We start from the raw sequence: 144,179 nt of genomic DNA, 5'->3' as shown, positions 1-144,179 counted from the left end.
TGCATACCTTCAATGTCAATTTCTAGATGTTAGTCAAGATATGAGACAGACTTGACTGTTGTATCCCTAATTTCAAGTTCAATTGGATAGAAGCGTCTAACATAATCACCAATTGTTGTACTATTTAGTGATAAAACATCATATATTTAACGGAAAATGAAGTTCAAGGATACTGCTCAGTATCAAGTTTGATGTCAATTAAGCGATCAATCATCTTGATAATGTCAGTTTCAAAGCTTTTTTGTTTGAATCAGAATGATTAATTTCACAAAGTACAACTTACCATTCCCTAAGACTTTACACTTAGTACTTGTGTATACCTTGACCATTAATTTTTTAAACAAAGCAGAACCAAATCTCTCAATTTGTCGTTTAGTTTGAAATGTGGAATAACCGCGTGAATAAAAGAAAATTCAATGTTTTAACAACTTTAATTAGATTGTATGTACTCTAAAAGATTTTTGGAATTTTTAAGTATCCATATCTGATTCATGCCATCTCTAGATTAGGTAGTTTCTCAATAACTTTAAAGCACGGATTTGATTGCTGATAACATTGATATTTATTATTCACAAAGACGTTTTGTGGACAAGCAATATCCAGTATGTCATCATTGGATCAAATTTCAAAAGGAAATAAAGATACCAAGATGTCAAGTTCTAAACCTCCCATTAATATAAAGAAAAAAACACTAAACATTTAATGAATAATCTTTTATTTGTATAATATCATAATGTCTTTTAAAATTGCTTTTTTACAATTCACCGATACTAATTTGTGACATAAACAATGTAATATTATGATCTCAATTTTAAAGCACATTAAAAATTCAAAATAATTGATTCCATTTCCTATTGTTATACTACTAGTTTTACTATCTTGACATTTAAATGCAAGGAACTAACAGAAAACCCAACAAATATGCTTCCATTTTTTGTAATTTATATATATTTTATGAACTGAGCAATATAAAACCAACATATCTATCCTGTTATTGCTTACAGCAAAATCATTTTATATCCTATAAAAACTTTCCCTTCAAGATTCCAGACTATACATGGGTTTATTATAATTGGGCACAGATGTTGAATAACTTTTATTTGCAGGATTGTCTATAACTTTCCTGCTTGATAACATTTTGGTCAAAAAGAAATATTTGCAAGAAAAGCAAAAGGGATTGAATGCAAGTTATTCAATCAAACAGCATTATAGACGTCACCAATACAAATATAAACACAAAACATTTGATAATAATGATGAAAACGTTGAACCTAAAAAAAAAGAAGCAAACGTCATATGAAATATAAGACAAGATAAGACTTTGGTGAGTAAGATATCAGAATCTTTGTGTTTTGCTGGTCACATTTTCTATGTTTTGCTCAAATGTAAGGTCTCCTCACCAGCTAACTTTCTACAAGAACTTCTAAGGAAGAAAAACAAGACGTTAGCAGTATCCTTTAACTTTAAGTTCGTTCTGCTTTGTAGACGATATAATTAATTTAGTGATTTTGTTAAACGCATCTATCTCAAAGGATATGCAATGTGCAGTTAAGTCTGTCTCATATCTTGACTTCCATCTAAAAATTCACAATGTCTGTCGATTAAAAGGAAAATTTAAAACAAAAGACATGATTTCAGCTTCAAAATTTGCACTTTCTAGATCTATATAGCAATATTTCAGCAGCACCTGGGGAGTATATATCTCTCAATTGATATGATATTCCCAGGCTTGCATTTTTTAATATGATTTCCTTGATAGAGGGTTGCTGCTCACAAGGAATCTTTTAATCTAAGAGTTCCAACTGGTGAAGTGGAAAACACCCTTCGAAGTATTTACAGACGCCATCACCATTTGGTTATGGAATATCTGTTTTACAGCGGATATATTCTTAATGTTGTAACTACATTCCCGTTCCCCTTTTCAACGAATGTGAGCTACCGAATTAGACATGTAAACGGGTTTGTCATTTTTGAGCAACAGGGGGGATGCCAATCTTGAAGTAGGATCTGCATACCCTTCCGGAACACCTGAGATTACTTCCAGTGTTTGACCAGGTACGTGTAGCTAAGTCCCTCTAGTATCTTTCAAAAAACAATTGACATAAGTAACCTATCATTCCAAAAACAATATTTCTCTTGCTTTATTGCAGAAATACACTCGCAAAAGTAGTGAATACAATCTTCAACAGCTGCATGCAGAATTGATAGGATTGATATTAACCCCGTGCATATCTGCATTTTGTTTCTCAAACCTGTGATAGTTTTGAATGATCACAACCGAGGTAGAACGATGGCTTCTCATTTTAATCTTTCGTTTGAATATATATATATATCATAGTTCGAAAAATCTACATGTATCGTAGTTTAGGCATTTACATTCTACAGGAGAAGCGGGCATCTTAGTTTTTGTCTTTGCTTTTCGGCAGGATCTCATATATATATAACATTATTAATAACATTAACGGTATCAATTTTTCTGCACCAGATGCGCATTTCGACAATACATGTCTCTTCAATGGCCACAATATGTAAAATCCAAAGCTTATAGAAAAGACGAAGAGCTATAATCCAAAAGTTCCAAAAAGTATAGCCAAATCCGTGAAAGGAATCAGAGCTTTGCATGAGGGAGATACATTCCTTAATTTATAATAATTTTTGATATTTTCTAACAACAAATTTAATAACACAAAAAATCCGTATTTTCATGCCAATACTGGAGTACTTGTAATCTGCGTGTCTAAGCTTTTATTTAATAATTGATTTGAATATACATACAGGTGGGGATGACCGTCAACAAGAAACGTACAATAAATATATGACTCAACGACACAAAACTTCTAGATGTGGACATGCAATCTTCAACAAAGGACAAGATTCTATACATTTTATCAAACTCTAAATCGCCTCGGGTATAGAAAAAAATGAAAATATATAAGACAATACCAAAGATATATTATTATTTGATTGATATTGTCTAGGTAATGGCATCATGTTGTCTTTCATTGTCCATCCCTATTATGATACAATATTTTTTTTGGTCAACATAATACGATACTTCATGTATGTTCTAGTTTTGTTCATGTTCTTCACAATCAAATTGTGGTGTTATAGGTCGTGTACAATCTAAAGAGCCAAGACTAGATCAAACATGCACAATAAAATGATCAGTACACGAAAGACAAACTTTTAGCCCTGTAAAAATTACGTGTTTTTATATTGATTTATAATTAAGATAATGATCTAGTTCAAAATTGATACTACTACCTTTCGTGTCGATGATACCATGAATTACTTATTGAAAGTTAATGTAGACATATCATCTTACCAATGGTCAGTGCTTCAATGACATTGACATTTTTGATACCTCCCATTTCATGTTAATTTCCATAAAAAACATAAAACTCCAGTTGCTCTTTTACTCAGACCTGAAGTCCAATTGTCATTTGCTACTGCAAAAACACAAACCAAATTATTGACAGAATCAATGAAATGTCGAATAACACTTTAATTTAAATGAACACACCAAAAACCGAAGGTGACTCGTGATACATAAAGACGCAGTATCAAATACATACTTACTTATTGATCTGGAGGCAGCAATCATCACTGAAGAAATAGTTGATGATCATATTGTATCGTATGTTTAATTTTCATCGCATACACCTTTTATGGCATATATATTCAAACAAGATACATGGAGGTAAACTTTGTTTCAATTTTGCAGATTTTAGCAATAATAATTTGTTCAGTGTGTATGATTCTAAATGCTGCATCTGTTTTTATTCTAGCAACAACGAAAAAATTGAAAAATTCACGATTTAAATCGTTGGTTTTATTTTTAAGTGTAAGTGACTTATCAACTGGAATAGAATTTTTATCTCACGTTATTTTAAACATATTTAACAAAGGACAAGAACCAGTTCTGTATACATGCTTAGTTTTAAAGCATCTCATCTGCGGAACAGTAACATTTTCGCTCTTTCAAACTTTTATGATATGTCTTGAACGTTTAAATGCAACATCAAGAGTTAAGAGTAGACAATTGAAAAAACTAACACAAAACAGGAGTGTTATCATAAGTTTTGTAGTTATTCATGTTTATACTCTACTGCATTTAGCGTATGACGTAACAAGAGGACCAAGACCATGTTCCGTCGCATCTACCGCAAATTTAAGTTTTGTGTTGGTAGTAGACATACCAATTGGTATACTTATACTGCTAATCATAATCGTGTATTCAGTTGTAATTGTGAGAATAGTAAACCAACACAAGAAAGTTCATGACATGGCAACCATTACAACCAGAAACAACAACAAATCAGCAGTAAGACTGATGCACAGGAACGTTTCAACTCTGGGAGCAATAATATGTGTAACGTTAGTTGCTAATGTACCTAGATGTATCACTGCCTTCTGCTCATTGTACACAGGACCAGCAACAAATACCTTGAGATGGTTGAAAATAAGCAACCACTTTCTTCTTTTAAATCCTGTTTTTGAACCAGTTATCCATGTATTACGTATTCGAGAGTTTCGTGAGCGTTTTATGTGTACTAGTTGTAAACCAAACCAAATACAAAGCATTGAATTAACCCAGGATACACACATGTGAAATTGTACCATATGCTTTTTGTTCTGTTCTGTGAAGATATTTTAAATCAATCACTTATTATATAACTGGTAAATATAACTTATATTTAAGACCTTTTATCAAAACATTGTAAAATCAAAAATACAATTTTACGGGTATTAAATTAAAGTAAAATTTTACAGTATTTTGTCATCTTTTGTCGTATTTGGAACATTTGATTTTAGCACGTGAAATTCCTAAACGAATGTCCGCCAAACAGCAGAAATAATGAAACGAACAATTGGTTAGAATTGGGTGAGAATAACTTGCTATGTAAAAGTATTTAGATGTGGTACTGTAACCAAAGAGACAACTATACAATTCGAATGTTCAAACGGAGTAGATGTAAGCAACGAAAGTCTGCCACACGACCTGCATATGCTAATATTACTAGTATATCAGTTGTGTAGATTCAGTCAACTTTTCATGTGCTTCGCCAAAGGTGATTCAAAAAGTTTTTAATGATTAAAGCTTGGTTGAGACAAGCACAATATCGCAGGGGTAATAAGCGGTAATATTGTTTATATAATATCATATACCAGTTACTCCTTAAAACAGTGATAAAATGTCAGCATGATTAAAGACTGTAAGTAAAGTCACAAAAATACTACACTCCGAAGAAAAATTAAAAAGGAAAGTCCCAAACCAAATGGCAATATTGAAAGCTCGAACAGTCAACATCAAACGGATGGATAACAACTGTCTTATGTCTGACTTGGTACAGACATTTTTATTATGCAAACAAAAGGTCGATTAAACCTGTTTTTGCAGCTAGCTTAACCTCTCACTTTTATGGCAGTTGCATTGAATTCCCTCTATAGGGCAGTTATTCTTTGAGTTGAATAATGTTCCCCGAAAAGTTCTTCAGTTACATTAATGTATCTTTCGTACAAATTCAATCATTTTGTTATAAACTGTTATGTTTACAATTTGTTTTTTTACATTTTAATGAGTTGTAACGGTACTCACGACGCAAATCCTTAGTAGTATTTTAATCAATGAAATAGCTTCTAGACATATCATTTTCATGTTTAATTCATAAATTCTAAAACTGAATGCTTAGATTGCAAACAAATTACTAAGGATGTATACGACGTATGTCAATATGATTCTTTTAAAAAGAGTTCATATAGACCTGTACAATGTTAAGTTAAAGGCAGATATTGTATCGGTTGTTTAATCCGGTTTAAAAAGTGCAGAGATTCTAAGATAAAATAAACTTTTCATACATGTAGATAACTGGATTGAAATTTTGTACTTGAACCAGATGCAAACACGGTTGTACTTTTGTCATAACAAACACTTATTTTAAATAGATTCAGTCATCATAAATTGTATAACAGTTAAATTTAGAAGATATAAATGTCTGGAAATACACTTTGTTGGTTAGGTTTTACATTATAAACTGTTCCATTAACATGATTAATCATAATGCGTTTTCGAAAGTAGGACGCCGTTTAGCCAAATATTCAGTCATCTCTAAGCATAATATAAATTTTCTAATTCCAATCATTGTTGTTTTTGAAATTACGTTTCTACGTTATCTTCATTAGAAACTATGAGTTTATTGTTTTACAATCTATAACCTTGTCAAAGATACAAGGCTTGTAATTATGTAAACAATTACATGACTTTTTTTGTTTAATTGTTTGGTTGAAAATTAGACGGTACCGTAACATCATCAACCTAATACCGGGAAGACATATCAATGATAATTTTTTACAAAAGGAACTCAAAGTCGATCGTAGTAACTGTTTGCCTAGGTTACGTAAATAGTTATTTTCTGCTTATGGTGTCAAAAATGTGTTCGTTGATTAACGCCTGTGTCTTCCAACATGCAATATTTCGCCACATTTACTTTCAACACAAACTGTCTTCTGCATGCGATTGTGAAATGAAACTGATGTTCAGCAGTTGTTGTTTGTTGATATGGTTCATAAGTGTTTCTCGTTTCTCGTTTTGTTTTATAAAGATAAGACCGTTGGGTTTTCAGTTTGAATGGTTTTACGTTCATAATTTGGGGGCCCTTTATAGCTTGCTGTGCTGTGTGAGCCAATGCTCCGTCTTGAATACCGTACTTTGACCTATAATGTATAAAAAAGAAGATGTGGTGTGATTGCCAATGAGACACCTGTCCACAAGAGACCAAAAATGACACAGACATTAACAACTATAGGTCACCGTACGGCCTTCAGCAATGAGCAAAACCCATACCGCATAGTCAGCTATAAAAGGCCCCGATAAGACAATGTAAAACAATTCAAACGAGAAAACTAACGGCCTTTCTTCTATAAAAAAAAATGAAAGAAAAACAAATATGTAACACATAAATAAACGACAACTACTGAATTACAAGCTCCTGACTTGGGACAGGCACATACTTAAATAATGTGGCGGGGTTAAACATGTTAGCGGGATCCCAACCCTCCGCTAACCTGGGACAGTGGTATAACAGTACAACATAAGAACGAACTATAAAAATCAGTTGAAAAAGGCTTAACTCATCATATGGACAAACATATTGTTTACTTTAATAAGTTGTGATTTGATGGAGAGTTGTCTCTTTTGGCACTTTTTGTATCTTTTTGGAAAATGTTCGATTTTTTTGTCTAATTTATTAAGTGTTCAAATTGCAACTGCCTGCAAATTTTTTTCTACGATAGTTTTGAACAGTTGAACACAGACCGACTCAACTAGCGAACTCTTATCTTAGAAAGACAGTTGGACCTTTCGCAAAATAAGTAGTTATTTTTTTAAAGTCGACAAAACATAGCTTAGGTGTCAATATTCCTATCCACAATGAGAAATAGTTTTCGTATAATATGAACCTAACACTTTCCTATTAAGTAACCGTTTACTATAAAAAGGAAATATTGTATGATTGAAGACAAGTAAGAAGACTATTTTCCACGAAGACCAAGGAGAGGGGATATTAACATATATATGACACTGTCACTAAAAACCAGTAAAAGTCTGAAATGGCCCAAATCTGTACTCTACTGTAATGATGTTTACTCGACCAGTCTGAATTGGTCTGAAACTTACTTGATATTACTCGACTGTAGTCTGAAATTGTACTCGACCTTTACTCGACCAGTACATAACCATTATTGACGAGTCTGAACCATATTCGACCCAGTCTGAACCATGCTCGACCTAGTCTGAACCATTCTCGACCAAGTCCTAACAAACCTAAACCTATTGTTTTGTATCTACATGTATCTATTAAATTTCATCAATTTAGAAACTGTTACTGTTATACATCTTCCTATATCTAAATATTATATAGACAATGCATATCACATTTACAATTAAAATAAAACAAGGTGATCAAATTAATTGATGTTAAAATATCAAGATTTATCAAAATGAATGAATGCTGATATACATGATATTATGATCACATTGCTGTATGTACATAAAAAAAGCATGAACTTTCAACCATTATTCAAATATCTTAAATTTATTCATTTAATATAGTAAAAAGCAACTTAATAAATTTTCCAACTGACATCTTTGCTTTGTACAAGAAAAACAATATTATGAAAATAATAATAAAACATTCAAAGATCCTTGACAACCTTTTAAATTATACCATTTACCGGATTTGTTATCACCTAAACAACACGACGGGTGCCGCATGTGGAGCAGGATCTGCTTACCCTTCCGGAGCACCTGAGATCACCCTAGTTATTTGATGGGGTTCGTGTTGTTTATTCTTTAGTTTTCTATGTTCAATGATGTTGTGTCGTGTGTGCTGTTATTTGTTTGTCTTTTTCATTTTTAGGCATGGCGTTGTCAGTTTGTTTTAGATTTATGAGTTTGACTGTCCCTTTGGTATCTTTCGTCCATTTTTTAAAAAAGGAAATGTATTCCAAAATGTAATATAATAATAATAATTATAATAATAATAATAATAATAATAATAATAATAATAATAATAATAATAATAATAATAATTAAAAACCAATTGTTCAGAGAACAATTGAAGGTCTTTCCATCAAAACAATGTATTTTGATATGAAAAGTTGTGAAACTAAGTTTAAAATGTCATTTCAATCGTCAAATGATAGCTCCTAGTAAGCTGATTCCAAAAATATATTGTTTCCATACATTTTTTTTAAATAAGGGAGATAATTTGTTACTTCCGGTTTGAAAAATGTTACTTCCGATTATATTTGAATATTTACTTGACACTGATTCCAAAAATATCTGGTTCTATATACTTTTATATTAAAAAGTACAAAAAAATAGCTATTTCCGGTTTACAAAAGGTCACTTCCGGTTGTTTTTTACAAGGTTAAATGGTTTGATATCTTTTTCTAAAAGTTGTATATCTTTACCATGTATACATATAGAATAAAAGCAAAGGTCAAAATCTAGAACGTCAAATTAAGCTATGACCTTGAGATCAGTTTCAAGGTCATAAACCAAGGACCTCAAATCAAAAGACCATAGGTCTTTATTATATTTAGTTAATGAGTTATATCACCAAACGCGTATTTTTAAATACAAGAGGGGAGAAAACTCCCTTTTACATTCAACGTACGCTTGCAATCAAAATTTACATCTTACGACATATCGCAACTAACAATTTAGTAAAAATAATTTGTTGATATCTTATACAGTCTTTGGATATAAGTGAAAATAAGCCAAATTCAAATATTAGAATATGACCTTGACCTTTGACCTTGACCTAATTTTCATTTTTTGGGACCAAGGACCTCAAATCAAAAGATCCTAGGTCTCTATCACTTATGATTTATAAGATAGAAATTCATATCACTTATATCAGATGCATAAGGGGAAATAACTCTCATATGGAGCGGTCATATCGCTTCGGTCAAAATAGGACAAATCATGCGAAGGATATAACGAGCAATTTTGTAAAATAAATTTTTCATAATCTTTTACGGTTGCGAAGGAGATGCGCTAACAAGGAAAACAGTGTTTGGGGAGATAACTCCTACAAAGAAAAGTATTCGTTTACGCAGGGTAAATTTCAAAAGTGCATAAACTGTTCGATATCATATACCAAATATCTAAGCGACATATTGCGAAACAAATGTTTATCGCAAGAACAAAATTAGGCGGAAGAAAAAAAAAAAAAAAAAAATAATCAGAAGAAAAACAATAGGTCTTTCCACAGAAAAGTGGAAAGACCTAATAATAATAATAATTAAAAACGAAGGTCTTACCACCAATAAAATCTATTTTGATATTAAAACATTAAAAATCAGTCTGAACTGTCAGTTTCTATGGATTTATAATGTATATATATGAATTTTAAGCAGAGGTCAAAATTTAGAACGTCCTATTAACCAATGACCTTAACCTCAATTTCAAGGTCACAGACCAAGGACCTCTAATCAATAGATGCGATGTCTTTAATATGTATGGTTAATGAGTTAAATCACTTTACGCATAATTCTAAATATAATATGGACAAAAACTCCCATTTAATGTTTACGCACCCTTTCAACCGAAATTTATAAGTTACGAAAAGTCGCAACTAACAATTTAGTAAAAATGATTTGTCGATATCTTATACGTTTTTTTTTGAAGATAAATGAAAATAAGCCAAAATCTAAATTTTCAATATGACCTTGACCTTTGACCTTGAACTAATTTTCATTTTTTTGGACCAAGGACCTTAAATAAAAAGACCCTTAGTCTCTATCACTTATGGTTTATATAGATTAGACCGTTGGTTTTCCCGTTTGAATGATTTTACACTAGTAATTTTGGGGCCCTTTATAGCTTGTTGTTCGGTGTGAGCTAAGGCTCCGTGTTGAAGGCCGTACTTTAACCTATAATGGTTTACTTTTTAAATTGTTATTTGTATGGAGAGTTGTCTCATTGGCACTCACACCACATCTTCCTATATCTATACCAGTAAAAAGACCCTTAGTCTCTATCACTTATGGTTTACCAGTTAGAAATATTATTACTAATATCAAATGCATAAGGGGAAATAACTCTCATATGGAGTGTTCATATCGATTCAGTTAAAATTGGACAAATCATGCGAAGGATATAACGAGCAATTTTATGAAATAAATTTGTCGCTTTTGTCTGCGGTTACGGAGGAGATGTAGGCACAAGGAAAACAGTGTTCGGGGAGATAACTCTTACAAAGAAAATTGTTCGTCTTAGCAGGGTGAAATTTAAAAGCGCATGAACTATATGATACCATATGAGAAATATCTAAGCGATATATTGCGAAACAAATATTTATCGCAAGAACAAAATTAGGTGGAAGAAAAAAAAAATAATCCGAAGAAATACAAAAAGTCTTTTAACAGAAAAGTGGAAATACCTAATAATAATTTCCACATCAAAAAAATGTTGATAAACAGAGTTTCTTCATACTGATGTGATAAAAAAATGGTTTAATTATACTTTTGAGTGCAATAAAGAAGATAATATGCTACTTCCGGTGAAATGAATGTCACTTCCGGTCTCATATGATAACTTCTTTTACAATGATTCCAAAAATATATAGTTTCTATATACTTTTGTACGTAGAATGGGAAATAATTTGCCACTTCCGGTTTGTTGGAAGTAATTTTTAGTCTTCAGTAATCAGTTTATGCATCTATATGACATAATATATGGATTCTGAGTACTTTTATATGAAAAAAATGCAAAAAAGGCTACTTCCGGTTTTCTCAAGGTCAATTCCGGTAGTCATTTTCAAGGTAATTTGTCACCTACCCTTTTGTACAAGGTCAAATGCCTTTATAATGAACTTAGTTGAAGTTAAATAACCTCATATCAAGACATTTCAGGGGCACCAACTCCTATAAGATGCCATTAAATTGTATAAGACTAAATGTAGCATATCTTCATTACAATAAAGCAGACATTTGCACTTGTTCTTTTATATGTATCTTTCAAAGTGTCTGAGAAAATGCAAAAACAAGCTAAAGTCACAATTGAGAACTTGACCTTTGACCTTGACCTAATTTTCTAAGAAAGGACCTAGGGGTCTCAAATAAAAAATTCCAGGGTTATACGGTTAACTGTTTATGAGTTAAAAAAACATACCAACAAATTTATTTTGTAAAGGTAGATAACTCTATAAAATTTCATCGAATCGCTTTGATTTTTCAAATAAGCCAAAAATTACTGAGGATGTAACGAACAATTTGTTAAAAGGATTTTGTCGATATCTGTTTTGTTACGAAGGAGATACACACAGATAATTAACAGTGAATAGGGAGATACCTCATACAAAGAAAATGGTTCGGCTTAGCAGGGTGAAATTTAAAAGCACATAAACTATACGATACAATATGAGAAATATCTAAGCGACATATTGTGAAACAAACATTTATCAAAATTTGGCGAAAAAAATAAATAAAATAATTAAAAACCAATTGTTCAGAGAACAATTGAAGGTCTTTCCACCAAAAACAATGTATCTAAATATGGAAGTTGTAAAATTCAGTTTAAAATGTCATTTCAATCGTCAAATGATAGCTTATTGTATGCTGATTTAAAAAATATATGGTTTCTATACAATATTTGTTAAATATGGGAGATAATTTGTTACTTCCGGTTTGAAAAATGTTACTTCCGATAATATTTGAATATTTACTTGACACAGATCCCAAATTTATCTGTTTCTATATATTTTTATATTAATAAAGTACAAAAAATATCTACTTCCGGTTTCCATAAGGTCACTTCCAGTTGTTTTTTTCGAGGTTAAATGGTTTGATACCTTTTTCCAAAAGTCTCATGCCTTTATCATACATACATATGAGGTAAAAGCAAAGGCCATAATCAAAAACGTCAAATTAAGCTATGATCTTGAGATCAATTTCAAGGTCATAAACCATGGACCTCAAATCAAAAGACCATAGGTCTGAATTATGTTTGGTTAATGAATTATATCATCATACGCATAGTTTTAAATACAAGAGGGGAGAAAACTCCCTTATGCGTTCAACGTATCCTTGCAATCAAAATTACGTGTTATGACATGCCGCAACTAGCAATTCAGTAAAAATAAGTTGTTGATCATAAATCTAAAACAAACTGACAACGCCATGACTAAAAATGAAAAAGACAAACAGAAAAACAATAGTAATAAAATCGAGAATGGAAATGGGGAATGTGTCAAAGAGACAACAACCCGACCAAATAAAAAACAACAGCAGAGGGTCACCAACAGGTCTTCAATGTAGCGAGAAATTCACGCACCTGGAGGCGTCCTTCAGCTGGCCCCCTAAACAAATATATACTAGTCCAGTGATAATGAACGCCATACTAATTTCCAAATTGTACACAAGAAACTAAAATTAAAATAATACAAGACTAACAAAGGCCAGAGGCTCCTGACTTGGGACAGGCGCAAAAATACGGTGGGGTTAAACATGGTTGTGAGATCTCAACCCTCCCCCTATACCTCTAACCAATGTAGAAAAGTAAACGCATAACAATACGCACATTAAAATTCAGTTCAAGAGAAGTCCGAGTCTGATGTCAGAAGATGTAACCAAAGAAAATAAAATTAAACTGACTGAAAGATTATGATTTCATCATATGAACATCAGGCACAATCCTTCCCGTTAGGGGTTTAGTATCATACCATGATAACATATATGAGAAGAACATAACCCGTGTCATGCCAACAACTGTTTTTAGAATAAATGTGTTTAGTTCCGATGCAAAGACCTTATCAGTGACTCAATATTAACGCCAAAATATGCAATCTTTAATGACTTGACAACAGTATCGTAATTATATCCCTTCTTAATAAGTCTATTTAAAGGTTTTGTAAGTTTCTGAGGTGAATACTGACACCTTTGTGCTTTATAAAGAATATTTCCATAAAAAATTGGATGTGAAATACCTGAACGTATTAGAAGTCTGCATGTTGAGCTATATTTACGAATGATGTCTTTATACCGATGATAAAATTTAGTAAATGTTTTGACTAGTTTGTGATATCGAAAACCCTGGTGTAATAATTTTTCAGTAATACATAAATTTCTCTCGTTAAAATCTAAAACATTGTTACATACACGAGCGAATCGTACAAGTTGAGATATATAAACACCGTAAGATGGTGACAAGGGAACGTCACCATCTAAAAACGGATAATTAACGATAGGAAATGAAAAATCATCCCTTTTATCATAAATTTTAGTATTCAGCTTTCCATTAGTGATATAGATATCAAGATCGAGAAAAGGGCAGTGGTAATTGTTAGTATTAGCTTTATTTAAAGTAAGTTCAACAGGATAAATTGCATTAATATACATACTGAAGTCGTCATCAATTGTAACTCATAACAATACAAAAACAGGTCCGCAATAAGTGGTGCACAGTTAGTCCCCATTGGAATTCCGATAATCTGACGATATACGGAATCCCCAAAGTGAACAAAAATGTTATCTAGTAAAAATTCAAGGGCATATATAGTATCAAAGCATGTCCAATTAAGGTAGATGGGGTGTCTAAATTATAATCCATAGAATCTTTTAATAATTTGCCAAAATGTAGTTCATATCCTGCTTGTTTAAAAACATTAATAAAAAGAATGGGTCACCGGACTTATTTTCACGCTACAGGTTGTTCAAAATTGTCAAGATTTTGTATAGTTTATGCATGGAAAACCCATTTTTCCGCCATAAAACGCAAACCACACCATAGAATTTTGAGATAAAATATAAGAAGATAGCTTCAATATCATGCTTTCAGATAAGTAAAAGAAAAAATGGGGTCGCCGGACTCGTTTTCTTGCTACATGTAAAAATGGGTAAATTCCTAACACATTCTATTGTAAAAGTAACACTATCTGAATTATCTGCCCTTGCATTTGAGTTGCCTCCCCTTATTTGACAAAGTTGGAAAAAAATGAATCAAACAAAAGAATTCTTTATTTTGTAAAATACAATCATAAATATGATCAAACATGGCATTTTCTATAATATAATGAAAGTTCTTACACATGAATTACCTACTACTATAAAAATTTGCACATTTCATCAAAGATCTAGACCTTGTTTTCTAGTATTTCAAAATCCAAGATGGAGGAAGACACCCTATCTACCTTAACATAGTTTTTTTGTTTATTGCTACTAAAAAATGACCTAAAAGAGTTTGAACATATATATTCACATTCTGATTTTTTGAATGCCCATTTAATTAGGTGTGTGAATTTTTTCTTAATGAGAATGTGAGGCAATGTGGTATACAGGGTAGAAAAATCAAAACTTTGAACAGATTCAAAATCACCAATATAAGCATGCAATTTATCAAGTACTTCCAACGAGTTCTTGACACTCCAAAAGTAATTTATCCCACTGTTTTCGAAGGCCTTATTTGAACAATTTATTATCAGGTTTTTAATTGTACCAAGTGTGCTGGTAAGAAGAATAGACAATTTAGTAGTTGAACAATGGCTTGAAGACGAAATAAATCTATATTTGTAAGGGGTTTTGTGTAGCTTCGGAAGCCAATACATAGTTGGGACTTTCATTGTATTTGGCTCTGCTTGTAAAGCGATGGCTAAAAGTTTATGTTTGTTACAGATTTCGTTTTCTGAAAATGGAGTCAGTTGGAATGTTGGTGAATTGGTGATTTCCTTTTTCAGAACACAACATAGAAAACTAAAAAATAAACAACACGAACCCCACGTTTTTTGGGAATAAGTCAAAATAAGCAAAATTCAAAAATTAGAACATGACCTTGACCTTTGACCTTGACCTAATTTTCATTTTTTTTTGGACCAAGGACCTCAAATCGAAAGATCCTAGGTCTCTAATCACTTATGGTTTACAAGATTGAAATGCACATCACTTATATCAAATGCATAAGGTGAAATGACCTTCATATGGAGCGTTCATATTGCTTCGGTCAAATAAGACAAATCATCCGAAGGATATAACGAGCAATTTAATAAAATAAATTTGTCATAATCTTTTATGGTTGCGAAGGCGAGGTGGACACAAGGAAAACAGTGTTTGGGGAGATAACTCCTACAAATAAAAGTATTCGGTTACGCAGGGTTAATTTCAAAAGCGCATACACTGCTCGATATTATATACCAAATATCTAAGCGACATAATGCGAAACAAATATTTATTGCAAGAACAAAATTAGGCGGAAGAAAAACAACAAGTCGTTCCATAGAAAAGTGGAAAGACTTAATAATAAAAATAAGACTTTCATAGAAATCCTTGATAACCTTTTTAAAAAAAGGAAAATGTATTCAAAAGTTGCAGAAAAAATTTATTTTAATGGAAATACATTTTGTTAAAATTAAATACATTGCATTTATGAAGCACTTTAATTATCTAATACAGGTGTGTTTTACAGGTAAACTATCTAGTGAATTTAAAAAGCCTTGTGATTTAAGTTCTACAGAATGTTGCAATTTTCAATGAATGTTATTTAAAATTAATACCTCTCTGACCAGGTTATGATCTTTTAAACAGTGTGCCCTTAACAGGATGCATCACTTTATAGTTCACCCCTAAATAAAAGATCAAATTATCAAATTATTCTTTTTTTTGTCCCTTTGTAAAATATATAGATATTCCAAATTATAAATAGCAATAGACATATATATTTCTGATATTAGGTTAAACAATATCAGTAATTTTGTTGACTATTCTTACCACATTAAAAAGATAGTTATATTACTATTGTATGTAAGTATGAAACCTATCTAGATTTTAAAGGAACTTAGGCATATCAAGTTTTATTTTAAACAGAAATATGCCGTTTTAATACCCTCAGTATAGGTGTGATATTCAAGTAAAAGAAAGTATTTTTTTTATTTGACAAGACTCAGACATTAAAATTAGACAATTTCACTTCCTCGATTTAAAAAATCTAATAGAATCATTTAAGGATATAAAAATCATTTTGTTTTATAGTATTTCATTGTGGCTTAAGTCATGTCAGTTAAAAAGAAAGATATTTTAACATTCAAAAGTATTGAGTGCAGGTTATTTGGTCAAATATGGTTCAAAATGTTCGAGTATTGTTCAGACCTTTGGTCGAGTATGGTTCAGACTGAAAACAATGGGTCAACAGATGGCCAAGTACAGGTCGAGAAGGGGTTACGACTGTTTCAAACTGGTCGAGTAATAGCTAAGAATATTTTCAATAGCACAAATAAAGGTCGAGTTCAAATCCGTACAGTCGAGTATGGTTAAGACTGGGTTAAGTAGAATTCAGACCAATTCAGACTGGTCGAAAAAAAAATCAGTTCAGTCGAGTACTGTGTAGGCCATTTCAAACTTTTTTTCTAGTTTGAAGTGTGTTCGACCTACAACAATGAGAAAAACCAATGTAACGGATCACATCAATCAGGCATCAAATAAGGCGATAAGTCTAGTATGCGGTCTATATAAGTATCTTTTATTCTTCAAAATACATTTAATTTTGGCTTCTTATACTATATATCATATCAACCGATTCTCTACAATAAAATACAAATACACATTAACATACATCGTATTTGTCTTTTTGTAAAGTAAAAATATAACTGAAAACACTAATAGCATAATACTAATCAAACAATCTGATTCACTTTCTTTCACTCTTCATAAGTAAGTTGTTAAATTAAAAAGTTAATTAGAATAAATATTAATTTATATTTAAATACTTTAACAATTCTTAATATTTCTTCTTTAAATAAATATTGTTCTTAAAAATGTAAATAAATTATCTCTTACCGATTATGATCTCTCTATAAAATTATGATGTGTCTCCGAATATCAAATAACTTGCAATGAATAAAAAAACTAGACAACGTAACGTACGTAAAAGGCTAAACGTCATAAAACTTTAAAAACGGGAAATATAACAATTCATAAGAGCGCAACGTTACATGTATGCGCAAATACCCAAAAATCGTATCTACAAGTATTACAAATAAAATAAATCACTTCAGTAATAATAAATGAAGTAACCCAACAATTTGGAATTACATTTCAAATCTAACAACCAATACACTATACATAATAGTAAGCTACAAAGGGACAGGTATGACAATATGTATCACCAGCTGCGTCTTAATTTTACAATGAATTTCCCAACATATATCTTAGATTATAAGATCTAAACTAATAAAATTTAACAATACGTGTTTGCAAATATTAAAGAATTGTCATGCCAACAAACCTAAAGATGTTTGTTGGGCGATTCACGTAACATGTTTAAAGACCAATATACTAAATAGTAAATAGGAAGAAAAAAAACAAACTCAAAGGGAGTATTTAAACAAGGAATTGAATAGTTTATTATATTAATATCAATGTGGTACACTGTAATTATTATTTAAAAGGCCATAAGCGTAAATTTACTTTTATTTCTGGTGAGACAAAGAAAGACAAGACTTTAGTTTGCTAATCGTTTATGTCAAATTTATAAATTGTTATATCAAATTGATAACCTGCTATGTCCAATTGATAATCTGTTATGTCCAATTGATAATCTGTTTATCAAATTGATAATCTGCTTTATTATCAAATTGATAATCTGTTATATCAAATTGAAAATCTGTTATATCAAATTGAAAATATCTTATATCCAATATTTATTCTGTAATTTTAAAATGATAATAAGTTATATCAAGTTAATAATTTGTTATATCAAATATTTAAATTATCATATCAAATTGGAAAAAGTAAGTTTGCATGGCACTAAAATGCTCCCGTAGTATGTTTGCATTATCATTATGTGTTTAAGGTAGCACAATACAAAGATTTTGTTACTTCAATAACCAACCATTAAAATGCTGTTACTTTCTTAAGACTGCATATAACTTAATAAAAGAGGTATATATAGATAGATAAAAGATTAAGCCTCAGTCACACCTTAACGGATAACTCGAACGGATGACTAACGGATAACTTTTTTTCAATCCTTTCATGTCAGTTTAACATCCATTATTATTCGTTAGACGTCCGTTCATATCCGTTTCATGTCCATTTGTGTACGTTTTATCCGTTGACGTCCGTCCATATCCGTTTCATGTCCGTTCAGTGTACGTTTTATCCGTCGACGTCCGTTCTGTCCGGTGGAAAATTTTGAACATGTTCATAACTTTGAACGGACGTCCAACGGATGAAGTATCCGTTAAACGTCCGGTAGGTGTCCGTTTTGCACGGTGCTCGTCCGTTTCGTTTCCGTTTTGTATCCGTCACCTGTCCGTTAAACATCCGTTGGGGGTCTGGTAGACAAGACAATAACAATCAAAACCAAGGAGTAAACAAAGACTCACAAAATCAAGGGACCTTTACGTCAACAGTTATAACAAATTCACCAACGGACTTCTACCGGACGTTTTACGGATAAAACGGATGTAGAACGAATGTGAAACTGATTTCTATCGGACGTATAACGGATAAAACGGATGATGAACGGACCTGAAACGGATAAATGCCAATTAAAGATTCATTGAATCTTATTATTCATAATCGAACTCAGAGTAAGGGCACGTCTTCACTATCAAGCAGCTCTTATTCAGGCTAGACACTGCCTTTTGGTGGCGTTCTGAAGAACAAACCAAAACCAGTTACACAGAAACATTTTGAATGTTTATGCGATTTAAATGTATTGTTTTTGTCGCCTTTAATTTTTCCGTATATCTTGTTTATCTGTTTTATACGGTATGCTTCCGTTAGGTGTCCGTTTTATGCGGTACTTGTCCGTTAGATGTACGTTCAACATCCGTTCTGTCCGGTACGTTTCTGTTTCTCGTACGTTGCATATCTGGTGTGTGTCCGTTATGCATTCGTTTCGCGTCCGTTTTATTTGGTCAATAATGCAATTATTATGTTATCTATTATTATGTAATTAATGGCAAAATCTTGGCCAGTTTACTTGAATGAATTTAGCTCTTCCATCTCTATAACTATACCGGAAGTTTTAACGAAATATTTATCAACACAGTAGGAGCTACAAATGGGTGTCTCAAATTATCGCTATCGTATTCCATTCTCTTATAAATCTGTAATAGGTGTAAATATCCTTACCACAAGTAGAAAATGTTTGATTAAGTGTAAAAATTGATTTATACTTTCTATTCAAAATCTGAGACACCCTTTTGCAGAAAATGGCTCTAGGAACAACATATAATAAAATCATCCCTCTCGAAGTATCCATGAAGAAGCTATTTTCAATTGAAAGAGGAAAGGTCTTGTAAAATTTTGTAGACATAGTTTACATTATAATTGATTACATAATTGTTGTATAATACTAGCATTGCATTATTTGAAAGAATCATCTGTTAGCTATCTATAGATACCACTTTTATGAATTTTCAAGCATTATAAAGAAAGTTACAGCATTTTAAAACTGGGGAATTGGAGGTATACACTCTTTGTATTGTGGAACCTTAATTCTGTCGTTTTTAACTTTTACTCGCTAGTTTAAATATATAGTAATAAATTATTTTTAAAGAAAAAAAGCTACATGGTGAAATCTGCTAATACTAGAACTATTATAATTATAGACAAGTTCATATATATGTAACTCTACTTATGACAAAATGTCAACATCAATATCTATTTTAATCACGAATCGTTTACGTCAGAGAGAATGATATCCAATTTCCGTTTATTAAAATTGATCAAAAGAGTATTTTTACAGATCTTGGTACATGAAAGGCATAAGGTTCATCAATGATATTGTAGATGTAAGATGTATATTCTCTTTTTATCGATCGGGGAAGTGTTTCTCCTATTTCACAACAAAGATGGGAAGAAAGTTTTAATATAGAAATTAATGACGAACAATGGAAAAATATTTATTCATTAGCTTTTAAATGTACTATAGAAAACAAACTACAAGCTTTTCAATATAAATTACTACACAGAATAGTCTCACATAATTATCTTCTTGAAAAATATAAAATTTCCTTAACTAATGAATGTGCCAGTTGTAAAGAAATAGAAACTATAGAGCATACAGTTTTTGAATGTACAGAAATAAAACAATTTTGGAGAGATTTTTCAAATTGGTGGTATTCAGTTTTTGGAGAAAAACTATTCTTGAATAAAGACAGTGTCATTTTTGGTGTATTGAATTCTGATAACTTAGTTTATAAATTATTGCATTCTACAGGCAAAATATTACATTTATTATGTAAAGAACACACAATTGGACATACTGTTCATATCTGTGCAAGCTTTTCTTAAATTTTTGAAATACGTCTGGAGATTTTAGAATATTTATATATTTCTAAAGACAAACACGAGTCATTTGTCAACAGATGGGGGGAATTCATGAAAGCTATTTAATTAAATTTATTTTTTAATATTTTTATAGTATAATGTATTCCAAAGTATTCTAAAGACGTATCATATACTGAATATTCACACCACTATCTTGTAAATATTTACTATGTCTTATTTGCATAATGTCAATAGTATAACAATGCCATACATGGCATGTCATTCACTATGTCTTGTAAAAATATATGTATGCACTGTAGTTTGAACACCAAAAAGATCAATAAAAAATTAAAAAAAAAAGATATCCAATTTCTGACTGTAAAGCAAATACAAAGTTTACGTATACGAATTTTCATTTCCCATTTCAGTGTATTTATGTTGTTTTGATGCTTTCCATAACTTCATTCCATTCATATAAAATTGTCAATGGAAATGAGGAATATGCCAAAGGGACAACAACCAGACAAAAGAGCAGCTAACAACCGAAGGTCACCAATGTGTCTATAACACAGCTAGAAAATCACGCAACTGGAGGTTGGCCTCAACTGGTTCCTAAATAAAATTGACTATGTACTAGTTCAGTGAAATTGGACGTCATACTATACTCAAAAACAAATAAATAAACTAAAATTAAAAAAAGTACAGGTCTAACAAAGGCAGGAGGCTCCTGGCTTGGAACAGGCGCACAAATGCAGCGGGGTTAAACATGTTGTTTGAGATCTCTACTACCCCCTTTGTACCTTTAGCCAATATAGAAAAAAAACAAAAACAAATACACAACAATACGCACAGTAAACTTAATTGAAAAGAAGTCGGATGCCGATGTCAGAATGGGTAACAAACATGTATTTTTTAATTTACGTACAACTATGTGTATTCTTTAAAAAAACTTGCAACGAACGGGAAACCAGCAAATATAGTTAGCTTAGCGATGAATCTTATTTATCGAATAACGTTTAATTACGCGTCTTCTATTATACATGGTTATAAAACAATTGGATTAAGCAAACTATCTGACTTTATATCACAACTTTTAAATATGTATTGATTTATTCAGAGATTTTACCAGACAACGAACAAAACGGGAATTATCGTTGATTATCCGATTTCACAAAAACTAATGGGTCTATGAATTCTCTATCCCTTGATATCTAAAACATGCTAGGTATTTATCCTACGACTCTGACAAAATGACATTGTGTTGTTTTCTCAACAGACAAAGACATAAACTATATCATTTATAACATAACATTACATTACTTAATCCGCTGATATTGGGCATGTATTGATAATAGACATAGATTTAATTTGATTTTTGGTCTTTTAACGCCACTTTTAAGCACCGCGTTTAGGCTATGTTGTGGCGGCCAGTTTTAATGGTTTAGGAAGCCTGAGTGCCCGGAGAAAACCACCGATCTTCGATAGTAATTCACATAGAAACCCATCGTATATTTCAACGACTTATCATTAACAATCAAAGTATAAAAATAAAAAGGTGTGGTATGATTCCGAAGCAACAACTCTCTACCAGATCCCAAAGGAAGGAGTAAACAATCTAGGTCACATACGGTCTTAAACAATGAGCGAAATCCGTACCACATAGCGCATTGCGATAATCACTCTCTCTCTCAGAATGCTCAAAGCCAAAGATGTTTCTGCCAAAAATTAATGTCTCCTCAGTGATACTCGAGGCAAAATTGACAATGCGGTTCGATAGTGAACTAAACCTTACAACTTTAGAGTCGATTTAAATTTTCCAAATGTGGACTTTCCACTTCTCTATAGAATCATCACAGAAGCGTCTGCATATGGAGCTTATATCTCTTAGTTGATATAATTTTCAGGTTTTCCGTATCCTTCCACGATTTGGGACGATTAGTGTTACTGAATTAGCGTCCAGATAGTGAAGTTGAAGTCGTTCCTTCGAAAATTTTACGGACGCCATCATGATTTGGTTCACTGTTATCACAGATGACCAGGAGTATGGTTCACTTGTCGTAGACACAACCCTGTCTATTATTGGTTGTTTGGTCGATCTTTAAATTTTATCCTGATATGATCACAACGATGTAACTATTCACCCTTGCAAAGAACATTAGTTTACATGAGGTGTTTAGTGGATTGTTTAGTTTTCTGTGTATCATTTGTAAACCTGTTTAATATGTTTTCTGAATAATGTTTTGTGGACCTGTTTAATTTTCGTCGTTTTGTTTTTGTTCAAGGTTTGTTTGTTTTTCGACGACTTATTCTTTTGTTGCCCTCTCTTTCTTTTTTTCACAGTACTGATCTAGTGAAAAACCAACTGTATGTATAATCAATACTTTACATTTATTCTAATTTAAACAATATCTGTAAAAATCTTCAAATGTCTATTCACAATCATATTTGATGTGGACTGTTTATATTTTTAGATTTGTAAGCATTTTTTGTAAACATCTTTTACTCTACAATCTATATTCCCACTATGAAATAAATTACGCGTTGAACGCGTTGAAATAAGTTCCTTTGAATGATTAAATGAAATATTTTGATTGAATATTCCATTTAATTATACAACCAAGGTTGCAACTAATGCAAAGTTCACCTTCGACGTGTTTTTTTGTTGTTGTTGATGTCCTTGAATTTAATGTTCTAAATAACTTTTTATTAAGGTTTTCTTAACGTTTGGTAACGTGCGCTTCTGATGATAAAACTCAAGTGTGTAATGAAATCATATCATTTGTTATTGTTTTAACTCAAAAGGTAAGCCGTACATTGCACCTTTGGTTTATTCGATTTTCTAATAAGAGAGGGACGAAAGATATCAGAGGGACAGCCAAACTCATACGTCGAAAATAAACTGACATCGTCATGGCTAAAAATGAAAGAGACAAACAGACAAACAATAGTCAACATGACACAATATAGAAAACTAAAGAATAAGTAACACGAACCCCACCAAGATTCATGTTATCTATTCATTTGTGATATGAAGCTAATCTGTAATGCCATAGTATATAACTGTTCATTATATACTTGCTTTAAATAGAGATTCAATTAATTGAATACAAATTTTTGTAAGTAATGAACGTCCTTCTGTATCAACATCAAATAAACTGATTATAAATCATCTGATTAGGCCATATACATACCTTATAGCTTACTTTTCATCTACTTTATACAGATTATGAAAGCTAGATTAGTTTTTCGTGTCATATTTATCTGATTAGTCTGAACTTATCGTGGTTTAAGTGAGCTGTTTTTGTAAAGCACACAACGGATGAAAATGTTATTTCGGTGTTTAACTCTTTATATTTTACCAAATAGCAATTTAGATTAAGATGTTATTGTCAGTGAAAAAAAAAGAAATAACACAAAAGATTAAATATTTTTAAATCTAATTTTCCACTTGCTTCATTACAATGTACTATCAATGTCTTGAAAAATAAAGATAAAAAAATTTCAAATGCATTGCAAGATTTTACACAAATTAAAGAATGCAATTAAAAGAGAGCACATCGATTAATAAATATCTTTATTTGCAAAACATACAAAAACCAATTTTGGTTGTGGCAAATACATTGACAAACAAACATAATGAAACATAATGAAAACTCGACAATATTATAAGAAATATGATAAAAACAGATACTGTTCTCCTTTCCTCAGTTCTAATGACTCTTTAATAAAAGAAACAACTGCTTTTACATCATTTGGTGTTGATGGATTAAGTATTATCACGAGTTTATCAGTAAAATTAAGTGTATTAAAATTTACATATTTTTGTATATAATATTTTAGAAAGATTTCTCTTATATTTTTATTTATTTTACAGTTGAAGAAAAAATGAAATTCATCGTCTAAGATATTACATATTTTACATTTTCTTTCATTTCGTGGTATTTTGGTATATCGTCCAGTTTCTATGAAGAGACAATGTTCGCTTATTCTAAATTTGGTTAACATTTTTCTTGTCTCTTTACTTGGGTGTGATAGGTAGTATTGCATTTGGTTATTTATATTAGATTTAAGAAATTTATATAGATATATTTTATTGTTTTCATTTAAGTTATTTATTTTATCATCAATAAGAGTTTGATAATAGTTGATATAACTTTTTTTTAATTGGGGTTTTAAAATTTTAGTCTGTTTTAAAGTTTTAGTTTCCTCAATAAGTTTAATGTCAATATTTATATCTTGTGACACATTTTTTGCAAAAGTATACCAAGAGTATGTTCCCTTGGTATCTAAACTTTTAGTTAATTTAAAGGCTTCATTAAGAAGTGGGTTTAGATTTTCATTATTTAATCTAGATAGGTACATCATAGTTTGGGTTTTTATGAAAGTTTCTAATGGCAAAAGTCCTAGTTCATTTCTAACAGCTAGATTTGTTGGGCTTCTTTTTGTCCCCAGTACTTGTTTCATAAAATGTAGCTGGGTTTTTTCTAAAACAGTTTTATCAATGAAATGAATAGCATCTGGTGTTGAGCTATTTTTGTTAGCTCGGAGTTTAGCTCTATAAAATTGAATATAAGTGTCCATATAGCATATTTCACTATTATATGTTAAAATAGGTTTGACCAAAGTTTCAAAAAGGTTGCAAGACACTCTCACAGGAAGTTGTCCAAAGCCTGATGAGTAAGAGTTAATAGCAAATAAAACTTTTCTTGCTTTTTTTGCAACATCTGAACTACAACTAGTTAGACTGCCATTAGATGTTATAACACATCCAATGTATTTATATTCATATACTTTATCAAGGTATTTTCCTTTAAATTTCAAAAAGGATTTATTTATTTTACTTGGGTTATTTTGTAGTATCATGGTTTTAGATTTTTTTGTATTAACTGTTAATTGCCATTTATCAGAGAGATTATTTAAACTATTTTGCAGACCGTTTTCGCTCTCTGATAATATGATTAAGTCATCTGCAAATAGAAGACTTCCTATGTCTGAATTTATAAGTTTTACAGGGGTAGAGTTTGGCTTTTCAAATATCTGACTTAAGTCATTAATAAAAATATTAAATAAAGTGGAGCTTAAAGAATCTCCTTGTCTTACACCTTTATCTATAATAAAATGTTTAGACTCTGAGTTAATTAATAAACCCACACAATTGAATGTCAATCAAGCTTAAAAAGTTGCACAATAAAAAAAAAAAAAAATGCATTTTTTATATGTGAAATTCTTATGAGCCACAAACTATCTTATCGCTTGTGGCAATACTACTAGTGCAAACGAACCTACAATCCATATAGATTTAAAACTACACGATCAATAAAGTTTGCCACTGCAAGCTGAAAGCATGATACAAGTTGAAAATATAATGTGTTTACAGCAGTGATGTTTAGATATTATATATTTTATATAGTTCTGCTCTCCCTGTGAAGGAAATACTCTCATGATAATATAATATGTAAAACAATATTAAGATGCAATAATTCCTGATCAACTAGAGAATGCTGATACCTCAGATAGCCATTTGTTTTTGTAGATAACAAAAAATACGATTTCTGTGTATTTCACCAGATAAGGATTTCGACGTTAATGTCTCTCCAGTTATGATCGAGGCCAAACTACGTACAATTTGAAATGTAATGCAAACACGACAGAGTTGATAAAACAAAAATAAACCCCAAGAACGGTCCGTGTATATTTGCGTTCATTTGTTTTTCATTTTGAAACATCAAAAACAAAAAACAAAAAACGAGAGTGTTTTCATTTTTCGTTTTTTGATTTCTTGAAAACCAAAATGAAAAACGAGAGTGTTTTCGTTTTTCGATTTTGATTTCTCTAAAACAAAAACGGAAAACGAAAGTATTTTCTTTTTTTGTTTTTGATTTCTCTAAAACCAAAATGAAAATCAAAAGTGTTTCCGTTTTTCGTTTTTGATTTTACTAAAGAAGAGTTTGGTATTTAATTTTAATTATGTCTCGATTTATAATGTAAAAAAAATTCCTTTCTTGTTTTACAGTCATTGATAGTAAATATTGCCAATGTAACCACTCCGGTGTTCTTTCAACATAATGTAGACAACATAGACCGCATGAACTACTGTGATAAAGTAATCAAAGACTTTCAAATTACCTTGTTTATATCTTTGATAGAAAATACATTATTATATTTAAATATTGAACAAATCACAAATTTAAATTGTACAATATAATATTATATAAAGATGGTATAATTAAATAGATTGATGACATCACACAAACAAGGGATGTAACTACTTTTAAAACTGACAAGAAAACTAGCCCGGTCGTTAAAGTATACATGCACAGCGGTTGTCAGATCAATATTATTTTAATCGAAGAAAATATCGACAGATGCAAAAGTATTAATCAATCTAAACAATAATGGTGCGTGATCTTTTAAGTTTGGAGAGGTTGATCTGAGATGATAAGATAGAACCGTAACCTGGTAACTAGCCTCCAGTACAAATAAAGCAAACTATATATTTGGCGAGGGTAGGGTTCAAGGACCCCAGAACTGGAAAAAATGACGCAAAATCTTGCATTCTAAACGTTTCTTTCTGAGCCTTTCTTAATCTAAAGTGCAAGTTTTGTTTTATTTATTTTATTATATTCTCGTCTCGGAGCAAAATATATAGATACAGTGTAAGACTTTGAGTATTTACACGTAGGAACAATATCAAAAGACATATGTAGGATAAAAAAAACCCATTGTAATCAACATAGTCAAGTGTGTGGCTATTATTAGTTTAAACATATTTATTAATAGTGGATTGGAAATTTTCTCCCCGAATTGGGGATCGAACCAGGAACCTTTGTTTTTGTAGTCCGATGCACTAATCTATGTGGCTATTGTATAATGGGTATGAATGGTCTGGTTCCTCGTTGAAGACCCTCCAGCTCTTTAAAGATGAAGAACAGGAATAAAAGCCCTGTTCATTAATAATTTGTATTTTTTCTATGTATTGTGTGCGATTTTGTCCCGTGTACATTTACTCCACATCTCTTTATTTTCTATTTAGGACCTAACCACGGCTCAATGCAAGTTTAGCCTTCCAATGTTAAAGGTCATATATATACAATTTTTTTAATTATTTGATGCCGGGGGATTGGGATTTCTAGCTTTAACGTAGCCAAGGTCAGCTTTTTAACTTGTATTTACAGAAATGTTAGCCAGTTTTGTGTTTTGTAATATATTGTAACAGTTTAATTTTCCATGAAAAAAGAACATTTTTTTCTATTTCCGGTAGCATCGTAACTTCTTAAAACATGTTTCGAACAATATCTAGACATCGGTGGGCATGTACAATTGCCAAACCTTACATGACCGTTCTTTAGTTTTCGTAGATCTATTAATTCCAACTTGAAGTCTTATTAAGTCTAAGACATGAAGAACATGATCTTTTAATATTAAAGCCATAGTCATAAAGATCGATTACTTAATTGGTGTTTTGTTAACGTCGCCGCAGAACAAAAAAAAAAGCTTGTTATTTTTATGTTGTTTTAAAATATTAATATGACTTGAATTTATATGAGTATATTAAATATATATGTATATACCAAGCTAAGTCAGTTTATATCTTGTTTCTCGTCTGACTATACAAAAGGCCAGGAGAGCTATTTTGACAGATCAGGATGACTGATAAGCTGTCTATATAAAGTAATGGGACAATGCATGGTATGAAGACATCACCAAATCACCGTATGCAATATTCAAAAAGACATCCAAAGCTTACCCACCAACAGACCAGGAGCTCTGGGGGACTCTTAACACAAATCCAAGAGCACAGCAAAATGTCAAAATATCCAATTCAAACTGGGTGACCTGAGAGGAAAACATTTAAATTTTCCAAAGAAATATTTTTTATTAACTGTAACGGTTGGGTTGGGTAGGGTATCCGACCTCAACTTTAGACCTACTTTAGAAAAAAAACAGTAAGCAGAACAACACCCTGTATCTTTTCTACTGTAGACCTCAGATACCTACCTTCCCTTTGCACCTAGTGCGGACAAATTTTATACATTTTCGGTAATGGTGGGGTTGGGTGTCCGACCCCAACTTTGGACCTATTTAGAAAAAAAAAAAAGAAGAACAGCAACCTTGATTTTTTTCTCCAGTAGACATCAGCTATCCAACCCCCCTTTACACATTGTGCGAACAAAATTATTGTCGTAGAAATTTGTTTATTAACTTTTCTGTAATGATGGGATAGGGTGTGTAGCTGAGGTCAATTTGAAATTTTTTTTTACATGGACTCCAATGTGGTTTTATGCAGAACAATTATCGGACATCTATGGCAGTTTTTTATAATGTGATATGTAATATGTTGTCAAATAATGAAAGCTCGCATCTTAATTAATAGACATAGAAATGAAGTGAAACCGTATGATAACCAATAAAAATCTCCCAGAGACAAACTAACGTTCATTAAGGCAACTAGTATGATGGTCTGGATTTGGGGTTCTTAATTTCTGTATTCTTTGATATTTAAGGCCATATTTCTCTATTCTTTATACTTTTTGCCAATTATCCTCTTCTCTTTATATTTTATAACACTAATATTCTCGCTATTTTATTTATTTCTTGGTCCATTATTTATATTTTTTTGTCCACTATTCTCAAATCCATAATCCCCCATCAACGCCCTAGCTCTAGTTAAAGTCACCATATATAGCCTTCACAAATAAGCAAAACTTATACCGAATAGGCTCCGAATGGCAAAATAATTGAATGCTTATCCCAGTTTGAATTGTGAAATTGCGGAAATTTGTTTTTTTAATCTATTTCAAAATTGTTCGTAAAATACTGGCAGATGGACCTTGGTCATCAATTCTTATAATCTTAGAACAACCTTTCTAAACTTAAAAGCAAAGTTCACGCACCCTTATTGTTCAGATTGTTAAATGTTGTTTGCATTCGTCGACATTTTCTTCGATTAAAGTAGTATTGATCTGACAACCGCTGTGCATGTATACTTTAACGACCGGGCTAGTTTTTTTTTGTCAGTTATTTAGTAGTTACCTCCCTTGTTAGTGTGATGTTGTCATCAATCTATTTATTTGTACCATCTTTATATAACTTTATATTGTACAATTTAAATTTGTGATTCGTTTAATATTTAAATATAATAATGTATTCTTTATCAAAGATGTAAACAAGGTAATTTCAAAGTCTTTGATTATTTTATCACCGTAGTTCAATTCAGAAGTCATGCAGTCTATTTTGTGTACATTATGTTGAAAGAACACCGCGGTGTTTACATTGGCAATATATTTACTATCAATGACTGTGAAACAAGAAATGAAAACATTTTACATTACAAATCGAGACATAATCAAAATTAAATACAAAACTCTTCTTTAGTAAAATCAAAAACGAAAAACGGAAACACTTTTGATTTTCATTTTTGTTTTCTAGAAATCAAAAACGAAAAATGAAAACACCTTTGGTTTTCCTTTTTGGTTTTCGAGAAATCAAAAACGAAAAATGAAATTACTTCCGTTTTTTTGTTTTTTGTTTTTGATATTTCAAAATGAAAAACGAATGGACGCAAATATACACGGACCAAGAACAGATAAATCCGGAAACGGAAACGGAACTTTGTTAAAAGACGAAGTATGAAGTTGATGATTGTTCTTTTTAAGAGGCTATATAGTTTCCACTAAATATGTATCTAGTTCATGTGCATGGTATGGATGTGGTGTCATGATAATTGACATAATATCCAATACAATGTTTTTCATATGTAAACAAACATACCTAATTATGAAAGGTTCAAGTTTGAAGTTTGGACAAACATTATACTACACATTATGTGTAATTGTTACTTGTAAAGTCTTTAAAATGCAGACACTTTCAATGTTCTTGATAAGCAGTACTGTTTTGCGGTTGATTCATGTATCCTTTTAAAACTTCTAACCACCACAAAATAATTCGACAATTGATGTCGTGAGAACTAATCAAATGTGACAATGATTTTTACAAATGCTTAAACTAAATAGACAACATATAGCATATTAATCTATTGCAATCAAAAATCATAATATCTAAATAAAATTTGTAGATTTAGCTAACAAAGTCCTTATTTTTGTATAAAGTAACATTCGTTTATAGTGGAAAATTGTTTTAACGTTGAATAAGCTACAACTAAAAATTGCTTGCTGGTCCCTCTCTGTGATTACCATTAGATTACGCTGGTTCAGTTCCCAATCAATCTATCACCAAGGGAAGATAACTAACTCGATTTTCGTTCATAGTTTTTTTTCAAAAATGATGAACGGTTCTTTATATTGGTATGGAATCATTTTAAACGTTTCAAATTTATGAAATTATATTCGTACATCAATGTTTTTGATACACCAATAACAAAAACTGAAATATATTGAATTGATACATTTTGTAATTATTCAAAATTTTATCAGAAACCTTAACTTAATTATAAAACAATGAACCTGTTAAGGGGAGAGAATACTCGCATAACTTTTTTCGAATTGGCACATATTACAACGGAATGTCACTCTTGCATACAAATGGCACATCAATATAATTAATTATCTGTGCAATCGTCCACCACCTTCAATGATGATTCTAAATTAGAAATATAACCAAAAGTTGTTAATCTATAGATAGTTAAGACTAATGAAAGCTAACCCATAAAAATATTTCTTTGCAATTTTTTAAAACTTCCTCAGAAAAATGCTCGAGCCACTTGACTTTCATAGCTAAAAATTAACGTTTTTACACACTATTTGAATAAAGTAGTTGAAGATTATTCGCTTCTCAAAGTGTAAGACGCAATAAAAATCGTATGCTTGCACCATATCCTACCGAAAGACGGATTTCGACATTTCTTCGTATATTTTGATCAAAACCGGTTTTAACCAAATCACGTGTTAAGATCTGACTAAATACCCATTTTCCGATATGGTCAGTTAAAGTTGCTACAACGTAACACGAAAACTGACAACACCATGTTAATAGACATAAGACAATGTAGTATTAAAGTAAATAAACTCATCATAGATACCAGGACTACATTTTGTATATACGCCAGACGCGCGTTTCGTCTACAAAAGACTCATCAGTGACGCTCGAATGCAAAAAAGTTAAAAAGGCCTAATAAAGTACGAAGCTGAAGAGCATTGCGGATCAAAATACCGTAGACCATAATACGCCAAAGCATTGGTTCACACCGAATAGCAAGCTACATATGGCCCCATAATTTAAAACGCTTCGAACGGGAAAAAAATATTATATAATTAATATTTGTCTTTAAAAAGGAAGTTAGTTTCACAAATGTGGTTGTCGTGACAATTTTTATTTGTTATTTTTTATAAGATAGTTTGTTAAACATGAATTAAAAAGTCATAAACTTACCCTATGCTTTATATTACTATAATATTGTAACACTGCCTCTCGGGTGCTAGAGTCGGACACCAGAGAACACAATGAACATAAAGTAAAGGGATCTTTTTATTGTGTGTATGTATATTAGGATAAAATATTAGGGTCGACGTCTAGGTGGTTTACCGTCGACCAAAACACTCTACCGATATTGATTTTATATTTGTTTTGTTATTACTGTATATTTACTAAATCTTCGTGAAATAAAATACATGAAATAGAACAGTTTAGATGCTTTATTATTATTTATAAAAATGCTGGACTGGTAGTGGTACAGCTCTGTTCCTGGCCTAGTCCGGTTCCTAGTATGGTTGGTCTTATCTATAACTAACCTAAACAGAGACTTTACTCTGTCACTATCTAAATATTATTAAACTACCAATGTGTAGCGCTAAACTCGATCACCTTAAAGTAAATCAACCAGATTCACTAACCCACAGTTTATAATAAGTCTCAATTCCTTAAGACATAATAAATACAATCAACAATCAACAATTCTTTATAGGTAATCACAAAATCGTTCCTACCATAAAGCTTCCGTAATAAATATTAAATACTTGACTTTCTTAAAGTTTGTCACTTAGGAATTTCACCTAACAAAACAAGTTGCACAAAACTATATATTTATTTGCACCAAGCAATATTTACACCAAGGATTTTCACCTAAAACATTATTTGCTCCAAGCAATATATTTACACCCAGGAATTACACCTAAACCATCAATTGCACCAATAAATATTTGCACCAAGGATTTGCTCCCATTTGGCACCTAAAGTTTACACCAATAAATATTTGCACCAAGGATTTGCTCCCGATTTGGCACCTAAAGTTTGCACCAATAAATATTTGCACCAAGGATTTGCTCCCGATTTGGCACCTAAAGTTTGCACCAATAAATATTTGCACCAAGGATTTGCTCCCGATTTGGCACCTAAAGTTTGCACCAATAAATATTTGCACCAAGGATTTGCTCCCGATTTGGCACCTAAAGTTTGCACCAATAAATATTTGCACCAAGGATTTGCTCCCGATTTGGCACCTAAAGTTTGCACCAATACCGACAACCTTAAACTATAACAAAGGTAACGTTCAATGCTTGTCTGTATTTCTCAGACATATTCCAGCTTTTATTTAAGTTTGTCACTACCCATTCTTTGTCAACCCAACACTCCGTCGTTTCTGTTGTTGTTTTGGTATTTATACTTTCGACTGACCAATGACAGAGCTTGTTACATATTGTTTACCAATCGGCAACCATGGATCATATTAGGGAAACTCCCGTAATGTTGATACTGTTTGTAAACAACGATTGATCTTCATCAATAAAGATGGGTCTCGACTTTAAATTTATTAGTAGATCATTAGAACAGTTTTATTTGAGTTTATTGTATAATAAGGTAACTACCGCGAAAATACGGAATCAGTACGTGAACTAAAAATTCTTAACAAACTAACATATACAAATCTGTCGTATCATGAAAACAGCCAAAATAACAATGACAAGTTTTACACTACTTGTAACATTAGACATCTCACTAACATCTATTGTTTTATCCTCAATAATTTCGAGAAACTATACAGACATAGGTTTACTATAAAAAGGGGGGAATGTCGGCATTACAATATATCACCCGGGTTAAAGATCTTCTATGAATGCGCCTAATGTATGTGTTACATGGGAATGTCTATGATGAACAATTGCCTCATCTTTCCCAATAACCCCATGAGCAACATTGCGTTTGCCATTAACCATCTTTATTCCTCCATAGCCTATTATACCCTGTGTAGATTTGTCATCACCTGAAAAGAACAAAATGTTTTTTAAACTTTTAGGAAACCAATAATTCGTAAGACATATTCTGCTAGTAATAGTCATTGGCCGTGGTTGCTATAATTGCTAGAATCATATGATCTAGCATCAGGCTTAAATCCAAGAGTAATGGTTTGTAATTAGTTGTTTATCAAAATGACATGGAACTGTTGTGAAGAGTTAATATTTTTGATGTTCCTTCTTCCTCAACATTTTTGGGCATGAATGTTTCTCATTTGTGACAGATATATCTATGGTTTTGTCTTGGATGCGCAAAATTCGTCATGCTCTCTCTTTAAGCATTACAATTGCTGCTACCTTATCTTAACAAATTAATTAATTCATTTCAATCGACAATGGTTGTTTTACATATGTGACAATTGATGCTAATTTATATGTTTATGTTAGAATGTAATCAATGATGTTTTTTCAGTATCAAGTTCCACACTCCGGGGCTATCTTTTCTATCACAAAGCTATGTTAGGTTGTATTACACAACAAAAACACAAATAACACATATAAGTAAGAACCATATTTTCTTAGTAGTTTCTATAGTTACTCGAGTTCTTATTTAGATAAAAAAGATTAAGTCATTTTGCTAAGTGGATATTTCCTTTCTTTGCAATAATCAGCAATTACATCGTTATCTTATTAGCGTTTATAACTTTTCAGCACAACAAACGAATAACATTAACAATAATTCGACATTTATAGGGATATAACTGTTTTTCTTTTCAGTGCAATTCAATAAAAATAAACCAGGAGCAAATGTGTTGTTTTTATTCAAATACGAGTATAATCACCATCTAGTTCTTTAGGCTTGAACAATCCATGCAGCCGTGAAAAACAAACAAAAACCTTATGGTGTTTCCTCATGCAACGCCGCCATAATCTGGTACTGCAAAACCATTTTACACTGCATCTTAACTTAAATGCTGAAAAAATAAATTATTTAGATAACTATCTAAAAATAACTTTCCGTATTAGAAAGATAAAATAAAAAAAAATATATGACTAAATAGAACTGTACTTTTACATCTTGTAAATGCTGAAACAATTAATATAGTTTACATTACAATGTAAAAACAAATTTTCATTCTGAAAGATAACTTAATAAAATTGTACTGTTTTTATCTTGTATCTATGATATAAAAGTACAAGATAGAATGAACCAAGAAATTATTTAATATATAATACTTTCATGTTTTCAAATATAAAAGTTAAAAACTTAAAACCAAGTGGAAATGAGGTATAGCTTGTCTTCTTTATTAATGAGATCTAATCTTTTTTGGCGTTTAACATTTTACATATCTAATTATGACTTGCGAATGATTGGTTAAGAACCCGTGGAAATGGAAAAATTAAATATCTGTTTTTTTCTCTCTCACTGTATAAAATGTAACAGTAACTCCTTATTTAAACATTCTGAGTGAAAATTGTTTCTGAGAAAAATGTTGAAAACATAAGTTAAGACAGTTTTAACGACATGCAGTTTTTTCTATACATGAAAAATCTAACAGTTAAAAGACTGCATGTATTAATTATTTTCCTTTTTAGCTTGATAATAATGACTGATATGTCGGTTTCATTTCATTGAGAATTTGAATTTTACAATCAAAACAACTTGTTTCTCCTTAGTTCTCGGTATAGTATATACTTATAGACTTTAATCATGCAAATAATATTAGTTAGATGTCTCTGAAATATATACTGAATTTCCGTCTCACGACAAATTTCGATCAAGTGTATAGCTAAATCGACAAAGCATTTACTTAATAATGATGAGTTTTATTAACGACCTTGACTAAACACGAGAGTCTTCCGTTGTTGGGTATAAACTGAATACTGTGTGATATTGCTTGACTAATCTTTGTTTTTGTTATATGTGGTAGTGATTTTGTATTAACTTAAGAAACGATATATATAAAAAAAAAAAAAAATAATGTCTCAGATTTTTGGCTTTAAACTGGATCTAGAAAAGCGAATGAATTATTTATGAATTTGAAAATAATAAAACTTACCTTTAGATATAGATTGAAACATCCTAACCAAAATTTTACAATTCAGATAAACAAGAAAATAAAATGTAGCTGTCATCAGTTTTTCAATTGTTCAATTGCCTGTACCATGTCTTAAGCATGAATCGTATCAGTACGTTTAGCTGTTTGGAGAATTTAGTACAATTTGTAGATATAGAAATACGTTTGTCTATATTTTTTTCTATTTCTTAGAGACTTGCGATTTAACTCTTGACTAATTAAGAAGGCACTGGCTCTAATTCTATATGTCTTTTATATTGACATCGTTTGTTATCTGTTGAAGTGATATATTAACAACATCCACCTTATTTCTTTCAATTGTCATACAAATAAGAGGTTTAGCTAGCTATAAAACAAGCTTAATCCACCATTTTCTACATGAGAAAATGCTTGTACCAAGTCAGGATTATGACAGTTGTTATCAATTTGTTGATGTGTTTGAGCTTTAGATTTTGCCATTTGATTAGGAATTTTCCGTTTTGAATTTTCTTCGGAGTTCGGAATTTTTGGAACTCTACCTTTTTTCGTATATATTTAACATATGGAAATTTCAAAACAAAGATATGAAAAAAATATTACCACTGCCTTTATAAAAAAAGTGATGTGCATTAAGGTTTGATCCATGTAACAGAGTAGTAAGAGACATGCTGTGTTTGGTTACTTCTTCGTACGCATGTGCAGATCCAATGATGCCTTGTTTTCTTAACTGTGCTATACAAGACTTTGTATTTTCATACTCATTATAACATGTCGTCATGTAACGAATGACGATTCGTCGTCTGATGAGAAATTCATAAACTACAAGTAAATTAACTTTACATAATAGATTATTTACATCACTTTTATTTTACTGAAGGTTAAAAATACTCCGTTAAATCGAAATAAATATCATAAAGTTCTTTCCGTTGAAAGCAATTAAATTAGACAGATAAAAATTAGTATTATGTTGCAAATAGTAGCCATGCTGTCAGAAGGAAATGGTACACAAATATAGTAGAAGTACTAGTGTCTGTCTTTAAAAGAAACATGCATAATGCATTTTGAGTTTTTAATATCATTTGTTGATCTTTCGTTGGCATACGAGTTTTCGAAAGTAATCTGTGAAACTATTTTTACTTACGCTTTTAAAAAAAAAATCTTTTCATTAAACGGTCTTCCATGTTTCTTTATACTGACAATATATAAAACATACTGCATACTTAAATACAATGGAAAGGTTAAGTATTTCAAGCTTCGTATTGTAACGAAATGGGGGTCCCTTGAAATGGAACTTGTTTTCCCTAAAATTGTGTGATGATGTTACCGATATTGACTGTTCCTATTATATATTTCTTGTGAAACTATGTTTGTTAACTTTTTTATTATTCTTGTCTATGATGTTACATCGGAACAGCTGTGAATTGTTTACTTTAAATGACGTACAACACAATGACGTCATAACCTATTTTTGTTATGACGTCGGCTTTGGATTTGGTAATTTAGGTAAATGGTAAGCCGAAATGGTTAAAGGTAAACCAAATCGGTAGATTGGTTTACCTAAGTATAAATACGGAAAAGAAAACCGAAAAGACTCAAGTACGACTTTACCCTGGGCAAGTAACACACGCTAATTTCATGTGATTTAAATATATACATGTACCAAAACCATTTACCAGACTACTTCCGTACAATGTGGGCTTGTTAATTCCTTAACAAGTTGAATTTAGAGAATAATTTCTCGGGAGAAACGTTATCTTTTGACATTGAATTTGATTTACCATTTGCCGATAACCAAACTTAACTTTCGAGGTATTTATATTTCCGCTATTCATTTTCTTTACGATATTCTAATAAAGTAAGGTATTTATTTGTTAGACTAGAATACTGTTAAGTTATATACTATTTGTATGAATTGTAGATATTTAACGCATCTTAAAGTTAATACAAGTTGATTTTTATTTAACGAGTCTGTTATTCTTACAAAAACCTAAACAGAACCAAACTAAGATCTACCAGAATACCACTAAGTACCACAAAACCTATACAAAACCAACCTTAGATTTACCGGAGTACCGCAAAGTACCACGATACCAGAGTACCACGCTATCAAAGAAGGATCGCCAGTTATAACTTTAGTTCGTATATACTTATACATTGTTATAAAACACATTCTTATAGCAACACACTAAGGGTTACACATTTATAGTTTAACATCAAAGCCTGATCGCTCGGTTTTCGTTACAGTATGTATTGTTAAACAAAACAATAATTTCGCCAAAAGTGAGAAATTAAGAAAATTGTAAAGAAATCTCTAAGAACTGTGTAGGGTTTTGGGGTGTACAGCGTCATATAAACTTACAACTGTGTTCATACACGACTCCCTTTCGGATTTTATCTGTGTTCAATTCACCCATCGTTTCATTTTATTTTGATATAATAAACTGGATAAGTATTTAAATATCCTATCAAATCAAAATAGACAAAATCATGAAAGACTTTATTATAACACAACTCGTTACTTCCACACCGTTCGTAAAGGATTTGGTACCTACATGTTATACTTGACACAAGACTGGCGCTTATGCTACCTTCTTAGGTTAAATATAATCTCACTAGATGAGGTTTACAGAGTTACGTTATTATCGGACATAATAATCATATTGGATGTTATACGAACATAAATAAAACGAAGAAAAGGAAGAAGCAAAGATTGAACAACGCCGGTCCGACTGGTAAAATAACATTACGGTCACTTCTCGTATATTTGCAGCATATAACACTTTTTTAAATACATTTTTGCAGTTTAATCTGTATAGGTAAAACTGTAAATAACACAAAGAAAATAAAATACTTACAATATCTGTGATAAAGAATTCCACGTCCAACTAAACTCACACCTAGCTTACGGAAACGTTTAAATATCGGACTAACAACGATTTTCGTCTAAGTATGTCCTGAAGCATGATGTCTTTTTATAATGGCCCTGTTATATGTCCAAGGTCTGTAATAATGGTCGAGGGAGTCTGTAATGGCCCGAGGCAACGCCGAGGGCCATTAAAAATTCGAGGCCATTATTACTGACCGAGTACATATAACAGGGCCACTATAAAAACACCCATTGCTTAATACATTTATTAACCAACTGAACAGAAGTGTATGTGTTGCTGCCAACTTGACGAACTCTTTACTCTTTTAATGACAGTTTAATTTGAAAACAATAATTTGTACTTCACAAATAAATAATAAAGCTTTTAATATACCAAATATATATTTCTATTTCAGAAATATTTATTTTACGAAAACCATTGCATTACCGTATTTTACAGAATAAAATAATGACTTTTTTTTCGAGGCGATCCGTTTTGAAAATCAGCGGCCATGTTAAATTTATTATATTTGATATTATCACTGTTTTCTGTAAGGGTCCTGTTTTTCTGTAATGGCCTTGTTTTTCTGTAATGGCCCTGTTTTTTTGTTATGGCCCTGTTTTTCTGTAATGGCCCTCTATTAATGCCCAGTTTGTCTGTATTAAGCCCAGTTAGGGTTTTAATAACCAGTCTTTTTTGGCAATAATGTACTTAGTTGGTTAATAATATAGTGTTATTAACTGACTGTTACTGTATTGTCCCTGTTATACATTCGAGTTTAGCTGTATTGGACCCGAGAATCGAGGACCAATATAACTGATCGAGAATCTATAACAGGGTCAATACAGAAAAAAGCCAGTTCATAACAGTTATATTAAATGATTATAAGAAAATTAAAACCAGAAGTGAACGTCCCGTATGAGCTTATGGGCCAATACGGCATCTTTCCATATTGACCCTGGTTTTTTTTCCGTTTCAAGACTTTAAGACGTTACAAAACATCATTTAACCTGTCTATTTCATCATTTTAATTTAAAAATATAATATAAATGTTTTTCTGCATAATGATCCACCAAATCAATAATGGCGTAAGAAAATTTAAACCGGAAGTGAACGTCCCGTATTAGCCCATGCTTTTTTTCGTATTGGCCCTGGTTGAAAAGCAATATGAATTCTTGATTGATATCGACAGTGGAACGTCATCAGTATTGAATAGGCTGATTTATCAGTATCAGGACTGATTTTCTCATATCAATTAATAATCTTAAATATATTAAATCCCATCTAAGAATACTTCTTATAGTCTATTTTATAATGAAAAAAAAAAAAAAAAAACATTACAACAGAACTGCATTCTATACTGATCACTCGTTCTCGCGATACGAAAAAGAGAGAAAATATCAAGGGTCATTCAAAACTCACAACCCGAAGAGAAACTAGTATCTACATAGGGAAACATAAGAAAACAGAAACAAGAAAATCATGTCCGCAAACATTAAGAAAAAACAAAACTAAAGACCGGCCATCATAAACCCCACCAATTTTTTAAGAGTGACCATAGATGCTCTGGAAGGTACAGACCTAATGAACTTCAACAGTTGGTAATGGATTGATTACAGAATTGGTGTGGTTTAAAATCTAGCCTGATAAAGCATATATGTACAAATAGCAGATCATGTAATCCAGAATTAAACAGACTGGCACGAATCCCTGACTGTACAATGTAACTTCATAACAGTGATATTTTTTAATGCGGTGTTAATTTTAAAATTAAGGCTATTGCAGTGGGAAATATTTTTCTAGTTTCCTAGTTTAAGTATTATTCGTTATTTAGTAGATTCAATCATTTTTATTTAAATAATATTATATTTGTTTACAACATCAATAAAAAAAATCGATTTAATAAGATCTACTGAAGTTATATTTTTGTTTTATCTTGAATATTGAATATTTATATTGAATCGAATGTATCTAATGCCATTTTACCCAGAAAACCGTTTTAGCGCACGGAAATGATTTTTTTTCTGTGTCAGATAATTTTATATTATCCTATATAAATGACCAATAGCACTCACGTATACCATACAAGTTTTAAAAATCATAACTTGTTACAAAATTAACACTCCTTTGTATCTGTAAATCGTAACAAATATAATTGAGCCTGATATTATTTTCGAAATAAATCGTGTCAACTCATTTTGTACGAATTCATGTCGTTCTACATCATCTTCATGTCAATATCATCTACTAATTATATTTATATCAGCAATAATTAATGATGATAACAGTAATCAGAATGATATAGTTAGATTGCTGTCAATCCCTTCATGTTATAGATGTAAATACAGCAATTTCAGTTCACTATCATTAACATATTTCTTTTATCCTTATCTGGCTTCAATACAAGTTTATCTATAGGTAATTGTACAAGTACCACAGCTTCTAACGGATTTAATTAGCATAAAACTACAAAATCTTTATAAATGATTGTAATCTAAATAAATTGTCAAAATATGTGTGGGTTATAATCCTTATACCTTACTATAAAATACCTAGACAAAGACCTACGTGCTATATATCAGCTATACATTGTGTTAATAGTAAAACGCGCCTTATTTTGAAATGTTTTAAATGTAAGACATTAACCATAAGCAATGGATTTAGAATATTTTAGTACTGTAGCAATACAGATAATTGTTTTTTACCTTCAGAATACAGTATAAACAAACTATGGAGTTTTCTAAAACATATATCCTTATTATGAAACATCCTCATACATCTACTCCATTTTCTATAGAAACGCCTTCTTACGCAGGTTAATCGATAAACTGAGAACGAATAAAAAAAGTTTGTGAGATAAATCTACATAATAACAGAAAAACAAATAACAAGCTGTATTTATGGAAGCTAGATAGAAGTGTTTACGAGGAATAAGAAAATTAAGCATTTCTTTGTTAATATTGCATCCCAGTACAATATACTGAAAATCATATAAAATGTTGAGGACTTCAAAAAAGATTCATAGCTTAAACAAGTATTTTGATTTTGAATTTGATTTTCATCTTATGTAGACAAAACGCGCGTCTGGCGTATCGAATTATACGCCTGGTACCTTTGATAACTATAATTATTTTGAAAAAGATCTTTTTACATTTTTGAACTGTACAGTTATAGTTCGGTTAAACTGACATTATTGGTCGAGCAACTCAAACAGACATAATAGATTATAGAATTCGCTGTGTTGAAACCCCATTAGTAGCCATTGGCTGCATTTTGCTCTTTATTCGGGTTTTGTCTCTTTGACACATTCTCATCTATTTTAATGTGATTTGCTTTTGAATCTAGCAGCCAGAACACAGATATTCAACACAGCTGCCTAAGAAATCAAACAAACAAACATATAAATCTGACGAAGACTCCAACAAAAGAGATTTTGATATTAAATTTAAATAGACACCACAAATTACGGAAAATCGTAATACACGGTAATACAAGGGTAAACAAAATATAAACAATGCTATATAAATCTTTTTCGTCCGAATTGGACATCTGGACTGCCCTGCATCAGGAACGCACAAAGAAGAAACAATTAAGAACCCGATTATGGGATGCCTTAATACGAAGTTTCTTTAAGAGTTATATATACTATTAAACGAGAAAACCTCATTTTAAGTGTCGCTTCTCTACTTTCCACAATAACTTATTCATCATGCCTCTGTGTCCTATAAATACCATGCATAGTCGCATTTGTCATCCATTCTTATGATTATTCAGTTTGGTTTATTTTAGGAGAAAATACTTTGATACATGAATAATGTGTATTTGATATCTGCTATTATGTTCAAGTTTACTATCAACGACGGTCAAAGAGTTTATTAAATAGAGAGTGTCTATGCAATATTTCAATGACCGTAGTGGATCGATATTAATAAACAGAAAATTGATAGTAAAAAGCAAGTACACTATATATATAGTAATGAATGTTCATAATATACCGATAAACGCTAACATTATTGAAATTAATATGGGAAAATGGGAAAAGGAGGACCGGACTAGAAAAACAATTGTCCTGTCCCAAAGTACCTAAGAATTTTGATACCTTTTCTGAAATCTCCAGTCATAAAATCTTTTACAAAAATTTATCAGGTCACAAAGTATATTAAATACAGAGGGTCTATATAATATATCAATGACCACCGTGGATTGATTAGTAAACAGAGAATTGATAGTAAAAAGCAAACACACTCCCTTTATAGTAATGAATGATCATAATATTCTGAATGTATGTTCATATTGAAATTAATAGAAAACAACAAAATGACTTTTGATACCTTTCCTGAATAGAAAACAAAAATATGGAAATTTTGAAAAAAAAGGAGGAGCGTTGAAAAACAATTGTCCTGTCCCCAAGTTGTATGACTTATGATACCTTTCATTATTAAAAAAAAATCTTTCAAAACTTAATGCGGTTTCGCGGGTGTCTTCTAGTAATACCTTAAATAACATTATAGCACAACGATAATAAAAGGGGGTAAATAACAGATACACACATTACTTAAAAATTCCAAAGATCTTTTAGAGTACATACAATCTAACTCTCTTTCATCGTGTAACAGTATTAAAACATTTGACTTTTCTACTCTTTACACTAGTATTCCACATTCCAAACTAAAAGACAAATTGCAAGAGTTGGTATTGCTTTGCTTCGTAAAAAAGAATGGCCAACGTAGATACAAGTATCTTGTCTTAGGGAGGGATAAATCCTACTTTGTAAAGAATCACTCTGATTCGAACAAAAAATTCTCTGAAACTGATATTATCAAGATGCTTGATTTCTTGATTGACAACATATTTGTTACGTTCGGTGGACGTGTTTTTCAACAGACTGTCGGCATTCCAATGGGAACAAGCTGTGCCCCTCTACTTGCCGACTTGTTTCTTTATTATTATGAGGCTGACTTCTTGCAGGAACTTCTTAAGAAGAAAGATAAGAAGTTAGCAATATCCTTTAACTCTACTTTCCGCTACATAGATGATGTTCTTTCACTAAATAATTCAAAATTTGGTTACTATGTGGAACGCATCTATCCAATCGAGCTAGAGATAAAGGATACTACAGATACAGTTAAGTCGGCCTCATATCTTGACTTACATCTAGAAATTGTCAATGAGGGTCGGTTGAAAAATTAAACTTACGACAAAAGAGATGATTTCAGCTTTCCAATTGTGAACTTTCCATTTCTAAGTAGCAACATTCCAGCAGCACCTGCATACGGGGTATATATCTCCCAACTGATACGATATTCCCGTGCTTGCATTTCCTATCATGATTTTCTTGAAAGAGGGTTGCTGCTCACAAGGAAGCTATTAAACCAAGAGATCCAAATGGTGAAGTTGAAATCATCCCTTCGTAAATTTTACGGACGCCATCACCAGTTGGTTGACCGTTATGGAATAACCGTTTCACAAATGATATCGGATATGTTTCTTACGTCGTAACTACAATCCCCTTACCTTTCATGAATGTGACCTACCGAATGAGACTATTTGCCGGATTTGTTATCACATAAGCAACACGACGGGTGCCACATGTGGAGCAGGATCTGCTTAACCTTCCGGAGCACCTGAGATCACCCCTAGTTTTTTGGTGGGGTTCGTGTTGTTTATTCTTAAGTTTTCTATGTTGTGTCGTGTGTGCTGTTGTTTGTTTGTCCTTTTCATTTTTAGCCATGGTGTTGTCAGTTTGTTTTAGATTTATGAATTTGACTGTCCCTTTGGTATCTTTCGTCCCTCTTTTACATGTAAGCACCGAAAATCTATAAATGAAGACCATCTTATTTGATCTGTTAAATAATTATTGAATATTCATTTATTAGGTCTTGTCACTTTCCGATGAATGGAGCTCGACGACCTTGCATGTTTTTGTTTATATTTAAAATATATTAGAAATCTAAACACTCACACACTACAAACATTTAGATAAGAAAGAAATAGTTACCATGCCCGTCGTGAGAAAATCTTCTATGTGTTACTATAATCGATTTTCTGTGATGACCATGTTGTTTTCTCTGTATAGAAGCATGGGCTAGGATCCCTTGTTTTTGTAATTTAGTTATACAAACATCAGAATGTTTATACTCATGTATGCATGTGGTCATATAACGTACGAAACGTCTTCGTCGTATCAGAAATTTGTAGACTGAAATGAAAGAATTGCTAATATACATATATACATAATGTGTTTTCAAGTGATCCGATGGATTATCAATGTCGCTGGTTCAGAGCAATTGATATTTGTATATAGTATATACTTGTTACAAAGGGGTGGCGAAAGATACCAAAGGGACAGCCAAACTAATTGTTCGAAAACAAACCGACAACGCCATGGCGAAAAAAGAAAAAGAAAAAGTCAAACAGACAAATAATAACACAAAAGACACAGCATAGAAAACTAAATACTTGGCAACACGAACCCCACCAATTAATATTGATAATGGTAACAAGTAAATGTACAAAAAACATTTCAAGTCCTAGTTTTATTTTTTTTATAACTTCAATTTTCTGTGCATAATAATCAAAGGTTAGTAAATCTGCCACTGTAATTTTATGTTGAAAACAGTTTAAATTTATTTCTATATTTCCATCATTTTTTTCCAGACAGTTCTTACTTAATGTTTGTTGTCATATTGATTGGAACCCTTTGACGTAATTGTGTAACTTACATGTATACTCATTGTCGTAAAATCAATTATTTATTTGCTAACAATATCTCATCCATTTATTCAGCATTTTGCATAACAAATCTGTCTCAGAATAAACTTCTAAGAAACAAGGATTTGATGTGTATTGATGCTTTTTCTAGACGTCATAAAATAATTTTAATCACCGAATTCCTCCATTTGAAAAAAGTGAAAAAAATATGCTTTGGATTTGTTTTTAGGACTGGTATTGTGAAAATAATTGTATAACGTTTGAGATTGCATGTTTGTTACATAAGTGCGTCACTTTTTGTGATGTCCCGTGGTGTTTGCTGTTGATGGAATATGTAATTTGTTTGTTGTTGTTCTGTGGATTGCATGTTGTGTGTACTAATATATTATATTTTTGTGCCTTTCTCTGTGATCAGTGTTTTTGTGTGCGTTTGTGCTGTATTTCTGTCATGTAGTGTTGTCATTTAATCGATAATGTATTTTACATTGTCATAAAAGCGGGAGGTTTGCCTAGCCATAAAACCAGATCCAACCAACAATTTTTTAATTAAAGGTCCTGTACAAAGTCAATAATATGGCAAATATTTAATTTCTATGTATGTTTGCCTTTTTGTTGTTGTTGCACTTTGTTCCTTTGTTTCCTCTTATAGTTGATGTGTTTCCGGTTTTGGTTTGTAACCCAGATTTGTTTTCTTTTAATCAATTTATGATTTTTAACACCAGTATACTACTGTTGCCGGTATTCAAATAGTTAAATTCAGTCCTATTTTTCCAGCATTTTTTTTTATTTACTTTATATTCCCAAGCGTTTAATTATTCATATAATTTAGTTACGCCTTAATTCTGTAATTAGTTTAAGTTAGACCTGAAGCAATCAAGGTTTCTGACATTTTTGTTTATTGAAACAGATCAGTTCGAATTCATAGTCGACGTTGAATAAAACCTTCTAGTATAAATAAGTTACTCACAATGTTTTCTGTAAACTATCCCTCTCCTGACAAATTTTATCCCAAGGCCATACTCACGGCCAAATTTTTTGAACCGATGTCGTCTACCTATAAGGTGTTTTTTGTACAGGTGTGGATCGCAGCTACGTATGTCACCATTTGCTCTTGTACATGACCGAAGTGTCCTGTAGAATGCTGTGTATTCAACATGTTTTTTGTAAACTGTAAAAAGAGGAACAGTCATTTATACACAAAAGATCAATTCAGTTTGATAGGAAATTTGATATACAAGACATTTACAACCCTGATAGATCAATTTGTTTTAAATCATAACAGATTTTGTCTGTTCAATATTAGTTGGACACAACAACAAAAAAAACACACTTTTCATTTCTGGACAATTTGTCAAAAAGTGTTCTGCTTGAAATATTTAGAAAAGGTATGACTTACAGTATCTATGGTAAAGAATGTCCCCCCAGACGCACTCCTAGTTTTCTGTAGAGTCGGAATATACGTTTGTTTACTCTAATATCATGCATATGCCCATACATTGAAGAGCTTCGATGTGATACAAGGTGAAGCGATGTAACTAAAACATTAAAAAACATATATTATCAGAATAAATATTGTTCAGAAAGTTCATATTTTAAAGTTTAGCATTACTTATATAAAACTTACACTTATTACTTGGATAAAGGGGATATTCATAATTCTATGCGCCCAGAAAATTCCTTATTATTCTGAAAATCGATAACATTCGAAATAGTTGTCAGTTTCAGATGTTGATCTTGTTTAACTCATTGGTGAACGCGTAGTTGCTTATATCACAAATTAATAGTTCACGGTCGAAGTTAGTAAGAATGGGCTTGGCATATAAAAGTAGATACTTGACTTTTAAAAAGCTTACGCTATTGCAGGAAGAGTAAACATCCGATAAAAGTATTATCATTATAATGCGAATATGGCATGATACTATAATTCTTCAGGGGCATTTAATATCACTGCTGTTCAAGATGAGATTTGATTTGTTTGCAGTGTTTTTAAGACTTATATATGTATAACTTTCGTATTATTTCGTTTTACCATTATAGTTGCGACATACACTTATCGCATTGTTGGTTGCTTTGACAATGGGTACGAAAATGATATACTTTATGAGTACTTGACATGTACGGTTAATCCTAGAAATTATTTCATGGTTTTTGTTTTATAAAAAAAAGTTTGTTGAAAAAGATAGTCATCGTTTAAGCGAAATGTATGAGTATACTAATTGTCGTCTGAACATACCCCTTGGAAATCTATGTTTGCCTCTCCATGTAACAGCATGCTTCAATATCCATTGTTTTAGCAGCTGAATTAAACAAACATCAGTATGATGATAGATGTGGAGGCACGTAGTCATATAACGAATAAATCGCTTTCGTCGTATCAGGAACTTATAAACTGAAAATAAAAGATCATGTTTGATAGGTATACTAATATGTAAAGTAATAGTGTATGTAAACGATTGCCCACTAAGTTGTATTCTATTTGATACTATACTTTATTTTGTCCTTCTGTCCCTGCTATTTTTGTCCCTGTTTTATGGATCAATCTCACTCAGTGAAATGAAGTATAGGACTTGTTAAAATCTGTTTTGTGATCTTCATATTTTACCTTAACTTAATTTATATTCACAATATACAATACATGAGATGTCTTCAAAGTCAATTCTATTTAGGAAACGTTTTACCAATTACTGCATAGACAAGAAGAACAAACAAGGCACGACAACGATATTTTGAACTCATTAAAAGGCGTTGAGAAATCTGTGGTAAAATTCAAATTTTTACAAATATATAATTGATGAAAACTAAAACCAAAGTTAAATGATTATCTTTATTATTAAGTAACATTGACATTTAATAAATTGGCTAATGGTAGTTATGTTCACTTATCAATGTCTCTTAAAAACATGAATGTGATTGATTGTTAATTTTATTTTCAACTATCCCTATATTGCTCTTTTTACTTCAGATACCATCAACCAGATTGTTACAATTCTCCCAAAACCGGTCGATTGAAGAGTAACAAGTTACTGCATGATTCGATGTTTTAAAAAAGCATAGTTTGTTTGTGTATTTTTAAATGCTCTGTATACTTGTTTTTAATATAACTTTATAATTTCCGGGGACGCTGATGAAATGAAACACAACCATGGCAATTTCAACACTATGGTGTTCCGAATTCTACTTTTATCTTTACATAAATAGTTGTAAATTGTGAACCTTACAACCAATTAGTAATAACTACAAATTTAAACGTTTTTGTAAAGCAAAACTTACAATGTTCTTTATAAACTACCCCTCTCCGTACAAACTTTATTCCGAGTCCATAACCTTTACCATATTTTCTAAACCGGTGTTGTTTACCAATCATTAATTTCTTGAAGAGGATAGGGAGACAAGCACCGACTCCATCGTGTGTTCTTCTCATACATGACCAGAGAGTTATATAAACTATAGTGTAGTCCTAACGTATTCTGTAAACTTGCAAAACATAAATTGCATAAAAAGATAACAGAATATTTGAATCATTACCAAACATATACATAATACGTTAACAGATTGATTCCGTAAATAACTTATCATTTTCCCCACAATGTTTATTTCACGAATTAATGTGAATAAAGCCCTCTTTGCTGTTTCGATTGGTTATGTCCTGACTACCGGCGGAATGAAAGAAAATCAGACATATATTTTTTTTATTTTATATAAATAGTTTGATACTTCGTCTTTATTTTGAAATTTGAATTCAAACATTTATCAATCAGGATCATAAATGCGACTGTTAAGTCCATACTAATTCACAAAACTTGTTTTTTTGTGTGCATAACTATAAAACTGTTAACTAGCATCTATTATACAATACAGCTAGAGAAAAATGTATGTACATGTTGAATTTTATTATTGTCTCGTGTTTGTATACGTTTGTTTGTTAAAAGTGTTTACTTACAATATCCTTTAAAAAGAATGCCTTGTTCAACTAATCGAACACCAAGCTTCCGGTATCGTCTAAAAATCCGCCTGTCTACTTTAATATCACGGATATGTCCTGAACTGTGATGCACAAACTGATGTTTTATTGAAACTAAAATATAGGTAATATTATACCATACAGCTATCATAAACAAAACAAAAAACGAAGACATAAAAAACCCACATTTTTAATAAACAAATGTGTAAAAAAAGTATTTTTTCCTCATAATTTCAATGTATAGAACAAACGACGATGTAACAACAAAAAATAATAACAAACACAGAAAGAAAAAAAAACCCAAACATTTAAAACATCAAGCATAAATAGATTATCTACACTATTTATTCTTATATCTTAAAACCCTCAATCACCTATGTAAATAATATGCCGTGGACATAAAGCATATGAATAAACTATCACAAAGTAAAACTATCAGCAATACTGTCACTTAATAGTAATTTTAAATTGATACAACGAGTAATTTTGAAGAAATTGTGTGAGTGTAAGCAATGGAATATGTAAATGATTATATTTTATTAAAATATGTGCATTCAATTTGTCAATGAATAGTAAGATAATGTTGATATTTTGAAATGACATGCGAATTTTAATTGTTTTCCATGATAAAATAAATGTTGGTTGCTGAATGAGTTTGTTTTGATATATTTCCTTACTCTTTTTGTATTTGTTACGGTGAAAAATAATTATTTTCAAAAGATTTTTACAATTTAGAACATGAAAACTTTAAATAAACGCAACAAAAAAGTATACCACTGTTCAAAACTCATAAATCCACGGACAAAAAACAATATCGGGGTAACAAACTAAAACTGAGGGAAACGCATTAAATATAAGAGGAGAACAACGACACAACATTAAAATGTAACACACACAGAAACAGACTAAGTATTAGACAAAATCCTACGAGAATAACAAATATAACCAAAAAAAAGTTGCATAAAACTAACATTTAGCATCTCAAAAAAACTGCCTTCGTGCTTCTTTTCACTTACAATTATGACTGATTGTTTTATGTACTACAAATGAATGTGCATTTCCAAGAAGTCCTTTGTCTTGTAATTTGTCAATACAACCCTCGACCATATTTTTTATATTTGTGTCGTTTCCCTAGTAATCCACATCCATACAATCTAGGAAAGCAATGGTCAACTCCACCATATGTTCGAATACATTTCTTCATTGAAATATAAAGTCTTCTTTCTTTACATCGTAGTTTATAAACTGCAAACGATTATGTATAATAGTTATCCATTGATTTAAAGACGATGTATCTATATCAATATAAAAACGGGTAACAGCGCCCAGTACAGTACACTCGGAATTCTTTATTTTTACAAAGTCATAGACAAAGAACAGAGTGATAGGAAAATATTTATATTTCAGAAAAAGAAATACCGGTATCATGAAATACATTATTGTAGCCTGTTACATTGAGCAGATGCATTTATGTTAATAAAGTCAGGGAATGCACCAAATAAAATAAAATTACGGATTTTGAAGAAAAGAAACACCATAAAAACGTAAAAAAACATCCTTAAATTGAAGCGAAACATTACATGCATGCTTGTACAATGCGGCATAACTCAATTTACAAATTTACTAATCACGAAATGCCTATACTTATTCTTATAAAGAAAAATGAGCGATTCTTTATTTCGATTTGAATGTAGGAATTTATCATTATGGTATTCATATCATTACAATATCAATATTGATAACAACATATTGATATCGACTCATTTGGGTGCATGAAAATTGTATTTATCAGTATACGGATTACAAAAGCAATATTTTCGAGTTGAAAGATTAAAGTATATTCCCCTTATATTTCATTATGAAAGGAGTAGGTTCAGTAAGACCCCTTTTTGCCCCCACAATTAAGCAGTTTTGCAAAATTGTGAAAATGTAATCTTTTAGCTATTTTTTGGAAAGTAGAATGCTTCTGCTACATAAATATGTGCTGTTTTTGACAATACAATGCACATATATCGGTACTAGTATCATAAAGTCATGCTAAATTACTGAAATCTTCACAATTATAGCATTTTACTTAAATTTTAGACGGTTTCCGTCTTAAATGAAAGTGGCCGCATTCGTGTTCATTCATAATATTGAAATGTAAGTTGTATTTGATGATAATACATAACATATATAAAAGTTGAGGATGAACACGGATGCGGCCACTTTCATTTTTGACGAAAACCATCTAAAAAGTGACGTTTTTTGGCATATTTGATAGATTTTTTATATATAAGCTTCAATCGGAGCGTTTTTAATGACTGAATCAGTTAAAATCTTTAGCATAAACTAATCGAATCAATTAAAATAGACACTTAAGTGTTAAAAAAGTGTCCTAAATATCTCGTTAGGTGAAACTGAAATTTGGGGCCAAAATCGGCCCTTACAATTACAATTGTAGTCATATGATATGTTATTATAAATTTGATATTTGTTGCATTTAGTTGTTACATTAAAATGTGATCTTCAGGAATGCATAAATATATATAAAGTTTTTGTACATACTGGATGAAAATCATTCTCGTTGTCCCAATGGACATGTTTAAAAAAAAAATCGGTGCACTCCATGTGATTTATTTAAATGGTATGCTTTATTTAGATGATTGCAAAGTGATTTTAGTGTTTGAGATTTAATGTGGTTTCATGTCATATCGAATATGGCGGAATCAACAAATCTACCTTAATTTTGGTTAATAAATTAAAAAAAGATTTGAAATAAATAAATTAAAGAATTAGACAAATCTACTATTTTTGGACGTCTTTGAACTGATACAGAAGAGGGAGCCAAATGTCCTTGTTAAGTTTATTTACCTAAAGGATAAGATGGCATAACCCGTCTTTGACACAATCTTTGAAAATACTCTTCAACTTCGTGTTTGACTTTGGTTTTCATCCTTTTTGTTTTTACGAGCGCCAATGATATGTACAATTAATACGAAATACGGGTCTTGTGAAACACATTATAAGTCATGTATCAGTGACGAGGTTTCCATTCATTTCAGTTTTAAACGAGAGCTTCTTGTTCAATCATTTGCTCTTTGTTTGGTGTGTTGTGTATTTGATTAGACATCTTTAGTCGTCCCTTCAAGGTAGACAGTACATATCGTTATTTAGCCAACTAATTTGAATGCCTCTTTGTTTCTTCGCAATTTGACTTAAGTGTTTTACGCTGAGAACTAAATGTGTGTCCGTGTTTTAATGAACAAATATTAAGACGGTAGAGACATGCGATATTAACTTATTTTTAGAAAGAAATGAAGTATTGATTTTTAACAGTTTAGGCGAGTTGAATTTTGAAATGAGTTTTCCCTTAAAAAATACAGAACTACAATGAGAATATGTCTGTTATATATTTTGTAATTTTATAGTGCATGCTTTTTAAAATAAAATATTTCTTGTTTGAGTCCCTTATCCGATTGTGACAGTTTTACTGAGTGTGATTTGCATGGCGAATGCCACCAAGATACGCCTATCATGTCAACGTAATAAGTTTCCGTCAATATAGAGATCATTTCAATTCTGGGTGCTGCCATAATTTGTCTACAAAACACACCAGCAAAAATAAAAGATAATACAAATACATTGACGGTTTTTTTTAATACCGAGCCATGTTAAATGGATATCACATAAAACAATCCAACAGTAAAAGTAATATAAATAATAGAACAAAGAAAAATGAAAAAACCAGTATGACACGTTGATGAGATGATAAACAACATCAGTACGCCGAATCTATTCATCAAGACAATCATGTATTATTTGTGAAGTTGATACGGAATATTTATCAACAAGGTCTTGGTACCTTCAGATGAACTTTTTTTTAGAAAAAATACGAGACGTTCTTTGAAATACCCCTGGTTCATTAACTTTCTTATCAGACACTGATGACGTTTTAAAAAGTCTGAGTAGGAGCTGCAAGGTCTTGAATATCGAATAAATTGGGAAATGTGAAGGGATATAATTCTTGAACTGGAAAAGTGGCGTTACCAAAATTCAAACTCTCTCTGTGTTTTGTGGTAATGAGCAATGTGTATAAGTTTCATATCATTTTTTTTTAGAGACAAACTAAATTTAGAAAGCGGAAACGAAAAATTCAGCATTTTTTTCCTTATGTAAGGGAGCATAACTCTGGGATGGTAAAAGTGACGACACCAAAATCTAACCTGACCTGTGCTTTGTGGTAATAAGCATAATGTATAAGTTTCATAACATTTTGTTGAGGCAAACTCAAGTTAGAGATCGGTAAATTTTAGAACGTACAGACGGACGGACGTATGTATAGACGGATACGGGTATTACTTAATGCCCTGTCCGCTACAGCGGGGGCATACACATTAGACGGATGCATGCCCTTTACCTCTGACGCGGGCCACAAAAAAAAATGTTGAGAATTATTAGAATAGAAATTATTGATATGTAAACTTGGCTGCTGACTTTCTAACTTTACATAAACGTCTATTCTTTTAATCCTTTTAGTTGTAATATAAATGTTATGCAGTAAAAAGTTGTATCATTCATATTATTTCGAACATTGAGTAATTTGGTGCATTCTGTACAGCGTGATTGTTAAATTGATCTACATATTGATATTTTTGAACTGGGGCCGAGAGGATAGGGGCGGTGACTTTGCTTTCTTTTACAGTTTAACAAGTCAAAAGATGACTATGTCAGGAAAAAACAGAGTAATAAAATATGTATCTTTGGGCAATCTGGAAAACGATAGGAGTCTAGTTGGTTTTTTTTATGTCCAATGCGTTAATTATAAAAAAAAAAGAAGATGTGGAATGATTGCCAAAAGATCAAAATGACACAGAAATTAACAACTAAAGATCACCGTACGGCCTTCAACAATGATCAATGAAAAGCCAATACCGCATAGTCAGTTATAAAAGGCCCGGAAATAACAATTCAAACAATTCAAACGAGAAAACCAACGGCTTAATCTATGGAAAAAAATGAACGAGAATCATATATGTAACACATAAAAAACGACAACCTCTAAATTACAGGCATCTGAATAGGGACAGGTACATACATACTGAGAATGTGGCGAGGTTAAACATGTTAGTTGAATCCTAATCCTCCCCGTAACCTGGGAGAGTGGTTAAACAATACAACATAAGAACGAACTATCAAAATCAATTGAAAAAGGCTTAACTATATGGATAAAATACAAATACTACTAATAGACTTGAACGTGGACGGGTACTAGTACGTCCCAACAACAAAAAGTCACTAAATCTGTCGTTCATCATTATCTAACAGGTCCATTTTATGCTTCTTTTACGTAAAGAAATGTCTTTTCTACATCCCTTCAGAAGATACACAAAATACAAGTTTAATATACTTATACAAGATAGATATAGTAAAAAATACATAGAGAGAACTCAGCGTCTATGTTATCACTGCTTATCACATGGATCAAACTCTATTGAAGATGAGACACATTTTACAGTAAATTGTCCTTTATATAATGAACAGAGGAAATTATTATTTGATGAAGTGAACACTTTTTGGACTAATTCTAAAGAACTTCCTAAGGATAAACAACATTTCTGGCTGTTCACAAATGAGCATTTACGAACTCTCATGTGCGTAGGAAATTACATTATTAAAGGTTAGAAATAAGATCCAGATGTAAACAAAATATATGAAATAATATTTTATCCTAATGAGGTTTGATGTAATAGTTATGTATTTAAAGACACATGTTGTGTTAGGCTCTGATCCTGTCCTTAACGTTATAGGATAGTATTAGGTTTCTGTTTTTGCTTTTTTTCAATCATATTGTGCATAATATTGTTGTAAAATGATGCCCTTTATGGGTTCCTGATTAGATAATAAAATTCTTAATAATATCTTCTTCATTCTTCTCTTATACATTGTCTAAAATTGGAATGGACTGAATAGTGAATGTGTCAAAAAGGCAATGTATTTCTTTTACAAAAAATAGTTATATTATCCTTTTATGGATTATCAAGTCACATATATCCCTTCTCCTATTTTTTCTATTAGAGAAAGGACTGAAAAAAGAAAAAGTGAAGAGACATAAAATAGAATAAAATAGTCGCATAAAAGATGATATTATTTTTTTTAACTGAAACTTCTAATATGTTGTAATGTCAGCTTATATGTACGAGTAAACCGCATGCAATGTCGTTTAATTTCAATGACGCATGCATCTGCAATATATCTTCGGATCTTGAAAGTCGGGATTAGTGGAGCTTAATATATTATAGTATTATATTTGACTTTGTATTTTTCCAAAGGTTTACAATTTTTGCATACACTTTATTAAGTATAAAGTTTCAAAATTATATCTAAACCTTACAGCATTTCTTTTTAAGACCTGTTATATATTTGAAATATTTATCATTAATTCAATAGGTTAAGATGTTTTATCTTTGAAATTATTTAAAAAGAAGTATTTTAAATAATGTTCTTTAAAATCCATTTACAGGGGAGGAATTATCTGTTCTAAGTTTGTTTCCACGTGAAATCGATTTAAATTTCCAGTTGCATTTCATTTACGGACGCCATTTCATTTATGTACACGGATAAAAAGGGTTATAATTTGATAGGGTCTGCATTCCTTTAATTTTGTTAAATGTTGAGTTTGCTGGTTGTTCGTTAACAATACTGTGACTATGCACGTCACTTTAAAAAATGTTGCAAAATCACATGTTCCATTACTTTCCTCGACTTCAAAAATAACATAAACATGATAAAGAATTAAAACAATGTTTTTCTTCCAGGCATTGAAGTTTTGTAACTCAATAAATATCACATGAGTTAAAATAAGATACTCGAGCAGATTCGGAAATGCAAGTTTGTTCCGGTCCTTGGTTTATATATTTTCGACTTATCCGTAAAAACAAAGAATTTTCAGTGTAGAATTATTGAATTTTGAACATGAGCGGACGCGAGTACCACAAATATATTAAAAACAGTAAATTATTACCTTACAACAAACAACACATTGACATATTTTCGTGGTTATCGCGTCCGCTCATAGTTAAAAATTGCTCTAACGGACACAAGCACTTCTGATTTTTTTAGAAATAGCTATGTTTCTTGAATATTATTATTTTAATTTCAACGAAAATAGGGGCCAAGTTGCAAAAGCTTATCGTACCTTGTCCTTTACATAGAAAATTTATGACGTTGACAAGTGAGTAAAGTTAATTTAATATTTACTCACAATAGTTTTCATAGACAATTCCTTTTCTAACAAATTTTACACCTAAACCAATTCCGTGCCCGTATCTTTTATATTGATGGCGTGTTCCTATCAGTCCGCGTCCATACAGTCTGGGAAAGCAATGTTCAACTCCACCATATGTTCGAATACATTTCCTCATTGAAATGTAAAGTCTGCTTTCGCTGCAGGGTAGGTTATAAACTACAAACAAATGAGCAAGACTTAGAATTGTTGAATATAATCAAATATACATTTATGCATTATTACACAATCGGATTCCAATACACTGAACATTCTTTACATCTGATAAATGATTTCTGTCAAATCACAAAGTTGCTGGGAAAACGGAGCACGGACATTTATTTTTTCATTTTAAATATTATTAAGGAGTTGACATCTTTTCAGTTTTCATGATATGTTTTAAAACACTATACTGGTATGCTTTCCTGTACACCGGATAGTTAAGTAGCGTCAAGGTGCACTAACAACTTTAAATTCGATTAAAGTTTAAAGCAGCATCATTCATTTTTTCTTTCTTTTATCCTTTTTAAGTTACTGTTATAAAAGAAAATAAACTTTGTAAATAAAAACAATTAATATGACATAAGCTGTATCTGGCAAAACCTTTAGAAAATTTTGGTACTCAATGTTCTTCAACTTTGTACTTTATTTGGCCTATTCAATATTTTTTTATTTGAGTTTATCTAATACGTTTTGATCTGTAACTCATTTATTATATTATATTAAAATGCATACTTTTAAAATTCCGTCTTTTTTACTTTCGTATTTTTGTAATTATCCATCGTTAGAAGTGTTTTGATAACTCTTTGGTGGCTTGTTTCTTTTTGTCAATAATTATGTTCCGTTGATTTACCTTTAAACCACATATTAACATTTTTCTAAATTATTTATCTTTATATCATTTACAACTATGATGGTAGACAATACCACGTCCTATCAATCTAACTCCAAGTTGGTGAAATCGTTTGAAATAATGACCAGCAATCGTCAGACCTGAACTCTCATGATGTTCAGTTATTTGACTCTCCGTTAAATGTCCATGCCTGCTGTTTTGCCACTCTCTATCAAATCTTTGCTTATCGATTGCTAAACGACTGCGTTTATGACCAAGATTGTGATCTACTACATGATGGCGATTGTGATGTAAAACATGCTGACGACTGTGATGTACTACATGTTTTATGTTTTAAGTAGACTGTTGTTTGTCTTTTCGACGTATTTCTTTTTGTTATGATTTGTCTGTTTTCTTTTGACTACTGGTAATCCTTTCGTATCTTTTGTCTCATTTATAAAACCTACATTTTTTTTCTTTTACAGACCACAGATCCGAAACTTGCCCAGTGTGTTTAGACGATTTTATTGAGAAAGATAAGATATGGATATTACCGTGTGAACATGGTATGTACATGTATTATAGACTAAACTAATCCAACAATGGTGTTTTCTTATTGGAAGGCCACTGTTTCAGATGTCATTTGAGACTACACACTTAACGGGCCATTGCATGCATCATAATTTTAAATATCTCGGATGATTCTATTATGCAATTAATAATTTTTAAGCAAAAATGTTTCATCAAAGTGAGTTTAATGAGCCCAGTAAAAAGCCGAGTAACATGAAAAAGTAGTATATAGTATTGATTAGTGGACCAGCATACGGCTTAGGTTTTTTTTCGCTGCGTTTAATAACCTTTGATGCTCTTTATCACAATTTCCGTTTACATTCCCTATACGCTATAGAACAATCCTAAATTAAAGAATCGAAAAAAACTATTCTTGTTTTAAAAGAAATTGTAAAATGAATATACAATAAATGTTGAGGACCAGAAAATGCTGTCTTGTCTTTAAGAAATGCTTGTCCCAAATTAAACACTGTTAACGATTTCGAATTATATTTATATATATATATATATATAACATAAATAAGATGATAATAATGTTGCGTTGAAAAAGAAAAAAACATATAGCGACACTAATGAATTTTAATCAGAATTTGTCAGTTTAACATTTATTACGAGCTTGCAACGTCAGCAATTCAAAACGTGATTATATAAAAGAATGATTAGATTGTTTTTGATTTTCAGAATTTCACATACTCTGTATAAAACCATGGCTGACTGGGAAACAGAGAACTTGTCCTGATTGTAAAAGAATGTCAATTTCCTTGAATGTTAAGAATGTGTAGTATGCAACAAATATATAATCAAATCATTGTTTATGTGTGTTGTAATTTTTATGTGCGAATGGTGACAATCAACAAATCAAGATATTCATATGATGAAGACATAATCTTTCAATCAGTTTAATTGAGGTCTGGAGCTGGCATGTCAGTTAGCTGCTAGCAGTCTGTTGTTATTCATGTATTATTGTCATTTTATTTATTTTCTTTTGTACATCTTTTGACATTGGACTCGGACTTCTCTTGAACTAAATTTTAATGTGCGTATTGTTATGCGTTTACTTTTCTACATTGGCTAGATGTATAGGGGGAGGGTTGAGATCTCATAAACATGTTTAACTCCGCCGCAATTTTGCGCCTGTCCCAAGTCAGGAGCCTCTGGCCTTTGTTAGTCTTGTATGATTTTTAATTTTAGTTTCTTGTGTACAATTTGGAAATTAGTATGACGTCCATTATCATTGTACTAGTATACATATTTTTAGGGGCCCGCTGAAGGACACCTACGGGTGCGGGAATTCTCGCTGCATTGCAGACCCATTGGTGGCCTTCGGCTGTTGTCTGCTCTATGGTCGGGTTGTTGTCGCATTCCCCAATTCCTTTCTCAATTTTATTGTTGTTGAAAAAATCTTTTTCTTTTTGATATCTTTTAATATTGATACTTATGATTGATACCATTACGTTTTGTTATCATTTGATGTTTGTATGTGTAAGGTACTACGAAGTCAGGAGCCTCTGGCCTTTGTTAGTCTTTTATGATTTTTATTTTAGTTTCTTGTGTACAATTTGGAAATTAGTATGACGTCCATTATCATTGTACTAGTATACATATTTTTAGGGGCCCGCTGAAGGACACCTACGGGTGCGGGAATTCTCGCTGCATTGCAGACCCATTGGTGGCCTTCGGCTGTTGTCTGCTCTATGGTCGGGTTGTTGTCGCATTCCCCATTTCCTTTCTCAATTTTATTGTTGTTGAAAAAATCTTTTTCTATTTGATATCTTTTAATATTGATACTTATGATTGATACCATTACGTTTCGTTATCATTTGATGTTTGTATGTGTAAGGTACTACGAAACTAAATGCATATGCACTCAATTATTTTGTATGTATGGTGAACTGTTATGCATTTGGGATAATTGCATGAGAAATTGGAAGGTGTCCACATATTGTATTCATGCACTCACTATTTATGTATTTCTATATGTTAAAATGGCGATTTATTATCACGTTATGTTTTGAAACCAATGTTTGCATTTAATTGTTTTTTCCATATTTGTTAACTTGTACCTCAATATTTAAACCAAATAAATTGTATGCACGTTATAGTTTTGTTGTACGCATGTCTATAAACCCATTAGATCATTTTTTAATCCTGAAATCAGCAATAAGCTATAAAAGAGGGGCAAAAGATACCGGAGGGACATTCAATCTCATCGATCGAAAATAAACCGACAACGCCATTTCTAAAAATGAAAAAAAGGAGTAACAGGGACAAATAATAGTACACAAGACACAACATAGAAAAAAAGACTGAACAAAACGTAACCAACCCATCTTGATAATGTTAATGTCGAAGCATTATTTTGTTTGAATCAGATTGATTGTTTTTACAAAGTACGATTTACCATTCCTTAAGACAATATACCTTCTACTTGTATTTACGTTGACCATTCATTTTTTAAACAAAGCAGGACCAAATCTTTCAATTTTTTATTTGGTTTTGAATGTGGAATAACCACGTGAAGAAAGTAAAATTCAATATTTTAATCATATTGCAAGATGAAATAGTCAGATTGTATGTACTCTAAAAGATTTATGGAATTTTTTATTATCTATATCTGATTCACGACACCTCTAGAATAGGTAGTTTCTCAATAACTTTAAAGCACGGCTTTGTTTGCTGATAACATTGATATTAATTATTCACAAAGACGTTTCGTGGACAAGCAATATCCAGTATGTCATCATTGGATCAAATTTCAAAAGAAAATAAACAAACCAATATGTCAAGGTCTAAACCTCACACTAACATTAAAAGTTGCTTATAAATAACATAGCGCACTTATACAAAAACAATAAAAAATTAAGGAATAATGTTTTATTTTTATAATATCGTAATGTCTTTTTAAAATTGATTTTTTACAAATCACCTATAACAATTTGTGACATAAACAATGTAATATTATGATCTTATTTTAAAACACATTAAAAAATCAAAATAATTAATTTCAGAAAGCATTTCCTATTGTTTTACTAATAGTTCTACTATCTTGACATTTAAATGCAAGGAACTAACAAAAAAAACCAACAAATATGCTTACATTTTTTGTAATATATACATATTTTATGAACTAAGCAATATAAAACCAACATATCCATTCTGTTATTGCTTAAAGCAAAATTATTTTATATCCTATAAAAAATTTCCGTTCCAGTTTCCAGACTATGCATGGATTTGTTATATTTGGGCAGAGATGTTGAATAATTTTTATGAACTAAGCAATATAAAACCAACATACAGTCCCTGGATGGTGTAAACTTCCCACTAACACCATACACCATTACACCATACACTATACACTATTACACCATACACCTTGTACCATTACACCATACACGTTACACCTTTGCACCATACACCTTACACCATACACCATACACGTTACACCTTTGCACCATACACCTTACACCATACACCATTCCCCATTCTATCTACACGATCCGAAATTACCCATAATGCAATTAAATTTTAACGACTACACAATTATTTATTTGTTTTAAAAAACGAATTTTGATCACAATATTGCAAATTAAAAATATATAAAATTAAGACTTCCGTGATCATGGTCATGTAAACAATACAGATGAAATACATACACATGTATTTGTAAATAAAGTACGCATAAAACTTTGCTTGTAATATAAATTAAGCCGTGATCTGCCTTTCTGTAGAGGCTGTGTCTGCACGTACACACGTGGCCGAATTGGCCCCCGTTAATAAACAACGATATAGGTTTCACTGCTTTTATTATTAAGTTCTGATCGGTTTTAAAATGTAGCGTAAATTTAAAAAAAAATTGGGTTTCAGATTAAGTCGACAAAAAATGCAGAAAACGAATAGTACTTAGATCATATAAAATATTTAAGGAATGACTGTAATATTTTTTCTGTCTATGAAGAAATAACATAAAAAATTTAGTGCACACTGAGTAACACGCGTAGCGGGTTATTTAACAGTGTGCACCACATTTTTTTTGTTATTTCGAATAGACAGAAAAAATATTAGTCATTTCTTATAATTTAATTCTAAATTCCATTTTAAACCGTAGAAAACCATGGGAAAACGTTGATGACGTCACGGTCACATGACTAAATTATGTCTATGGGCTCATAACAAAATAACGTCAGCCAATCAGAAGACGCGTTACATCCAAAATTAAATTATTCATATATAATCATGAAAGCGATATTGGTTAGGTTAGGGCGAACTCTGAAAATCGAGTATACTCGGTTTTGCGAGTTTGCGATCCCGTCGTGCAATAACTATTCATGCTTATGGCCAGCGTAATATAAATGATTATTATTTTTCTGCACCAATCAACAGTACATTCATACATATCCTTTTTTATTCAATACATTGAATTATCCACAAAAATTATAGCTTTCACATCTCATCTTCACTAAAAACTAAAACGAATGAACCTAAAAATATTCCGGTAAATTTTTAATATTTTTTTGTTTTCCTCCCTTAAAATGTCGAGATTAAAAACGCTTTTTTTTCCCCTTTATAGAACGATATGATGTATTATTTTAAAATGAAACTCGAATTTTTTTCCTCAAATGTTTTAAAAAGTTCCCAATTTTTTTAAAGTAATAATCCTTATACGTTCAACATTCACAGTTTTCGTTTGGTGTTAATAAAATGTATGTATCTTTCACTCAGTAAGGACATTGGTCCGCAGAAATTCAAGGTTGGTCAGGTTTGAGTGTTAACGTTTCTCGGACCAACATATTTTTGGTCATGCCAAGTAATCCTTGATCACAACTCTGTTGGACCTCCTACAGCATGATTGTCATTACTTTTCGGCAGGATCTCATATATATTGGGGTACTATATGATGATACTATTTCGCAAATTACAAACTGACAATAATTGGGTGTTGACTTGGCATCATAACGATATTTGCCTCTTATTTTCCGCAAGAAATGCTGCTAAGACTTTCCTCAAGTCCTTGTGTCTAGTCAACACACTATTATAATATTTAGAATTTTTGTTATTGCACAGGTTTTTCTATACATTGTTAATTTGTTTCACACGCTACACATTCACCAATTTTCAAGTCATTGCCGAACTCAAGGCATGAACACAACAACGAGACAACCGGTATGAGTCCGTTCCATACTTGCATGTGTTATTAAAGCATACATTTCAAGTATTTTTAAACTTTTATCTCAGCTGTTATCCTTTCTTTTGTAGACGAAACGCGAGTCTGGCGTATACTAAATTTAGTCCTGGTATCTATGATGAGTTTATTTACAACCACTGGGTCGATGCCACTGCTGTTGGAGATTTATTTCCCCGAGGGTATCACAAGCCCAGTAGTCAGCACTTTTTGTGCTGACATGAATTGTCATTGATATTGTTATATTTATAAATTTACTGTTTACAAATTTTTGAATCTTTTGAAATACTAAGGCTTTTCTACCTCAGGCATATAATACCTTAGCTGTATTTGACAAAACATTTAGGAATTTTGGTCCTCATACTCTTCAACTTCGTACTTTATTTGGCCTTTTTTTTTTTTTTTTTTTTTTTTTACTTTTTTTTTCTTTTTTTTTTAACTTTTTTGGATTCGAGCGTCACTGATGAGTCTTTTGTAGACGAAACGCGCGTCTGACGTATACTAAATTTAGTCCTGGTATCTATGATGAGTTTATTCATTAACCCTTTTGCATAAATAACCATGCCGCATATATCTATGGTAATGGTTCATTAGAGATACATACATACTCAGTAGTACTTTAGTATGTTGACAATAAATCCAAATCACGGAATGGTTTCATAATTGTATACGACAAGGGAGTTATATCCATCATAATAAAAGTTGTTTTTATAAAAAAAGCAATGTTTAGTAACATTAATCTTTGCTAGCTAGCCTAGGGTTATTATCCACACCCTCCTCTTTGCGTGGAAAGAAGGAAAGTGGATCACAACCATTGTCCAGCAAAGAGATGTAAAATTGTACTAAAAATTGTTAATTGACACTGGAACAAACACAATATGTCCATTTCGATTTGGCCGATTTTCGTGAACCTTAGAAAGTCTTGTACATGTGTATACATTAATGCATGTTTGTAATGTTCACTGCATCAATTTGTTATCTATTTATTTTATTTTGAACGGAGGTAATCGCCCTGGTTTTTTGGTCTGTCTGTAGTTTTCTATGATGTAATTTGTAGACTGTTGTTTGTTGTATAACCGCTTTCGTTTTTGTCAGTGCATTGTAAGTTTGTCGTCTTCAACTAATTAGTTTGAATTTCCTTTTGGTATCTTCCAATTGTATTATTTTGACTATTTAAAAATAATCTCAGTTGCTCCAAATTAATAACAGACAGCAATTAAGCGAAATCTTTGAAAATAGATATTTATATCTAAAAAGACATTGACTCTATATATAAGTGTATATAACATTATTTTTGTTAATGTTTGTTTTATTTTGTGTCCTTAATATGTCGACAATCGAATATCATTTCTTTTACCTTCATTATTAAAGCAGTGATTGACAATCACATAAAAATCAGGTCTTATTCAGTGTGTACGAACGACGATGAAAGTTTTTAACGACCTTGATTGGCTATACAGCCCTTGCACGGTCGGTGTGTACGAAACCTTCCATCAGGTACGCTGAATACCAAAAAACAAATAACCTTAATCAGTTACACTTGATGATCAATCTTCATCAGGTACGCTGGATGTCAAAAGTTTATCATCCCCATGTACGCTTAATACAAACAGTTTAACCTTCATCAGATACCCTAGATACCAAACGTTAAACCTTCATCAGGTTCCCTAGATACCAAAGTTGTAACCTCTACCAGGTTCACTAAATACCAAAGGTATACCGGTAACCTTCATCAGGTATGCGAGATATTAAAATTATTATGGTTAATAACAGCAAGAGGGTGAAAATGAACATTCAATGTCGTTTTACGTCGTAGTAGAGATTTCCAATAAAATGACTTTACTCGACATAACCGACCTAACTCAACGTATTTCGTCCTACTGCATTGAAGCTTGACGGAGGGGAGCATACACTGCATTCATGTTTTGCTCTTTGAACACGCATTGTTTGCTGGAATATACCGTCAGTAAAAATCAACCCCAACTAATTGTTTTACTCTTTAAATATTTTGTCATTTAACTTTGAATGATTTTATTGACACAAATAATATAATGGAACAAGTAAATTAGCAACTTGTAATCAAACACACCCATCATTTCTTGTCATTTCACTTTACCCATATTTTAGTTCTTCTCAAATAATGAATTTTAAAAACTACCAAGACGAAATTTAGCATGCAAAAATTAAAATAACGAATTCCGAAGCGAGAAGGTTGCCTTTTTATTGTTTTAAAAAGATTTAACGTTTAAAGTAGATTCCAACACACTCGAATGTAAAAGGTGTACTCGACTTTTAAAACAAAATACTATTTTTCTATAATTTAATTGAAGATAATTTGATGTGGGCAGAAATTCATATCAATGATATATTTTTCAAAAGTACTTTTTCGTCTTTACCTATACCAAATTATGGGGCGAGGTTTTTGTTTAAGTATACCTAAACTTGCATCCGAGGATACAGGAGTAGAGGGCGTCCTCCCCCTTTTCGATCGCTAAATAAGTTTTAAAATCCATATCATTTTTAGCGTATAATTGTCCAAATTGTTGTTTGCATCGCTCCGCTCGTCAGTATAAATTCAATTATAGAAAACTACACTCTCTTTCAAATATCTTAGATCCGGCCATGATCACAAATTGTATTGCACGAAAAAAAAACCTTAAATGATTGTCGTTTGACTTTGATAAATACTTTTTCAAAACAACAATGTCTGAACATTAGGCATCTCGCATCTGATTTAAAAGTTAAAGACTACATACTGAATTGGATTTGTTTCCCGTGATTTAGTAGCTCACTGAACACAGACATGTGATACTGACGTGTAATCTAATGGACACATGGGCAATACATAAAATCTGCTAAACAGTTATGACCACTAATGGTCCTACAGATACTCTGTACTTTTTACATGACAAAAGGTCTCGCTTTTCTAAACTGTCTATGAATGTTTTATTCTTAATTTGTGATGTACAAAAAACAAGATGTAGTATGATTGTCAATGAGACGTCACAACTCTTCACAAGAGACCAAATGATACAGAAATTTTAACAACTATATTCCAACGAAGGGCTTTCAACAATGAGAAAAGTCCATACAGCATAGTCAGCTATAAGAGGCCACAAAATGACAAATGTAAAACAACTAAAATAAACAGCCAAATTAATGTTAAAAAAAAATCAACGAAAACACAACAACAAACGATAAGCACTGAATTAAAGGTTCCTGACTTGGGACAGTCACATCCATACTAGGACAATGGTGTAACAGTACGACATAGTTGATCAATATTATAAACGGGATAATTATTCTTTATTTATTAGTTGTAGTTGTTTTTAAGATAGTGTTCAGCAGCTGTGGATACTACCATTTCGGTACATGGAGCTTATTTGGAAATACTAGAAATGGCTAACTGTTTTTATGCTTCGTTTCAGTCTCACGAGTCAATCCCTTTCTATCTGTTTTAATTGTGGCATGATCATTTGATAAACGATCTCCATTGGCTTTAACTTGGATATTTATAAAAACTATGTATCATAGAGATGCATGCATAAAATAATTTCTCGACATAATCTGGCTAAAATATTAGATACGAATTAAGCCTCACGTTATACTTACGACGAAAGAAGCCGACAGCTATATATAATACATTTACTTACGACGAAGATTAAGCCTCAAGCTATAGTACTTATGATGATGATGATACTGATGTATGTCTTATATCCAGCGACAAATATTACATATATATTGAGGATGATGAAAATTAATTATAATGATTAATACATATACCTTTTAAAACATGCCCGACAATTAAGAGTCGCATTTTCATATGCTAGGTAACAAGAGAGTGTAACCACTATCAAGACACACTAATCTTTTTACGAGTAAACCAATACCTGCTTTTGCTCGTGAATGCATCATGCTTGGTTGAGAAGCCGAAAAGTACAGTCTTAAAGTCATTCGATCAGGGGGTCCAACAAAATAATTGAATTTGTATTCGAGGCTAGCCTGCTACCAGTCAATCCCATATACAAGTATATATATAGATATAATCATGAATATAAAATGGTTTTTTTTCAGTCGTGTAACACCTTCACTGGTGATCCTGTCGTGGGATCTGTCGCATAGTTGTCACTTTTATATATATATATATAATATATATACCTCCAAAGCGAGACAAAAATTGAAACTCAATCAATATATCCGATAGCTTTAGAATCTACTTCTAATCGGATGAATACGAGTAAAAAGAAAATTCCCGTAAAGACTGAAGTGACATTATAGTTGTCTCAAAAATGTAACAACTATGTAAATAGACATACCACTTTTAATCAGAAATACTAGGGTACAGGATATTTTTAGCCAAATACTATGTACTATGATAAGTTGATAGTTTACTATCCACAGTGGTCAATGCAGATTATTAGTCATCACTTGCTAATCAAGTACACCTTCCAAATTACAATCTATATAACGAATTGGTGTACACATTTATTTACACACATTATTATCAACTACAATTTTCTTTTTTTAATGTTCGTTGACTTTCATTTGAAAGAAAAGTATATGTCAACTATTAAAATTTAAGAAGTACATGACCCGTATTAATGTTGTTTTTTTTTAAATATTCATTTCCCGTTGACGTACGTTTTTCCTGTTGAATTTTTTTTTATAAGTTGTAAATTGAGGAGATTAAGTGCAGAAGAAGAGAACGTTTGAAATGATACTTAATAAAGTATGATGCAATCCCAGTTATCAACTTTAACAGAGACACGTTCTGATTAACATTTTGAGTTCATTTTTTTCTGAAATTACGACAAAATCTATATAAATTAATACCCACGGAAATTAAATATTATAAAACATTAAAAATCGAAAAGAAGAATCTATCTGATAACGACAAACAAAATCAATACAAATATCAAATAATAAAAGGTTCATTAAATTTTGCAAAGATAAGTATATCTGAAAATCAAAGTCATTGTCAAAACCATGAAAGACAACTCAAATGAATCGTATGATAGGTAAAGATACGTATATATACGTGGTCTTATGACAGTGAAGTTTAGGCGGGAATCTCAATAATCACGTGATATATAAAAATCATGATTTCTTTCGTTTTTCATCATCTTAGAAATATTTGATATTGATAAAATTTATTATGAATGGATTTCATAGTTTAGGAATGCTTAGTTAAAACTTGAGTAACGCATTTAACAAAATTAATTGTTAGCAATAACCGGTCCCGTTACGTGCGTACGTCGAGTTATGTACGTATGTCATTTTATTGGAAATCTCTAGTAACCCGAGGGAGTTGCAACCTTAAGTAAAGTAAAAATATACATAATTTCTTCGTAGAAATTTAGTAATACCGTACCATTTTATCTATGTGTCAATATATAAAGCCAATAGACATAAACATTTATAAAGTACCTTCATGAGTAATATAAACTAGAAAAGAGTAATACCTATGTTAGATATTGACCAGAGCTAGGGTCAGGTAACTATTTCTTCAGTGTTTCCATATGAAGTTTCGTGATGGTAAACAACAGTTAAGTAAAAAAAATCAAAGCACCTTCTGTAGTTAGTATTATTTATAATGAGATGGAGATTTAATTCAGGTAAATATCGAATAGTGGCAGATTACCATTCTTTAAAAGATTAAAAAGAGTGTTCGTTGTAGATTTTTGTTATTTTTTTTGGTCATAAATTACGGAACTTTCATATGCTTTACACAAAAAACTGAACAGTTGCGCCTGAATAAAATAATAAATTGGAATATCAAATCTAAGAGCATTGAAACAAAAAAATCCCAAAATTGTAACAAATCTTCTAAAATTTTATAATACCTTGATATAGAAATGAAATAGAAGTACTTCATAATTATCGTTAGCATTTTGTTGTTGATATGTTTCTCTCAAATAGAAATATAAACATATTCATTCATGATAATAACGGTGTTACAGATCAACCCATTATTGCCTTTGAACATTATATGATTATAATTTCTATGCTTTACAGGAAAACCCTATTAATTACTAAGTATCAGTATTTCAAAGGCATTCCAAGTATCATCTTATTACATGATATTTACAAAAAAAAAATGTTTACCGAAGCAATCACGGGTTGGTTGACCGCTATGGTATAAATGTTTCACAGATGACGACGAATATGTTCCAATTGTAGTAACCAATATCTCGTTCTCTTTTTCCCGAATGTGACCTACTAGATTACACAATAACCGGGTTCGTACTTACATGAGCAACACTAGGGTAGCACAAGGAGAGCAGGATCTGATTACCCTTCCAAAGCACGTGTTAAAATGTATCACCCCTGAAGGGTTGAGAATGACACCACAAACAGCACAGAGTTTAATTTTCTACATTATTCAATGATAGCAGATTAATTTTCATTTGGTTTAAAGACTGGACGAATGCTACACACGAGTCGACAAAAAAGATCGGCTGACATTTTATGATGATATTTGTTGTAACCTATTTTAATCTTGTTTGACTTGAATTTTTTTATTCATCGAACAATATGTTAAATATCGTTTGGGCCTAAAGGTGGCTGTTATCCAGAGGATTTTGTCAACTTTCACCCAAATCTTGAACTTTGATCTTTTTGAAGTGTAAGCAAACTCGACACAGATAATTCTTACTTTTTTTTACTGGCTTAATCATTAACGTGTAACATGTTTTATCTAAAAACAACGGACCCATTACTCAGTACCAAATAGAACCTGTTAAGGTTATACGCTTTTACGGAAATGGACCGTATCAGTGTTATTTTGTGCCGGTCTAACGGGGCTGACTGCAAATTGACCTCAGTTGACAATATTTGTTCACGAGGTAACGCTTCGAATAAAGATTATCAGCCTTCTAACAATGTATTAATATTTTAATTTAATTTTTGTGGTAATTGTGCTTAAAATGGTCGGAATAATTATGTTTTTTGTTGTAATCTGCGTGTCTTAGCTTTTATTTTATAATTGATTTTAATATACATACAGGTGGGGATGAACGTCAACAAGACACGTTCAATAAATATATAACTCAACGACACAAAACTTCTAGATGTGGACATGCAATCTTCAACAAAGGACTAGATTCTATACATTTTATCAGACTCTAAATCGCCTCGGGTATAGAAAAAATTAAAATATATAAGACAATACCAAAGATATATTATTATTTGGTTGATATTGTCTGGGTAATGGCGTCATGAGGTCTTTCATTGTCCATCCCTATTATGATACAATATTTTTTTTGGTCAACATAATACGATACTTTATGTATGTTCTAGTTTTGTTCATGTTCTTCTCAATCAAATTGTTGTGTTATAGGTCGTGTACAATTTAAAGAGCCAAGACTAGCTCAAACATGCACCATAAAATGATCAGTACACGAAAGACAAACTTGTAGCCCTGTACAAATTACGCGATTTATATTGATTTATAATTAAGATAATGATCTAGTTCAAAATTACAACTACCTTTCGTGTCGATGATATCATAAATTACTCATTGAAAGTTCACACATTTTCTAACCAATGGTCAGTGCTTTAATGACATTGACATTTTTGATGCCTCCCATTTCATGTTAATGTCCATAAAAAACATAAAACTCCAGTTGATTTTTTACTCAGACCTGAAATCCAATTGTCATTTGCTACTGCAAAAATACAAACCGGATTATTAACAGAATCAATGAAATGTCAATAAAACTTTCATTTAAATGAACACATCAAAAACTGAAGATCTGGAAGCACTGAAGAAATAGCTGATGATCATATTGAATTGTATGTTTAATTTTCATTGCATACACCTTTTATGGAATATATATTCAATAAAGATATATGGAGGTAAACTTCATTTCAATTTTGCAGATTTTAGCAATAATAATTTGTTCAGTGTGTATGATTCTAAATGCTGCATCTGTTTTTATTCTAGCAACAACGAAAAAATTGAAAAATTCACGATTTAAATCGTTGGTTTTATTTTTAAGTGTAAGTGACTTATCAACTGGAATAGAATTTTTATCTCATGTTGTTTTAAACATATTTAACAAAGGTCAAGAGCCAGTTCTGTATACATGCTTAGTTTTAAAGCATCTCATCTGTGGAACAGTAACATTTTCGCTCTTTCAAACTTTTATGATATGTCTTGAACGTTTAAATGCAACATCAAGAGTTAAGAATAGACTATTGAAGAAACTAACACAAAACAGGAGTGTTATCATAAGTTTTGTAGTTATTCATGTTTATACTCTTCTGCATTTAGCGTATGACGTAACAAGAGGACCAAGACCATGTTCCGTCTCATCTACCGCAAATTTAAGTTTTGTGTTGGTAGTAGACATACCAGCTGGTTTACTTATACTGTTTATCATAATCGTGTATTCAGTTGTAATTGTGAGAATTGTGAATCAACACAAGAAAGTTCAGGACATGGCAACCATTACAACAAGGAACAACAACAAATCAGCAGTAAAACTGATGCAGAGGAACCTTTTAACTCTAGGAGCTATAATATGTGTAACGTTAGTTGCTAATGTACCTAGATGTGTCACTGCCTTCTGCTCATTGTACACAGGACCGGCAACAAATACCTTGAGATGGTTAAAGATAAGCAACCACTTTCTTCTTTTAAATCCTGTTTTTGATCCAGTTATCCATGTATTACGTATTCGAGAGTTTCGTGAGCGTTTTATGTGTATTAGTTGTAAACCAAACCAAATACAAAGCATTGAATTAACCCAGGATACACAAATGTAAAATTGTACCATATACCTTTTGTTATGTTCTGAGGAGATATTCTATTACAATCAATTATTATATAACTGGTAAATATGACTTAACTGTAAGACTTTTTAAAACATTGAAACGAATTTGTAAAATCAAAACACAATTTTACGGGTATTAAATAAAAATAAAATTTCATAGTATTTTGTCATCCTTTGTGGTATTTAGAACATTTGTTTTTTTAAAGATATGCTGTAGCATAATTACAACCGACACACGAATGTCCGCCAAACATCAGAAATGAAGCAACGATCAATTTGGTAGAATTGGGTGTGAATTTCTTGTTATGTAAAATTATTGAGATGTGGTATGATTACCAATGAGACAACTATACAATTTGAAAGTTCACATAAAGTAGACGTAAGCAATGAAAGTCCACCACATTACTGCATATGCTTGTATTACTAGTATTTAAGTTGTGAAGATTCAGTCACCTTTTTTTTTTTTTTTTTTTTTTTTTTTTTTTTTTTTTATATTAAACATATTTTATTAAAAATCACAATCACCTGTAACATTAACCCTCAGTTGCCCAGGGAAGCAACTAAGAGGGCCCCAATTTTTACAGTCTCATTTGTCGGGGAAAAAGCAAATGAGAAAAAAACTCCCACTATAAATTATTAACATCAACCTTTATAAATATTATCTATCCTTGTACAAATGTACATGTACCTGCAATCATTATCGATCTATATATCTATAACTCTCACCATATATAATTATTTGAATAAAGTATGTTTTTTATCTTCATTTATTTCTCACAAAGGCTACCTGTATTTATTAAGCAGTTTCAATTTTATCGTACATCAAGTCTTTTGTTATGTTAATTTCAATTACATTAAATTTCTGGTCGAGTGATCATTTACCACGTGCGATTTGTTAAAGGGATGTGTAGTTCATTCATAAAAAAAATGGATTAATGATTTTGATTCCCAATAAGGATTAATTTCAAAGATATGGTGAGTAAATATTTGTTTATAATATGAACCTGTTGATACAACATGTCTTGTTACAATTAGATGATATACATGAATATATACACAACAGAAATTACATGTAGGGAGTTGAGAGCAGTGTACATATTATTATTCAATCAGTATCAAAGAGGTCACTGTACTGAACTGACCATGCCAAATATATATTTATATACAAAAAATGTCACACATAGTAGAAAAGGCTCCGATTTTTGTATTCAGTTTAAGATACTTGAGCAGAAATTGCATTTCATGTTTTATCATATTTAAAATCACCAATTTACTTATCCCTTTCTTTTGATATTTTGCGATATTTCTAGTTTTCCAGATAACCCATTTCGTGATTAAAAGCACCGTATCTAAAATTTGGGTATAAGATGCATCTACATTAATGACCCCAAAAATTATACTTGTTTCCGATTTTTGTAATTTTTGGATATTTAATTTTGAACAAAATTCCCTTATTTTCTCAAAAATTTCCCGCCAAACGTCTTCCACCAGTTTACAATAAATAAAAAGATGAAATAGTGATTCTTTTTCATTGCAAAAGTGACACTTCCCGTTTGAGCGATTCATTTTTTGTATTTTCTTCAGTGTAATTATAAAATTATATTCTGTAGTAACTTCCATTGAAATTGTTTAATTTTCCTGTTAGCTAAATTCTTATTCAAAGTTTCCCAAATGTAATCCCATGGTAGTTCATTCCCAAAATGTAAATTCCACTTCAACTAACTATTTGGAGCTGTTTTATTCTCATAAAAGTATCTAATATCTTTAAGGCATAATTTTTTGGCATCAACGACAACTCCATTTTTTATAAATTGACAAGAATTTATTATTTTTATAGGTCCATCAGAATGACTATGTATACTAGAGTCTGTTTTTAAAACGTCAATTTGTTGAGGTGTTAACGAAGATTTAATGCGGCTATATTGTGCAATCCAATTCCTTTTATCTTTAAGACGGTTCAAAATATCAAAGGAGGTTTTAAAGGATTTTTTGTTTAAGTCCCATATATCTTTAATTTTTTTTATTCCACTGGAGGCAAAATTTGCATAATATAATGCATGTCCCTTGAACCTAAATTTACAATTGCCGAAAATATTTTCTTCTAAAAGGTCCTCTTTCGTGACCGATTTTTGGATTTTCTGTAAGTCAGTCACCTTTTCATGTAATACGTTTTGAATGATTAAAGCTGGGTTAAGACAACCACCATATCGCATGGGTAATAAGCGGTAATGTTGTTTATACAATATCATATAACAGTAAATCCTTAAAACAGTGATAAAATGTAAGCAAGACGAAAGACTGACAGAAAAAGTAAAATAAAAAAAAATACTACACTGTACAGACTCTTCGCAGATGACACGTTGTTCAGCTGTGCGGATCGTGATGCATTCAAGATAGAAACTGTGATCAACCATGATCTGGAAAAGCTGAACGAATGGTCCAAAAATGGTTAATGTCTTTTAATCCAGATAAAACAGAAATTATGTTATTTTCTAATGTTGAAAATATTCTAAGGAAATTGAAATATAAACTGAGCAGAAAATTTTTAGAGAAACTCTATTTAGTTTTTATAAGATCTTTATTTGAGTATGCAAGGGAAGTTTCGGAAAATATTGGGGTAGGTTATGTCAATAAACTGGACCAATTACAGCTCAAAGCTGCTAGGATAGTTAAGGGTTACCTATATTCACAAATGCAAGGGTTATTTTTAAAGTACTTGGATGGGAAACATTAGATGAAAGAAGAGAGAGATAAAAAAATCTAAATATTCTATAATATTCCAAAAAATAGTGTACCAGAATATTTGACAAATCTAATTCCCCCCCAAAATACAAAGTAAGACGGGCTATTCTCTACGCAATGGAAATGACATCATTATTCCATTCTGCTAACTAGCTTTGACTAATGATTAGTTTATTCCATCAACCATACGTCTTTGGAATAATCTTGATGATTCAACTCGTGATGTGGAATCAATTGATGAATTTAAAACTGAGCTAAAATAAATTATCCTCAGAGTAACATATTTGTACCGAACCAATATGAATTTGGAATTCGAAAACTGAATATTATTCTAACCCAACTTGATGTTTGGCATCATCCTTAAACTATGATCTATATTATTTCTGATCCTTCTTGTCGATGTGGTGTTAATCCTAAAGATTCCTGTCATTTGATTTTTAGATGTACATTATATTCAGACATACAAAATAGAATGTTTGAAAATTGGTTTCCACATGATTGTAAAATTAACATAGAACTAATAATTTCGGCAGTTATCTTCTTTCTTTAGAGCAAACCCAAACTGTTTTCAAAAATAATTTCGAGTTTATTAAAAGTTTGAAAAGATGTCAAATTGGTTAGATAACAAACCATGATCGCACACATATCATCATCATCATCTAAGTAATCTTCTTCCCCTCTTTTTTTCCTTTTTTTTCTCTTGCTTAATTTATATTTTTTTTTGTGATTTTGTTTTTCTAAATATTCATTTATTTATTTTTTTTATTTTTTGGTTTTATTGATTTCTTGATTTCTTCAATTTTCTGTCATTTGACGTAAATCCATATTTATATATATATTTATATTAAATAAAATGACTGAATAAATAGTCAACGATCAATCTTACAGGGCGATGGATCATGTAATATGATTCTGTACACTACAAAACATAATATATAACAAGTCAAAAAGGGTACAACATCATCATTAAATAACTATAAAATGAACAAATATTAGATATTTCGGATAACAGATATCCTTCTTCAATAATAGCACGATGTCAAATGAATCATGTTAAAATATTCAAACTGAGAAACTTTTTCTAAATCTTGATCTTATACAATGCAAGCGAACACCACAGACGCTGATACAATTTTAAAATTTCCAAACACGGCGCAAAGATTACAAAGATATGCCAAATGAAAATAGTTATTTTCGATGTGAACTGGCGCAACTCTAAATTTCCAAAGGTTGTGACAGTTTAGATGTTATAACTGCATTGAGGGCAGTCCTCAAACAAAAAAAATCAAAAATGTCCTAACCGATCCAAGTTTGTATATTAAATAGATATACCATTCTATACATGCATGCTAATACATATATATTTTATATTCTATGGCTCTAAATGTTAAATGGAGAAGACTTCATAATTCTGTTTGACCTGTGTCTTATCCAATTTGTACTTATACAAATAAAATATGTTTAAACTACAGATATAGCAGATATAGGCCATTTTAAACTTTTTCTGGTTTGTAGTGTGTTCGACCTACAACAAGGAAAAAAACTAGTACATTGTACATAATAGTAAGCTTCAAAAGGACAGTTATCACAATATGTATCACCAGCTGCGTCTTGATCTTATAATGAATTTCCAACATTTATCTTTGATTAAAAGATCTAAATTAATAATTTTTAACAATCCGTGTTTACAAATAATAAAGAATTGACTTGCCAACAAACCTAAAGATGTTTCATGTGTGATTCACGAATACCTGTTTAAAGAACAATATACGTAATAGTTAATAGAAAAAAAAATAACACCCAAAGGTATTAAACAAGGGATAGAGTTGTTGTATTACTTATAGTATTAATATCAATGTGATACACTGCAAATATTATTCAGAAGGCCATTGACGTAGATTCATCTTTATTTATGTATGAGACAAACAAAGACTAAACTTTATTTTGATAATCTATTATATACAATTTATAAACTGTTATATCAAATTGATTATCTTTCATATCAAGTTAATAAATTGATAAATATCAAATTCATAATCTGTTATGTCTAATTGATAATCTGTTTTTCCAATTGATAATATGTGTATCCAATTGATAATATGTTTCTCCAATTGATAATATGTTTATCCAATTGATAATCATTTTTCAAATTGATAATCTGTTTATCAATTTGATCATTTGTTTATCAAATTGATAATATGTTATATTACATTGAAATCATATATCCAATCAATATTCTGTAATTATAAATTGATAAGAAGTTATATCAAGTTAATACTTTGTTATATCGCTGGTTTCAATATATGGTAATAAATTGTTTTTAAAGACGAAAAGCTACATGGTGAAATCTGCTAATACGAGAACTATTATTATAGACAAATTCATATACATGTAACTCTACTTAAGAAAAAATGTCAAATCGATATTTTGCGTATGTTACCATTTTACAGAAACACTACGCAGGCATATTCATTAATATCGTAAACGTAGCACATATAAACAATCCAAATTGTGTAGTTATCATTATGTATCGAGAAAATTTCATGTAATCCAAATGTACATATAAACCGATTTACTTCTTCCGTTAAACCGATTTACCCCTGTGTACTGCAGATAGAACTACAATACCGTTTATCCTACTTGACCCACGTTCTTTGCATGCACAAATTTCCAGAGAGCTTCACCTTATCTACTTGTATACAAGTAAGAAATACGGTGACGTGGTTGCTAGCTTCTATAAGTCATCGTACGACCTTAACGGTGAATAAAACCAGCAACGACGAAAACAAGCTAGAAAGTCATTATCACGATACAATTTTTAAAAAAGATAAATATTTTCCACATTGAGGTTTTACTAGCCCGCTGGCCTGATCCTTATTGTGAGTAAAAAGAAACTTGTGTCTTTGTTTTTATATATCGATTCAAAAGTAATGTGTTGTAAGGCTAAATACAATTAATAATTTTCTAAAAAGATGTTTATATTTTCACACAACCTTCTTAAACTCATTAATATCTATTTTAATCACAAATCGTTTACGTCAGAGATAGTGATATCCGATTTCTGACTGTAAAGCAATTACAAAGTTTACCTATACGAATTTCTTTTTCCCATTTTAGTGTTTTTATGTTGTTTTCCATTACTTCATTCAATTCATATAAAATTGAGAATGGAAATGGGGAATACGCCAAAGGGACAACAACCAGACAAAAGAGCAGCTAACAGCCGAAGGTCCCAAATGTGTCTTCAACGCAATGAGACATCCCAAACCCTGAGATGGGCCCTAAATAAAATTTACTGTGTACTAGATCAGTGAAAACTGCACTCCAAAACTTAAAAATAAACTAGGATTGAAAAACAAATACAAGACTAACAAAGGCCAGAGGCTCCTGACTTTGAACAGACACAGACACAAAATTGCAGCGGAGTTAACATGTCATTTAAGATGTCCACTACCACCACGTATACCTTTAGCCAATATTGAAAAAACAAACACACGCACAGTGAAACTCAATTAAAAAAGGTCTGAGTCCAATGTCTGAATAGGTAACAAATATCTATTCTTTAATTGACTTACAACCAACAGGAAACTTACAAATGCAGTTAGCTTAGTACCTTCAAGATGAATTTTATTTATCGGATTACGACATGTTTATTTTTTCGTCGTACTTTTGTTCAAGGTTTGTTTGTTTTTCTACGACTTATTCTTTTTTTGCCCTCTCTCTTTCTTTTTTCACAGAACTGGTCTAGTGAAAAATTAACTGTATGTATAATCAGTACTTTACATTTATTTTAATTCAAACAATATCTGTAAAAATCTTCAAATGTCTATTCACATTCATACTTGATGTGGACTGTTTATATGTTTTGACTTGTAAGCATTTTTTGTAAACATCTTTGACCCTACAATCTATATTCTCACTATGAAATAAATTACGCGTCGAACGCGTTGAAATAAGTTCGTTGGTATGATTAAATGAAATGTTTTGCATGAATATTCCATTTAATTATTCAACTAAGGTTGCAACTTCTTCATGCAAAGTTCACCTTCGACGTGTTTTTGTTGTTGTTGATGTCCTTGAATTTAAAGTTCTAAATTACTTTTTATTAAGGTTTTTCTAACGTTTGGTAACGTGCGTTTCTGATGATAAAGCTTTATGTGTCTCATGAAATCATATCATTTGATATTGTTTTAACTCAATAGGTAAGCCGTTCATTGCACCTTTGGTTTATTCAATTTTCTAATAAATGAGGGACGAAATATACCAGAGGGACAGTCAAACTCATAAATAGAAAATAAACTGACAACGCCATGTCTAAAAATGAAAAAAGACTAACAGACAAACAATAGTACACATGACACAACATAGAAAACTAAAGAATAAGCAACACGAACACCACCAAGATTCATGTTATCTATTCGTTTGTTGATTTGAAACTAATCTATAATGCCCTTGTATAGAACTGTTCATTATATACTTGATAAAATAGGGATTCAAATAATTAGAAACAGATGTAGTAAGTAATGAACATCCTTCTGGATCAACATCAAAGAAACTGATTATAAAATCATCTGATTAGGCCATATACACACCTTATAGTTTAATTTTCGTCTACTTTATACAGATTATGAAAGATAGATTAGTTTTTCGTGTCATATTTATCTGATAAGTTTGTTCTTACCATGGTTTAAGTGAGTTTTTTTTGTAAAGCACAAAAAGGATGAAAAGGTTTTTCCTGTGTGAAACTCTTTACAGTTTTTCAGATAACAATTAAGATTAAGATTATATTGTCAATGAGAAAAAAGAAGGAATAACACAAAAGATCATGTAATTTTAAAACCAATTTTTCCACTTGCTTCATTACAATGTACTACCAGTGTCCTGAAAAAATAAAGATAATAAAATGTCAAATGCATTGCAAGAAATTACACAAACTAAAGAATGCAATTAAAAGAACACATCGTTTAATAAATCCACAAAATTGAATGTCGATCAAATTTAACACTAAAATTTGCTTAAATAATTTTTTTTTTTGACAATTCGAAAATTCAAAAATGCATTTTTATATGTTAAATTTTTGTAAGCCACAATACTCATCACTTTAGTTCAGTTAACTAGGACTATCTTATCTCTAGTGGCAATAGTACTAGTACAACGAACCTAAACTTCATATCAATTTAAAACTTTATGATCAATAAAGTTTGCCACTGCAAGTTGAAAGCATGATGCAAGTTGAAAACATATATAATGTGTTTATAGAAGAGATGTGTAGAAATTATATATTTTATATAATTCTGCTTTCCATGTGAATAAAATAATCTCATGGTAATATAATATGTAAAACAATATAAAGGTGCAATAACTCCACATCTTGAAACTGCTGATACCTTAGATGATAAAAATGCTGTAGTTAACATTACGATTCCAGTTCTACCACACCAGATGCGGACTTCGACATAAATCTCTCTTCAGTGACGCTCGAGGTCAAACTACATATACAATTTCAAATTTAATGCAAACACGAAAGAGCTAATAAAACCAAAATGTACCTCTTTTTTGATTCATTAATTAGGCCGTTACTTTTCTCGTTTGAATATTTTTACATTTGGATTTCGGGGCCTTCTATAACTGACTATAAAAGAGGGACGAAAGATACCAGAGGGACAGTCAAACTAATAAATCGAAAATAAACTGACGACGCCATGGCTAAAAATGAAAAAGACAAACAGACAAACGATTGTACACATGACACAACATAGAAACCTAAAGAATAAGCAACACGAACCTCCACCAAAAACTAGAGGTGATCTAAGGAAGGGGTAGCAGATCCTGCTCCACACTTGGAACCCGTCGTGTTGCGCATGTTATAACAAATCCGGTAGATAGTCTAATTCGGTAGGTCACATTCACGAAAGGGAAGGGGATTGTAGTAACGACGTAAGGAACATATCCGATATCATTTGTGAAACGGTTATTCGATAACGGTCAACCAACTCTTGATGGCGTCCGTAAAATTTACGAAGGGATGATTTCAACTTCACCATTTGGAACTCATGGTTTAATAGCTTCCTTGTGAGCATCGACTCTCTATCAAGTAAATCATGATAGGAAATTCCAGCACGGGAATATCGTATCAATTGGGAGATGAGATATCGTTATACATAATATCGTATCAATTTTGTAAGGTATGGGCTTTGCTCATTGTCAAACCGTAAAGTCACCTTAAGTTATTGATTTCTGTGTCATTTGGCCTCTTGTGGATAATTGTCTCATTGGCAATCATACCACATCTTCTTTTTCATATCAAAGAACAGACAAATCCAGAAAAGAAATCGGAAGTTTGTGAAAAGACGAAGTATGAAGTGGATAATTGTTTTTTGTAAGAGGCGATATGGTTATCTTTTAAAATATATCTAGTTCAATTTGCATTGTTTGGATGTTGTGTTATGATAATTGACATAATATTTCATACAATGTTTTGTTAATATATATACAAATATACATAATGAGAAAAGGTTCAAGTTTGAAGCTTGTACCAACATTATTAATACAAATTGTGTGTAGTTGTTACTTTTAAAATCTTTCAAATATAAACACTTTCAATGTGGATGTTTTCCATTCTTGAGTAACAGTACTGTTGTTTTGTTTGTTAATTAAGGTATCTTATTAAAACTACTATCCACCCAAAAATAATTCGATAGTTAATGGCGAGAGAACTTATCGAAAGTGAAAATAAATCTTACAAATGCTTAAACAAAATAGACAACATAACACGAAAACAGACAACACCATGTTAATAGATATACGAAGATGTGGTATGAGTGTCAATGAGACAACTCTTCATCCAAAAAAAAAGTCAAAATGTAAAATTTAACTATTATAGGTCAAAGTACGGTTTTCAACACGGAGCCTTTTTTTCTGAAAAAGGAAGTTGGTTTTACAAATGTGGTTGCCGTGACCAATTTTTATTTATTTATAATAAGATATTTTTTAACATGGATAAAACAAAGTCATAAATAACCTCATCATAGACACCAGGATTCACATTTTGAATTTGCACCAGACGCGCGTTTAGTCTATGAAAAATTCATCAGTGACGCGCGAATAAAAAAGGAGTTAAAATGGCCAAAGAAAGTACGAAGTTGAAGAGCATTTAGGACCAAAACTTCCTAAAAGTTTTGCCAAATACAGCTAAGGTAATTTATTCCTGAGGTTTAACTTACCCTATGATTCCTATCATTACAATATACCACCGGGGGTTAATGATCGTCTATGAATGTGCCTATGTGTTACATGGGAAGGTCTATGATGACCAACTGAATCATCTGTATCTATATCATCATTATCCCCAATAACCTCATGAGCAACATTGTTTTTGCCATTAACCATCTTTATTCCTCCATAGCCTATTATACCCTGTGTAGATTTGTCATCACCTGAAAAGACCAAAATGTTGCGTTAACTTTAGAGACGTTTAGGAAAGCAATGATTCGTAAACATATTCTGCTAGTAATAGCCATTGACCGTTAACATTGCCAATGTTCCTTCTTCTTCAACTTGTTCTGGCAAGAATGTTTCTCACTTGTGAATTATATATTCATAGAAAAACTAATCAACGAATTCAAATATGGACAAACATTTAACGAGTGGCAAAACAACACATAAATTTGCGAATGCGCATAGCGCATGACTTTATTTTCAGTGTTGTTAGATGTTTAAATTATTTGATTAGTTATTCTTTTTATTAGTTTGGTAAATTGCTTTGTTTATGAATTAAAGTGGAAATGTAAGGAACTATATCTTTTTTTACATATTTATTATTTTTTTTTTATCCTATCTTGACGACGTTTTTTGTAGTATGACGTCAGATGAGTGAACTAAGCACGTGTGAAATTATTGGTTTTTATTTCACTGGGAAATGTATGTTATTCATTGTAACCAATGTAATAACAATATTGGTTTCCCTTTAGATGCGCAGCATTTCTCCATGCTCTCTTATTAAAGCATTAAAATTGCAGCTCTTCAATTTTAACCCATAAGTAAAACTATATTTTTTTTTTTACAAATGTGACAGTTGAAGCTCCTTTGTTTGTTTATGTTATAATGTAATCAATGACGTTTTGTCATCATCAAGGTCAACACTCACTCCGAGGCTTTTCTTCCATCAGAGAACTATGATAGGTTATATAACAAAACTAAAACATGATAAATGACACATATAAGGAACGTTATTTCCTAGTAATTTCTATAGTAAGTTACTCAAAGTCTTATTTAGATAAAAAAGATTAAGTCATTTTGCTAAATGAATACTTTCTTTTTTTGCATTAAGTAGTAATTGCATCGTTAGCTAATTAGCGTTAATAACGTTTTGGCACAACATACCAATACCATTAAGAGCAATTCGACATTTATATGGATATAACTGGCTTTTCTTTTCATTTCAGTGCAATCCATTAAAATAAACCTGGAGCAAATATGTTGTTTTTATTTATGTAGAGTATAATCACCATCTAGTTCTTTAGGTTTGAACAATCCATGCAGCCGTGAAAAACAAACAAAAACATTATTGTGTTTTCTCATGCAACGCCGCCATAATCTGTAAAACCTTTTCACACTGCATCTTAACTTAAAAGCTGAAAAAAAAGATGAGTTAGATAATTATCTAAAAATAACTTTCTGTACTAGAAAGGAAAAATGAAAAATAATGACTAAATAAAACTGTTCTTTTAGATGTTTTAAATAATAGAATTTAAATGACAACGAGACAATAAATGTCTGTACTAGGAAGATAATATAAAAAAGATATCTAAATAAAATTGACATGTTAGCTTTAATTTTATCTTGTCCGTTAATAATAAAAGTACAAGCTTTAAAAGAACCAATGAATTATATATAACATATAACATATTCCTGTTTCTAAATATAAAAGTTAAAAGCTTAAATCCAAGTGGAATTTAAGAATAGATTTTTCTTCTTCATTAATGAGATCTAATCATTTTGGGTGTTTAATATTTTTTATCTCTATATTTATAACTATAATTTGAAAATCACTGATTTTGAACACGTGGAAATAGAAACATAGATATCTGTTTTCACCCTCTCTGTAATTGCAGTTATCCGTTGTTTGAACTTTCTGAGTTAGAATTATTTCTTAGCAAATGTTGAAATCTTATTCTAAGACAGTACAAATGACATTTGAGTTTACATCTTACAGATGATGGAAGACTGTATAGATAGTTTTAAATATTTTCGAACTGATATGACAGTTGCAATTTCATTCAAATTCGAATTTTACAATGAAAACAATATCTGCTTTGTTCTCGGTAAAGTATATTAGGCTTAAGGCATGCAAACAATACTTGTAAGATGTCTCGGATATCGATTTATACTGAATTTCCGTCGCACAACAAATTCCTATTAATTCCACGAGATAAATCATCAAAGTATTTACATGATGACGACGATTTTTTTAACGACCTTGACTTCACATGAGAGCCTTGAACGGTCGGGTAAATCATATGCCTTTAACTAAATACCATGTGAAGATATTTGGCGAACTTTGTTCTTTGAAATAAAAGGCAGTAACCTTTTTTTTTTTTTTTTACTAAAAACGAGCTAAAAAATACAGCAAAAAATGAATTTCGTAGATTCTGCGCCTTGAACTAGACAAGTTGTGTTTGAGCTTTTGATTTTGCCATTTTATTAGGAATTTTCCGTTTAGAATTTTCCTCGGGCTTCGGTATTTTTGTGATTTTACTCTTTTTCGTATATTTTCAACAGACGGAAATTTCAAAACAAAGATATGAAAAAAAGTATTACCACTGCCTTTATAAACAAAGTGGTGCGCATTGGGGTTTGTTCCGTGCAACAAAGTAGTAAGAGACATGCTGTGTTTGGTTACTTCTTTGTACGCATGTGCAGCTCCAATGATCCCTTGCTTTCCTAACTGTGCTATACACGACTTTGTATTTCCATACTCATCATAACATGTCGTCATGTAACGAACGAAGAGTCGTCGTCTGATGAGGAATTTATAAACTACAAGTAAATTAACTTTACACATTAGATTATTAACATCAAATTTGTTTTACTGAAGGTTATAAATACTCCGTTGTACGGAAATAGATATTATAAAGAACATTCCGTTGAAAGCAATTAAATTACAGATATAAAGTAGAATATTATATTGCGATGTAGGCAAATTATACAATAGTAGCCATGTTGTTAGACCAAAAGGATATCTTTTAACTATCATGCATAATGCATTTTGAGTTTTTAATATCATTTGTTGATCTTTCGTTGACATACGTGTTTTTGAAAGTAATCAGTGGAACTATTTTCATTTAATGTACGTTTTTAAAAAGATTTATTTCTTCTCGTTTATTGTCTTGCATGTTTCTTCATATTTATGATATATAAAATAAACTGTATACCAAAATACATCGGAAAGGTGTAGTATTTTGAGCTTCCAATGCATTGTTTAACAAAACAATAATTTCTCCGAAAGTGAGAAATTAAGAAAATGTCTAAGAAAATGTCTAAGAAAATGTCTAAGAAATCTATCGTGTTTTTTTGGGGTGTACAAAGTCATATTAACTTACAACTGTGTTCATAAACGACTCCCTTTCTGGTAAACTTAACACCAAGTCCAAATCCTTTGCCAAATCGTTTGAATTTGTGTCTTCGACCGATTAATTTTCTTCTAAACATACGAGAGATGCAGACATTGGCTCCGCCATGAGACCTTTCACACTGTCTTAAAATCGTGTAAAATTTAGTATATTCACATCGAAGCTTGTAATCTGTTGGTTAACAAATAAAACAAATGTAACATTAATTTTCCTTCAAATTTGCCTGCCTTTCTTTGGTTAAATATTATTTTAACTGTGTTTAATTCACCAATTGTTTTATTTGATTTTGATATAATAAACTGGATGAGGGTTGACATATCATATAGAAAAAATAATAATTCATGAAAGACTTTGAAATAGATTTTAAAGTTATTTCTACAATATGAAAAATGGTTGGGTTCTTATGGGGTTACATTTCAAAATACATGTAATACTTGATATTATATTAGATGTGGTTTTATTCAAACAATCGAACACATATATTGGATATAATACGAACAAAACAACAACAAAAAAGAAGAAAAGAAAGAAGCAAATATTGAACAGCGTCGGTCCGACTGGTGGAATAGCCTCGAGGTCGCTTCTCTTGCCGTATATACACTTTTTTTAAATACATTTTTATAGTTTAATCTGATAATATATATTTTAAGATAAATATTTAAGTTGTAAATAACGCAAAGAAAACAAAATACTTACAATAACTGTGATAAAGAATTCCACGTCCAACTAAACTCACACCTAGTTTACGGAAACGTTTAAATATCGGACTAACAACGATCTTTGACGAAGTATGTCCTGAAGCATCGTGTTGATGTCCTGGAATAAGAAAACAATAATTATTCTAACGTATACAGCATCGCAAAAGTAAATTACTCCGAATAAGCTATTATCTTAATAAGATAAATATGATAGGACTGGATACTATAATTGTTACTCGTTCTCCCAATACGAAAAGAGACAGAGGATATCAAGGGTCATTCAAAACTCACAACACAAGGAGAAACCAGTATCTACATGGAAAAACAAAAGAAAACAGGAACAAAGAAATCATGTACGCAAACATTAAAACAAAATATTTAAAGACCGGCCATCATTAGCTCCACGAAATTTCTGAGAGTTACCATAGCTGCTCTGAAAGGTACAGACCTAATGTACTTCAATGGCTGGTGAGGGATTGAAATCTAGCCTGATAAAGCACAAATAGGAGATTATGTAATCCAGATATAAACATACTGGCACGAATGCCCTGCCTGTTATCATATAACAATGATATTTTTAATGCAGTGTTAATTTTCAATTACAGGCTATTGCAGTGAAAACATTTTCCTAGTTTTCTAGTTGAAGTATTATTTTTTTTTATAGTAGATTCAATCAGTATTTATATAAAGAATATTATATTTGTTAACAACATCAATAAAAAAAAACAATTTAAGAAGATCCACTGAAGTTATATTTTTGTTTTATCTTAGCTTTGTAACCTCAGTTCTTGAATCGAATGTATCTATTGACAGTGTACACAGAAAACCGTTTTAGCGCACGGGAATGATTTTTTTTCTGTGTCAGATAATTGATATTTTCCTATATATTTGACCGATAGCACTCACGTATACCATACACGTTATACAAATCATAACTTGTTACAAAATACATAATCCTTTTTATCTGTAAACCGTAACAATTATAATTAAGCCTGATATTATTTTCGTATAAAGTCGTGTCCAGTAATTTTGTACAAAATCATGTCGTTCTATATCATCTTCATGTCCATATAATCTACTGCTTATACTGATATCATAGCATTACTAGCAATAATTAATAATGCTTACAGTAATCAGAAGGATATAGTTAGATTTCTGTCAATCCCTTCATGTTATATATGTGAACACAGCAATTTTAATTCCCTGTCGATAATATGTTTCTTTAATCCTGATTTGGCCTCAATACAAGTTTATCTATATGTAATTGTATAAGTAACACAGCTTCTCACGGATTTAATGAGCATAAATTCACAAAATCTTTATTAATGACTGTAATCTACATGTTCGTGTTTATAGTAAAACTCGTCTTATTTTGATTTTTTTTTAAATGTAAGACAATAGCCATAAGCAATGGGGCTGGAATATTTTAATACTGTAGCAATACAGATAATTGCTTATTACCTTCAGAATACAGTATAAACAAACTATGGAGTTTTCTAAAACATATATCCTTATTATGAAACATCCTCATGCATCTACTCCATTTATTATAGAAACGCCGTCTTCTGCAGGTTAGTCGATAAACTGAAAAGTAATTAAAACACTTTTTGAGATTTATCTACATGATTACAGAAAAGACAAAGAACAAGATGTTTATGAAAGCTAGTTAGAAGTGTTTACGAGGAATTAGAAAATTATGCATTTCTTTGTTAATATTGCATCCCAGTACAATGTACTGAAAATCATATAAAATGTTGAGGACTTCAAAAAAGATTTATAGCTTAAACAAGTATTTTGATTTGAGCGTTACTGTTGAGTCTTATGTAGACGAAACGCACGTCTGGCGTATCGAATTAAACGCCTGGTACCTTTGCTAACTGTGATTATTTTGTATTATTTCGGACATGAATTATCATTGAATGATTGATATGGTCATAATCATAGTTTGACTGTTGAATAAGATGTTGAATTTTTAAAACAAGAATGCTTTTCGACCTCAGGAATAGATACCTCTCTTATCTGTATATTTGCCAAACATTTAAGAATTTTTAGTTTCTCTAATCCTCCACTTCGTATTTTATTTGGCCTATTTTACATGTTTTGAATCGAGCGTCACTAATGAGTCTTTTGTAGACGAAATGCGCGTCTGGCAGGAAATATAAAATTTTAATCCTGGTATATATGATGAGTTTATTTGGTGAAGATCATTTTACATTTTTAAACTGTACCGTTATAATTCATTTAAGCTGACAATATTGGTCCATCAACTCCAACAGACATTAAAGATGATATAACTTGCTGTGTTGAAAACCCATTATAGTCCGGCCGATTGGTGCAGATATAGAACATAATTGCTCACTTGATGAGGAAAGCATGCAACTTTGCACAGTAGTTATTGGTAGTATACCCTTTGATGTTAGCTATGGACCCACTCAAAAAAATCCATTTTTTTTCCCGCCATTTTCAACATGGCGGGAAAAATGTTATAAATATCAATGTTGTCCGCAAGGTATTTTAAATAATTTCGGAAATTAAAGTAATGATCCTTAAAAAATGGTCTTCATGTTCTTGAATTTGTTATCAATTAACATTTAAGGATAAATAAAATAGTTTGATTATTTTTAGAAGGCATACATTTGCAAATATGGCTGCATATACAAAAACTGAAAGTGTAAATCCAAATTTTAATCAATATGTAAGATGTTATCGTAATTGTTCTGTAATCGCTCTCAGTTTAAATGGTTGGAATACAATAATTTAAAGTTAGTCGATTGAACATTGATATAGGTCAGTTAGATGTGGTGGCATATTAGTAACTATCTGACCTTTGAGGCAGTGCCGAGGGCACCTTGTCTAGTGTCTCGTCAATGCCACGTCTTACGTCACTTATCAGGTTTTCATCTGTCGTACCCACAATATCGTCAAATGATTCTATGTACCAGTATAGGTTTAGCTTTCTTCAGGCGGATGTAACGATTGCCATCACTTAAAATGGTTAAGGGACAACCCTTTCCTTTTCTAAATAGTTAGCAGGCATGGTTCTTAAATGAACTCCTGGTCAGCACTTTTATTAGTTTTAATGGTTATAGTCATTGCAGAGTTTGACGGAACTGTGATTATTTGTTTAATGTCTAAGTTGAAATATCACCAACACTGTTAACAGATGCCGCATGTATCACTTTGTTGTTAATGGTAAGTGTGGGAGTACTCCGATTTATAACTGCGCTCAGTGTGTCCAAAATATCTAGCCAAAGTAATAACATTGTCTTAAGAGCGCTTTGCATATATCCCATTGTATGTTTACTCTATCACTGTCGAGAGAGGTTTTCTTTATAATCTTCACAGAAATTATCTTTTCACCCAAACCTTACAGTCTCCGAATCTTCAATATCTACAAGAAATGATTTCTCATCCACTAATGTTATCGTTGCAACAGTGTCCACATTCTGGTCAGATATAATACCTCGTACTGCTAGGCTTTTTCTAAAAGTTAGTCTTGATGACAATATCGGAGGAGGACGTGGGCCTGTGTTCAGTTTATATATATTCGATAGGCATTACACTTGAATATATTTATATCTGGCGATCTACAGCGATTATATTGCTATGGGGATCTTCCACATGTACATTTTTCAGCTGAACTTCCATTGATCTGGGAATCTTCCACGATTACATTGATCAGAAGACCCAAGGTTATATTGATCGGCCAATCCACGGTTACGTTGATTATTTGAAAGCGTAACATTAGCTAGTTTTTGACAATTTGTGTGAGGTTACGCACCTCAATTTCCAAAGGACTGTTCATATTCCCTTTATCGGTCGGTGATACTGCGCCGACAGCAAAGAAGACTTGCCGAATGATGATGGGCATAATTGACACTTTTAGGTCTATATATCACCATCGGGTTGGATATTAAGGTTTTCAATTGTTTAAACGCCTTGTTGGTCGTTTCTATGTTCCTCTCTATTTTATGCCTTACATCATGTTCATCATTACATCCTCGGAAGAATGATGCGGTTCCAATCTGGTCTGAATGTCTTTCTTCCTTCAATGCTTTTTTAATGCCTTTGAATCATTATCTGTGTTTACCTTGCGAGAGTACTTTAAGGCAACATCAGCCAGACAACCAAAGAGACTACACACCGGTGCCCTGTTTTCCCATTGTCGTCTACTGGCAGTCCGTTCAAATTGGTAAATGAACGTCTCCCAAGTCATGGATACCCTTTCATTGAATATTTTCATTTTTGGGAGCTGTGGGCTTCAGCTCATGTTCCTTGCACTAGAAGTTTCTTGCCATCGTGTATATATTCTTCTCTCCACATGGGAGTCTGAAGAAAAGCTGATGCCACTCTCTTTTGTTTTCTTTTGCCTTTTCTTGTATCGGTCAGTGGAGTCCGTTTGCTGTTGTGGCAAGGCTATCTGAGCTCCTGGAGCTGATGATCTTGTCATAATTTGATTAATACAGTGGGAGGAGGAGGATTTGCCATTGACTCGACAGGGATGATACTGGTAGTAGGCACTGTAGTCAGCATTGGAGAAACTTGACAACGGGCTCTTACATAGGACTTCCGAACTAATTGTGGAAAACCCAAGGCAGAGAGTTTGTTATGTGCTTTTGGTGTACTTGCATTGTACTAGCTAAGGTCAAATTTTGGCTTAGATGATGTGTCCATTTCAGGAATTTTAATTCTTTATTTCGCTTCTACACTAATTCACTTACAAAATATGCCTTTTTTGGTAAGTACCTTGTTGTTCAAATGCACTTTTAAATTGAACTGTGCATCCTTCCTCAGGTGCTATCAGGTCGTCCATCCGTCTTACCATAGCATTGAATTTCTCATGGTTTGACCGTCAGCGACTATTCTTAGCCTTGTGGTCTTTCCTGTGTTCAGACTGGTGAAATTGCTGATATATTAATCTCATCTGTTCATTATCAATATTCATTGCCTCTTTTTGTTCAGCTTCCATCGCTATGAGACCAAAACCATATCTTATCAATTCGGGCTTTGGTCTGTTTTATATTGCAGTCAATCTCAGCTGTTCTTTGAGAATAAGATTGAGAATAAGATTTCCTATCTGCTAAAAATTCTTTGAATAGTTATTTCTGAATTGTCCTCTGTTAAAGTGTCTTCAGCTTTGGGTTTCTCCATATCCCCAAGGGATTCAGTGTCTGTCATTTCAATATTCTTGTCCTTCTTGCCCTCAATTCCTGCCATTTCACTGATTTGTGGGAATACAATTATCCAATCACAGTATTATATCTCAAATTCCAATATATTGCAAACCAAGATAGGAAATGAAAAATATCTTACGACAGATAAATCTCAAATCACAGCTTTTATGTGTGACCTAAGATAAAAAAAATATTGTAGCTTTTTAATGAGAGCTACTAATGCAGCTTTTTACGAGAGCTACTACTTTGTATATGAAATGACAAGCCATTTTGAAAATAGCCGTCATTTTGAATATCAAAGATAGATCAAAACAAAATCTTGCTAAGTACACCAAATCAATCAAATATGTTGAAATTTGGGCTTCCAGCTTCAAATCCACTGTGATTTGTGCAATACTAGAAAATACTTTAGAATGTTTGGCGGCCATTTTGAAACTAGCCGCCATATTGAAGTTTGAGGATGGGTCCATAGCTAATATTGCTCAGTACACCAAAATGTATCATCATGCAAAATTTGGTGCTTTCCTCATTATTTGAGCAATTTTTTCACCGATCGGCCGGACTATTAGTAGTCAAGGGCAGCATTTTGCTCTTTGACACATTCCGATTCATTGTAATGTGAATTTTTTTTGGATATAGCAGCCTGACCTAAGTAAACGTCCAACACAGATATGCAACATAAACAAACAAAATAAACCCAACAAAAGAGATATTGATTGTAAATTTAAAAAGACTCCGACAAAAAGTTTTTGTAGTTAAATGCAATTACAGTATATAGTATCCGGAAAAAAATCCCACAAACTTCGAAAAATTGTTATACAACGATTAACAAAATATAAACAATACTGTATAAATCTTTTTCGTCCGAATTGGACATCTGGACTGTCCTGCATCAGGAACGAACAAAGAAAAACAGTTAGAGCCCGATTGCGAAGTTTTTTCAAGAGTCATATACTACCTAAAGTAACATTATAGACACAACGATAATCGCAGGCAAGTAAATAATAGATCCACACATTAAGCACCGAAAATCTATAAATGAAGACCATCTTATTTGATCTGTTTTTTTTTTTTTTTTTTTTTTTTGTTAAAAATTAATTTATTATTGATTATTTATTTATTTGATCTTTTCACTTTCCGATGAATGGAGCTCGACGACCTTGCATGTCTGTGTTTATATTTAAAATATAATAGAAATTCAAACACTCACACACTACACACATTTAGATAAGAAATAACTAGTTACCATGCCCGTCGTAGGAAAATCTTCTATGTGTTACTTTAATCAACTTTCTATGATGACCATGGTGTTTTCTCTGTATGGAAGCATGGGCTAGTATCCCTTGCTTTTGTAATTGAGTTACACAAACATCAGGATGTTTATACTTATGTATGCATGTGGTCATATAACGTACGAAACGTCTTCGTCGTATCAGAAATTTGAAGACTGAAATGAAAGAATTGCTAATTTAAACTATATATACAGAATGTTTTTCACCTCCACTGTTGACCCGATGGATTACAACTGTCGCTGGTTCAGAGTAATTAATATTTATATATAGTATATAGTTGTTGCAAAGGAATGGCGAAAAATATCAAAGGGATAGTCAAACTTATAGATCAAAATCAAACCGACAACGCCATGGCGAAAAAAGAAAAAAGTTAAACAGACAAATAATAACACACAAGACACAAGACACAACATAGAAAACTAAAGACTTAGCAACACGAACCAAACCAATTGATAATGTTAACAAGTAAATGTTCAAATAACATTTCAAGTCCTAGTTTTAATTTTTTTTATAACTTTTCTGTACATAATAAGAAAAGGTTATTCTCGTGGGATTTTGTCTGATGCTTGGTCCGTTGCTGTGTGTGTTACATTGTAGTGTTGTGTCGTTGTTCTTCTTGTATATTTAATGCGTTTCCCTCAGTTTTAGTTTGTTACCCCGATTTTAATTTTTGTCCATGGATTTATGATTTATGATTTATTGAACAGCGATATACGATATATTTTGGCTTTAACATTGATTCACTGATAGGGTCTTTGCATCGGAACTAAACACATTTATTTCTAAAAAAAAACAGTTGTTGGCATGACACGGGTTATGTTCTTCTCATATATTTTATGATAGTATGATACTAAACCCCTAACGGGAGGGATTGTACCTGATATTCATATGATGAAGACATAATCTTTCAATCAGTTTAATTGAGGTTTGTAGCTGGCATGTCAGTTAACTGCTAGTAGTCTGTTGTTATTTATGTATTATTGTCATTTTATTTATTTTCTTTTGTTACATCTTTTGACATCGGACTCGGACTTCTCTTGAACTGAATTTTAATGTGCGTATTGTTATTCTTTTACTTTTCTACATTGGCTAGAGGTATAGGGGGAGGGTTGAGATCTCATAAACATGTTTAACCCCGCCGCAATTTTGCGCCTGTCCCAAGCCAGGAGCCTCTGGCCTTTGTTAGTCTTGTATGATTTTAAATTTTAGTTTCTTGTGTATAATTCGGAGTTTAGTATGACGTCTATTATCACTGTACTATGTACAACAGTTGTTGGCATGACACGGGTTATGTTCTTCTCATATATTTTATGATAGTATGATACTAAACCCCTAACGGAAGGGATTGTACCTGATATTCATATGATGAAGACATAATCTTTCAATCAGTTTAATTGAGGTTTGTAGCTGGCATGTCAGTTAACTGCTAGTAGTCTGTTGTTATTTATGTATTATTGTCATTTTATTTATTTGCTTTTGTTACATCTTTTGACATCGGACTCGGACTTCTCTTGAACTGAATTTTAATGTGCGTATTGTTATTCTTTTACTTTTCTACATTGGCTAGAGGTATAGGGGGAGGGTTGAGATCTCATAAACATGTTTAACCCCGCCGCAATTTTGCGCCTGTCCCAAGCCAGGAGCCTCTGGCCTTTGTTAGTCTTGTATGATTTTAAATTTTAGTTTCTTGTGTATAATTCGGAGTTTAGTATGACGTCTATTATCACTGTACTATTATGCATATGTTAGGGGCCAGCTGAAGGACACCTACGGGTGCGGGAATTCTCGCTACATTGAAGACCCATTGGTTGCCTTCGGCTGTTGTTTGCTCTATGGTCGGGTGGTTGTCGCTTTGACATATTCACCATTTCCTTTCTCAATTTTATTTTAATGTTGCCTTTATTTAGTAAATCTTCCACTGTAATTTTATGTTGAAAACAATTTAACTTTATTTTTATATTTCCATCATTTTGTTTTTCCACACAGTTTATGTTTAACTTCGTGTTTTATGTCATATTGATTTGAACCCATTGACGCAATTGCGTAACTTATATTCATTGTCTTAAAATCAATTATTTATTTGCTAACAAAATACCATCCAATTATTCAGCGTTTTCCATAACAAATTAATATATCTCATAAGAGACTTCTAAGAAACATGGATTTGATGTGTGTATTGTTGCTTTTTCTAGACGTCATACAATTATTTTAATCACCGAATTCCGCCATTTGATGAAGTAAAAAGTATGCTTTGGATTTGTTTTTATGACTGGTATTGTGAGAATAATTGTATAACGTTCGAGATTACATGTTTGTTACTGTTAGTGGTGTCCCGATGTTTCTGTTTAGATGGAATATGTAATTTGTTTGTTGTTGTTCTGTGATTGTATTATATGTGTGTGCCTTTCTCTGTGATAATTGTTCTTGTGTGTGTTTATGCTGTATTTCCGTCATGTAGTGTTGCCATTTTATCGATATTTTATTTAACATTGTCATAAAAGCGGGAGATTTGCCTAGCCATAAAACCAGATGCAACCAACCATTTTTTCAATAAAGGTTCTGTACAAAGTCAATAATATGGAGAATATTTCATTTCTATGTATGTTGGCGTTTGTTTTTGTTGCACTTCAGTGTTCATGTTGTTCCTTTGTTTCCTCTTATAGTTGATATGTTCCGGTTTGGTTTTGTAACCCAGATTTGTTCTCTTTTGATCGATTTATGACTTTTAACACCCACCAGTATACTACTGTTGCCTTTATTCAAATAGATAAAGTCAATCGTATTTTGCCAACAGATTTGTTTTCATTTACTTTATATTTTCACAAGAGTCCAAGTATCCATACAATTTAGTTATGTCTTAATTCTGTTATTAGTTTAAGTGAGACCTGAAGCAATCAAAGTTTTTGACATTTTCGTTTATTGACACATATCATTTCGAATTCATAGTCGATGTCGAATAAAACCTTCAAGTATAAATAAGTTACTCACAATGTTTTCTGTAAACTATTCCTCTCCTGACAAATTTTATCCCAAGGCCATACCCACGGCCAAACTTTTTGAACCGGTGTCGTCTACCTATAAGGTGTTTTTTGTACAGTTGTGGAAGGCAGCTACGTACGCCACCATTTGCCCTAGTACATAACTGAAGTGTTCTGTAAAATGATGTGTATTCAACACGTATTTTGTAAACTGTAAAAAATAGAAACAGTCATTTATAAAAAAGCAAAGTAACTGTGTGAACGTGAAAACATTTATTTTATAGATATCATATACAAGGAACGATATACAGGAAATTTACAACACTGATAGATCATTGTTTTTTAAATTCACAACATATTTTGTCTCTTCAATATTAGTTGGACACAACCACAAAAAAAAACACACTTTGAATATCCTGACAATCTGTCAAAAAGTGTTCAGCTTAAAATATATAAGAAAGGTTTGACTTACAGTATCTATGGTAAAGAATTCCTTGTCCCACTAGACGAACTCCTAGTTTTCTGTAGAGTCGGAATATACGTTTGTTTACTCTAATATCATGTACATACCCATACCTGGAAGGGCTTCGGTGTGAAACAAGGTGTTGTGACGTAACTAAAACAATAAAAATATATATTACAGTATCAGAATAGATATGGTTCAATAAGTTTTACATGACTTTTATAAACTTAAACTGGATAAATGGGATATCCCTAACTCTATGCGCCCGGAAAATTCCTAATAATTCTAAAAATTGTCAATATTTCGAAATAGTTGTCGGTTTCAGATGTTGTTCTTGTAAAAATGGTTGCTGAGCGCGAAGTTGCTTATAGTGATTTAATATCACAATTTAATATCTCACGGTTGAAGTTAGTAAGAAGGGGCTTGACATTATTAAATGGATACTTGACTTTATAAAGCTAACGTTATTGCATGATGGGTAAACACTCGATAAAAGAATTGTATGATAATGCGAAAATTGCAAAAGTGGTTCATGATACTATCTATATTCCTTCAGTGGCACTTAATATCACTGCTGTTTAAGATGGGATTTGTGTTTTTTAAGTCTAGATTTGTTTGCAGTGTTTTGTAGAATTATATATGTTTGTCTTTCGTATTATTTCGTTTTGCCAATATAGTTACGTCATATACTTATCGGATTGATGGTTGCTTTGACGATGGGTACGAAAATAACATACTTTTTGAGTACTTGAAATGTACTGTTAATCCTAGAAATGAACGTGTCATAAATGAATTCATGGTTTATGTTTTATAAAAAAGAAGTTTGTTGAAAAAGATAGTCATCGTTTAAGCGAAATGTATGAGTATACTAATTGTCGTCTGAACATACCCCTTGGAAACATATGTTTGCCTCTCCATGGAACAGCATGCTTCAATATCCTTTGTTTTTGCAGCTGAATTAAACAAACATCAGTATGATGATAGATGTGGAGGCAAGTAGTCATATAACGAATAAATCGCTTTCGACGTATCAGGAACTTATAAACTGAAAATAAAAGATCATGCTTGATAGGTATAGTTATTTTTAAAGTAATAGTGTATGTCAACGATTGCCCACTAAGTTGTATTCTATTTGATAAACAAAAGGTCGTTAATTTAAATACTTTACTTTATTTTGTCCTTCTGTTCCTGCTATTTTATAAATTATTAATTTTCCTTATTGAAATGAAGAACAGGACGTGTCGAAACCTTTTTTGTGATCTTCATATTTTACCTCAACTTAATTTGTTGGTTCCTTTTACAACACATTTATATTCACAATAAACACTCATTGGGATGTCTTCAAACTCAATTCTATATAGGAAAAGTTTTACCAAGTACTGCACAGACAAGAAGAACAAACAAAGAACGACAACGTTATTTTGAACTCATTAAATGGCTTTGAGAAAACTGTGGTAAAATTCAACCTCTTACAAATATAATATTGATGAAAACTAAAACCAAAGCGAAATGATAATCTGTATTTACGTCAGATACCATCAAGCATTCTCCCGAAACTGGTACAATATTGAAGAGTAACAATTTATTGCATGATTCAATGATTGAAAAAAGCATAGTTTGTTTGTCTATTTCAAGCACATTAATTTATTACTATTCTCCCGAAACTGGTACAATATTGAAGAGTAACAATTTATTGCATTATTCAATGATTAAAAAAAGCATAGTTTGTTTATCTATTTTTAAATGTTCTGTATACTTGTTTTCAATATAATTTTATAATTTCCGGGGGACGCTGATGAAGTGAAACACAACCATGACAAATGAAATTTTCAACACTATGGTGCTCCAAATTCTACTTTTATCTTAACATAAATTGTTTTAAATGTTGAACCTTACAAACAATCAGTGATAACTACAAGTTTAAACGTTTTTGTTACGCAAAACTTACAATGTTCTTTATAAACTACCCCTTTCCGTACAAACTTTATTCCGAGTCCATAACCTTGACCATATTTTCTGAACCGGTGGTGTTTACCAATCAATGATTTCTTGAAGAGGATTGGAAGACAAGCACCGACTCCATCGTGTGTTCTTCTCATACATGACAAGAGAGTTTTATAAACTATAGTGTAGTCCACACGTATTCTGTAAACTTGCAAAACATAAATGGTATACAAAGATAAAGAATTTGTTTTGTCATTACCAAACATACACATATAAACATTAGTTAGTTGATTCCGTGAATCACTGTACATTTTCCAACAATGTGATTACAAGAATTAATGTGAATGAATCCCTATTTGCTCTTTCATTTGATTATTTCCTGACAACCAGTTGAATGAAAGAAAAGCGGATATTTATCATTTAATACAAATGTTTAAAACCTTTGTCTTTATCTTAAAATTTGGGATTAATTATAATATTCATTAATCAAAATCAGAAACACTACTGATGAGACCTTACTACATCACAAATCTTGTTTTTATGTTAACTCTGATCTATAATGAAAAACTGCTAAAGAAAAATATAATGTATACTCAAGGTGGGCATGTACATGTTTAATCTTATTATTGTCTCATTTTGGTATACGTTAGTTTGTAAAGTAGAGTTTCTTACAATATCCTTTAAAAAGAATGCCTTGTCCAACTAATCGAGCACCAAGCTTCCGGTATCGTCTAAAAATCTGCCTGTCGACTTTAATATCATGGATATGTCCAACACCTGAACTGTGATGCACAAAGTGATGTTTTGTTGAAACTAGAATATAGATAATGTTATACCATACAGCTATTGGCATGCAAAAAAAATGTTTTCCATTGTTAAATAAATGTTGTTTGCTGATGGAGTATGTTTGATTTAATTCCGAACTTTTGTTTGAATTTGTTACGGTGGATTTTACAATTTTGAACTTGAAAACATTAACAAGATACTAGATAAAACTATCATTGAATAACTAAAAGTTAATTGCCTCTGTAAACTTACAATTACGACTGATTGTTTTGTGTACTTCAAATGAATGTGCATTTCCAAGGAGTCCTTTGTTTTGTAATTTGTCTATACATCTACTGGTTCTTCCTTTACTGTTCACACATACCGTCATATACTTAATGAAAGTCTTTCTCACAACGTGATATTTTAGATCTGGATAAAGAAATGTAAATTTATAACATGCATGTAAAAATCCTACTAAAAACTGAAGCAAACATTAATTGTGTATACTGTAGAATCTGTGATATAGTTGCAACAAAAATGGTCATAATTATTTCACATCTCATAACCGCTGCTTTGCACTTATGTTATCCAAGATCGTAAGTCTTGACTTTCATCTACATTCATAATTGATCAAGCAGAACATGTGAAGACGTAAAGAAGCATACTGATTGTTGAATTAGGACAATGTTGAAATACCAAGATTTCAATGAGAGACACACATGCAGTGTCCGTATATATATTAGAATTAAAATACTTATAATATAAAAGTTAAATAAAAGTATAGATTAGACAGACATAAAAGCAATAGATATTTCAATATGTCGAAATCTTTGATGTGCTGTTGATTCAATACTCTTAGTGAAAAAAAATCTTTTTTCATAGAGGAGCAATTTTTGTGGGTATAATCATTTTCAGTTTGAAAAATGATTTATCCAAACCGATATGAACTCCTAGTTCACCAAAGCCACAAATATCCACAAAAAATAGTCTACCATGAATATCAAGGAATACTAGTATAATATTGTTTATTTGTGCATACTCACAATAGTTTTCATAGACAATTCCTTTTCTAACAAATTTTACTCCTAGACCAAACCCGCGACCATATCTTTTATATCTATGTCGTTTCCCTATCAATCCACGTCCATACAATCTAGGAAAGCAATGTTCAACTCCACCATATGTTCGAATACATTTCTTCATTGAAATATAAAGTCTTCTTTCGCTACATCGTAGTTTATAAACTGCAAACGATTATGTATAACATTTATCCATTGAATTAAAAACGATGTATTTATATCAATATGCAATAAGGTATCCGCTTCCAGTACTCGGAATTCTTAATTCCTACAAAGTCTTCATATACGAAGGACAACATGATAGTACAATTTGTCTAGTGTAGAAAAAAAACCATTACATTATTGTGTTTTGCAGTTGACTTTACAAATTATATATACATTGTCAATATTATGAAATGTGTTAAAACACTGCACACAGCGATAGTATAATGTGTTTATGGTAATAAAAAATCTTCAATTCACCACTGTAGCTTTTTACAGTTAGCAAATAAGAAAGTCATGAAATGTTTCTAAAAAATGCAGTAAAAAGAAATAAAATTACATATTTTGAAAAAAAACCTCTAAACTTTGCTTACAAACGTATAGAAAGCGGCATAACTCAATCAAAGAATTGAGTAATACAGAAATTCCCGTCATTGTTTAGACAAATGAACGATCATTAATTTGGATCTGATCATACGAATTTAACATTAGGATGTTCATAGCAATACTAACATTTTTTCTCTACTTAAAACAATCTAACAAAAAACACTATTTAAATTTTCTGCGAAAATTAATGTGTTCGTGACATTTTATTTGAGTGTGAATTCACATGACGAATGACGCCTGCAAGGAAATATACGCTTGTCCTGTCAACTCACCAGGTTTTGGTAAATGTAGAGTTCATGCAATTATGTCCGTCTCTGTGTGTAGCCTTGATTTGTCTCTTCCCAATCAATTTACAAGACTACACCAATGGTTAACTCCTGCCGACTTGTTTAAGCGTTTCAGTTTTTTCTAATATTTTTTTATGATTAAACTTTTTACTACGGTTATTAATTACGAAACAACATATCTTTTTGATGTTATTGTCAGTTTTGAAACGATGTACAGCTCAAGTTATATGTGTTTAGTAGAAACTTTAATATCACGTAAAAAGTGGAATATATCCATCAGAAATCTATAGTGTGCATGGTGATTTGCGTTCTTGTTATGGCGTCTTTTTTCATTTACATTACATCAATAAATGCAACAGTATTATACCGCTGTTCAAATCTCGTACATCGATGGAAAAAACAAAATCGGGATAACAAACTGAAACTGAGGGAAACGGATTAAATATAAGAGGAGAACAACGACACAACATTTAAATGTAACACACACAGAAACGGACTACGCATTAGACAAAATCCGATGAGAATAACAAATATAACATCAAAACCAAATACATGGATTTGGAATAGAAAAGTACCGTGACACGTCTTATATTAGTGTGAATTCACACTCAAATATAACTAAAAACACAAACGACACAACGAAACACACAACGTTAAAATGTAACACACACAGAAACGAACTATAATATAACAATGGCCATATTCCTGACTTTGTTATATTATCTAAACTCACTTACAATTTTTGTGATAAACAATTCCACGTCCTATTAATCTAACACCAAGTTGATGGAACCTTTTGAAGTAATGTCCAGCTATCGCAAGATCAGAACTTTCATGATGTTCTGTATGACTTTCTATTGTCTGTCTGCTCATATGTGCGTGTGTTTTAGAGTTTCGGCCATGGATAGCTACACGATGGCGGCCATGTCCTAATGCAGACTGGTGGATGGGACGTATATGTTTGTCTAAGCTTCTTTGCTTTATTACTTCTAAATGTGTTCTTCTTATATGGGTTGTTGTATGGTGGCTTTCTAAATGATGATCTTTCAGATGGTTCCTTAAATGGTGCTTGTGGTTTAAATGCCTGAGGTGTTTTAGTATTAGTTGATGGCTAGAGAAATGTCTGTGATGTCCATGTTTTACCAAATGATCTACGTAACACAATGAAAATTTCAAAAGCCCAACAAGATATATAATAAGAACGTTGGGATAACATTTATACATTGTATTAAAAATGTTCTTAAATACTATTACAATAATTGTAAAAACTTGTCAAAAGTAATAGATTCAGGTAATTGAACCTTGCAATCAGTTGACAGAAAAAAACGGACCACATAATCATTTGAAAAATATAACTACTATACAGTTAACATCTTTGTCGACCTTAAACTTTTCCTCTAAAGAGTAAGGAAATAGTTAAATGTCATGACGAAGTTAAAAAAAATGAAAAATGTCAATTAATTTATCATACTCTTTTAGTACTACTGAATGAAGGTCGTGGATTTTTTTTTACAAAAAATTGATAAGTTCAAGATGAATGTCATTTGAAGGTATAGGCACTAATTCAAGATTATAAATCACTGACGTGGTTTTGTTTTTACATTTTAGTATCTGTATTTATTTGTTACTGTCAAAATGAAGTTATCCCCTAATGTTCATTATTCGTTAAAGAGTATTTTAATTGGTCTGATTACACTTTGATTAATTGTTTTGTGGACATACCCCCGTGGACATGATGAGGAATGTGTTTTCCATTCCATTTTACAGCATTTCCTATTATTTCCTGTCTGCGTAACTGGGTTAAACAAACGTCAGCATGATGATAGTTATGTATACATGTGGTCATATAACGAACAAATCGTCTACGTCGTATTAGGAATTTGTAGACTGGAAAATACAGATGAATTATTTTATAACAATATTACAACATCATTATTGTATAGTGCATGCACTTTGTTTGCAAGTAAGATCATGTTAATTGTAAAAATAAATTTTCTTTTTTAACTACTTTTTTATCTTATCGGTGTTTCTTATTCGTAATAAAGTCTATTTGCATTTTTTGTTTTCATGGTCGTATTCTTGAATGACATTTTATTATAGATGGATAGATGGTTAATATCTTTATATCATATGTTAAACAACTGACTACATATAAAAGTTAATTGGTGTAAAATGTCGTGTAAGAAAACACTCACAATGTTGTTGATAAACTATTCCTCTCCGTACAAATTTTATCCCAAGGCCATACCCTCGGTTATATTTTTTAAACCGGTGTCGTCTGCTTATTAATTTCCTTCCGTGTAGGTATTGAAGACAGCTATGCATGCCACCATGTGTCCTCTTACATGACCGAAGGGTCTTATAAAATACGTAATAGTCCACACTGAATCTGAAAACTTTCAAAACAAAAACCAATCACATAAAAAGTCAAAACCCATTATTTAGAGGAAATAGATATATACATACATTAAAATTCAATAACATACATACATCAACTACACAGATTATGAAAGATCGACGAATAAGATTAATTTTAGATTATAAGAAAAAATCTTAATATAAGCAGTAGATTAGACAAATTCAAAGGAAAATTTATCTGTTTAATACATTGTACATGACAAACGACAAAATATGAAATTACATTTGATGCTTTTGATACCAAAGAAAATATTTAAAAAAATCAGGAGGTAAGTTAACTTACAGTAACCGTGGAAAGTAATTCCTTTTCCTACTAGATGAACTCCAAGCTTTCTATACAGTCGGAATATACCCTTGTCTACTCTAATATCATGACTGTGTCCATAGTGTGAAGTCCTTCTGTGTAATACAATGTGTTCTGATGCAACTTAAATATAAATAAAATATTGGTTACGTGAAAAACAAGGTTAAAATAAAATACATTTCAAAGTTTAGATACATTAAAAACTAATTGTCGCAATTTGAAAAATAGGCGGGGAATAATAATAAAAAAAACCGAAAAAAACCCACAACGGGACGAAAAGACAATTGTCAAAAAATAGAAAAAAAAGTAGGGATTAAGCAAAACGAATTCAATCAAAAACAAAGAGTTAAAGAACATTCTGCTTCACTTGATGAACCCGCCATGATGTTTATGGTAAGTAAGTAAAAAATATAAAGTTTTCCTTTGTTTTTACAAATTTTTAGAATTGTGTGACCACTAAATGTTAAACATGATGACCTCGTATAGTATGTTTTCATATTGATTTTAAATTCGAACCTCGTTAAAGAACACCAAAATACACAATAAATTGTGTTTGTGTTACACAACTAAGATTTTCTTTTATGTAAAAAATCCCTTTAAATTGAAAATAGCATCAAAGATGATGAACAATCACTGTGGATAAATCTTGAGAGATATCCTGGAATAAAATGTTTTTCTTATTATCAGACCTACAATGTTACTACAATCTGTCTGTCGCTAATTAGAAAAAAGAAGATTTCTGTATAATGAGGTACAGTGGTCAAATTGAAATTCATGTTCATATGATTCAATGATACTATTTGATTAAACATGTGAGAACATATTGACACAAGTTTAGGTTATGTCATCAAATTTATCATTTTGTCATTTTTGAAAGATGGCTCAATGATCGAAGATCATTTAAAGGAAAAGACAATAGTTAGTCATATATCGTCGCACAAGTGTACATGTTTCGGGAACTTTTCTAGGTTTTCCAACACCTGCTGTCTTCCATTTGACTTGTAGTTTAGGTAACAATTAGTGACGTCATTAGTTCATCAACAATTGTTGAGTTATTTTAGTACATTTTAAATTTCCATTTCATAAATGAATTGATAAACACCGTTTCTAAGTTACCAATGAACATACATACCCCTGTGATGCAAATGGTTCCCTTTCCATGTAACACCATGTTCTATTATCCCCTGTTTGTGTAAGTGGTATAAGCAGACACCAGTTTTATGATAGTTGTGGATGCACGTGGTCATATAACGAACGAAACGTCTTCGTCGTATGAGGAATTTGTAGACTAAACAGTAAAATAAATAGTGTTAGTAGTTAAAATTATAAAACATCATTATCGGATATATTTATAACAAAAAGTAAAAACACAAAAATACTGAACTCCGAGGAAAATTCAAAAAGGAAAACCAAAAATCAAAAGGCAAAATCAAAAGTCCAAACACATCAAACGAATGGATAACAACTGTCATATTCCTGACTTGGTACAGGCATTTTCTAATGTAGAAAATGGTGGATTGAACCTGGTTTTATAGCTAGCTAAACCTCTCACTTGTATGACAGTCGCATCAAATTCCATTACATTGTCAACGATGCATGAACAAAACAAACATACTCAAAGAGTAAAAATGTCAAAAATAGGGGTACAACAGTCAATATTGTGTTATCATTTTAATATCACTACATAAACAACAAATGTAACAAAGTAGCACAAAAAGGCATACATCAAATTTAACATTCTCATTTTGCTTTTCTTATACGGCTGAATTTATCTATGTAAAGTCTACCCATAAATGAAAGAAGGTTTTCATTACTGGTGTAAAATTGCGCGTTTGAAATTCGCACAGGTAGACATAAAAATAATTTTGTCGTATGACGGCATACATAAATGCAGACTCACGTAAAGTAGATATAACAAAAACCAGATTTAACAGTAAAAGTAAAAATAATAAATAAAATAATGGTGTGGTTCAAAGTATGACGGGACACATAAGTACAGTTTCACGTCAAATACAGCTGAATTTATCTATGTAAAGTCTACCCATAAATGATAGAAGGTTTTCATTACTGGTGTAAAATTGCGCGTTTGAAATTCGCACAGGTAGACATAAAAATAATTTTGTCGTATGACGTCATACATAAATGCAGACTCACGTAAAGTCGATTTAACAAAAACCAGATTTAACAGTAAAAGTAATAATAATAAATAAATTAATGGTGTGGTTCAAAGTATGACGGGATACATAAGTACAGTTTCACGTCAAATGTATATCATAAACAGACTAAACAGAAAAAGTAGTCTTATTGAATAAAATAGTTTAGTCATTCATAGTATGTCAAGATCCTTAAGTAAAAGTAATATCAATAAATGAAATAATTTTGCCGTTCAAAGTATGTGGTTTTACGTAACCACAGAGTCACTTCAAATGAATATCTAAAAACAAACCATTTTTATTAACATTACTTTCTTATCGTATTACTATCATGATATCTGCCTACTATCCAAGAGATCTGTATTTCTACTTTGCATTTAAAAAATCCTCAATGAAAACCAGAAGATTTATCATTACTGATCATCATCTACTTCAGAGTAATTCAACCCTGGTAACTATGATGAGTTTATATAAACATGTTATTGATATACTTTTAGTTTCGATTTTATAATGCTGAATGTATTTAATCGGTTTCATTGTCATACTTCAAATGAAATGTAATTATAAACAGTTAAAGTCTGTAAATTACGAGAACATTTGTTTCAACAAAACCCACATAATATGCATAACATGTTAACCAATATTATATAAATGTAGATGTAAAAACTAATCGAAATGAACAACAAACCAAATAACAGACGACGCCAATTTATCATACAACAATCAAACAGAATTTAAACATATCAACTATCAAAAGGTTTCATCATTTAAAAGATCCTGTTCCAAAACACTTACAATGTTTTTGATAAACTATTCCTCTCCTGACAAATTTGATTCCAAGGCCATAACCTCGGTTATATTTTCTAAACCGATGTCCAACGCCTATTAACTCTTTTTTGTGCAGGTATTGAAGACAGCTACGCATGCCGCCATGTGTCCTCTTACAAGAACGAAGGGTCTTATAAAATACGCTGTAGTCTAAACTGAATCTGTAAACTATCAAGCAAAATTCATCTCATATATTGTTATATTTTGATACCGCACACTTCTTAATGGTAAATGGATTCACAAACATAAAGAGGATATAAATATATATATAAACCAATGTATAAATATACGTCAATATACAATCTGCGACTATAAAGAATATAAAAGATAGCTAAATTTGATCATAGCATTACTGATTGATTTTAAATTATATAGTGTAGATTTTTTTTTAGACCTTTTAAAGTTTTTAAAAATTAATGGAAATTGTAATAAATGCAAAGAAAACATTTTAAAAATTCAGAAATCTGTTCAACTTACAGTAACCATGGTAAGTGATTCCTTGACCTACTAGATGAACTCCAAGCTTTCTATACAGTCGGAATATACGCTTGTCTACCTTGATATCATGACTGTGTCCATAATTGGAAGATCGACGATGTGAAAAAAAGTGTTCCGTTGCAACTGAAATATATCGATGATGTGAAAAATTAGTTTAACGTAAGATACAGTTTAAATTTATAAATAACTGATCATCGCGACATTGGTAAATGCAAAAAAATACTATAAGACAAGCAACTATTTCCAAAACAAACAATATGCAACAGAAATACCATAAAAAACCGGGGTAATTTGAGCAAATGCTGCTCCACATGTTGAACCCGCCGTGATGTTCATGATAAGTACAATGTTCTCTGTCCGTCTATATACTTTTTAAGGCTAAATGTGATAGCCTTGTGTTTCATAGTCTATCTTCATCTTTTGATATTCTTAAAGATTTTTCTAAAAGCTATTTTCTCGTATTGTATTTTATAATTCTATTATTAAGTTCTAATCACATGATGATATTTTTTTCTCAGTATAATCTATACAAAATGTGTCATTTTGTCACCACCTGTAGCTTGATTCATTTGTGTACATATTACAACATACATGTAAACTATGTGTTGGCAAAGTATGAACACATTTTATCTTACATAATTCATACAGCCGTAACCATTTCATGTATCAACGTTCTAGTAAAAAAAGACATTATAATCGAAAACATCCCTGCCCATTATAAGCAACGTCTTTGACCCGAACAAATTCATGTATTAATATTTTTGACACAATGTTTGAAGCCGGCCGAGAAAAGAATAATAACTTTTATGTTTTTCATATTTTTTCTGTCTATGAAGAAATAACATTAAAAATGTTGTGCACACTGAATAATCCGTGTAGCGTGTTATTTAAATGTTTGCACCACATTTTTTATGTTATCTTGAATACACCAAAAAGAATATTACAGTCAATCTTTTAATTTAATTCAAAATCCCATTTAAAGCTGGTGTAAATCATGAAAAAACGTTCATGACGTCACGGTCACATGACAAAATTATATCTATGAGCCAAAACACTGTCAGCCGATCAAACGACGCGTTATATCCAAAATTAAATTATATATTCAAAAAGTATAATTTGAATAACCAATTCACCATCAAACTATATCGTTGTATATACACAGTTATTTAATGTATGTTAACATACCCCTATGATGTTTCCCTTTCCATGTAACAGCATGCTCTATTATCCTCTGTTTGTGTAATTGAGTTAAACAAACATCAGTTTTATGATAATTGTGGATACATGTGGTCATATAACGAATGAATCGTCTTCGTCGTATCAAGAACTTGTAAACTAAAATTAAAAAAAATATATATATAATTAATATGTATGAAGAGAACATGTACTTCATAAGTGTTTGAAATATTGTGTGAAAGTTGAGGAGGTCATTCATAAAACAAAAAAGTTTTTTAGCGTCATCTAATAATTTTGTTTCGCGGTACGTTAAACGTTCTTTTTGTTTGAAGTACATATTATTTTCAATATACCAATATATATATTTTGTTCTTTGTTGCTATATCATTTTATGCAGACATTTATTGATTGTACAGTTTATATTCCAATCTTTAATTTGATCCGTTATCAATTAATTATTTAAAAATATGTCGTTCTGATTCAACCGTTGTGTCTTTAAATGAAATTCTATCAAAATTAATGGCCTTTCAAAAATAACATGCACAGTAACACTATTGCAATGAGAGAAAACAATTAGACGGCAATAATGAGTTAAAAAAAAACACCATTATTTCCAGTCTGCCATTTCATTTCTTATCAACAGTCAATTTTAGTTTTAAATTCAAGTTTGCAAAAAAATAAAATAGAACTCACACTGTCTTTTATAAACTATTCCTCTCCTGACAAATTTTATCCCAAGTCCATACCCTCTACCATATTTCAGGAACCGGTGACGTGTACCAATCAACGATTTCTTGTACAATACCGGAAGACAAGCATAAACTCCACCATGACTTTTCAAACATGAACGAAGTATTCTATAAACTATTGTATATTCCACACGTATCCTGTAAACTGTAAAAACTTAATAGTAAAGAATTTTCGTCTTTTTTACCAATAAAAAAAAATTCCCAAAATACTTGAAAACAGGACAATCGTGTTTGAAGAGCGAAAGTTTCGCAAAAAAAATATCCGTCATGGAAACGTCTAAACAATGCAGAAGGTAACAAAATTTTATCATAAAACAAGTAAAAAATGCAAAAAAAGACCTACTATATATATATGTCATCCGTCCAGGGTCATTTTCTTGATTTACCTTCATCAGGAATCCTTAATGCCGAATATGTGTAAGCCAATAATGAATAAAAAGTTAAACAGTTGAAGAATAACATTGTATATGACCAAAAAGATACGTAAAATAAATGCCTAATCCATACAGGTGACTTAACCGGAGAAAGTTGAAACTTGGTTTTTACATAATTTATGAATTTATGAAAAGACAATTTAAGATAAGATATTTGTTTAATTGTTACAAATTATGCCAGTACCGAGATACTGGCTGTTGATCCGATTACAACCTTAGGAACTGATAGTCCAGCTGTAAATAATGTTCATACAGCAAACGAGAATGCAAAGCGTATTAATGTATTTCTATTTGATTATTCCTACCGATTTGTAATACGTTTGCCATTTTAAAAAAGAAACATTTTGCCAAATGTTATGTTTCTCGTCTAAATTTGATTCTTGGACAATCAGCTATAATGAAACTGATCAAAAAGAAGATTCTTGCATATAATGTATACTTACGTTACACGAATAAAAGTTGTAATTGTTGCAATTGCAAAGATATCATAGTTTTCCACTTACGTGTATATTTGATAGTAACACTAAATGTTTTATATTGTTTCTACTTACAATATCCGTTTACCAGTATTCCTTGTCCAACTAACCGTACACCAAGTTTTCGGTATTTTTGAAAAATCCGTTTGTCTACTTTGATAGCATGGATGTGTCTATAGCCTGCACTGTGATGCAAAAACTGTTGTCTTGATGATGCAGTTTTATGGTGCAAAAGCTTATGTTTTAATGCAACTGAAATATGAAACATACTATTGTATAGACAAATAGTTTTGATTTATTATAGAATTGAAATCCCCAGAATGTTTTTATATATACAAGTAATGAAACCAGGCAATAATTTTTAAAACTAATGCATAACTTTGCTTACTGAATTCTTGCCTTTAGAAAAATATTACACAAATACCCCTAATCAAAATACAGTAACAACCGATAAAGAAATAGCTCATAAAAGAAAAGATAGAAAGAAATGAAGACAGACAAGAGAGAACAAAATGAAGGTTTGAGAAATTGTTTCTGCTTGTTTTCAAACTTACGAGTGTGATATACCTTTGGTATCTTTCGCCTTGTTTTGACTTAGTCTGCAGAAAAGTTGATTGAACAAAACAAGTTTCCTTGTATGCAAACTTCCCTTCTACCTATCTTTACTTTTGATTGTAACAAAAAGAGACCTCACAAATCATCTCAACGTACATACTGCTACTAACTCACAACACGGAAAAGCAATATAAACGAATTGAACAAGCATTTTGGATTCATTTGTCTCAATGGTTTCATAAAACACATTTAATTGGCTGCCTCAGAAAAAGGACGAACGTAACAAAACATGTCTGCTTTATTACATTATTTTCTTACAGAAATATTTGCCGCTTTTTTCAAAATTTGTTTTGCTCAGAGCATTTACTTTAAGCAGAAACAACTTGTTTCAACAATGCTATAAAAACTTTTCTGTTTCTTTTTCTTATAAACAGTAATTATCAATCGAAATTGTTATTATGTCGCTGTTGCTAATATGCAAATTGCGGTTATTACGTTGCATTTGCAAGCTTACCAACATTATATTTCGATTTCAAAATTCATTCTGTAAAGGTTTATGAAAATATTACTTGGTCAGAATATATTGGCTTTGCTTATTACTGAAGAGCGTACGGTGACCTTTAGTTGTTATTTTCTGTTTCATTTGGTCTCTTTAGAAATTATACATAATCTTTATGTTTTATAGAACCTTAAAACAACTATTATTTCATACATGAAGAACCCGACTAACATAACAACAAACAGTAATTAACAGGTATATTTGTTATTTAAGATGGTACCAAACACGAGTACTTACATTAATTCGGCTAGAAAGCAGTTTGACAAACTCTTATTTGGATCGTTGAGAAGCTTAATATTTCCTTAAAATTTGAGCATGATTAAAACGTTCAGCAAGACTTACCTCTCTATAGTGTTATGTACCACCGTAAATATGAATTTCCACTTACAATTCTGACTGATTAAGTGTTGGTTCCCATATGTATGAGCAGCTCCAAGTAGTCCTGTATTTTGTAACTTGTTAATACATTTACTTGTGCGTCCTTTACTGTTCACACATACCGTCATATACTTTATGAAAGTCTTTCGCACAACGTGATATTTTAGATCTGAAGAAACAAATAATTTTGTAACAGAGGAAATTATATAGAGATTTCTAGTCGTCTGGGTCTTTTGAATTTAACATGAACAAACTATTAAAGATAATTAACATTAACAAGTTAGATTTAAAAAAAAATTAAACAAACAAATCCGACAGCAGATATGAAAAAAATAGAATTAAGAAATTTACATAGATGTTTTATGACGTTCACAAGTAAGTAAAGTGATTCTAACATTTACTCACAATAGTTTTCATAGACAATTCCTTTTCTAACAAATTTTACACCTAAACCAAATCCGTGTCCATATCTTTTATATTGATGGCGTTTTCCTATCAGTCCGCGTCCATACAGTCTAGGAAAGCAATGCTCAACTCCACCATATGTTCGAATACATTTCCTCATTGAAATGTAAAGTCTTCTTTCGCTGCAGCGTAGTTTATAAACTACAAACAAATGTGCACGACTTAGCATTGTTGAATATAATCAAATATAAATTGATGCATTATCACAAAATCGGATTCCAATACACTGAAAATTCTTCACATCTATTAAATCATTCCTGTCAAATTACATAGTTGCTTTGAAAAAAGGAGCTAGGAAAATTATTTTTCTATTTAAAATATTATTTAAAAGGTGTTGACATCTTTACAATTTTAATGATTTGTTTTAAACTCTATGCTGGTATGCTTTCCTGTACACCGTATAGTTAAGTAGCGTCATGGTGCACTAAAACTTTAAATTCGATTCAAGTTTAAAGCAGCATCATTCATTAGTTTCTTTCTTTTATCCTTTTCAAGTAACTGTTATAAAAGAAAATAAATTTTGTAAATAAAAATAATTAATATGACCTTAGCTGTATCTGGCAAAACATTTGGTACTCAATGCTCTTCAACTTCGTACTTTATTTTGCCATTTCAACATTTTTTTTATTCGAGCGTCACTGATGAGTCTTGTAGACGAAACACGCGTCTGACGTGTATATGAAATTTCAATCCTGGTGTCTATGATGATTTTATCTAATACGTTTTGATCTGTAAATTCATTTAATATATTATGCAAATGAAACATATTAAAATGCATACTTTTAAAATTCCGTCTTAGTTGCTTTCGTATTCTTGTAATTATCCATCGTTAGAAGTGTTTTGATAACTCTTTAGTAGCTTGTTTCTTTTTGTTAATAATTATGTCTCGTTCATTTACCTTTAAACCACATATTCACATTTCTGCTCAATTATTTATCTTAATATCACTTACAACTATGATGGTAGACAATACCACGTCCTATTAATCTAACTCCAAGTAGGTGAAATCGTTTGAAATAATGACCAGCAATCGTCAGACCAGAACTCTCATGATGTTCAGTTATTTGACTCTCTGTTAAATGTCCATGCCTGCTGTTTCGCCACTCTCTATCAAACCTTTGCTTATCGATTGCTAAACGACTACGTCGATGACCAAGATTGTGATGTACTACATGTTGGCGGTTGTGATGTACTACATGATGCCGATTGTGATGAGTTACATGCCGGCGATTGTGATGTATTACATGACGGCGATTGTGATGTACTACATGACGATGGTTGTGATGTACTACACGACGGTGGTTTTGATGTACTACATGAAGCCGATTGTGATGAGTTAAATGCCGGAGATTGTGGTGAACTACATGACGACGATTGTGATGTACTACATGATGCCGATTGTGATGTACAACATGACGGCGAATGTGGTTTACTACATGATGTCGATTTTGATATATTACATGATGACGAATGTGATGTCTATATCTGCTTTTTCGCAATTCTCTATCAAATTTTTCCTTATCGATTGCTAGATTACTGCGTTTATGACCAAGATTGTGATGCACTACATGCTGGTGATTGTTATGTAATACATGATGGCGTTTATGATGAAATACACGATGGCGATTGTGATGTACTACATGATGGTGATTGTTATGTAATACATGATGGCGTTTATGATGAAATACACGATGGCGATTGTGATGTACTACATGATGGCGATTGTGATGTATTACGTGATGGCGATTGTTATGTACTACATGATGGCCACTGTGATGTACTACATGACGGCGACTGTGATGTACGACATGACGGCGACTGTGCTGTATTACATGATGGCGACTGTGATGTACATCATGATGGAGATTGTGATTTACTACATGATAGCGATTGTGGTGCATTACATGATGGCGATTGTGATGTCTATGTCTGCTATTTCGCCATTCTCTATCAAATCTTTGCTTATCGATTGCTAAATGACTGCGTTTATCACCAAGATTGTGATGTACTACATGATGGCGATTGTGATGTATTACATGATGGCGATTGTGATGAATTCCATGATGGCGATTGTGATGCAATACATGATGCCGATTGTGATGTACTACATGACGGTGATTCTGACGTAAAGCATGGAGGCGATTGTTATGTCTATGTATGCTATTTCGCCATTCCCTATCAAATCTTTGCTTATCGATTGCTAAATGCCTGCGTTTATGACCAAGATTGTGATGTACTACATGATGGCGATTGTGATGTATTACATGATGGCGATTGTGATGAATTCCATGATGGCGATTGTGATGCAATACATGATGCCGATTGGGATGTACTACGTGATGCCGATTGTAATGTACTATATGACGGTGATTCTGATGTAATACATGATGCCGATTGTGATGTACTACATGACGGTGACTCTGATGTAATACATGATGGCGATTGTGGTGTCTATATCTGCTTTTTCGCCATTCTCTATCAAATCTTTGCTGAGCGATTGTTAAATGACTGCGTTTATGACCAAGATTGTGATGTTCTACATGATGCTGATTATGATGTATTACAGTATGGTGATGGTGATGTCTATGTCTGCTATTTCGCCATTCTCTATCAAATTGTTTCTTATCGATTGCTAAATGTCGATGAGAGTGTCCATATTCTTCAAAATTGTCTGAAAATAATATCATATAAAATAAATAAAACTGATTAGCATTACAAACATTTGGTCCTATCAGACATTCGCACATATAAATGGTGATCGAAAGGTTACACTTGAAAAGGATTGAGTTATTCCCCTTTAAAAAATCTTCATGTCAAAATTCTTAAATCGAGAATAGAATATTTGTTTGCAAGAGAAGTTCATTGCCGAACTAAGGTAAGAATGATTAAATTTGATACACGACGAATTGGTTCAAATATCTTAGTATCATCTAGATGGATATCTTTTTAAAAGAATTACACTTAATGATGTAGATTGTTCAGTTGCTGCCCTTTTTTCGTTCTTTTCACGCCCACTGAAAGCATTGAACACTCAAATTATTGAATGTCATTTTGCAATTCGTACATTCGCCGAAAAAAATATACACAAACCAAGGCCGAAATTAAACGCAAACTCATACAAATTATATCTTAATGTTATATTTGAAGTTTATGCAGTAATTACAAGTATATAACCATGTATTCCCTTAGTTTAAAAATGTTTAAGTTATCCATCGGATTTTGGGCTTATGCCACTAATTTGTATGTCAATTACGATAATGAAATATTATTTGTCAGTTTACCAAAATCAATGTTATTTTCATCATATCCATAAAAGCTAAAATATAGCTAAATTTTAACAATTTACTCTGTTTTGCTCTGTTCTTAAAGACATATTCATTTCACAAAACTTCTGACTCGACTATTGGAAAACAAATATTCATGAGTAGTAATATTAGTGACTATAACAGAACATTCTACTTACAGCTATGACTGATTTTTTTATTATTTCTATATGAATGTGCAGTACCAAGTAGTCCTTTCTTTTGTAACTTGTTAATACATTTACTAGTTCTTCCTTTACTGTTCACGCACACAGTCATATACTTTATGAAAGTCTTTCGCACAACATGATATTTAAGATCTGTAGAAACAAACATTTTTTTATAATATGTGTACCAAAATACAAGTGAAAATCGCAACTATATATAATTAAAGATTGCTTGCATTTATAAAATAGAAGTTTGCTAATGTTGTGAGAGCAAATTTACATTTTTTTACAAGAACACATTATATTGCCACATAAAAAATGGTGTTCTTATTTAATTAAATAAACTGAGCTAAAATTATCAATTCGAAAAGATTTTATGCACTATTACGACCTAATACTAGTGTAAAACAATCTAAGAATATTTACAAAGATATCTAATGACGTTCACAATCTTTTACATGTTATCATATTTCTACTCACAAGAGTTTTCATAGATAATTCCCTTTCTCACAAATTTTACACCTAGGCCAAATCCATGACCGTATCTTTTATATTGATGACGTCTTCCTATCAATCCACGTGCATACAATCTAGGAAAGCAATGGTCAATTCCACCATATGTTCGAATACATTTCCTCATTGAAATGTAAAGTCTTCTTTCGGTACAGCGTAGTTTATAAACTACAAACAAATATGAATATTTTAGAATTGTAGAACACAATAGAATATATATAAAAAAAATACGTATTTTTGATCACACACTTGGATATCAATACACTGAACGTTCTTTTACATATGATAAATCATTCTTGTAAAATCACATGGTTTATTTGGAAAAAGGGAACAATGACATATGTCTTTTCATTAAAAATATTATTAAACAGTTGATCTCTTTGACAACTTAAAGAAATGTTTTCAAACACTATATTGGTTTGATTCCTTCGACTACGGATATTAAGGCAGTTTCAAATAACACCAAAGTCTTTATAAATTGGTTTATAGTTTAAAGCAGCATCATTCAGATGAGGGTTTTTTTCTGTATTTTATTTATAATGTTCTATTGAATAAAAAAATTCATTTTGTAGATTTAAATATTTAATGCAACCTTTCAGTACAGTTTGATCTGTTAAGTCATTTATTATAGTATGCATATGAAATACAGTCAAATGTAAACTTCTAAAATTCTGTTTTTGCTCTATTCGTATGCATAGATATAAAATGATGTGGTATGAGTGCCAATGAGACAACTCCCCATCAAAGTCACAATTTGTAAAAGTAAACCGTTATAGGTCAAAGAACGGTCTTCAATACGGAACCGTGGCACATACCGAACAACAAGCTAGAAAATGCTCCAAAAATTATTAGTGTAAGACCACTCAAACGTGAAAACAAACGGTAAAATTAATATAAGAAACGAGAAACGAGAAACACTTCTAACCCATAACAACAAACGACAACCACTGTACAGCTGGTTCCTTACTTAAGATTACAAACAAATGCAGCGGGTTTAAACGTTTTTTTAAGTATTAAACGTCACCCTTACCTAAAACAAGAGTGAGACATCACAACATAGAAAAACACACTGTAAAATATCAATCAAAATGATTAAACTTAATCAAAAGGCATATTAACACGATTGAGCATGCACTGAAAAAATAAATTTGATCTAGGACTTAATGCAAATACTACAGAATCAATTAAATGAGCGGTGATATATATTAAACAATTTCAGAAAGACAACAATAACCTTGAAAAAAATGCCTCCAAATAGAATAATGTACACAAGTAAATGGCAAAAAATATAGTGATTTATACAGTAATGGAGAACGGAAACACTTTCCACAAAAATAAATAATTTTGCTGTTCATAGTACGAAAACAGAAGTCAAAAATATAAGTCATACCAAACACTTATCAAAGCTGATATATATTAAAATTAGAGAAACGAGATATAACAATCTATGTACCCATCGTAAAAGTGTTTTGATAACTATTTGATAGTTTGATTCTCTAAGATACTTTATTTGTTTTCTTGATTTAACTCAAACCAAATATTTACATTTTTTTTCTTATATCACTTACAATAATGACGGTAGACAATGCCACGTCCTATTAATCTAACTCCAAGTTGATGAAATCGTTCGAAATAATGACCAGCAATCGTCAAGTGAGAATGCACATGATGTTCAGTTATTTGATTCTCATGTAAATGCCCAGGTCTGCTGTTTCGCCAATCTCTGTCAAATTTTTGCTCATCGATTGCTAAATGACTGTGTGTATGGCCAAGCAAAGACAGGTGAATTTGGTGATGTGTATGTTTCCATAAATTCTTTTGTTGATAGTTATTGTGTTGTACTATATGATGGCGATTGTGGTGTATAACAAAATCGCGTTTATGATTTAATACATGTTGGCGTTTATGATGTACTACATTGTGCCGGTTGTGATGACTATGCCTGCTATTTCGCCATTCTGTATCAAATTTTTGCTGATCGATTGTTAAATGGCTGCGTTTAGACATGTGAATTTTGCGATGTGTGTGCTTCCGTAGATTCCCGTGATGATAGTGATTATGGTGTAATACATGATGCCGATTATGATGTTTAACATGATGACGATTGTGATGTCTATGCCTGCTATTTCGCCATTCTCTATCAAATTTTTGCTTATCGATTGCTAATTCTCGATGAGAGTGTCCATATTCTTTAAAATTGTCTGAAAATAATAATAATTTTCTATAGATTATATTAATTACCATTACAAACATTTGGTCCTTTCAGACATCCGCACGTATCAATGATATTCAATAGTTATCAAAGGTACCAGGATTATTATTTTGTACGCCAGACGCGCGTTTCGTCTACATAAGACTCATCAGTGACGCTCATATCAAAATATTTATAAAGCCAAACAAGTACAAAGTTGAAGAGCATTGAGGATCCAAAATTCCAAAAAGTTGTGCCAAATACGGCTAAGGTAATCTATGCCTGGAATAAGAAAATCCTTAGTTTTTTCAAAAATTTAAAGTTTGGGAAACAGGAAATTTATAAAAATGACCACATTATTGATATTCATGTCAACACCGAAGTGTTGACTACTGGGTTGGTGATACCCTCGGGGACGAAACGTCCACCAGCAGTGGCATCGACCCAGTGGTGTAAATAGTTATCAAAGGTACCAGGATTATAATTTTGTACGCCAGACGCGCGTTTCGTCTACATAAGACTCTTCAGTGACGCTCATATCAAAATATTTATAAAGCCAAACAAGTACAAAGTTGAAGAGCATTGAGGATCCAAAATTCCAAAAAGTTGTGCCAAATACGGCTAAGGTAATCTATGCCTGGAATAAGAAAATCCTTAGTTTTTTCAAAAATTTAAAGTTTGGGAAACAGGAAATTTATAAAAATGACCACATTATTGACATTCATGTCAACACCGAAGTGTTGACTACTGGGCTGGTGATACCCTCGATCAAAAATTTTACCTAAAAATGAAGAGGATTGAGTTGTTCCCTTTTTTTTTTTTATTTAAACCTTTCCAAAATTCCTAAAGCAAGAATAGGATATCGTTTTGCAAAAGAAGTTCATCGCCGAACTAAGGTAAGACTGATTAAAATAAGATACTCGAAAAATGGAGGCGAATACCTGAGTCTAATCAATATAGATAACTTTTAAAAAATTAAACTAAATGATGTAGATTATTCAATTGCTGCCTTTTTATCGTTCTTTCCACGACCAATTGAAATCGTTAAACATTCAAATTATGGATTGTCACCTTGCAAAAATGCTTACAATGTAATTACACAATTCGTACATTTACTGCAAAAATATGCACGCACAAAGGCCGACGTTTAATTCAAACAACTTATATCATAATATTATATTTGATTTTGATGCAGTAATTAAGAAATAATTCATGGAATCCATAGATATGTTGGAAATTTACACATGGCCTGGGCGTTTTCTCCGATCTCTTGTGCATTAAATCTTTTTGTTATTCATTTGAATAAGAACAAAAGTTATGTCGTCTTATTTCAATTTCAGTTTTAAAAACAAAATATTGGCAAAGCGTTTGTAAATAGGTTCTGATACAGGTGAATTTACGTGGGAGGTATATTGTAACACCCATTATTATGTTTATCTCTGAGTCTGCGCTAAGTATAGATATATCTATAATTTTATCACGGTGTTGTTTACAAAGCGGATGAAGCACGTCATATTAAAATTTAAAATATATTAAAAAAAAGTAGTCCCTTGGTTTAAAAACATGTCTTAGTTATCTATTGGATTTTGGAGTTATGCCGTTTATTTTTATGCCGATTACGATAACTAACATTTTGTGGCAGTTTACCAACATCAATGTTTCATAAAATAATATATGTTTTGCTCTTTTCTCAAAGACACATTCATTTCACAAAAATTTTGACTCGATTATCTCATGAGTAGCCATATTAGTGACTATAACAGAACGTTTTACTTACCACTATGACTGATAACTTTGTGATGTGCAGTACCAAGGAGTCCTTTCTTTTGTAATTTGTTAATGCATTTACTAGTTTTTACGCTACTGTTCACACATACAGTCATATACTTTATGAAAGTCTTTCGCACAACGTGATACTTCAGATCTATAGAAACAATTATTGTGTTTAATTTTTATACCAAAATAGAAATTAAAATCACAACTATGATTTATTACAGATTGATTGCACATATTAGATGAAAGTTTTATAGTCTTGTAAGTATAAATTTACATGTTTAATACTTGAACAAAGAACACATAACATTGACACATAAAAAAGATTTTCTTATTTAATTAAACAAACAGAGCTAAAATTGTCAATTTGAAATGATTTTATTCACTATTACGACCTATACAAGAGTAAAACAATTGATGAATATTTACAAAGATATTTTATGACGTTTAAAATCCATTACATATTTTCATATTTCTACTCACAGGAGTTTTCATAGATAATTCCTTTTCTCACAAATTTTACACCTAGGCCAAATCCATGTCCATATCTTTTATATTGGTGGCGTTTTCCTATCAGTCCGCGTGCATACAATCTAGGAAAGCAATGCTCAACTCCACCATATGTCCGAATACATTTCCTCATTGAAATGTAAAGTTTTCGTTCGGGACAGTGTAGTTTATAAACTACAAACAAATGTGAATATACAGAATTGTAAAACACAATTAAATATATATAAAAAAATACGCATTTAAAAAATGGATATCCATACACTGAACGTTCTTTTACATCTATTAAATCATTCTTGTCAAATCACATTGTTACTTGGGAAAGAGTACAATGACATATGTCTTTTCATTAAAAATATTAATACATATTTGACCTCTTATACATCTTAAGGAAATATTATAATACACTATATTGGTATGTTTTTCTGGACTCCGGATACTAAAGCTGCATTAAAAAACACCAAAGTCTTTAAATTTAATTTGAGCAGCATCATTCAAATGTTTTTTTTCTGTATTTTATCCATAATGTACTATTATTTAAGAACATTCACTTTGTCAATCTAGATATTTAATATGACCTTTTAATACAGTTTGATATGTTACGTCATTTATTATAGTACGCATATGAAATATATTTAAGTGTAAACTTCTAAACTTCCGTGTTTACTCTATTCGTATTTATAGATATAAGATGGTGCAGTATGAGTGCCAATGAGACAACTCTCAATCAGAGTCACAATTTGTGACGGTAAACCGTTATAAGTCAAAGTACGGACTTCATCACAGAACCTTGGCTCTCAATGAACAGTAAGCCATAAAGGACCCCAAAAATGACTGGTGTAAACCATTCACACGTGAAAACAAACGGTATAATCTATATAAAAAAACGAGAAACGGGAAACACTTATGAAACACATTTATAACGGACAACCACTAAACATCAGGTTTCTGACTTAGGACAAGTGCAAACTAATGCAGCGTGTTTAAACGTTTATATAAGAACCAACCTTCACCCTTACCTGAAACAACAGTATAACATCACAGCATAGAAAGAAAGAATGTAGGACAGAAAGTCACTGGACAAAAAGTCACAAACAAAAAGTCACGGACAAATAGTCACAGGACAAAAAGTCACAATTTATTTTTATGCCCCACCTACGATAGTAGAGGGGCATTATGTTTTCTGGTCTGTGCGTCCGTTTGTCCGTCTGTCTGTCCGTTCGTTCGTCTGTCTGCCCGTTCGTTCGTCCGTCTGTTCGTCCGTCTGTCCCGCTTCAGGTTAAAGTTTTTGGTCAAGGTAGTTTTTGATGAAGTTGAAGTCCAATCAACTTGAAACTTAGTACACATGTTTCTTATGATATGATCTTTCTAATTATAAAGCCAAATTAAACTTTTGACCCCAATTTCACGGCCCACTGAACATAGAAAATAAAAGTGCATGTTTCAGGTTAAAGTTTTTGGTCAAGGTAGTTTTTGATGAAGTTGAAGTCTAATCAACTTGAAACTTAGTACACATGTTCCCTATGATATTATCTTTCTAATTTAATACATAATTATATTTTTTATCCAATTTCATGGTCCATTGAACATGGAAAATGATAGTGCGAATGGGGCATCCGTGTACTTTGGACACATTCTTGTTTCTGATTATATTCTTTGAATAAAAAATGCTTATTTTTACAAAAATATGTTTGTATTTTTCTTGATGTATTGTATATTAACCAACTTTGTAAGCAAAATTTATAAAAAAATATCAAAGATGATCAAATAATTGTTAAGGAAACAAAATGTCAAAGTAGATTGCCACTCAAATGGCTTCATGGTGCCAAGAAATAAGACCTTTGCATTATTAAAATAAAAATAAATCTTCATTTTTGCAAGTAAAATGATAAATTCCATTAACTTTGATATGAATATATGTATTAAAAAGTAAATATTTCAAGATATTTCTCTTATATATTCCAACAATTGTCAAAAAATTATTTGTGACTTTTTATCTTGTGACTTTTTGTCCTATCAAATTTATGACCTTATGTCATGTGACTTTTTGTCCTGTGACTTTCTGTCCGTTTACCGAAAAAAACACTTTAAAATATCAATGGAAATGGTGCAACTCAACCAAAAGACATATCAACACAAACGAACATGCACTGAATGAATAAATTTGATTTAGGACACAATGAAAATGCAGAATTAATTAAAAAAAATTAGGGGTGAGATATTAAACAATTTCAGAAAGACAACAATTACTTTGAACACAATGCCGCCAATTAGAGTAATGTACACAGGTAAATGAAAATAATTTTGTAGTAATTCATACAGTAATAGAGAACGGAAATATTTTTTACAAAATAAATAATTTTGCTGTTCATAGTACGAGAACTGAGGTTAAAAATATAAGTCGTACCAAAAACTTGACAAAGCTGGTATAAATTAGAAATAGAGAAATAGAGACGAGAAATAACCATGTATTTACCCTATGTAAAAATGTTTTGATAACCCTTCGATAGTTTGATTCTTTTGGATAATTTTATAAAAAAGAAGATGTGGTAAAATTGCAGCTATGTTCCCTTGATTTACCTCACAACAAATATTTACATTTTAAGTAAATCATGTATCATAATATCACTTACAATAATGATGATAGACAATGCCACGTCCTATTAATCTAACTCCAAGTTGATGAAATCGTTTGAAATAATGACCACCAATTGTCAGACCAGAACGCTCATGATGTTCAATTATATGACTCTCCGTTAAATGCCCAGGTCTGCTGTTTCGCCAATCTCTGTCAAATTTTTGCTCATCGATTGCTAAATGACTGTGTGTATGACCAAGCGAAGACAGGTGAATTTGGTGATGTGTATGTTTCCATAAATTCTTTTGTTGATAGTTATTGTGTTGTACTATATGATGGCGATTGTGGTGTATAACAAGATCGCGTTTATGATGTAATACATGATGGCGTTTATGATGTACTACATTGTGCCGATTGTGATGTCTATGCCTGCTATTTTGCCATTCTCTATCAAATCTTTGCTGATCGATTGTTAAATGACTGCGTTTAGAGATGTGCATTTTGCTATGTGTGTGCTTCCGTAGATTCCCGTGATGATAGTGATTGTGATGTAATACATGATGCCGATTATGATGTATAACATGATGGCGATTGTGATGTCTATGCCTGCTATTTCGCCATTCTCTATCAAATTTTTGCTTATCGATTGCTAATTCTCGATGAGAGTTTCCATATTCTTTAAAATTGTCTGAAAATAATAATCATTTACAATAGATAATATTGATTTTCATTACAAACATTTAGTCCTAGCAGACATCTTCACATTTATGTTATTCAAAAAGTAACTCTTAATATTGAAGAAAAAATCTTCATGTCAAAATTCTAAAAGCGGGAGTAGGTTATCGTTTTGAAAGAGAAGAATGGGAGAAAATATATGGATATCTTCAAATAAATTACACTAAATGATGTAGATTCAGTTGCTGACCTTTTATCTTTCTATTGACGACCAACTGAACTCACTGAACATTCAAATTATTGTATGAAATTTTGCAAAAACGCATACAAAGTCATTATACAATTCGAACATATACCGAAAAAAATATACACAAACCAAGGCTGACGTTTAAAGGGGCACTACCTGTCAAATTCCTGGTCACCGATTTGACTTAAATTCTCATATTTTATTTATAATAATGTAAAACATTTATCCTAACTTCCAAAAGTCTAAAATAAACAGTTAACAGAGCATGGGGTAGATAATATGAAGGTTCGTTTCGTGTATATTTTAGTCCAGACGCCATCTCATTAACTATCGATTTGACCTCAGATGACCATATAAGCGATGTAAACATAAATAAAAATATGAATAGATTAAACCAACACGTGCAATAGGATTTTTTTTAAAGTCTGTTTGAGTATATCTTATAGATTAAAAATATATGTTTATCATTGTTTTTAACCGTATAAGAGTGATTTTATATGGATCGAATCAGTAATCAAATGATTTACCGTAGTTTCACTTTCGTTGTTGACATTCTTTTTCTTTAAATAACCAGTACAGGTACAATGCATGCGTTGTCAATCTCTAGCAAGGGGTTAAAATGAAGTTCACATGAATACGGATTTAAAGAGGTCGACTAATTCACTTGCAAGTCAATTGAGTAGTTATCAATGTTTCTTCGCTTAATTTGACAAAATTGAACCATTTTGGATGCTAAAAGAAATCTTATTTTAGTTTTTGTTTTATATATCTCGTAGCTAGTGCCCCTTTAACGCAAACTCAAACAAATTATATCTTAATGATATATTTGAATGTTATGCAGTAGTTAAAAATATACATAAATAAAATGTATTCCCCTAGTTTTAAAAAATGTCATAGCTATTCGTTGGATTTTGGACTTTTGTTGCTTATTTGTGTGTAAATTACAATCATTAAATATTATTTATCACTTTACCAAAATCAATGTTACGTTTCATCACATCCATAAAATCTAATATAAAGCTAGATTGTAACAATTTACTCTGTTTAACTCTGTTTTCATAGACACATTTATTTCCAAAACGTCATGACTCGATTATTAGAAAACAAATATTCATGAGTAGTAATATAAGTAACTACAACAGAACGTTCTACTTACAGCTATGACTGATTACTTTATGATGTACATATGAATGCGCAGTCCCAAGAAGTCCTTTCTTTTGTAACTTGTTAATGCATTTACTAGTTCTTCCTTTACTGTTTACACATACAGTCATATACTTTATGAAAGTCTTTCGCACAACGTGATACTTAAGATCTGTAGAAACGGATATTTTATATGATATTTATACCAAACTAAAAATGAAACTCATAATTATCATTCAGGAATATATTACCTTAGCTGTATTTGTCAAATTTTTAGGAATTTTGGTCGTTACATTGTAATCCTCTTTACATTTGTACTTTATTTGGCCTAAAACTTGGATTCGAGCGTCACTGATGAGTCTTTTGTAGACGAAACACGCGTCTGTCGTAAATACAAAATTTAATCCAGGTATCTGTGATAAGTTTATCATTAGAGATTGTTAGCATATAAAAGATGAAAATTGTATAGTCTTATGAGAGTAAATTTACACTTTACTTTAACCAAGAACACATACCATTGACACATAAAAAGGTGTTCTCGTTTAATAAAACAAACTGTGCTAAAATTATCAATTCGAAAAGATTGTATGCACTCTTCTGACATAACACTAGTATAAAAATCTAAAATTGATTAATATTTACAAAGATAGGTAAAGGTGTTCACAACCACATATTTTCTTAATTCTACTCACAAGAGTTTTCATAGATAATTCCTTTTCTCACAAATTTTACACCAAGGCCAAATCCGTGACCATATCTTTTATATGTATGACGTTTTCCTATCAGTCCGCGTCCATACAATCTAGGAAAGCAACGGTCAACTCCACCATATGTTCGAAGACATTTCCTCATTGATATGTAAAGTCTTCTTTCGCTACAGCGGAGTTTATAAACTACAAAAATGTATATGTTAAGCACTTACGAACCAAAACTCGTACCAATAAAAACAATATATACATTTACTTCAGAATAGTATTGATAAGTGATGAGCTCTTCTCAATATGAACAGGTATACTTTTAAATAATATTACACTGATTAGATTAAAATTCGTTTTTACAAAAAATATTATAGAATTTCAATTAGATAACAATAAAACGCAGCATAGCTCTATATTTATGTCGTGAAATTATTTTTGTGAATAGAGATATTTCACAATTAAATAGCACCAGTTTGGTTTATAGAAATTCCTAAACGATAAGGCGAATTAAATGATTTCTTATCAAATAAGATTAAAGAGATTGTTGGGTGACTGTTTTGTGATATTACATTGCGACAATTTCACGTTCATATATTTTTTGGCAAGTTGCGCCTGGTTAATTTTCGTTCTACTTCAAATAAGTTATACGCATGCTTTATATTTAGTTAGTCAAACTATCACTCACAATTTGCATGATAAACTATTCCTCGTCCAATTAATCTAACTCCAAGCTGATGAAATCGTTTGAAATAATGACCAGCAATCGTCAGACCAGAACTCTCACTATGTTTAGTTATTTCTTGCATTTGGTGTTTATGTCTACTGAGATGCCACTCTTTATCAAAGGTATGCCTATCGACTGCTAAATCACTGCCTACATGCATGTGAGAGTGTCCATGTTTTTTTAAATGATCTGAAAATTAAATCAATTTTTAAATATTGTAACCTGTTATGTATTTAGTAATGGTCTGTAAATGGCAAAGTAGTAAAACATTGGTGAAAACAATAATTTTGGTACCATATATTCATAAATGTGCATAATAAGAAATATAGTCAAGATTAAGCCTTTTCTTTGGTTCAGATTACAATCTTAAAAGAACATACGTTACTATACAGTCTGCTTAAAGTTTAGAATGGAAATGGGGAAAATGTCAAAGACAACAACTCGACCAAAGAGCAGAAACAGCCGAAGGCCACCAATATGTCTCTATAGTATATTTTAATGCGATATAAACAGAAAGTTGCTTTTGATTGTCTAATTCTAATTCCTAGGCGGTTGCGGGTTGAAGTCACAAGCTACATTGTGTGCTCACTAACTTAACTTAAAGTCTCATATAAATGTGTTACGTGAATTAAATTAATAATAACAAACTATGAAAAGTGTTCACGATGTCACCTTTTTAAGGTAGCACAATACAAAGATTTTATATCTCCAACTCCCAAGTTTTATAATGCTGTAACTTTCTTAATAATGCTTGAAAATTTATAAAAGTGGAAGTTTTGGATAGCTAACAGATTACTCTTTCAAATAAATGCAATGTTAGTATTATGCAACAATTATGTAACCAATTATAATGTTAACTGTGTCTAAAATATTTTTCACCAAATTTCCACTTTCAAATGAAATTAGCTTCTAAATAGGTATCCCTAGAGGGATGATTTTATTATATGTTATTCCTATGGCCATTATCTACAAAAGGGTGTCTCAGATTTCAGATAGAATGAATAGAACAAATTTTACACCTAATTGAACATTGTCTTCTTTTATGTGGTTAGGATGTCTACACTAATTAGAGATTTATGAGAGAATGGAAAACCATAGAGACAATCTGAGACACCCTTTTGAAGCCCATGATGTGTTGATTAAGATTCCGTTAAAATTTTCTGTAAAGTTAAAGAGATGATAGAGCTAAATTCATTCAAGTGAACGTACCCAGATTTTGCCACTAATTACATAATAATTGATTACATAATGATTGCATAATAAAAATATTGCAACCATTTAAAAGAGTAATCTTTTATCTATCTATATATACCTCTTTTATTATTTTCTATGCATACATAAGAAAGTTACCGCATTTTAAAGGTTAGTGATTGGAAGTAAAACAATCTTTGTATTGTGCTACCTTAATTCAGTTGTTTCAAATTTAAGCTACTCTCATTTTATTACAGTCTCATTAAATTCAAAATTGTGAAACAATATCTTCTGGGTAAAGGGGTATAATGAGTGTGTGAATAACTCATAAAAATAACTCATTATTATCATTTTTTAACCAGAATCTTTCATACGAGCATAACTAAGACAAATAATTTAATACAGTCGAAACATTTACTAATATTCGAACGTCAAATGATAAAATCTTCTAAAACTCTAGTGATTTTCGTCTATGTTTCATGTCCATTACTATTTTCACCTTTTAAATCATTCTCATTTCTAGACAAAATGGTTTATATTTGAGTAGTGATATATTCACTTTGTTCTGCTATTCAGTGAGCTCTTCTCTTTTTAACTTCAGAAATGTGTTATCATATTAAGGTAAACAGAAATATATGCGATGAAACTGAACAAAATGGAATCGTTCCTATTTGGAGTAGATGTGGTAAAATATTGACTTGATCTCTACAAAAATATTCTATTATATTACCAAAAAACCGACGATGACGATTCCTCTTAAGATGTTGTCTATGGTGAGTAAGAAATTTTCCGTTACTGTACTGAATCCACTGTTTTTCTAGCTGATGTTCCCACAATTTATTTCGACGGTGAAATCTACGAATGTGTTTGTGGTGATGCAGACCCCAATGTTTTTCAAGCTGATGTTTCCAAAGTCTTTGTTGTTGGTGAAACCTATGGAAGCGTAGGTGGTGAAACGTACGCACATATTTATGACGTTGGTGAAGAAATCTTTTTAAATGATGATGACCGTGGTAGTTAAACATACGCATTTGTTTACGAAGATGGCGAAGATATCTTCGTACCCTATGATGGCGGTGGTTGTGAAATCTACGCATATGTTTGTGACGGTGGTGACGAAACCTTCGAACATGGCGATGACGGTGGGAATGAAACCAACGCACATGTTTATGGCGGTGGTGAATTAACTTTTGCAAATGGCTTAAACGGTGGTGATGGAACCTACGCACATGATGATGACTGTGGCGATGAAACCTATGCATATGTTGGTGAAGATGTTGACGAAACCTGCGCACATGTTGATGGCGTTTGTGGTGAAATCTACGTACATGTTTATGACGGTGGTGACGAAACCTTCGTAAACGGTGATGGCGGTGTTGGTGGAACCTACGGACATGTTTATGATGGTGGTGACGAAACATTCTAGTGAAGTTAAAACGGTGGTGGTGGAATCTTCGCGCATGTTTATGACGGCGGTGATGAAACCTTCGCACATGGTGGAGACGGCGGTTGTGAAATCGACCCACATGTTTATGAAGATGGTAACGAAACCTTCGTTTTTGGTTCAAACCGTGTTGGTGAATGTGGAATGTTGAGTACTTATGCCAACGATCTTGTTTCTTGTGCCGTTGAAATTGTCGAATATGACGGTGATGAAACTTTATCCAACGCTTTTGCTTTCGATGATGATTAAACTTACCGAAATGAAAGTGGTTGTGGCGAACCCAAAGCTTGTGTTTTTGATTTTTCCAAAGTTTATGTTGTTGGTGAAATATATGGACGTGGTGATGGTGATTAAATCGAATCATTTGCTTTTGTTTATTAAATCGATGAAGTTTGTGCAGGTGAAACCTACTAAATTGGTGATGGCGGCGATGGTGGAACCTACGTATTAGGTGCTTAGAATACTTCATCCAACGTTTGTGTTCCTGGTGTGAGTGAAGCCCAAGATCATGATGAAAGCGACGAATGTGCAGATGGTGGTTAGACCTTATCAAACTCTTGTGCAGCTGTTCACGAACAAGACTATCGTGTCGGTGGAATCTACGGATCTGACGGTGGTGAAATTTTACCCAACGCTTTTGCAGTTGATACCGTTGAAGTCTACGGTGATGGTGAAACCTACGTATAAGATGGCGACTATGGTGGTTGTGAAACCTACGCATATGGCGGTCGTGGTGGTTTATTACCCTACGGATTCGGTGCGTCTGATGTAGATGAAACGTATGTTTATGATATAATCTTAGGATTTTGTGGTTATAATGTATAAAGGGTTTTAGCTTCTGATGTCGAAGAAGCTTATGGTATTGATGAAACATTCGGATAAGGTGGTGGTGTGAGTGAAGCCAACGCATTTGCTGTTTATTTCGAATAAGTCTATGTTGGTGGTGAAACCTTTTGACTTGAAGATGTCGATGCTCGGAAAATCTACGGATGTGGCGTTTAGAATACTTCAGCCAACGTTTGTGTTCCTGATGTAAACAAATCTTATGGTGGTGGTAAAACCTACTGATGTTGTTGTCAGAATTTAGCATAAGTTGGTGTTTTGCATATCGATGAAGCCCGGTCAAATCTTGACGCTGAAACCTACTGTGATGGTGATATGTAACTACACGACGGTTTTGAAGCCTATTGTGGTTGAAATGGATCATTCTGGACTTCAGCGAACGATGATAGTGACCATGTATCACACGGTGCTCGGTACTAATTATAGCACGGGGATTGAGACCAAGTATCGCACGTGGATTGAGACCAAGTATCACATGGTGATGATTGTCATATTTGCAGTGACGATGATGACAAAAATGTCGACATTGTTGTCGTAAAAATTTACATTTCGGGTGATGTCGTAATTTTCTACAATGATGATATCGACCAGTTCCACCTGAAAGTTAAGGAAAACAGTATATTTATTACTCAAATGACACGTCAATTGTTAAGTATTATAGTATTACGGTACTTTAGTAATTAATAAGGTGATTTTGTTTTACGAAAAGATCTGGCCAGGCATTATTATCCGATTGTTTAAGGGCTAGGATTTAAGATAATCCTTCAAACGATTTGAGTGTATCTGTGAACTGTATATTTTTGAATGTCTCAATATTAATGTATACAATGTCACAGCGATGTACACAGACATATTATTCTACGAAAATATAGATTATTGAATAGTTACAATTGGATCTTAGTGCTTTCATTTGTTGCGAGTGTAATGTTACATTCCACATTTAGAATCAGGAACACTTTTTATTTTCAAGGTCGAATTTTTGAATTATCATTATCGCAAAAAAACAGGAAGTATTTTGAATTTTATTTACCAAAGTCTATAGATATATCAAGGTAAATTTTGATCGGTCCTCTGAATATCTGATCACCTCCTACAGTTTTGGATCTTCCAAAGCTGCTTTTTCCACAACCTGCAAAATTAACAGACATAGTTGTGTTTTTAAAAAAACATAAATATTTGAATATACATACAGTTGTATGTGCCATGCCATAAATCATATATTTTAGTATGAAAAAAAATTGATAATTGACGTTTTTATTAACAGATTATTAATATGCGTTTGAATTAAAATGTATTGTCATTAAAAACGTAAAAAAACACGTCTTAAAATGCATGCGACAATTAACACTTTTCTGTATAAGAACCAAAACAGTTGAAGATCTATACGACCAAAAAGTACTGTTAAGTTGCCAAACCCAATATGGGCAGTTTTTTTAGAAGGAGTAGAATCAATGGTGATTTATATAAACGGACAATGTTTGAAATTTTTTTTTTATAAAATCATGTTAATACCGAAATATTGACTACTGAGCTGACGATACCCTCGGGGAATGATAGTTCACCAGCAGAGGTATCAATCCAGTGCTGTAAAAAATGAAAACAACACGTACTAAATTCCATGCGACCGATGCGCTTTTTTGGATTATCAATTTTGCACGAGGAAGTTAGAAGTTTCTTACTAATTTAAACATTTATAAACGAACAATTTACAAAATATTGGCAATAAATCACATTCGACCCGAATCAGTAATGAGGTAACGGTAAACTCTAAATATGACAGATATTAGAAACACTTGTAAAAAGTAACAAATAATATCCTGAATATATCGACAAAAAACGTATAGAATTTATCTTACTGTTTGAAATCTTTCTACATCTTCCTGCTTCTTTCGTAGAAACTGTAAAAAATGAACGATGATTATTTAAGAGCCATACATGTACAGTTCTTAAAATAAAGGGAGGGGGTGAGATCCGTAGAAATCAAACTTAAATAAGCGAATGGCTCATCACAATTGGTTTTCTTTTAATATTTTTTTCAAAATTTGTTTATATTATTTTTGATGAATAATTTTTAATTTTCATATATTGTGTTGTACTTCTTTTTATTTTTTACGGTTTCTATTTTGATTCAATTTTTAAATTTGTTTATATGTACTTGTTTCATTGTTTTTTTATGCATTGTAAAGCGCTAAGAGTTAATTTTTATTTAGATAAGCGCTATACAAACACTGTTAATTATAATAATAATAATAATAATTACACATTTTATATAATATTGAAGAGAAAATGTATGTTTTTTTGTGTTGAAATTTTATTGTTTACATTTTTCCGCAGTATTGATGCAAAAGGTTTTTGAAGGACCTTTTATTGATTTTTTTTCACAGTTTTATATTTTTCAGTTATTTTACCAACAAACTTGATTTGTTCATTCGATTTTCGAGTATAAATAGAATTATATTTACAGAAATTGAAATGAGCCTTGTACCTATCTTGTTGTTATTAAGACAACTGCAACTATTTTTACAGTTTTTATGTGTCCAGGTTTAGGGAGGTCAGATCGCTTACAAACATTTTTAATCCCGCCGTATTCTATATTTGACAGTTCAAAATCATGAGCATTTAGTTCAGTTGTTGTCGTTTGTTTATGTCTGTCCTATTCAATTTTCATCAATTGTTCTGGTATCAATATGGTTCATTGTTAGTTTTTCTCATCTGAGTTGATTCACATTTTTCATGTAGGGGTCTTTTATAGGCAACTATATACATTGTGTTTCTCCTTATTACAGGCCAGACGATTGCCTATAAATGCCTACGCCCACTTTATTTTGTGGCTAGTTGACTCATTGGCAATTAAAACACGTCTTCCTATTTCTTCTGATCTATTCTTTATCACCCACATCCCAATCAAATATAAATTTCAAGCATATTGGTACAAATGAATTTTATCGAATTACAATGAAATTGAAATTTGTTAAGTTTGTTTTGCTGATTCTTTAGTTTGCTATGTTTTGTTTAATGGACTTTTTAATCTTTTCATCCTTTCCGTTTTTGTATCCGTGTTTTTCTTATTAAAGCATAACGTATGAATATCCCCTGGTATCTGCCATCTCTACCTTTTAATGAGGAAAATAGATATTTCAGATCCGTTCAATTTAAAGCCAAAAAAAAAATAGGTTGTTATTACATTTATGTAAAATATTATTTACCTGAAAAGCTTAAGACAAAAATCAGCACAAGTATTCCTTGGTCCATTGTGCCGTGTTAACCTTTTGCATGCTAGACAGTCAAAAGGAATGTAAATATGCCATAATTTTGAACGTATAAGACCAAACACGTGTTGCTTTATAATTCTTTGTACCAGGACATATATCATAAAACTTAGTGTGTTTTTATAATAATCCTTTTCTTACATTCATGTTGTAACTTTTTAGGTTTCTTTGTGCTGTAAAAATACATATGTTTCATTTCAAGCTATAACAAATTCACAATATTTCGTTTCAGGTTATTTGCATCAGATCATGTTAACATAAAATAACCTATTTTAGGGAAAATGCTGACAACTTTTAAAAGAATAAGTCGCATTGTTTGACGTAAAATATGAACTATATAAACAGTACTCTTACACAAATGTATTTAGTCGAACAATATAGCAATTTCACTGTTGTTCTGACAAAAAGTAGTCCCTGAAACATTATCACTACGTTCTTCGTGTTCTCATTGCTTCAATCGTAAAAACAGAAGAAAAGCAAGATCCACATAACATGTAACTAACAATAAACAATGAAATAATAGCAACAAACAAAAACACCAAAAAAAAACAGAATTAAAAGGAAAAAAAAGAATTCAACATAAATTAGCATAACCATGATAAAATGGCATAACATAACAAAATCTTTAGATAGAAAATTTTTGCTGAAATTGATTTTAAAAAATCTAAACAGAAGTGACAGTTTTTTTAGCAAAAGAAAATTTGAGTTCTTTAAACAATGCTCATTAAGAATTTTTTTTTACAGGACGGCAATACATATTTGAAATATTATATAAGAAATGGTGGGCATTCCAATTGACAATTGTTCAATATATTGATGTTTGTGTTTTTGGTGTTGCTAGCAGGCGCGGAAAATCATGTAAAATGTTGTATCAAATGTTTAGGGGAGGGAGACGGAGTGTTGATCCGTCGAAATTAGTAATAATATGTGAGTTTTTATTTGTCGTAAATTTTCTGTGTGAAAAGGGATGTTCAGCATATTATTCAGCTATAGTAACTGTTATGTTTCTAAACATTTCTACTATGAGTTACATGTAACCATTTGACAAAAAATTAAAAACTACAAAAACAAGGTAACGAAACAGCACGTGTATGATGATTCATTTAAAAGAAATTCTAATATGACGTGCTTCTTTCGCTTTATGAATAAACACCTGCTCTAAATTCAGCAATTTGTTTTTGCACATGCGTATATTGACTACTGCATAATAATGAGTTTTATCAAATTGGCAAGCATTTAATATATTTCATTAACTTAAAACACTCCAAATCATTAAATGATCCATATGTAGTTACTTTTTTTTTTTAACAACAAATATAGTCTTTATTCTAAAGATATCTTGTTACAATTATACTTCACTGTCCAAGCGCCAGTGGAGTATTCCTGTGAAAAAACTTCTGAGTTGCCAGGAACATACTCAGAATATAATAAACAATATTACATAAACTATTACAATATTTTCAACTTATTCTATTAAATCAATTTCTTCAAATTTATGAAAAATACATTTTGAGAAATTATTTTGCTTTCCTTCATAACCCTTCTTAATTCCTTTATAAACAATTCATACACATCTATATATTTCAATTTTTGCTCTGAAACATAGTATGACTTGAAAATGCAAAAACCTAAAACTGTCAAAAAATAGTTAAAACCATAATAACCTTTATCTGATATTTTGTATCCAAATACTAATTGTTAAACTGATATCTTATTTTTTAAATTGAGTTTTGCAAGAAGATGTTCCACTTTATCCCAAAAGTCTTTTAAAAAAGAACATGTTATAAAGAAATGAAAGTAATCTTCCTCTTCTGTTTGACAAAAATTACATTTACTATTAGTAGAAATTTTCCATTTAAATAGTAATTGCTTTGTGGGAATAATATAATTTAGCAGTTTCCATCTAAACATTTTCATCTTATTCTCTCTTAAAAATTTAAATATAAAATCGTTTACGAATGACATATTTGGCTTGCTATCTAGCTTTAAATTTTTTGTCCAAATATTGATACCAATCGGCTGTGTATACTTTTGATCTACTAGACTATTATATAACATTTTATTAAAGATATCTTGTGCTTGTATTTGTTTATTTCCCCATCTCAAATTATCCTTATTAATACTAATTTTACTCTTTAAAGAGTTTTCTTTAATTAGAATTTGCTGCCATTCCTTTGGGATGGAAGATTTTAATATTGTAAACTCTGCAATCCAATTAGACTTATTGCTTAATTTTTCTAAAATAAAACCCTCTGATAACTTTCCCTCACGATCAAGTATGTCGTTGATGTAAATCAAACCACTTGCTACCCAGTTTTGAAAGAACAAACTTTTGTTACAATGTTTAACGTATCTATTTCCCCAAATAATCTGTTTTCTTATATTTGAAAAATGATCTTTAAATTTTGTAAAACCTCCCCCTGTTTTCACCCAGCTTGAAATTACTTGCAAATAAAAGTCTGGTATATTTTCAAATTCTTTTAGTGATTTAATGTTATCTAAATTCATGTTAAAGACAAGATAATTTTTTCCCAGATTGTTGAAATATTTGGTAGGAATAATCTTCCAGTTCGGCATAGTGGTTGAATTGAATTTGGAAACCCATGAAGCTTTCAGTGATGTAAAATAGCTATCAAAATCAACCATTTTTAACCCCCCTTTTTGATAATCGCCAATAAGTGTATTTCTTTTTACTTTGTCATTTTTACCTTCCCAAATATATTTAAAACAACAGCTTTCAATCTCTTTTATGTATTTGTTTGGAACAATACACGAAGTAGCCAAAAATGTAAATTTAGGTAAGATCAAAGATTTTATAATTAATATTTTTCCAATTGTTGTTAATTTTCTTTTTTTCCATGCCTTCAGTAAGGATTTCATTTTATCAATTTTAGGTTCCCAATTTAACTTTTCACATTCGTTTATGTTGTGACCAAAATAAATCCCTAAGGCTTTAACTGGTTTGTCCGTCCAGCGTATTCCCTCAATTTTATCTTTACTATGTTTAAGCGCCCCTATCCATATTCCTTCTGTTTTACTACGATTTAATCTCAGACCTGAGAAAGAACCAAACGTTTCTATTATATTCATAGCATTTGATATGTCGGTTTTTGAACTACAAAAAAGAGTTGTATCATCTGCCAATTGAGATATTTTTATGCTATGTGTTTTTTTATCAATAGTAATTCGAATACCTTTGATGTCGGGGTTTTGTCGTAATCTCAAAGCCATAATTTCTACTGACAAAACAAAAAGTAAAGCAGATAAAGGGCATCCTTGACGGATTCCTCTAGAGTTTTCAAAAATCTCAGATACCCATCCATTATTTATTACACATGTTTGTATTCCCTTATATAAAATCAACAAATACGATAGCCCCATCTATTCCATATGATTCTGCATAGTCCATAATGTCTTGAATTTGCCTTAAATTGAATCCAATAAAACGATTTTTTACATACCCAGTTTGATCTTCATTGATTAGTTTAGGAAGCAGTTTTTTAAGTCTCTGTGCCAAAACATGGGATAGTATTTTTAAATCTACGTTTAATAATGATATAGGACGATAATTGTCCAAAGATAATGGGTCATTCTTTTTAAATAATAAAGATAGTACACCTGTTCGTTGGGTATACGATAAAAGTTTTTCCTCGTGTCCCTTATTAAGAACTTTAACTAACATTAGTTTTAATTTTTCCCAGAAAGTCTTATAAAATTCCAAAGTCAAGCCGTCAAGACCTGGTGATTTATTTAGCTTCATCGTGTTTATTGCACTGGTGCATTCATCTATAGTTACTTCCCCATCACATTCTTTAAAGTCATTAATATTTATATCTTTTTCCATAATAGTATCAGCAACGTATGAATGTAACAAATTTTTATCGGGGCATGTTGTAGTGTATAATACTTTATAATAATTCTTTATCATTTCCAAAATTTTATCCTGGTTTGTTGTTACTTCGTTTCTTTCGTTTCTAAGCTTATTAATAGATTTTTTAACCTGTCGCTGTTTTTCTAACCCTAAAAAATAAGCGTTATTTTTCTCCCCTAATTCCACCCATTTTTCCCTTGATCTAATTTGAGCCCCCTTGGCTTTATATTCATAAATTTCTTCTAAATGCACCTCTAATTGTTTTATATCTTGTGTTAACTTTTCATCTTCCTTTAATTGTTCATCTCTTAATTTCGTAAGTTGCTCTAATTCGTTTTCTAACTTTCTTGTTGTCTCCCTTGATAACTTTGATTTTCTTTTACAGTAAAGTATAGATTCGTCCCTGATTTCGACTTTTAAATTATCCCATAGTAAACGTATATCACTGCTGTCACTATTGATTATACGACCTTTAAATCTATTTATCACATTATTGATTTTATCTTGATACTCAATATCTTTTAAAATAGAATTATTCAATTTCCAGTACCCATTCCCTCTTTCAGAATCTAAAACCCGAATGTTAATTACTACCCCTTGGTGGTCCGTCACTTTAATAAGTGCTGGTTTTATTTTACAATTCTCAACAAGAGACTGAAAATCTTTTCCAATTAAAATATAATCTATCCTACTTGCTTGAGTCTTATCTTTTCTTCTCCATGTAAATTGTTGTGTGCTTTCGTGTAGAAAGCGCCAAATATCTATAAGGCTATGACTTTTAATAAAAGTTTTTAAACTATTAACAGGCTCGGTAAATCGTGCATTTTTATTTAAACTTTTTCTATCATTATTTCTTAACGCTTCATTGAAATCGCCTCCAACCAAAATAATGCCAATCGAGTTTTCCTTTAAAAAAATGTTGACCTTTTTATAGAAAGAATTCCTATCAGTCCTGTAATTTGGTGCATACAGACAAACTAATGAAAAAATCAAATTATTCATTTTTACATTTAATAGGATAAGTCTCCCGTCGTTATCACAGAATTTATCAATTACCTCGATATCTGCGTATTTATTTATAGCGATTGCTACCCCCCTACTAGCTGTAGTGCCATTACTGCAGTAGAAAATAAAATCAGATTCTTTTTCAAGATTTTTTTTTGTGTCTTCGTTAAAGTGCGTTTCTTGTAATAAGGCAACGGAGCATTTATTGCGTTTAATCCACTCTATAACCCTCAATCCTTTTTCTTTATTTTTTATACCATTAACATTAAGTGTACAAAAATTGATGTTTTTCATAATGGTATCGATAGTTTAAAAAAGTATTTAATTTATGTGATTTATCTACATGATCTACTACTTTAAGATATAATTTGTCAATCGACAAAAGGTAACAATGTGTGACCTTGGTTAAGCTCGTGTCAATTATCAACTCGTGAAGTACGGACGTACCCAGGTACAAATTATTTGTAACATAGCGTATAATATAGAAAATATGTGGAATACAGTTGATGTTTGAATTGGACTTTTCTGAAAAAGTGAATCTTGTATATCGCAATTGCCAGATGTACTTACATAAGTGGAAAATAATACTATCTGTATCTAGAAAGGATTTAATTAGTAATATAGAATTGAGACAGAATTGCCTGTTTGTTTTATTTTTACATATGTAGTTACTAATTCATTTATTATGACTGTAATGTGTTGCATTCCGAAATTGACATATTTGACCTAGATACGACAACCGTTCATGCTGGATGTTCAAAAACTCCTTCTTATGAAAAATTACAACCGTTTGCTTTTTTACAAACAAAAAAGGGAGGTTCATGGAAGAGCCTACCTAATCGCTTTACCCTTATACACATCAGACATAGAAAGTACCTGAATTTTCCCAATCATAATCGAAATAATTGATGCAAGCTATACTTTATGTAGTTTTAACGTGGGTAGGCATTATATTCGTGTTATTTTAGGCCACACTATCGCTCGGGAAAAAATAATAACGAATATAATGCCTACCCATGTTAAAACTACAATAAAGTATAGCTTGCATCAATTATTTCTTAAATAATATATACATTTAACATAATTATTTGCTTGGTGCAAATACAGGTAAGCATCACCAAATAACATACTACAATAGAAAAGAAATTTAACGAACACGTTCATAACTTTTAAAAATCAATTTTTTGGGGAAATATAGAAACAATACACACATTTAAGAAACTACTAAAAACATCCGAATATTTTCATAATTTATTGTATTTACAAAAATGGAAAATAAAAAAAAAATAATTGAGTTAAAAAACTCTTCTTTTGCCTCAAAACGAGTGTTGGTTTCAAAAAGATTGTTCGTGTTCTGCAGAATATAATGAATATTTCACTTTGATAGAATGGAAACTTCAAAATTGATGTCTAGATTTTGGAGAGTGCATCGCACTTTATCTGCGCATAATAATACAGTGCTATAACTGATTGAGAGTACCCAGATGACCAATTAAAAGACAAATTTCCTGCTCTTAACAAAAAAAACTGAGGCCCAACTCCAGTTGTTGGATTTTTTCGCTTCATTGAAGACCCATTGGTAGCCTTCGGCTGTTATCTGTTTTTTTTGGTTGGATTGTTGTCTCTTTTACAAATTCCTCATTTCCATTTTCAATTCAAAATGTTTAAACACTCTAGATTTGTACGTATGTACCTGTCCCAAGATAGGAGTCTGTAATTCAGTGGTTGTAATTTGTTAATGTGTTACATATTTGTGTTTCGTCCATTGTTTTTTGTACATTAATTAGGCTGTTGATTTTCTCGTTTGACTCGTTTTACTTTAATTTGTGATTTTCGGGCCTTTTATAGCCGGCTATACGATTTTTGATTTTCTTTTGTTGAAGGACGTGTGGTGATCTATAGCTGTTACGTTCTTTTTCATTTGGTCTCTTGTGAATAATTGTCTTATTGGTAATCTTAAAGTTGAAAGGTGAATAGTTGTCTCATTTGCAATCATACAACATCTTCTTTTTATATATATATTGCATTGTCAACATGAGGTTTGGATTTCTTACACTAGTAGATTTTAAAAAACATAAATATTTGTGTAATCTGTTAGTATCCAGCTGAAGCCAATTCAAAATCATTCTTATTTTTTTCATAATTTAGCTACATTTATTCGGTCCTTTGACGATTTTTGAGTGATGAATTTTACGCATGTAACTCTAAGGACGGCGCATTATAACAAAAGAATCCAAACAGCCATAAAAAATTGTTAATTATATTTCCACAGCTAGTCTTATAATTTTTCTTTCAAGTTAATTCTTAAGTTTGGATAAAATTTCCCAACTCACACTATCATAAAATTAATGAAAATGTATCATTATACATTGTGAACAAAACTATTTATGAAAAGAAAGTGCAAGGTTTAATCATTTATCATATGCAGTCATATCTGTTGAATTCAATCTTTTTTTAAACGATTCGTTTGAAATTAAAAAAAATGAATCAAAATCGTCTATCGAAATCTTTTAATAAAGACACAATGGAGATAAAACATTTAAAGATATGTTAGGAAAACTCTTAAGTATATGAAGTATTTTTATTTTCGTTTTAACTGATCAGTTGTCATGTATCAAGGATATTGTGCACTAATGAAATATGTCATGATTTATTTCAGATCTATAATCAATTCACACTATTGTATTTTTATTTGTACTGATCAGAATTGAATACTTCCTTATCAACAGGAAGTGCAAATTATTAGAAAAAGTATGTACTTTTACAAGTCTTTGATTTTCACCCACAGTATAAATGCATGTACCGTATAAAAGATGACAACTATTCATGTAAAGAAGACATACCTTGATCCCTAGAGTGATTCACTTTAATACAAAGGAGTATTAATATAAGCTCTTATTAACATATGTATGAAACTTATTGTTATGAAGCAATTATTAGAATCTTATTTTTTGAAACAGGTTGAGTTTATTAAGTGCAAGTATTTTGAATATTTGCGATATTATATGATATAAAGATATATGAAAAACAAAACATTAGTTATATGTCTTTTTCTTAAAGAAAAACCATTGATATATTTGTTTTATTAAGTTATAATGTGTACACCAAATACCAGTACTTTGGGGATTAGAAAGGCTATACGTTTTTGGTAGGAAACATAATTTTGACTGATATGGTAATAGAAACGATGCGGACAATGACAAAAACATTTCTTTGTTTTGGAGTATGAGTACTGACAGAAAACTCAATCTTCTGAATGGCGATCCTCTGTTAGCTTACGGCAACAAAGAACTTATTGTGTTAAAAATGGGATTTATTACCATGAGGAGCCGCACCGCAAAAGCATACTCGGGGTTCGCTAATTTATGGAAAAATGAATCACATTTCGTACCCCGAAAATTTAATCACATATGGAAAAATGTATCAGCTTCGAAACAAGCCATCATACATATACAAGTTTACGATATGGGCTGAGCAACAGAAGAAAACGTTACCATTACCGCCTATGGAGAAACAATTACGCATATTGCCCCATTTGAATTGTATCCTATATTCTGGACATACTAACGGATATTTTCGACACGTGCTAAGCGGACAATAAAATTGAGAATGGAAATGGGGAATGTGTCAAAGAGACAACAACCCGACCAAATAAAAAACAACAGCAGAGGGTCACCAACAGGTCTTCAATGTAGCGAGAAATTCCCGCACTCGGAGGCGTCCTTCAGCTGGCCCCTAAACACATATATACTAGTCCAGTGATAATGAACGCCATACTAATTTCCAAATTGTACACAAGAAACTAAAATTAAAATAATACAAGACTAACTAAGGCCAGAGGCTCCTGACTTGGGACAGGCGCAAACATGCGGCGGGGTTAAACATGTTTGTGAGATCTCAACCCTCCCCCTATACCTCTAACCAATGTAGAAAAGTAAACGCATAACAATACGCACATTAAAATTCAGTTCAAGAGAAGTCCGAGTCTGATGTCAGAAGATGTAACCAAAAAAATAAAAAAAATGACAATAATACATAAATAACAACAGACTACTAGCAGTTAACTGACATGCCAGCTCCAGACTTCAATTAAACTGACTGAAAGATTATGATTTCATCATATGAACATCAGGCAGAATCCTTCCCGTTAGTATCATACCATCATAATATATATGAGAAGAACATAATCCGTGTCATGCCAACAACTGCTTTTAGAATAAATGTGTTTAGTTCCGATGCAAAGACCTTATCGGTGACTCAATATTAACGCCAACATATGCAATCTTTAATGACTTGACAACAGTATCGTAACCATATCCCTTCTTAATAAGTCTATTCAAAGGTTTTGTAAGTTTCTGAGTTGAATACTGACACCTTTGTGCTTTATAAAGAATATTTCCATAAAAAATTGAATGTGAAATACCTGAACGTATTAGAAGTCTGCATGTTAAGCTATATTTACGAATGATGTCTTTATACCGATGATAAAATTTAGTAAATGTTTTGACTAGTTTGTGATATCGAAAACCCCGGTGTAATAATGTTTTCAGTAATACATAAATTTCTCTCGTTTAAATCTAAAACAGTGTTACATACACGAGCGAATCGTACAAGTTGAGATATATAAACACCGTAAGATGGTGACAAGGGAACGTCACCATCTAAAAACGGATAATTAACGATAGGAAATGAAGAATCATCCCTTTTATCATAAATTTTAGTATTCAGCTTTCCATTAGTGATATAGATATCAAGATCGAGAAAAGGGCAGTGGTCATTGTTAGTATTAGCTTTATTTAAAGTAAGTTCAACAGGATAAATTTCATTAATATACATACTGAAGTCGTCATTATTGAGAGCCAAAATATCATCCAAATATCTAAAAGTATTATTAAATTTGTTTATCAGATGTTGTTTCGATGGGTCTTTGCTTATTTTTGTCATAAATTGTAACTCATAACAATACAAAAACAGGTCCGCAATAAGTAGTGCACAGTTAGTCCTCATTGGAATTCCGATAATCTGACGATATACGGAATCCCCAAAGCGAACAAAAATGTTATCTAGTAAAAATTCAAGGGCATATATAGTATCAAAGCATGTCCAATTAACATAGTTTTTTTGTTTATTGCTACTAAAAAATGACCTAGAAGAGTTTGAACATATATATTCACATTCTGATTTTTTGAATGCCCATTTAATTAGGTGTGTGAATTTTTTCTTAATGAGAATGTGAGGCAATGTGGTATACAGGGTAGAAAAATCAAAACTTTGAACAGATTCAAAATCACCAATATAAGCATGCAATTTATCAAGTACTTCCAACGATGTACACAAAAGAAGGTGCCAAATATAATAAATTATTGACACTCAAGCAAATTACTATACATATCAGTGAAGTTCTGAGCTTATTTTGATAGAATTGAACTAAACAGATTGCTACATGTAATAGTTAAATATCATTCCAGTGTTCTGCTTTTAGTTATGTTTGAAACAAAATAATCATAAATAAATGATAGTATTTGTCCATGTAGGAGCTTATGTCCCTTTAATGCAAAATACATAATAAAGGCATTGAAAATAACGCTTTATAAATTGTCAGCGTTTGAAACGCGTGTCCGGATTTATCTTCTATATGATAGCTAAACTCTCTATGTTGACATGATTTACAATTGATATGATCGTGATATTAAATAAACTGTTGACAAAACTTTTCTAGATACTGAGAATTCCCTAACCCATGTATAGATTAATAAAGCTGTATTTTGCAAAACATTTTGTCCATGTGTCTCCTCAATTCTCTTCAATTTCTTACTTCTTTGTTATTTGTTTACTGCGTTGATTCGAGCGTCACCGATGAGTCTTTTGTAGAGTCTGGTATATAGATTTCAATCCTGGTATCGACGATGAGTCTGTTTGAAAGTCAAAACTGAATAGAAATCGATACATGTGAAGAGTTATATGACAAATAAGAATGAAAACGTAATAGCGAGTCATGTAAGGTAAAATTTGCATGAGGGAGTTGGAAACTTCGTTTCATAACAATTTCTATATTTATCAACAGATAGCTGTTAAGAACGGTTTGTTACAAATCGTGTCAGTATCTCTATGATTGCTTTCGAGCAAGTAAACTATCGGGGACTAAAAGTCCACAAGCAGCGGAATCAATACAGTGCTATAAAATGAAAGTAACACCCTATATATATATATGGACCTGAAAT

General features: G+C 31.4%; 1 protein-coding gene across 1 annotated transcript; it reads right to left on the bottom strand.

The window, feature by feature from the left end:
* Nucleotides 1-79,733: 79,733 nt before the first annotated feature.
* On the bottom strand, nt 79,734-133,138 carry LOC139514316 (uncharacterized). Its single transcript, XM_071303409.1, has 41 exons — nt 133,020-133,138; nt 131,670-131,711; nt 130,844-130,942; nt 128,236-130,410; nt 126,297-126,579; nt 125,606-125,806; nt 124,927-125,085; nt 122,904-123,536; nt 120,247-120,447; nt 119,768-119,914; nt 117,368-118,000; nt 115,767-115,967; nt 115,281-115,439; nt 112,770-114,488; nt 111,758-111,958; nt 111,363-111,521; nt 109,936-110,112; nt 108,895-109,095; nt 108,211-108,360; nt 107,005-107,148; nt 106,495-106,695; nt 104,679-104,834; nt 103,526-103,669; nt 103,020-103,220; nt 102,547-102,711; nt 101,562-101,975; nt 99,914-100,114; nt 99,141-99,299; nt 98,775-98,915; nt 98,107-98,310; nt 97,048-97,203; nt 96,168-96,311; nt 95,706-95,906; nt 92,672-92,872; nt 87,713-87,835; nt 86,250-86,369; nt 85,524-85,724; nt 84,742-84,960; nt 83,430-83,555; nt 82,146-82,358; nt 79,734-79,803 (listed from the first exon to the last, which is right to left on the bottom strand). The coding sequence occupies exons 5-40, from the start codon at nt 126,493-126,495 to the stop codon at nt 82,162-82,164; spliced, it is 8,958 nt and encodes a 2,985-aa protein (XP_071159510.1). The 5' UTR covers nt 126,496-126,579; nt 128,236-130,410; nt 130,844-130,942; nt 131,670-131,711; nt 133,020-133,138; the 3' UTR covers nt 79,734-79,803; nt 82,146-82,161.
* Between the last annotated feature and the right edge of the window lie 11,041 nt (nt 133,139-144,179).

The sequence above is a fragment of the Mytilus edulis genome, chromosome 3, assembly GCF_963676685.1.
Source record: "Mytilus edulis chromosome 3, xbMytEdul2.2, whole genome shotgun sequence".
In the NCBI taxonomy this organism is placed as follows: domain Eukaryota; kingdom Metazoa; phylum Mollusca; class Bivalvia; order Mytilida; family Mytilidae; genus Mytilus; species Mytilus edulis.
Note: the sequence above shows the minus strand (reverse complement) of the source record. Positions and strands in the feature narration are given on the sequence as shown.

What these genes read in the sequence shown, in the direction of transcription:
- LOC139514316 (XM_071303409.1), bottom strand. Translation starts at nt 126,495, where the DNA reads ATGCATGTAGGCAGTGATTTAGCAGTCGATAGGCATACCTTTGATAAA. An exon ending in AATTATCTATGAAAACTCCT is followed by an intron (nt 119,915 to 120,246) that starts GTGAGTAGAAAT and finishes TTGTTTCTATAG; the next exon opens with ATCTGAAGTATCACGTTGTG. An exon ending in AATAGTTTATCAACAACATT is followed by an intron (nt 102,712 to 103,019) that starts GTGAGTGTTTTC and finishes TGTATTTTCCAG; the next exon opens with TCTACAAATTCCTAATACGA.